Source organism: Symsagittifera roscoffensis, chromosome 3, assembly GCF_963678635.1.
Source record: "Symsagittifera roscoffensis chromosome 3, txSymRosc1.1, whole genome shotgun sequence".
Lineage (NCBI taxonomy): Eukaryota > Metazoa > Xenacoelomorpha > Acoela > Convolutidae > Symsagittifera > Symsagittifera roscoffensis.
Window position 1 is genome coordinate 77,807,500 of NC_087064.1, and position 110,111 is coordinate 77,917,610.

Consider the following 110,111-nt stretch of genomic DNA (forward strand, 5'->3'; position numbering starts at 1 on the left):
GCATCTGAGCAACGTGAAGATGAGTCGTGAATTGGATCTTTTCAGAACCACCTGCAAGGTTCTGAGAATACCTAAAGCCATTGAAAGAATATGGTCAAGGCAAAGATTGATGCCTTGGTTCCGTGCAGTGATGACATCATGGATGTATGAACGCGCGAAGCGTCACACGTCGAGGAACACGGAAGCCTATCAATCTTTCCAGCTAGATATAGGAGCAGGAGCCTATAAGAGAGCATTCCTGACGCACAGAAACGCGGTCACCACGGCGGTGAAACGAGTAGCTGGAGCGCCTTGTGTAACTGAAGATGAGAAGAAAGAGGTCTTAAGAGCTGACCTAGAACGAAATGTGAGCCTATGTCTTCACAACAGCTTTTGCAGGAACCGGGAGCAAAAGGTTAATGTTGACTTGCTACCTTGTTGCAAACCGAGGCTGTTGGAACAGGAGAGTTGGGGCACGGCCCGCAACTCCATGGACATGTTGGAGAAAGTCCTAGAAGACAGCGAAGCTGAAAATCAGGATCGAGAAGCGATGGAATGAAGATGATGAACGAAGAGAACAAGTGAAGGCGTGAGCAAAGAAGAGAAGAGGAGGAGAAAAAACTTGTTTGTCTTTGTTTGTTAAAACTTGAACCAATCAACCACGTTTTGATTATTGAACTTGTTAAACTTTTTGTTTTGATCTAGTTTGGTCAGACCAAACTACAGTGTTGCAATTGCTAAAATTGTTGAAATTGTTGATTTTAGTTATGACTAATTATGTATATATATATATATATATATATATATATATATATATATATATATATATATATATAGAACATAGGTGAGTATATTTACCTATTTAAACACGACTGAAGTTTTTAACTTGTGTATGACACAATTTCACTGTGTGGCGACATGGTAAGTTTGAGTAAACTCGCTCGAGAAGGGTGGGTAACTCAATAACTTTCCTAGCCACAGAGTTTCTTAGTTTTAATATTGAAAGGACCGCATAAATAACTGATTATACTTGGTGAGTGATGTTAAATTAATAATCACAAAGAGCGAAAAGAAGTTTTATGGCAAGACGACGTAAGTGGTCAGAGAAGAAATTTTATCTAGGACACTCCTCATGGTGCAAATTTTGTGAAAATGTTGAAAGGCAGTGAGATGTAGTACGATGCCATTTGTGAACACGTAGTGAGTTGAGGTGGAGTAGATAAATTTCATTTTCTTATGCAATTTGTAAGATTGATTACAGAGAACTGGAACACTACTTGACGATAACCCGGTGTTATGCGATCAATAGGGACATTGATGGGGACTGTCCGGGGAGTATGTGCCATTCTGCCAGATGGCACAGCGCAACCTTCCGGCGACGCGAGAAAAAACGAATAAAGGCCTTATTAACGAAAAAGTATTGCGAAGGAGGGTACGAACTTTCTAGAATTTTTCTTTTCAAAATTTCGATCGGAAGGGGAATATTTCTCAGAAATACAAAAAAGACGGCCATTTTGACAAAAAACGATGAAAAAGCAGAACAACGACAAATATTGTAAAAAACGGTCGCACAAGAGACGAAAAATACGAAGCCTCTTATCGATGCAACAACACAAGATAAGAACCTTAGCAGTGGATATTAGTGGAGAAGGAAGCATCAGTGGGGAAGGATTATACCACGGAACCCTCCCGGGACACAAATTGGAAGAGATAAGAGCGTTATCGCAGGAATATTACGGGAGCGGAGGCTTGGTCCCCCAGAGACTGTTTTATGTGAAGGGACTATATAAAACTGACTGTATAGCTACTTGGATGTCGTGATACTTTAAATTAACACCGGTATAATTTGATATTTTAGAATATGAGTAGCTAGAAAGAGGAAAGGGTCAATCCATCTCCGATGGATTTAATATAGAACTGTCACACAAAAACATATTAAAATAGGTTGTTCGAGCCGTGTTTTTAATAGCAATCACGTAGTCTGAGGATCCGAGACTCAGCTATGTGGTTGTGTTCGCATGTAAACGAAAGCTGATCAAAAATCGTCTGACTGATGGCCTAAAAATAGTGACTTTTTACTTAGCCCTAAACAGACCAGAAAATCAACTGGCAAGGTCGAGACGGTGAAAAACGAGTAGGATTAAGGTAACTGACGCCTGCCAGTTGTTAATAGGTACTTTTTCTACGCTCCGTCGCTTTGTAGTATTTGGGCGAATGTTACATAGATGCGTCATTGATTCAATTCAGGACTTTCCAGGAAGCTAAAAGTTTGTTAAAATAGAGAGTTACAGTCTCCTTCCCGAGACCCTTCCGGATTCTGGAAACCGTACGAAGAGCGGTCTTATCGTCCTTCTGGAAGGCTGGTGAAATTGTTCCAATAACCTTCCTGTTTCTCGGGAAATCTTCGGTAACGATTGTACAGTTACAATCGTTACAATTCGGAATGGTCTTCCGTTAACGTCGATCACTATAACTTCTTCGTTCTTTGCTAGTTCTCGTTCGACTCGTCTGTTTCTACGAATAATGTTCTTCTGCTTTTTCTTATTTTCATTTGTAGCGAAATTTCAAGGTCGTGACGTGTCTTTATTTTGGAACGAATTTTAAAAATTTATTACATCACGCCAAACTGACCATTCCTAAATCGCCAAATTGTCCAATTAGTACAGCTAATCCACTAAAACGGTCAATCTTCCCAGTCCGATGTTATAATATAAATTCGATGCATATTGGCGCCATTCTGGTCGAATGTCACAGAACCTTGAGGTACACCACTAGTGACAGGTACTATCAGAAGTGCAGTCATTTACTTTAACATACTGTTGGCGGTCAGATAAGTAACTAGCATCTATTTTAAGAAAAGTTTCTCCAATGTCTAATTTTTTATTTTTTTAGAGCCCCGTTTTTAATGTCGTTCGCGTGTTTCAAATAATTTGAGACCTGATCTTAGGGAATCTCTTTTTTTTGGTAGGCGCCTTTAAGCTGCAACGATTCTTGAGTTCAATTTCCAAGCGAACCACGTATTGGCTCTTACTTATTGAGACAAAATCACGCGAAATAGTATTTCTGGGCCTGAGCCAGGCTATAGAGCCTATCCTTTCTAGCCTCAAATATGAGTTGTGACCGAGTGTTTTTTTTCTGATAACTATGAACATTTGATCGTAGATATTTTATGACATGAAATGAGCGAATCATCCTCCTCGTCTTCTGATGAGGGCAATACAAAAATGTTGGCTTCAATCGCAAATAGCGTGCAGCAATTTGTCACAGAGAAGCAGGAGAAGTCTCAAAAAACCTCACTGAGAAACCGAAAAGCTGATTCAACTAAAGATGACGATTTTTCATTCCCTGAATTAATGCGGAATATCATGGTGAAAGATCTGACACTTGCGCTTGATAACACAATAGTTTATAAAGGCACGAAAGTTGAGGACATGCACATGTATCCTACACCCATCGATGAAAAGGTCTGCGAGTCTAATTTTTTCTTTATATATTGGATATATGTAATAGGTTAATGTATAATGAGTTTGTGTTTTTTGTATTGTAATCGGTTGATAGAGTATGAAGAACAATATCAATTGATGTCAATTGATAGAGTACCCAGAAATCAAAATATCCTTCAATCAAAATATAATTCATCCAAAATATAAACCAATAATGTGATTGTTACGACAACAATCCACCCCCCTTCCTAAATTTCTTTTCATTTTGTGTCAGACCAGAAATTACAGATTGAAGTTCCAATTTAATTTTACTAACATTTCAATATTGTAGATTATTTAAAAAGGTTCCTATGGCTCCTTATCCAATTCAGTTCGCTCTCACGAACAGAAAAAACTCCAAAATCAAACAAAAAGGCATTTCATCTATTTTCTAACGTGTTATTTGCATATACTGTAACAAGTTTTACCTTTTAGTTTTGTTGTATTTTTGCGCTTTCCCTATACAGAATTGAGCGTTGTTGTTCCGACCATTGAAAACGGGGAGTAACTTTGTATTCGGATGTTTTTTAGTTTTAGTTTTAGTTTTTTTTTCACGCAAAATCAGGTTCTACAAATAATTATCGGACTGTGTTGAGTGATATATCATATTAAAGCCCTTCCAGTCGTGATTTGAAGCACATTAAAAAATTTTTTCCAGTGTCAAGAATAAACAGTTCGAACTTTTTGATTTTTCGTCTGATTTTGAGAGAGTAAAGCGAGCGAGTTAACTTGTTTATGCTTAATTTAAGCAGGTTACAATACTTTTTATGCTTTATTTACGCTTTACTCGAGTAAAGTTAGTTTTTTAACGCCATTTTGGGAATCAAAAACTCAAAAAATGTCTGCGAAAAATTTGAATAGATTTGTGATTTTTTTCCAATTTGTTTAGTCATTTAAAAAAAATTTCAAATTTTTCTAAGTCATTTTTCTTCACCCTTGCGATAGCAAATATTGCAATCGGGTTCTAGACATTTTCCCCGTAAACAACTCTGTCCATAGATGTCAGTATGCTGTATGTGCGTCGTACATTTGCGCTAATTGTTCTATTACTCAAACTGTGGATCCTTATTAGTGTCACTCCAATAAATTCGCATTTCAATTGTTTTTTCATGATATTTCTTTGATATTTTTTTGAATTTTCGACTTCGTCGCTTTCGGTTTACTTTTTGTCAGCTTTGTTTGTACCATCCAACTAATTCGCTTGTTTGAATTTTAGTTTTTTTAATAGTTGCTTTTAGTGTTCTGATTTACCTCTGCTGTTTCTTTGTATTTTTTTTTAAACTTTGACATCGTATATATATTTTTTTCGATTAAAAACTTTATTCTGCCCAAATTATTCCGGCCTATATTTTATTGGCTTAGTGACGTAATTTCGAGTTCTTTCAATGTAATTTTAATAGAATTTATAATTCAAATTTTTCATGACAACAATTTTTTCATAGCCTTTATTGTTTGTCTTTCTTTTTTTTCGGCTTCAAGTTTTGTACTTTATTATTTCGGCTTATCGGCCTCATTTTGCGTCCTTCGATGAGCAAAAAAAGTGTGCGTGTCTGTGTTTTGAAAAATTTAGTCGAACAATTTTTTTGATCGTTTTCTTAGGCTGCTTAGTTGTCTCATATTGTTTCATTTGACGAGGGAATAATGTTCATTTGAGTGTTTTTAGGGCGACGGGGACTTTTCATAACTCTAAAATCTTCCGATGCTAATTTCACATTCTATTGTCTCGGCATGTTTTTGTTTCAAAAGAAGCCTTATTCATTAGGATAGATCTAGTTTTTTTTGACATTTTCGATTTTTTTGTGTTGTAATAACGAAATAACCAGAAATAACGACACTAATTTGAAAGCAAAACTTTTTGAAGTGTTTTTAAAAGTCTATGGCCGGAACATTCTGTGCAACTTGCACAGTAACTGGCCATCCTTGGTTACTATTGCTAACACCACTAAAATATTGATAAATTTTATAATATGAATTTTTTCTTATTTTTAGTTTTAATTTAGTTTTAGTTTTAATTAATTAATTCTGCGCTACTTTTACAGCAACCGGCTATCACTGATTTGTATAGATTTATGTTTTTTAGCCTATTAAGTTGTTCAAACAGTCAGACCCTGTCAAAATGGATTTGTCGAGGGAGGAGTCTACTCGTCCTGTCGCCTCCTTAAGGTTCTTACCAGAGAGGCGTGTTTCTTGTAAATCAATATCCAACGTTTCAAGTGAAGATATTTCAAAGCTTTCTGTTGACACAAACTACCTGTTTAAAAATAGTTCAATTAAATTGCATCAAAAGCGAAAGCTTCCAGTTGATTCATAGATTCAAATAATTTCATCTTTTTAGTTGAACTACTTTTTCGTAACATCGATTGTTGTTTGCAGTAAAAAGTGTCTATTTTTATCCTTCGCGACTTAAGTTCACGGAGGTAAATATCTTCTAATTTAGTTCATTTTTCAGAGGAAGTGATGAAAACCTTTTAACGGGCATGCCCGCGTGGAATTACTCATAAGGCAACATGATACGTCATTACAAGATTACTTCACTCTGTAATAGTAACAGTTGCTTCAACTAGGAGGAGAGTGGAATAATATGGAGCCGTTGTTTCCCGAATCATTGGCAATACATTTCAACGAGTCTCTGCTCGCAATATGTGCGCCGCATATCAAAGAAAAGCTGTCCGAGAAGTCCCGCTTATTCCCGAAAGAAGTTCTAATGGTTGTCAAAGAGGGATGTCCCAACACAGTGGAGAAAATTGACATATTCAAGAAGTCGATTGTAGATTATATGGAGGCCCTCCTTAGAAATATCTTTGCAACATTTCAGCCATTCTTCTGCCCTGATACATCAACTCTGTGCAGTTATGATACACTTGCAATACGACAATTTGACTGTAATCTGGTGCAACGAAGGTGAGCTATAAAACTCATTTATTTTGTTCTCAAGTGAGAACAAGGGGAAATGGGGGCGAAAAGGTTTTCATAAAATTATAATCCTGTGACTGCAAAAGTTCTGCTTGTACGATTAAAAAGTTTTTAGGTGAAACTTGTGTTGCAATGCAATGCGAAAATACGTTTTGCTATAAGTTTTTGCCTAATGTTGTTGTTGATGAACTGTAATCATATGAACCATATTGTTAGATGACATTCTAAAACCCAGCAGCATTAATTAGGTCTTCTTATAAACACTTATTCTGGAGTATGTTGAGTGTAGTCGACAGTTGATACAGGTGTGAGTGAAATCTGATATTAAAGCTCGTTGATTTGTTATTGAAGTCATTGGGTTTGCTCCTCCCTCTTTTGTTCCGTGCTTAAAACTGAAACACCGGATTAGTGCAGCTTGACAGTTAAACCATAGTTTCAATCAATCTGATTAAAATTTTGGAAAAACTACTTTCACTAGTGGATTCCCACAAGGATTTGTTCATCCGCTCAACTACTTTTTTTGGTACGTGAAAATTTTCGTTTTTTGACGCTGATACAAATTTTAATTTTTTTAATATCAATTTATAAAATTTAAAAAACCACTTCAAAAAATTTTAATGGCCCTTAAAAAAATTGCACGTACGCTGGCAATCGATCTGTGTAGTTTCCGATTCTGGCCATAATTATTGACAATTAGTCCGTTTTAAGAAAAAAATGGTCGGCTTATTATTGTCTGCTTATGTTTTGTCGGCTTAGTTGCCATATTTTAAGATTTTTGTTTTTACATTATAGTTGCTTGAAGTTTTGTGATTTACCTCCGCTGTTCTTAAGTTTAATAACCTTGCCTTTGTATATTTTCTTTTTCTGTTGTTTTTTTTCGCTTAAAGACTTTATTCTGCCCTTTTGGCCCTTTTTATCGGCTTAGGGACCTAATTTCGACTCGTTTCAATTGAAACATATTTTTATGCTCACCCATGGATAGCACAAAATGCTATAAATTCTTATGAAAATTTGAGTTCAAATTTTTCATGACAAATTTTTTCGCCTTTTGTTTTTTTTTGACTTGATAGGTTTCATGCTATATTATATCGGATAGTTTTCCTCACATTGCGTCTTTCGATGAGCTGAAATAGATTGTGTGTGGGTATCTGTGTTTTGAGGGTGAGGGGGACTTAATAACTTAGTAGTCTCAAATTTTTTGATTTTTTTTCTGCTGTTTTTTCTGCTGCTATTTATTGAGCTCTATAGGTTTCGGCCTATATTATATCGGCTCAGTGGCATCATATTGTTTCAATTGACAAGCAAAAAAGTTTTTTTTTGAGTGTTTGTGTGTTTTAAGGGTGAGGTGGGACTTCTTAACTTTTCATAAGTCTTAAGTCTTGTTTTTTTTCGGCTTAAAGGGTTCCTGACAAGATATTTTTGGCTTTGTTACCCTTGGGTACATTATATTCCGATGCTAATTTCACAGTATGTTTTTTTGCTGTTTTTGTTCCTAATTTAACCTTTTTGGTTTGGATAAATCTACATTTTTTCAGTTTCTTGTTTTGTATCTTTTGTGGTGCGAAGCTCAGCCTCGTCTCAGTGTTTTAATTTTTTTCAGCTGTTTGATCTGTCATAAACTTGCTAAACATTTGTTGCCTAACTGAATAATTTGGAGAAAAAATTTCTTTCTTTCTTAACGGTCAGCAATAATAAATAACAGTAAGTAATAATATATAATTGTTGAGGTCTTTTCTTTGCCTGGATCACAGTTTGCAGATGAAACAAATCTTCTTATTACGCCCATTTACAGAACCACAGTGTGGTATAATACTACGATGCATTTTTTTCAACCTATGTCGCAAATAAAAGTGATAATTTGGTGTGCATTTTTGTTATAGTTCCAACTATAAGTAATTTATTATTATTCGTTGCTAACTCATCGGTGACTAGTGTTAGGTTCTGTTTGCTAAAAAAAGTTATTATGAATATTCGATTTTCTGTTTTTAACACTTGCGAGACTGTTTTGATCTTTACACTAACCAGAAACTTACGAGAGCAAGTGTCTTGTAATCGTGAACTCGTTTTTTTCCCTTAAAAAACTTTTCTTGCACAGCCTTACTTATTTTTACTTATTTAAATTGTCCGACTCACGTTTGTCTCAAATTTTGCCGACATAGTTGCAACATCAAGGATTTTTCGTGCACTAACAGCCGTTTTCATCAAGTTGCAAGTGTTTTTGATTGTATTTTTAGGACAGACTTTTCAGTGTTATTCATTGTAATTTCAGACAGGATGTAGTTTCAGGACAGACTTAAAAAAGTTTTTTTTTGTAAAAATCATTTTTTCTTCGGCTCAACTGGTGCTTCCTCAAGGTTTTCGGCTTTTTTTCTGCTTTGTAAGTTTGGTTCCCTTGCTATATTAATATTCAAATAGTTAGTACTCTTATACAGGTCTTGCTGATTTTTTTTGTTTTTTTTTTTTCAGGAAAAGTCTCAAAATGTGCTCACGCTCAGTTTTGATTTTTCGCGGCTTGACTTGTGATTTATTTTCAAGTTCAATGCCTTTCGTTTTGTTAAAAGGTTGGCAAACTCCACTACCGAACAGCAAAATTGTAAAGGTTTCCCAGCGAATCAATAGTTTTGCCTATTGATCCAGTTTTCTCAAATTGGTTTACTTTTAACAAAAAAGTGTCCATGATAAATTGTTCTACAAATTCAAAGAGCTTTAAGGCCATCTATTTTTTCTTCGAAATTCAAAATTTGAAGGTTTTTGAAAAAGCGAGTCAGTTTTTTCCTGTTTCCTTGCGTTCATTACTCTTTTCCAATCTTCGGTTGGCTATGTTTTCTTCTATTAGCTATGTGGGTTTTATAACGATTGATCTCTAATGAGAATTTTTTGAAAATGTAAATCACCCTCTTAAGCCCTTCTCAAAAAGTTTGATAAATAAAACATTGTCAAGTTTTAAAAAATAATAAAGAAGTTTTGGCTTTTTAATTCAAAATGAAGAAGTTCATTAATTTATCCGGCACATCTGGCGTAAAGGCCTTATAGATTTCGCCTCATTTTGCCCCGTATGATGTGCAAATTTTTTGGTCTGTGTGTTTTTGTTTGTTTTGAGGATGAGGGGAAAACTTTTTGGCAGGATGGGTTTTGGCTTAAGTGTTTTCGTCTTTGTTACCGCTTTGTAAGTTTTCTTCCGATGCTCTTCTCGCATTCTTTTGTCTTGGCATGTTTTTTCAAAAGCATCTTCATAGATTGTGGTAGAGCCAGTTTTATGTATAAATATAGAGTTTCGTTTTTAAGAGTAATGAACGTAGTGAAGAATCTTATATAGGTCTTGCTGTTTTTTTTTTCAGGAAAAAGTCTTAAAATGTGCATAAAAATCTCTAATAACTACAGATATGCATTCATACATAGTGATGCATTTATGAATGCAATTAGGCATAGATGCACTTTTTGAGTTCAATTGAAATTTATCTGCTGAAAGTGATGTGAATAGCACTCTTTAAATACGAACGGGGAAATTGCGCAAAAAAGCGTGCACTTTTTCCTGTTTCGAAAGTGGAATTTAATTTAAATTTCCAGCTGAATAAAAACTTTAACTGTTGATCCAACTTTCTCAAGTTGTGGTAATGTTATCGAAAAACCGCTAATCATAAATTGTTCTAGAAATTCAACGAGCTTAACGGGCATCTATTTTATAATTTAAAATTCGAAAGTTGAGATTTTTCAAAGTCAGTGTTCTTTTTTGTTCACTTGCGTTCATTACTCTTTTCCAATCTTCGATTGGCTATGTTAATTTTTTGCTTATGACAGTTTATGTCGTTTTATCAATTATATTTTGTCGGAATATTTTGGTCGAATTTCACCTTCATGGCTGTCAAATTATCAAATTCTTCTTTACTTGTTGCGTCATGCTGTTTTAACCCTGTGTTTAATATATGTGTTTTTAATCGTACTAATAGGTTAAAGCTTAAAGCTGCTACGCCCTAGTTTTTGTAGACAAAGTAAGAGCCTTAGGAAAAGTACATTTTGTGAGGGTTTGACCGTTTTTGAAACTTTCCTCACAAGCTACCTTCCCATATACAAGATAAAAGGTTTGACAAACTTTTCGAGTTATAATGGTCTTTTTTATACCCTTAATGGGCCATCTGTGAGCAGCATAATTTGTTTTTGGCTTTTTGCTGCATAAAATTAGCAGTTTAACAGCTTGTGGTTTTTTATTGGTGTTAAATGTTAGTAAATTTTCATATGATCGTGGCACAGATGTGAGCACGTGAGACTCCTAATCTCCCGGTCATAGGTTCAATTCCGGCTCCTAGCAAAAGATTTACATTTTAAGGCTCATTTTTACTTTTTCTTTTTCCTTATTTTTATTCCTTTTTTAGAGCTACTTGCCGCTTTCTCACGTTTTTCCGGAGTGCATCTTTGCCTGTGTTTATACTTTGTGTTACGCTAATACCATTTTTAACATTTTTTATCCAGTTTAACTGGTTTTTGCAGCGCGTAAAATTGTGCAGCATCTGTTTATTTTGAGTATAGTGGAGAAATTTTTATTTGTCGAAGTTGGCTGATTATCTTAGCTTAAAGTTTTCCTCAGCTGATTATTACATAGAGGTTATCGTTCAGAAATGGCAATTGTGTTTTCGTGTAATAGGATATTTAATCCAGAAAGTCTCGCAGTGCTCTGCGAGTGCAAGAAAGTCGGAAAAGAAGTCTGAATTAACAGTGAAATAATATGCATTAGTAAGGTGTTTGAATAGAACATGATTCTTGAATGGAACCTGCTTCATGATTCTAAGAACATAATTCTAAATTTATAAGACTGGTGTTTGATCTAGACTGGAGTGTGTGATCAAGTGTACGGTCGAGTGTGTGTCACAGATGCCCGGATGGATCCCCAGCTTCTTCAGTCTGGAGCAGACCAGTGAACTCATCACCACCATCTCCGCATTCGTCTACTTCCTCCTAGTCTATCCAACCTTCAATTTCATGGACGTATGTCCTATTCTCATTCAATTTGATAGTTCATGATGTGTATAATTTCACTTCATTTGAATCATTTGCTCCTTAAGTGTTTTTAAATGAAACTAACTTGACGCTATTGACGAACGAACTTCGAAGGACTTGGGAAACAAATTTTACCTAAAAGTTTAAAGATCTACTGAGCAGTTCAGCCTATTGTACCTAATTGAGACTCTTATATCTTTGAATGTAGCATATTTGAATCCAGGCGCGGATCTAGGAATTTCTAGAGGAGGGGGAGGATTTTCAAAAAAAAATTTGAAAACTTGACCTTTTTTTAGGTCGACCAAGTTGATTTTAAGAGCTCTCCCAAAGCACTATAAAGACCCTAATTTGACCAAATTGTCTGCATCGCAGGCAATTTTTTTGAAAAAGTCCTAAAAATGCGTTTCTAGGCACTTTTTAGAAAATTTCGACCAAAAAATCGCGTTTTTTCGGCGCGCGATCCCACTACCCAGATAGGCGCCTTTTGAAAAATTTCAAGGTCAGTCAGCCAAAAATGGATATCTCAAAATAGTACAAAGGGGAGACTCTTTGAGTCGGCCGATAGGGGGTCGAACCCCTGAAGGGGCGTCTGCCCTCCTCCCAATCCGCTACTGTTTGAAACTGTTTTACGTGTATGACTTCCAAAATTTCCTCTTTGAAAAGTTTTTTTAATTGTGATGGTCTTTGGTTTTACCCGTAAGTAGCCATATTTAAGATATAACCGTTTTTTTATACCATAAAAGTAACTTCTAGGTAACTCCAGAAATGGTAGTCAGATTTTCAGTTTTAAAAATTCAAAATGAGATTTTTTAAAAAAAAAAGAAGAACATTCGTTTATAGCATATTTTTTTTTGCTTGTGAGATAGTAAGTTTGTTATGAAGTATATGTATGATCAACGTTATACAAGTATATGCTTTGTATTACTGGTTAAATTCCTGTTTGATTTATTAAACAGTTATTATGAAAACGTTTTTTTTTTTTCCAGATGCGATCTGTTTTTTTTTTTTTTTTTGAGACGCTTTTTCGAAAAATTCGCTTTCCGAAAAAACTACTCGTCAGATTCTCATAAAAGTGGTTCGAATGGATTCAGTAGCGTTTCACCTACCTGCCTGCATGAAATTTAGGGCAATTTTTACCCTACCCCACCCCCTACGGTCTTAGAAAAGCTTCACAACTCGGTACTTTTTTCACTTTTGGCCATTTTTTCAAACTTTTTCGATTTCTTCAAAAACTACCCATCCAGATTTGGGATTAAGGGTTTAATCGATAGACCAGGTTGTAGGAAACTCCCCTGCCCAAGCAGCTGGTCCTTAATTTGTCTCGGGGAAGAGCTGTACACTTAGGAAAAGTTTTTATAAAAGTTTTTTGGCATTGGAACAAAGATTCAATATACTTATTGTGTGTATTTTTTAGACAATGGAATCCGCTATGCTTACGTTTTCTCGCTTTTGCTTGGTGCTTTTGGTTTTGTGTTGAGTTTTTTTTGTATGGTTCGAAGAAGTCCAACGAGAAGTTGCACGAGTTACGCTAGTTCTCTTTAATCAGGTCGGTTTGTTCCAGAACGTTTTTGTGATGTCAGTTATAGTCAACATATTATAGTCAACAATGAATGCATAAGCTTCTCTTTCACGTTTTTTTGCGTAGGAAGGGCGCTATCGACTTGAGAAACCTGAAATTTTAAAATAATCAATATTAAAATAATCAAACAGGTCTCTCCAGCTTTCAGCTGGGCCCCTAGTTTTTTCCTGTTGGGCGGTCGACTTCGATGCTCAGACCTGTCATTCGATTCCGTTGAGGGAGCTTCTTTTTCAACACGCACACATTTAATATGTTATTTTTATTTCCGTTTTTCCTCTTTTTCCAAAAACATTTAAAGCCACTTCCTGGCGTTTTGTTGCTTGCTTACAAAGTGCAGCTTCTTCGCCTCTGAGTTGATTTATACGGCCATTACGGGCTTATTATTGAGCAGATCTTATCAGCTTCGAGTTAGTTAGCAAATCAAATAAAGTTGAAAAATGGCAAATTACTTAAAAAGGGAGAAGTATCTGTAAAAATGAAAACAACTGAAGAAATAAAACAAGGATAGCCGGTTGCTGTGCAAGTAGCAAAGAATGTTCCGACCGTAGTCTTAAAAAATACAACAAAAGTTTTTTCAAATTATTGTCGTTTTTTTTTCGGCGTGATGTGCTAAAAGGAGCTAAACAAAGAAAACTGGAGATTAGGTATATGATACAGTCATAATAAAATAAGCAAATTGAAAAATAGTTGAGTAGAAAAATTACTTGAAAACTAACTTTTTTTTTCAAATTTTGCAGTTTTTTGAATTGTTGAAAACTCCAAAAAGAGGCTAATACTCAAAGTAAAACAACGTTCTCAAGTAGAACTAAGTTTTTACGGTTTAAATTAAGCTGTTTTTAGCTTTTCAGCCATTAAAATAAGCTATTTTTGCTCGCTTTTTTTCGATCGAATTACGACGAAAAAACCCAAAAATTTCAAACCAGTTTTTCTCGACAAAGGGAATTTTTTGAATTTTGAATGTGGTTCGAATGACAACTGAAAGGGTTTTAGTATGATATATCACTCAATGCAGTCCGATGATTATTTGTGGTACTTGATTTTGCGTGGAAAACAAAAAGAAAAAAGGATAAAAAACTAAAACACACTCGAATACTAAGTTGTCCCCATTTTCAATGTTCGGAACAACAATAACAAAGCTCAATACTGTTTTTTTTAAAAGATTTGAAGCAATTTTGGCTTTCAACGATTTGTCCTAAATTGATTAAGCTTATTTAAGAGTAATGAACGCAGTGCAGGTCTTGCTGATTTTTTTTTTCAGGAAAAAGTACTTAAATATTGATGTACTTAGGTATAATGCACTTTTTTAGTTTAATTGAAATTCATATGCTGGAAATGACGTAATTAGCACTCTGCAAAAACGACCGTGGAAATGGCGCTAATAAACGAACGATTTCTTTTTTCGAAAGTGGAATTCAGTTTCAAGATTTCCAGTGGAATAAAAACTTTACCTATTGATCCAGTGTTGTCTAATTGGGTTCATGTTATCAAAAAAGCGCCGGTCAGAAATCTTTCTAGAAATTCAAAGAGCTTAAAAGGCATCTATTTTCTTTAAAATTCGAAAGTTAAGATTTTTTCAAGAAAGTCAGTGTTTTTTTTGTTTACTTGCGTTAATTACTCTTATCCGATCTTTGATTGGCGATGTTTTCCACTGTCTGTCGGCTTAGTTATGCGAAGAATTTCTTTACTTTTCTGGCAAAACGTCTACTCCTGATTTTTTTAACAGGGCTCTCCAAACTACTACGAGGCGAAGTGCTCTGACGTGCCCTCGAACGACATCAGGAGGTTCTTCGGGTTCTGGCTGAACTACTTCAACAACATGGAGGTGGACTTCACTGAGATGGGACTACTGCTGGCACTCTCCCTCAACGAGGCCTGCAGATTCCTCAACACCAATATATACCACAACAGCTTCAACAGATCAGAGGAAATCATACACTCCAGTTAGTAATTTGATCCGCGTTGAGAGTTTTTTATACATCAAATGAATAAGTTATTTTTCTATTAGGTCGGGTAGAATTTGTTTTTCGAATTGATTTTTGTTTTTGTTCAAATTCATTTACTAAAACTTAATAACACTCACGAGAGCAAATGTCTTGTAATCGAGAACTTGACTTTTTCCCGTAAACTACTTTTCTTACATATTTGTAATTGAAATTGATGTTGCTTATTTATCGAACCTCATCAACTTCCAGGCCCCATTGCACGTAGTCTGAAGATACTGATGTTGCCTTTGCAACCTAGGGTTAGGGGTTTGAGTCCCGGTTGTTTTTTTTCAGAATCTGAAACTGAAATTTTTTTCTGGGAAAAATTGATAAGTCGCACGAAAGTTTGTCGGTTTATTTTTTTCGGCTTAGTTGCCGCTCCAATATTTTCAACCTATGGTCAGGGTTGCCCACCATAGGTTGCATCCTGTGATTAGGGGTGCGAGTCTCTTTTCTAACAAGATTGCTAACAAGAATTCATTTGCTAACAAGATTGGAAATCGCGAACAGACAGGTGGTGAACAGATAATTTTAAATTTTTTGGCTGTAAACTTAGCAACTCCGATTTCAATATATCAGATTTTTTTTCTCTTGGCGGAGCTTGTAATATATCGGTTTAAAGACCTCCTTGAAGGAGCAAAAAATCTTTATCTAAGTGTTTTGAAGGGTACGTAAAAACTTTTTCGGCGCAAGTGTCTGCTCAAGCGATGCAAGTGTCTGCTCAAGCGACTTTGTTCCTACTTTGTAAGTTTAGTTTCGATGCTTATTTATTATTCTATTGTCCTACTTCTTTGCATATTTTCATGAAAGGGGTTTTTATACAAGACAAAATCAAGACAAATGTAGGAAAAATTTTGTTAGATTTTTTTTCGATGATTTATTTATACGGCTTTCATCTCTATTTATGTTAGTCGTTTGTCATACTATGTATAAGTTTCATCCCAATTAGTGCGATGCTTCCCCTCGTTTTTTGTAGAAGTTGCAAAAGTGTTGGTCATTCAGTTCCAAGATTTTTTTTGAAATTTTCCAATTGTCGGTTCATCTGCAAGTATAAAGAGTCATTCATTTTTCTATTGCAAGTAGTGCGAATCTTGATATTTACACCTCATTATCTTGAGCGTTGATCCTTATACCTGTAGATTGTGCAATAAGAGTAAATCAAATATTCGTCTCCAATGGCATTTAGGCATGAAAATCCTTGGTTTTAGAATTCAGTTTAGATATAATATCATTCCTTTCAGCAATATTGAGAAATGCTTTCAAGTACGGTTATCTTCCTCTATTTTACGAAGCAACCAGTCTGTTTTAGCGCCATGAACGTAGTGAATGCGCTTAAATATGTCTTGCTGTTTTTTTCAGGAAATAGTTATAAAATTTCATCACACTCAAGTTTGGTTTTTCGCTGTTTGACTTGATTTTTTTAAGTTCAGTTTATTTCGTTTATAAAGTGAAGACTTTTGTTAATCCTAAATGTTTTAAAAAAATCCACTATCGAATAGCAAAAGTGTAAAGGCTACGAAAAACGTGTCCGACTTCTTGTTTCGAAATTGGACTTTAATTTACAGATTTCCCAGCGGAATCGATATTTTACTTATCGATCTAGTTTTCTCAAATTGGGTTAGTTTTAATCAAAAAAAGTGTAAATCATAAATTGTTCTTGATATTCAAAGAGCTTTAAGGCCATATTGTTTTCTCTGAAGTTCGAAACTTGCCGATTTTTTCAAAAAAAAATAGAACGTTTTTGTATTTTCTGCCGTTCATGACTCCTTTCGAACTTTCTATTGGCAAAGTTGTTTATCTTGAAATAAAAGATGAAAACATTTGAAAATAAGTTGCTTATTTTGGCCTGTTTCCTTGAGCTTAATGGCAATGATCTTTTTTCACTTTTTTGGATATAATTTGATGGACTAACTAGAAGCTGCGTGTTACTTTTTCACTGTTTTTGTTATCACTGTGAAGTTGGTCTCAGTGAATAAAACTCATGATAATGTTACTTTTTTCAGCATTGATGACTTACTGTTTGAGTCGTAAGTTCTCTGAGGCGTCTCCAAGTGCAACAGACAGATGGATCATGCTGAACCGCAACTTACGTTCAATCTTCAAAGGCATCTTCGAGAGCGGAAAGCTGTCATTTGCGGAGATCGGTTCCAAACTGCTAGATCGAAACAATCCCTACCCTGCGAACGGCCAGTATTACAACCAGTCACACAGTGGCGGCAGTCAAGGCAGTGGCTCCAGCGACCAAAACACGGAGCAATATTCGGGAATACCGGAGTCCATTGACATGAGGATGGATGGATCCTGGAACAATTTCTCCGGATCTTCCGATCCAGCTAACTCAACTTCGCCCAGATCATCTCCACACGGAAGTGGTCGTAGCAGCGAGTACCCGACGTCTCCCGAAGAAGATAATCGCAGTCTCTCGGATGGGTGAAGTGACGTATTTGATGCTGCTGCACTGACTTTGATCTCATTACACAAGCAAACACTTGTGTTATTATACGAGTTCTTTTTTTCAACCTAACTAGCAAATTTCCGCGCTAATTTTTTTTTTCAGTCGTAGAGGCAGATGACTCGTGGAGGTCCCTGGTTTGAATCCCGGCTAGGCTATTTTTTTTAATGCCTATTTAAATAGCCTATTTTCTTTCCAATTGATTTTCGCTCCATTTCGCTTCTTTGTTTTGCTAGTGTTTGCGAATTGCTGCTTCGCCTCTGTGAAAGACGATGTAACACTGCTGTTGTTTAAATGAAACTGATCATATGTTCACACTGTATATTGTAGAAGCTAGATTGATTTGTTATTTATCCAACTCGCACTTTGATGTCTTTTACAAATAGTGGATTGAAATTTGCGTAGCTACCCTGAATTTTGAATTATATCGTGTAATTGGTTTTCCTGCCAATTGGTAGATGTACAGTATTGTTGCCCTTCTCAATGTTTTTTTTCTGAGAGTTCATGTTCATATTCTGTTTTCTATAATTGTAAGATTTCGAATTAATCTCTAAGAATTCACTCTTCTATTTGACTGCGCAGCGTCCTTTGGGAGAAGAACTGGTTCTCAAGAGCGACCTAGATTTATGTTTGAGTCGTTTTGATAACGAGGTGGAATAGGTTGTGCGGCAAATAAAAAACAGTTTGTACTTGTACGACAATTAAGACGACAGTCGTTCTTGATGGGACTTAAAGCCAACCCTAAATACAATTCAACAAAGTTTAAATGACAAGCAAATAGTTTAGCGCTGCAAAGTATAGACAAAAGACATAGATAATGCCTACTAATATAATACCCTTAAATAAATGCAGTGAACTAATTGATCAAACATTAAAAATTTGAACACAAATAATTTTTTGCATTGAAATTTTTTTTGTAGCAACATAGTCACTTAAGTTCTGAATGAATTCTAAAATCTGAATGAATTCTAAAAAATCATCTTGAGTTCTAAAAAACCTGACGGCCAGATCCTCAGTGTGACGCCCCTGAGCTTAAAACCGACGCCTGATTGAATTGTATGAAGAAAAAATTGAGTACAATTGAAACAGCAAAAATTTGCAAGCTGAGCAGCAGTCAATCATGATATCATAACTTCAGCAGAATTGATTTTCCCATAAATGCTATAGCAGATGGCCACTTTTTAACTTGACTTTCTAATATTATGGAACCCTCGTGGTGGTGTTCAACGAAGTTATGAAGAAATACTTGCCCATATCGAACGGAGTTATTGAGAGACATAACGGCATTCTCAAAGGCATTTATTTTGAGGAAAAGCTGGAGGGAAATAAAAAGTAACTCCATGAGCCGGCCATCCAAATTGCACACGCTGATAGATGTAAAAGGAGTGTCTTTCTTTCAATTGACTACGGAGTCCATCCTGAATTAAACGTCCTTAACGAGGAAGATAGTCAGGGTTGCTTTAAAAGTTCGAAAAGAGAGGATATTCATATTTTAAAGCAACACCAAAACAATTCAAACCGCAAGAGAAATTTTTGGGCAGAAAACGATGTGAAGCTGAAACGAAAACAAAAACTAAAGACGTGTAAGTGTAAATTTGATGATTTTGTCAGATGCAATCGAAAGATATTCGAGAAAGAGTAGATTGGTCGCTCAAAGGTGATTGCTATCAATAGTGGCATGGTCGTGATGAATCACGGAAAATGAATTAATCATGATCGTTAAATTTGTTGATGATTGGGGGGAACAGGAATCAATTGGAACCCATAATGGCCCTACCTTGAAGAACATACAAAACTCAAACGCTGGGTGCAGGCTTCAACATACAGGCGAGATTTTCTACCATCAAACGAAGAATACGATGATGGCATCTTAACGAGTTCAAGTCAAAATTTCCAATGTACTTAGATGGTTATAAGCCCAGCCAGAACGAAAACCCAAACCAGTCTGAAAAATTTTCTTGAATGCAAAAGGGAACAAACAGAGAACAATGTCGAGCAATAGAGAGTATGTGTCCCGACAGGATCAATGCCTTGACTGTTGATGGAAACGAAATGGAGATGGATTGACAAAGGGATCCCAATACTGAAAAAAAGAAAAAAAAATTCGGCATGAAAAATTCGACTTGTGTATGATTACCAAGTTAATTAATCATTGTTCATATGAAGCTAGCCATAAAATTATCGTGGCACAAGTCACAGGAGGGAATGTCAGGATAGATTTGAAGATTGACGATGCTCATTTCCCTGCTCATATTGGTATTGAAATAGAATGAGAAAAATGAGTGCTTAGAACGTATGGCTTCAGAGGGTGAATACACTCGTTCCAAAAACGGTTCCTTTCTTTATCGAGTTTTCATTAAGCTTACTTTCGTAATAACCGAGGCTTTGTACGGCATAAGCTTCCCTTGCTTATGGGGCTTCAATATTAATTTGAATTACTCGGAATTACTAAGAACCTGCGATGTGCGTTACTCTTGTGACTGCCGCATTTATGATGTGTTTTAGCAGAGGAAGCTCGCATACCAGAAGGATCGTATCCCCGAAAATTATGTCAGCTAATCATGTTTCAGTATTTGAAGATATCACAGAAATAATCTAGAAATTCTTCAACTTTTTGATAGCATGTTTTTTGATATTCTAAGAGCAATAAGTTAACACAGTTGATGCATTTTTGATTTAGCAAATGAACCGAACAAAGCTATTTGTGTCAAACAACATAACAATAATAAAACTATAGCGTCTATTTGTATTTGGTGCCACTTTTGCTGAACAGCATTGTCATTTTTTTGGGATATGTAGCTGCTATATTCGTGGCTAGTGTTTGTCGGGGGCTATTCTCATGCGCGAAGGACCGACTGGGCGAAAAAACTTGTGGGCAAAGGGCCGAAGACAAAATTAACCGAAAGTCAATTTTTAAAAAGAAACAATTGCCATTCAGTTAAAATGAATTAAATGAAGCAATATTTTGCTTCTTTCATTACGAAACCCTTGAAATGTAAAATTTGTCCCAATTTTGCGGCGGTCAATGACAAATTGAAAATTTTGCATATTTCTGCCATTTTTATATTCGGCCAAAATCAATACTCCAGTCTCTGAAAATGTTTACTTTCTTTCCAAATTTTAGATTACTGAAATCTGATAAGCTGATTTTTATTTCCGCGCATTCGGTCCTTCGCGCATCAGGGATTCCACCGTGTTTGTCGTTGGTTAAGCGTGCGCAGCGTGAGACTCAAAATCTCTTGATTCCAGTAGGTCGCAGATCGAATCCTAGAACTAGCCGAATTGTTGCTAATTCGAGGCTTATTTCTATTTTTTTCTTATTGCTCTTTCTAGAGCTGCTTTCTGTCCTGTTCTCCCTAGTGTTTGCGAAGCGAAGCTTCCCCTCTGTTTTTATTTGTTGTCAAATCCCCCATTCTTTTCGCAAGTTTATTGTTTACATGCGTCCATCTAGCGACTTTGTAAAATGACTAATTTTCATTATTGTACTATGAGGGTTTCTTCTTTTCTGTGACATCTTTTCTTTTGTTCTTTGAATCATTGTCGTTCAAAGAACTATTTAAGATACTATTCGAATCATCTCAACAAACTAAGGTTGCTCAAATTCTCTGACGTGTTTGCATTTTCAGAAGATACTTAATGACGACATTCTATTGACTAAATCGACAATGTTACTATAGCTTACGAAAACTGTACTGTGTGCCTTATACTTCTTGCCATCATCAAATCCCTCATCATATCAAATGTGCTACTGAGTTGGAACTCTATTCAATTAAAAAAACGCAAATATAAAAAGTGTAGGAAAAGAATTAGATTTGCTTGAACTGTACTAAAATGAAACAACAACACGTGGATTTGCTGAACGAGTTCAGCAGTAAACATGGAGGATGGAACTCGAAAATGACCAAGATTTCGCCCGGCAACATTCTCCTCGTCTGTCCGCCGGAGATGTTCGACGCGCTGGGCAGATGTCTGCTGAGTGAGAAGAGTGGCTGGAAGAGCAGCGCAAGAGGTGACAACAGCGGGACTGAGCAGTTCTACGCCTTCGAACCCTATACACCTTTTTCAAAGTATCAGACTCTCAAGAAACAGGCCGGGGACTCATGCACAAAGGTAAATTTTTCTTGCATTTTTTCAGGAAGTATTTCTGGAATGTGGCACCGGCTAGAGTAAAAGCGATTGGTGAAAATCAAGATTTTTGTGAAAGAAAACTGAAGTATTTCGTAAGCCAGACAATTAATATAAAATCACATTAGCTTATCGATAAGTTTGAGCAATTAGAGTGTCATGGGTTGTTGTGTTTGCAGAGATGCAGTGTCAATTAATTGAAGTAATTTTAAATTGAAACTCCTGGTGTTTTTTTTGTAATTAGTTTCAGGTCAACAAAATCAATATTCCCGCTCTGATCATAAATTTAAATTGTTAAATGTTTCGTAGCGCAGGCGGAATTTTGATTTTGGAATGCCAATTTTCAGTTCCTGTTCGAAAACGCTTGGGATTTATGAATTTGGGTTTTTTCATATTTTTTTTAAAGATGCTTTAGATTTTTTCAGGTTTTCTTTTTTCTCGAAAACATTTTTCACATCTTAACTTTCACCAAAATTGTACCAATGGAAAGTGCAGCTCCTAATTCAATCTCTTTTTACCTTATCTTACTCCCTACGGTCTCGAAAAATTTTATTTCTGAGGAATTTTTGACCCAAGTTCGAGTTTTTTCATTTTCTCAGAAGGCACGTTGCCGAGTCGACGATAAAGTGTTCAATCGCAAAAACTGGCAGTGAGAATCTTCCCTAATGAAGTTGTTACGATGTAATTTTTGTATAAAAACTCCTTAAGTTTTGTCGAATAACCGTTAAGAACTTGGGAAATGACTAATTTTTGATACTTTGTCCGTTTTTTTTGGAAACGTGTTCCGTTTTTTTTTCGAAAACTACCCTGTGAAATCAGAGATTAGGGATTCAGCTGAATTAACAAGCTTAATTAAGAATTCATCTAATTTAGAAGCTTTGAGAAGTTTCTTGGCTAGGTGCCATAAATTTGAAAAAAAAAACAATTAAATTCGAATAGAAACTGCCAAAGTTAAATTTTGATTGTGACCGTTTTTCGGAATGTTTTTTGAATTTTCTTAGAAAACTCTCCTGCCAAATCGGATATAAAGGATGAAAATTTAAATAATGGTTAAATTAATGTCATCTGCTGAAGCGGCGTATCTGTATTTAATAGAAAAACTGCTATCGGCTTAGGAAAACTTCCACTTTTTGAAGTTTTGACTGTTTTTTGTTAACTTTATCAGTTTTTACCGTGCACAATCTGATTTTCAGGATTCAATTAAATGAGCAAGTTTTCACTTTTTTCCTGCATTAGTGGCTTACGCGCCTTAATTTTAGAAAAACCGTTATTAAATTTGACCATTTTTTGGAAAGTTTTTTCACTTTTTTGGAAAAATAGCCTGTTTGTATCTTCGCTTCATAAGCATCTACGCTCTAATTTTTGTGGAAGATTTATTATGGATTTGGTAAACGTACTTTTTTGCGAAAAATTTTACAGTTTTTTGGATTTTTTTTTAAAAAAATACCCTGCCAAATCTGAGATGAAGGATTCAATTGAATGAGCAGATTGTGGGCATTTTTTCCTGCAGTAGTAGCTAAGTGCCTGATTGATGTAGAAAAATCGTTGTTTTGATAGTTGTTTCTGAAATATTTTTTTCTGCTGAAAACTGCCCTGCCAAACCTTATATTAAGGGTTATAGTAGATTGAAGAGATCGACTGCACTAACTGCAATTGTTTCCCGCAATTGCTACAAGCTCTTATTTTTCGAAGAACCAGTATGGATTTGTGGGCAAAAAAGAAATTTTGACATCAAGGGTCTTAATCAAAATAACAGGTTGTTGCCGCATATGTGGCTAATCTGTAATTTTAAAAGAAAAAATTGCTATCGGTCAAGGAAAAAAATATAATTTTTGTTAACTTATTCACTTTTCTCTTAAACGAGAAAAATTCTGTATCCTAAAGTTGTCTCTTAAATTCTTTCATTTCTCAGATTAAGGGGTCAATCGATTTAACAGGTTTTACGAATATTCCTAAATGAGAAATCCCACATTGACTTCGGAAGTGTCCTTTGTTAAAATTTTGACAGTTTTTTGGAAACTTTGTGTACTTTCTTGAAAGGTACCCTGCCAAATTTAAGATTATGGGGTCCATCGAAACGCCAGTTTGTGGAGTTACTTATTGAAGTTGTGAATCAGAGAGCTACCTGCATGAATACGTTATTGATATAAGAAAAGTCAATTTTTGAACTTTCGACAAATTTTGGAAACTTTCACCTTTCTCAAGAACTATCCTGCAAAATCTGAAATGAGGGGTTCAATCGAAAGATCAGGCTGTGGTGATATGCCCTGCATAATAGTTTCATCTACAAGTTAATTAGAAAACATGTTTTCCACTACGTAAAAATCACATGTTTTCCCAAAAAAAGCTCTTGTAAAATCCGAGATAAAATATTTAATAAAAAAATGTTTTTCTGGATTTTTCCAATTTGAGTGAAAAAACCGTTATTGACTTTTTACAAACTTTAATTTAGCCATCAGCCTAGTGTCTTACTACGAACCTTCTTTTTTTCTAACCCAACTCGCAAATAAAAGTGTTCATTGAAAGTAGAAAGTGTTCACTTATTTGGTGGCACCTTTGCTATAATCACGACCTAGAATTGCAAATTTCATATCTGTTCTCTGCTTTATTTGTGGCTGTTGTATGTGATGTATTAAGCATTTGTGGCTTATTGGTTAGTGCGTGAGACTCATAATCTCTAAGTCGCACTAGGTTGCAAGATCGAATCCGAGACCTAGCTCAATTTTTACTCATTCGAGGATTATTTCTACTTTTTTTATTCCACTTTATAGAGCTGCTTTCTGTCGTGTTCTCGCCAGTTTTTGCGAAGCGAAGCTTCGCTTCTGCGTGGAAAAACTGAAAATTTGGCTGTTTTTTGGATGCATTTTAGTTTTCTCGGTAAAAAAATCCCTGTCAGTAATGCGATTAATGGCTCAACAGAAGGAATTCTCCCTGCATAAGCGGCTGAGTCCCATTTTCAGTCACGATACCATTACGCACTCGAAAATAATGCATTGTTTTTTCATAATGGCCCATTTTTTGACAATTTTTTTCAGAAATTTCAACATATAGCTCATTTTTTGGACTGCATTCATTGTCTTTAAATCAACCCTGCTAATTTGATATTGAGGATCAATGGAGAAAATAGGATGCAGTGAGCTCCCCTGAAGAAGCGGATACTTGCAGTTGATTTTACGTGCATGCTGTCTAAAATTCTGATTTTTTTAAAATTTGAATAAATCTACGGAGTTCATATAAAGTAGAAATTATTGTTTTTAAATTAACTGATAGAAGTAAGTTTTTTTTTTCGTTTGTGGTTTTCGTCCTAATTTCCACCTTTATCTTATCTTTTGTAAGTTTCGTCTGCTTTTAAATTTTCTGCTAGTATCTATTATTGTATATTTAAATGCGGGCTTCACTACCTCGCCACGCGTAAGTTTTTTCAAAGAATCATTTTTAACGAATTTTTTCACGTTCAGCTATATCCTATATTTCAATGGTTAAGAATTTCTTTTTAGATTTTCTGGTTTAAATTCAGTGGTTATTTCACCGAATTTGAAAACAGCAGCCCAATAGTGGAATGCTGTCAGGGTTTCCCCAGGGGTTTCAAATTTGGCCTCCAATTATGAATGCCCTAATCCTTTTAGTGTACGAGATTCGACGATTTTTAAGATTTTTCGAAAGTTTTCATTTCTTAAATAATTTTTTTTTCTTCAAAATTTGAAATTCCCAACCCTGTAGTTGGGGGCTATCGAGTACTCTCAGGGATTGGAAATCTTGCCTCCAATTATGACTGCTCAAATCTTTGTAGTTTTCCAGATATGACGTTTTTTGTGTTTTTTCTTTAAATTTTCAAAAAACTTGAATTAATTTTTTGTAAAATTTGAAAATACCAAATCTGTAATTTGGTGCTGTCATAGTACCCTAAAAGGCTGCATATCTTGTTTCCAATATTTGCGGTCTTTTATGAGTTGTGAAAAATTCGAAGCATCGGAGGTGCGTTACACGCTAGCTCTTTTTTAATTTAATGTGCTGCGTTTGGAAGTTCTCTTGATCTTTTAGGTTAAGTAGTTTAATATTCAATCAGAATCAGAATTTCAAACGCGGAAAGAAGTAAGTCAATAAATCCAATTTGAAACGATCAAATCAACTTCCACAAATTTTTCGAACACTATTACAACCATAAAAACATCATGATGGGTTTGATATATGAGTTAAGGAGGTCTTACTTAATCTTACTTGGTGACGGTTGTGAAATAAACTTTCTAGAGAAGAATGAATCATTCCACAATGTTCTACAGTGCTCAAAGCGCAAATGATATGCTACAAACTGTTTTAAGTTTAGTAATTTTAGTTTGGTTTCGTCTTGGGTGAATAAGGATGTGATGGTAGAATGAATCGTCTCCGAAAAGTCGTTAGACAATGCAAGGAAAAATGGTTGGTTTTTAGAATCCAAGATCAAATCTTGTTTATTTAATTAATTATTCCGAAGTGTTGATAAAGGGAGTGGAGTGCGAAACGAAACCAGTAGGTCGTTAGATACAATTTAAGGGATGTTTTTTCAAAACTAAGAATCTGAGTAAAGAAATTAATGATTCAAATAGCTCCAAGGAAAGCTTTGATGATGTGTTGAAACTATGTTTCAGGTAAAACTTTGGTTTAAATGGTTAGGTAATTTTTTGAAAACGCAAAGAAGTCGTGTCGATTTAACAACTTGATAAAATTTGCAAGCTTCTCAAGGATGAAAGTATTGAAAAAAGATTTATGGAATTTAAGGGAACTTTATGACGGACGTCAAAGGAGCTCATGTTATTGCTAAATTTGTGCTCTTATCGACGACTCTGAGGTTCTAACTGCCAAGTTTGGAAATAACAGTTTTACATGTCGCAAGCTACAATGCTTTCTTCAAGAAAAAGGGGAATAGCCGTAAACCTTTTGTTGTCTCTCAAATGTGTTGTTGTTTTGACGCAAACAAATTGGAATTCAATGGAGATGTTCCAAGACAGTTAGAACAATTTAATCTATTTCGAGGTCTGAAAAATTTGCCCGTGTTCTTCTGCCCGTGTTCTTCTGCAATGTATGATACCAATTAATAATTAGATACTATCAATACTGCACACTTCTGTACTGTTACTCGATAAGTTTATTTATTCAAGTTTCTTTGTCAGATGTATTGAGACGTAAAACTTCAATTCCTACTTGATAAATTAAATAGGTTAAATTTTAAATGCCTTTTACGTGACTTTTTGGGCGCCCCAGACGAGATCGGTTTTGGTTTCTATCTCAAGAGTATTTCTTGGTTGAATACACGAAGTAATTTTTTGTGCTATCTAATTTAGCCGGATAGGTTCTTGCAGCTTCTAAACCTAATACTGATATTCTTCCTATTCTTATTTCCAAGATACTGAACCTTTTTCATTATCCATTATTTGTACAGTAGCAAGCTTAAGCCACCTGTCAAGTGGAGAATATTTGGGAAAAAGGCAGCTAAAATTTGATGGGAGAGGGCTTTAATGGAAGAATCAACTTCTGTGAGCCGCTTCAACTCTTTTTGACCGTATCCAAAAAGCGGCCAGCCATACTTCCTCTTTAGATCATGACTCTGGAGAAGGGCAAGTGTGAGTTGACCATTGCCAATGGACTGCTTCCACCCGGCATGAACGAAATAGAGGGCTCAAAGTTCACCTGGGACGACGCCAATGTTGTACTCAACATACTATGGACATCGCGAAAAGTAAGAGCTCAGAGAATTTCGTTTTCCTTTTCTGTATTCTGAGAAAATTTAAACAGCTTTATTTCCCTCAAAGTTGCTTAATTATTTACTAAAAGCGTGTCTTTAGCAAGGGTTGAAGAAAGTGTTATTAGTTATAGGTCAACTTGTATCGAAGTAGCATTGATAATAATTTACACGACGAAAGGTTTGAATGGTCGATATTTCATTATTGGAAGCGGCATGGAGAGGAACGTTAATACTGTTGGTTAACTTTTATAGATCTCAATCACTATATCAGATCCAGATCGCAAAAATCTGTATTTCTTGGTTTTTTCCGACCACTAGGTTGGTTTTTCTCAGAAAATCGTGTATGACAGTGAAACGCCGTAGACGGTCCAAAGAGGTATCTTTTTAAAGCCCTCTCAATTGTGATTTGTGATGCCACAAAAATCATAATGTTTCCCCGGAGTTTTAAACATGATCAAAGTACGAAGTTTGTCAATGAACATAGTGAAGACAATAATGAGTCTTGATGATTTTTGTTTAATTTTTTTGAAAAAAGATACATATTGATATTCGAGATTTGACTTTTGATTCTTCAGTTCAAATTTTTTTGCTTAAAGGAAGTAAAATTACGTGCTCCGATATAATGGAAATGGTGCAAAAAACGTGAATTAATTTTAGTTTCGAAACTTGATTTTAACTAGTGAATATCACAGTGAAATAGATAAATATGTAATCCAGTTTTCTCAAAATAGGTGGATTTTAATTAAACGATGTCATAAAAGATACTGTCTTTCAGTATGTATGCAATTGAATTTTTCGCTGAAAAATTACATTGTCGGACTTTTGTTTGTCTGCTCAAATTTTGTCGACTTAGTTGCCACATCACTGAATTTTTTGCGTTGCAAGGTATTTTCTTTATAGTTGCAAGTTCAATGTAGTTTAAGAGCTCTTGAAATTTTTTTAATTATTTTTTTTCGGTTGAACTGGTGTCTGCTCAAAAGTTGTCGGCTTTGTTGCCACATTAGGGATTTTGTTTGTGCTGTAAGGAGCTTTCCTTGTAGATGCAAGTGCAAATCGATGTAGTTTCTGGGGGGGGGGCTTAAATTTTTTTTTTCATAATTTTTTTTTCGACTGAATTGGTGTCTGCTCGAAGATTGTGGGATTTTTTTTCTCTTCGCAATGTTGCTAATTTAATATCCAAACGTGTGGCTTTTTCTACGGCTCATTTTGGCTGGTGTTTGTTAACTGCAGCCTCGCATCTGTGTCATGTTTCCGAGAGGTAATCCCTCAATGCACGAACTTCAAAAGTCTAAAAGAGTGCTTGACATTAAATCAGTATTTTTGGGATGTTTAGAAGACTTTTTATTGTTTGGAAGTGCTCTGACATTCTGTTCAACTGTTGCATTTATCTAGTCTGTGTGTTGATGTGTGTATGTTTTTTAGCCCGCAGGTGCCTTCTCCTCCCTGAAGAACATGATGGGTGGAGGCAGTAGTAGTAGTAGTAGTGGCAGCAAGTCTTCCTCAAATTCCAACCCCAGTGATCCCTTCACGCAAGATGAGGTGTTCAAGTGGATACACAGGTACACAACAACACCACAGTAACGGATACTTTTATAGTAAATGAACAATCAATCGAAGTACATATTGTACACAGTAAAAGAGCATGTAACCTCTTCCAGAAAGAAAGAATTTATTTTAAAAATATGAAAAACCAAATTTATATACAACAGCTAATTTCACACCTTCTGAATTGTAAATCAAATAAAAGAGATGACAATGTAGTAGATAGAATTAAGGCACAATAAGCAATTACTGAGAGTCTAAGCTATAACATGTTGATAATACATTTTTAAAAAATATATAAAAAAAACAGACGAGAAAAATTGTGTTTTATATATTTTTTATTTTAGCACAGCTGAACAATATCATAGATTTTGGGGACCAGTTATTTGGCTGACTGGTTTATTTAGCATAAATAGTGAAAAGAGGTCTTTTTGCAGATTCTTATTGACACAATAGTGGGGGGAGCAGAAATTGACTCATATATAATTGATTGACCGAAGAAACAAGGCGCGTAATAGGTGGTTAAGGTTCCCTAATTTAGACAATTATTTTATGGTTTGTCAACAAAACGCTGAGCAAAACAAACGGAATGAAGCGACTTCCGACTTTACCGTGTTTACCCGCTTCAATTAACTTTCGTTCGAGCTTTCTTAAATGTTAATCAACTTTTCACATTCCGCATTTTTACATGAGAGTCTAAGCATTTAAAAATGCTTAGACTTGTATAATTTATGCATTTCAAAAATGTTTTATAATTACTATTTATGTAATTATGAAAACTTTTTTTAAGTAATAAGTTTTGTTAGCCCTTTGTTTTCCGTCTAAAATGCTAGTTTTCCAAAAACAATTTAACGTCTAAATTCGTTTTTGTCGGTCACGTCTAATTTGCTTATCGTCTAATTTCCTAACCCCGCCAGGTTTATTTCACCATTTTGATTATTGTTTTGAGTCTGCCAAAAAACCTAGCCCCATAGAATTGTTCGTCAATATCATTTGAGTTCATCCAAAATTTATATCACGCAAAAGTTCGAAATTAATGCTAGTAAGCTGGAAAGACTGATTCATGAACACTATGTTATTCTTGCCGAATAATAGCGCATATGAGCGGATCAAATCAGGAGTTTGCCCGAATGCTTCTAAATTTTTCTCTTTCATGTTCACTATGAAGTTTTCGTCGATTATGTGCAACCCACGTTCGGAGTTTCATGTATATTATTGCTTCATCTTCCGTGACTAACCTCTAGGTTCTCTGTGTGAATTCTGACTAGTTTTACGGAACTACTCTGAGATAACAGATTCAATCATCTCAGTATCGCCCCTCTAATTGTTCCTCTCGAAGAAAACGGAATATTTATGCTTGGGCCGGTTTTTTGTTCAGTCTATTTTCGACTTTTTACTAAGCAATTTTGACGGAAAGTTTTTCATACCATCTGAAATATATTGTTATCCGGATGTCAAATACAAAAAAGCACCTGTGAACGTTTTTCGTGAAGTTATGGGTTTTTGAAAATTGCTATTTTGGCTATTTGGGATTGTAAACATGTTCTTGATGGCCTTAACCGCGCGCCAATTACCTTTTAAAAATCACTTCATTACTTTATAAATATACCGCGCGTCAATTACATTATAAAAAATGATCGCTGTTAAAATATCTTTTTAAATTTGAACTGAAAAAAAAAATCTTTCAGATGATATAAACAAGCTCCGTCAGAAGTTCCTAGTTAAAAATTCGAATTTTGTCTGCTCAAATACTCCGGCATTCTCCGAAAGTCGGAACAATAGTTTCATATTTTGGTGGTTCGACAGTTGATTTTGTTTCAAGATCACATCAGTTTAACTTACTTTTTATTTAAGTAAAATGCATCTTACACTATCCAATAGCTATGTTGTAAATGATGCGTAACTAGAGTCTGGTTTCAGTTTCAAAAGCAGTTTTAAGATTTTCCATGATAGATTTTTTTTTACTAGTTTTGAGTTGTAACGGGAAAGACTTAACTAAAATTTTGAATTTCTTGTAATGATTCTGCTGTCACCGGTGCTTGTAATTTTGGTCAATTAAACATACTGGCAGGAACTTAGAAGCTGAGAGTTAGTATTAAAAGCTGAGATTTAGTAGAACTAGAATGTGATGCCTTGTCTGAAGTGAACTGGTGGTGTTTTCCGTTAGGTATGTGAACGTGGACAACTGTGAGTGTAGAGTGGACAGGTGTACCAAGGACCAGTGCAACCACAGAAAAACCCAACCCAGAGTCGAATCACTACTCAAGACACTACTGGGTGAGCAGTTGAAGCGAGGGAATTTTTAAGTATTTTCCCAATCGCATCTGCGGGAGGTGATTTGGTTCTAGGCACACTTCCACTCTAGCTTAATCAATGAGTGTGTCTTTTATTGAAGTAGATATTATCAACTAGTACCGTAGAGAAAATAGTTAGATATCTGAACTAATTGTGTCTATGCGTTTGTTACTGTGTCATATTTGAGGATATATAAACGGAATCTACTAACAAGATACGAAATTCTTTAGCAAATGCGGAATTCGCTTTAAAAAATTGCGGATTTTACAAAAAGTGCGGAATCCACTTGTCATATTCGCCAAATTAACTTCTCAAAACTTGTCAAAACCCATCTACCTCAAAACTTAAAATCTGCAAAATATAAAAATAGTTCAAATCTAATTGTCATTGGACATCAGCGTTCATTGAATTCTTGTCTTCTGACTCTTTTATCTAAAACATCATTAAAAAGTTATTGAATAACATAATCCTAAAGAAATTTTTTAAACTAAATTTAACTTTCTATTTCAAAAACTAACATATATTACAAGATCATCAAGGCTTTTCCTTGAACCATTTATCTTTAAAACTTTAAATGTATTCAAATTACAAGACCATCAAGGCCTCTCCTTTGTTCGTTAATCTTAAAAATTTTAATGTATTTCTTTGAAAAACTAAATCGTCACGTCAAGGCTTTCCTTGGATCTATTAAATTTAAACCTTTCAAATTCAACCCACCACTTTAACTAAGTGTCTAACGATCCATGGTGTTGATTCAGTTTCCAACCCTTTAAACCACCCAGTACTACAAACAACTGGCCTAACCCACCAGTAGGACATCCTGAGCAAGCTCTTTAGCCGGCGTCACCAACCGACCTACATCACGCTTAGACACATTGCACACTATTTTTGCTAAGAGTGGCGCCAGTGTGAGCCAAACTAAGATAAAGCTTCTGCGAAAACAACTAACCAATTCATAAATAAAACTGAAATTACTAAAGCGCAGAAATAAATTTGTAACTTATTGCACTTTTTAGATCTCTAGAGCTGCTTTTTGTCGTGTTCTGGCTAGTGTTTGCCTCTGTGTGAAGTTTTCTAATGGCTATGTTTTAGTTATGATTTTTTTTGCAGGATAACTTGTCGAATTTTTATGTGCAAATAGCACAGTGACTAGCTAATCTCTTTTAAGTTCAAAGTTTGCTGCTTTTTTCAGAATTAATCAAGAGCGACAAAGTGTTCAGTACAGCGAAGCCATGTCCCTGCTGCAAGTGCGTAGATAAAGGTTAGAACATTTAAATATTTGTAATGACAATTAGATGGATGGGCTTGGTGAAATGCCTGGCAGATATCGGCGCGCAATTCAAACTTAACAAAAACAGCAGAGGGTTATCAGAATGAAGCGCCGAAGTGTCGTAGTTTGCCTATCGTCTGGCCACTGGGAGACCATTTTTCTGCAGTTTGCCATTAATTTGATTTACTGCATTAAGTATCAATAGTATGTGATTTTTGTGAACAGCTTGAAACTTCTTGATAGGAATTGAATATGTCACGTGACTCGAGTGCCCCCTAATTTCTATTTTTGTTTTGTCATAATCAGATCAAATCACCTTTTTGTTTCATTTCAGCTAACTTTACTCTTCGCTTGCATAGTTTAAAAGCGGAAGACATGTTTGCCCTGCTGAACAAACTGGCTTTGGATTCGATCGTGTTGCAGCAGATGGTCAATTTCCGCAATGAGACGCGACTGCATGAACAGCAAATCAGTTCAACCGGAAACAGACTCATGAACAAATGGAAAGGCATGAAGAGTGCAGTGTCGGAACAGGCCAACTCAGTCACCGGTCAAGGTCAAGAGGAGGAGGAGGGATTCAAAGACTACGTGCCTTCCATGCCCAGCAAAGCTGGACTTATCAAATCCATGTTCTTGGGCTAAATTTAAAGTAAACTGCTAATTGTGTACAGATTAAACTGGATTACAGCCTTGATGTGATTTATAGTAGTTAATTATTTAAGTTTTCTTTTTCGGCAACGTCGAGTCATGTTAAAACTATTAATCGTTTAACATAAATCATTTAAAAACTTTTCAAAACTGTTATTTGAAACCCAATCAGATGAGCTAATATCTGACAGTCTTAAAATGGTTTCAAGTTGTATGAACTTGGAGGATGTTTTAATTTGGATCATGTTTGTTGGTCCACTACAATAGTGCCGAAGTCAAAAATTCCAAAAAATAAGGTGACCAAGAGTGCCGACAACTAGTTACAAAACAAGGTTTCTAAAGGTTAAAAAGAGATAAGCTGCGTTAAGTTACAATAGCAACAGAAAGCGAAAAAAATCTGTTATTTTTACAATAGAACAAACTAACTATTCGCATAAATTAGCGGTGTATGTAACAAAAGTTTTCTTAGGTTTTTAAGAGTTACTAAACGCAGTGAAGATTTTATAGTTCGTGATGTTTTTCCCCGATAGTCTTAAAATTATGATTTTCCGCTGAATGACTTTTGATTTATTATCAAGTTTTGTTCATTTCTGTTAAAAGGAAGGCAAGCTCCTCTATCGAACAGTAAAAGTGTAAAGGTTACAAAAAAAAGGTGATAAACTTTAATTTCGATAATTTTGGTTTCAGATTTCTCAGCGGAATAAACATTTTACCTATTGATCCAGTTTTCTCAAATTGTTTTTTTTTGTCCAAAAAGTGTCAACCATAAGTTTCCTTTAATTTCAAAGAGCTTTAAAAATGTTTTGTTTGAAATACGATACAGTTTTTTGTTTTCCTTGCATCATTTATTCTTTTCCTACTGTCTATAGGCTATGTTCCGTTCTGCAACTCAAGAAAATCGCAAGTTTAAACCATTAGAAAATTGAATAGAAGCTAGTTGAATTTTAAGATAATCGGTATCTAAATATATAATTCTGTTCCTTTTGAGTATTTAAATTATTCTTTCGGTAAATATGACTTTGCAAAATTCAAACGCAGCGAATGCTGATCAGGAGAATTTGAAGGGGAGCAGCCGTGGTCGAGAGGGAGCAGCCGTGGTCGAGTGGGTTAGGCACATGTCTCTCAACACCAGGGTCATGCGTTCGAATCCCGCTTCGGTCACGGCTGGAGGGGTCCCAGTGTCATCCGCCTCCTCAAGGTGGGACCGGCTGCGGCGAAATGGATGACATCTCCCCCTCCCCCATGGTTGGTCCTGCACTGAGCAGGCCGGGGGCAAATAAAAAAAAAGGAGAATTTGAAAGGTATGCCAATATTTTTTTTTCAGAAACCGCCTTATATTTGTTTCATAACGACATGTTGTTTTGTTTTGTAGTAATTGTTGAAGCGTTGTTTTCGAATTTAAGTGAAAAAGCACATATCAAACGTGTGTTTCATTGGTTAATCGGTTGATTTGCGGTCTCTGACATGACGCTCTACAAGAACGCCTTATCACTATGGGAAATTGTATGGAAAAAGTGGCGAGCGGTTTGCTTTCCCACATTATTACGCTTGCGATTAGCAACCGTTATCAAATCGGAATATAGACGTTTTTTCTAGTTAACAGCTAGCTTAACAAAATCATTCGAATCAATTATGCTGACATGATCAATTTCATGAAATTTCGAATTTCACTACCGGGTACTAAAAATTTTTATGTATAATTCTAGACAGGCGCGAGAAATTCGTAGATCCCCGCCTGTCTAGAATTATACATAAAAAATTTTAGTACCCGGTAGTGAAATTTGAATTTTCATGAAATTGATCATGTCAGCATAATTGATTCGAATGATTTTGTTAAGTTAGCTGTTAACTAAAAAAACGTCTATATTCCGATTTGATAACGGTTGCTAATCGGAAGCGTAATCAGTCTCATTACAAAACTTTCTTCAAACTTTCTTCAAAACGTTGTCTTGGTGCTGTTGCTAGAAAATTTTATGTTTTTTCTTTAGTTTTTTGTTTTCTCACCCAGGGGGCGGCGTTATTATCTTAAAAGAAAAATCAACAGAAAAATCATATTTTTATGTTAACCCCGGGTATGTCATGCCACGCATATAACATATCATGTTTATACGCTGCAATCTTTGCTGCAGTTATTGCAGTGGCGCCAAGGTCGCCCACCAGTCGTGGTAAGTTATCCCGTGGTGCTAAAAACTTAAGTTCATCTGTCTGTTTATCATCGTATGAATCAGACCAACTCTTCTTGTTACGTTAGCTTAACAAACTCTATATCGATCTCTACACAATACGCTTTGAAACATCAAGTTAATTCCAAATTGGGCTAAGTCTATTGTGCTATTATACTTCTATATACATACTACGGTGGTAGTTATTTAAATCAACTCTTCTGTTATACCGAGTTTTATCAGTCTCTGAGTTCGGTAAATGTCAACCGCAGCACCCCAGGTTCGCCTAAACAAATAATGAAGGCCAATACGCCAGCGGCCAATAAGGCAGAAGACACAGGCAGAATAGTAAGTAGTACATAACGAAAACAAAAGAAACAACGCAGTGGCCCAGTGGAACAGAAGAACAAGTTACCAACAAAAAAAGTAATGGCAGCATTAAATCACGAGAAACAGATAGACCAAAAAACGCATACCCTAGCGGTTACACCTAGACCCATACAAAAGCGAATTGAGAACCGATGGAAATCCAGCGACATGACAAGCCGAAAGGACAAAACAGCCAGAAAAATACAAAGTTAAAACAGTGGAATGGTCTACTCCCTCATATGCCTCGGAGGAACCAGCCTACTCGGAAACATTATGTGCGTCCCGCACTAACAGAAATGGTTTCCGGTTGATTTAAATTAATTTTAAATCGATTTAAAATCGATCCAAATCGATCTGAATTTTTCTTTTTGATGAACTTGCTTTTTTACAACTTGAATCGATTTCAATTTAATCGGCATACTTTTTTCATATTAAAATCGGTCTAAATCCCTTTTTCTCAGAGCGGGGTTGCAAGCAAAAAGTAAAGACAAGTAAGGATACAAAAAAAACAACATTTACCCTGCCAATCAGGCCCTCAATTAGACTAGGAGTGGTTAAATTACAAAAAGTGTACGGGAACCCAATCCTAATCGACTTCCCACTAATGAAAGTGAACTAAAAAAAAACAACAGAACCACCATACTCTCTTAACGGTTAGTAGAAGCGGGAGCTGTACAACCGATACTAGAGAAAGCACCGGAAATCAAAGCATGATTGGAGTTCCTCGGGACCGTTAGGACATTGATGGTCAACAGTCTCTTAGTAGAGCATGAGAGATAAGAACTGACCGTTGTCGCCAGATCTTTTAGATATCAAACAGTTAGTCTATTGATTCGTTGTTAGATTTTCAGTTCAGGTGAACGCTACTATATGATTAGACGACGTGGCTTGCAACCACTCATATTGCATAATGTACCCCTACACTTAAAGTAAACTTAATCAATTGAAATTTTATGATGTGCAAATTAAACTTACAATTTGAAGAAAAGTTTTAAATTTTTGTAGTTATATGTTCCTTCCACGACACTCGATTATGCAAAACAAAAATTTCGAAATCTACCACATTTAATTACTCCTGACTCAAAAATTGTTTTTCTATTGTGTTCTTTTGTAGATAATTAGTGTTCTTTGATTCAAATTGACTAGCCATAATATATTCATCATAATAACAACGTTTAATCAAATTTTGTGCCCCCTCATTGCAGTAACTTGCAATGTTAATTAATTGTTGCCTAGAATGTTTCTTTGAAGCTGTGAGGTTTTCATAGCCTCACGCTCTGTGGTATGAATAACATCTAAAATATTGCAGGTATGTTTTGTCACTTTAGACAGACTGGTTACGACTTGTCTTTTTGCCATGCGTTCTGTGCTCAAACGTGAGCTGCTCATTTCGGGCATTCTGAATTCGCGGAAGTCAATTTGAGCCAGACGTAGTTCTTGAATATGCTTTAGGTCTCTAAGGTAGTCGCGAGATGTCAAGTCTAGTTTGCGAACAACTCTAGTCTCTGTCGCCGACGGATGTCGTCTTGCCGTCAAGGCTGCTTTACCTGGAACAAAGCCAACAAACAATTGGAAAAATCTTATGGAACATGAGTTTATTGAGAGATTGTAAAAATCTTGTTTGACGAAAGTTCCGATCAAAATAATTTTTGCAGAAAGAGGCGTTTTTTCGAAGTTTTGTCACTTTGGCAAGAAAGCGAACGTATCCTGCATCGCTTTCTAGGCAAAAAGTGAATGACTTTCAATAGTGTTGCATCAGTGAAGACATTTTTTCCGAAATAAGGTTTAAAAATTTGTCGAAGCTGTTATAAACTGTTTGTCCGACTATTCGTGCTGGGGAGAAACTTTTGTCTTCAGGTGTGTTTTGGTGTTTTCTTGTTTATATTTTTCGCACAAAGTCAGCTACCACAAATAATCATCGGATTGGACCGAGTGATATATCATAAAAAAGATCTGTCAGTCGTGATTCGAAGGGTATTTAAAAAGCTCGAAAATCTGCGTTCAGACGTTCGTTATATGAAAGTTGGTCATTTAGGCTAAAAAAAACATGATTTCTTAAAAGAAAGTTAGTTGCTGAAGCTTCATTTAGCGCTTCCATGGCAATAACAGTTGTCTCAAGCTTTTTTAGAAAATAGATTGCAAAAAAGACGAAAAAAAATTTGAAGTCTATTATGAAGGTGGTAGGAAAATTCTGTGCTACATGCACAGCAACCGGCTATCTATGCATATTTTATTTCGTTTTCCTCGCAAAGTCAAGTGCCAGAAAGTATCATTGAAAAAAATGAGTAATATGTCACATATAGGCTTTTTCAATCGTGTTTAACACTTAGTGTCGTTAGAATAAAATTAACTGTCAAAGTTTTTCAGCGCTTTCAAATTGAAAGAAAAACTTGGAAAACATCTGCGCAAAATTTGAAAATTTTGTTTTTTTTTCTTGAACTTTTTTTCAATTTTCTGTTGTTCATTGATGACAAATTTTGTGAAATGCACCTGAGTTACTCTTTGCTTTGAACTTTCAAGCTTTTGTTCAAATCATGTTTTTGTTTTAATTTCTTCTATGAACGGAATTTTCTGCAGTACTTGCTCAGCAACCCGCTACCCTGGATTTTTTCGTACATAATTTTTGGTTATCTTTGCGGGACAAGTCGCTACTCACACACAAAGATCGAACCAGATTTTTTCTTGAAGTTTTTTTTTCATTTTTATGGAATCTTTTCCTTGATCCCACCGCCAAAAAGCGTGGCAAAAAAAATTGAATTCAAGAGTACGCAAATATAACAAATATCGGTACAAATATAAACAGAAGCTAGAAAATCTATTTTTACTATTGTCCACTTTCTAACTCTCCTAACTTTAATTTTATTGTTCCGATTTTTGAAGAAAACGGAATATTTATGCTCGGTGTGGTTTTTTATTCAGTCAACTTTCGCTCGAAATAATAGTTATCGACAAAATTTTTTTAAACACCATTGAAGATATCTACTTCCTGAATTCAAATAAAAACAAGACTGCTCGTATCAGGGCGAAGCCTTGAATGTTCCGACTGCCTTTTAAGGTTTATTGAGCAGCAGTAATATATTGAAAAAATAAAATGAAATAAAATAAAATGAAATTTTTTTTTCTAAAATTTGAATTTTTTTAAATAAAAATCATCCCCTCACACGCCATATAAAGTACAAAAAGATAGATTTCGTTCCTTGTAACAAATCAATTATGGCAAATAAGCTTCGTTTAACCAATTTGGAACGATTTTTAAGACAGATTAAATCTCCGCTTAAGCGTTAAAAGAGCGAATTATATCGCGCGTTAATTGTTCCGAATTGGTCAAAATGGTCAAAATGGCAATCTTTAAACCCTCATAACTTCACGAAAAACGATCACAGGTGAAATATCTTTTCAAATTTAAGCTCAGGACAACAATAGCTTTCGAAGGATATAAGAAAATTCCGTCAAAAATGGCTAGTTAAAAAATCGAAATTTGTCTGAAGAAAAAAAAAACCCACCCGAGCACAAATATTCCGTTACTTTCGTATCGAAAGTCGGAACAAAAAGATATTTTACCTCCGTTTTTGCTTTTGTAGTTCTGAGGGTTTGAAAATTGCCAAATTGGGCAAGTTCTGGACTAAATTGTGCGCGCTTTGAAGAATTTATTCATATTGCTGAGAGCGTAATGCGAATTATTCATGCGTGGCGAATTATACCGCGCAAAAAAATTGTTCCAAATTGAATTGAGGCTAGAAAATCAAATTGGGCGTATTAATTTTGTACGACTCAACACTTCACACTTCGATATTGTCCAAATTTTATAGGTTTTCTATATTTTTTTCCCAAAAACTATTCGATATGAATTAAGGGACAGACGGAATATTCAGGGCTTTGCCCTGATATACGAGCGGACTTGTAGTTCATTTCGAGTGCAATTAAGGGTCAATCGGAACATTCAGGGTTTTGCCCTGAGATATGAGCAGTTGGCAATTACAAATTAACCAATAGTTTACACAAGCAAATATCCAATTGGAAACTCTATTTGTCTTTATGCGTACAACCAGTTAAAACCAAAGATAACGTCTTAAAACAGATGCAACACTGGTGTTATGAACTGAAAGAAGAGCCGACAGAGCTCCCCGGGTATAGGTGCCTGACTATGATTCTTTTTTCAAATCGTGAAAGCGCAGTTTTCTGACTGAAACTCCGCGATCGAGAAGTAATTTTAAGTCGAGCAAAAAATTGAGACATACCCAATTTCGGCCGAGAAAATCAAATCATAGGTCGAGCACAGTGAAAACATATTCGGGCGCAGACTAAACATACCCATTTTTGGTCAAGAATTTCGAAACATAGGTCAAACAGCTGACTAAGACGATCAACAACTTTTTTCAAAAAACTTTTCTTTCGTCAAAACGTCCTGCGTATGTCACTGATTGCAAAACTAGTATTTTACCTGGGTTTCGGGAGGACTGGCTTCTAAGCTGTGATTGCGTTCCCCCTGCGTAGTCGTTTTGTGCTGAAACTGCTTTTGCTCTACTGGAAGTGGTGCCTTCCCTGTACGAATACTTGGGCGGCGCCCGCGGATAGTTTGGATGACCCTGATTGGCTATTCGGGCTCTGGTTTTCGAGCGAGGACTGAAATCTGAAGATGAATCGAGTTCCAGTTCAGCGCCAGATAACATCTTGAAAGTTGAAATCTGCTGTTTACCTGCTTTTCAAGTTTGATTTCAAAACTTCACTTGTATTTATCACTTGTGACTTCAATTATGACTTCTTTTTCCAACAGTGATTTGGACAGCTTGTTTCAATCGCCGCCAAAAATTTGTCAAATAGAATATATGATATGCTCATCTTTCGAATGCTGTCATAAAGTGAGACTAATCCAAAAATCAAATGCTTGTTCATTGTGAGGGCATTTCTAGAATAAGGATGTTTCGCCCTTTTCCATTTATGCAATAAATTCACTCTAGTGAGTGACGGATTTGCTTACTCCAGACAAAGTTTGACTTTATAACCAAAATATCTCAAAGGTTCCAACTCAAAGGTTCCTCCTAAAATGCTCCAAGTGGTTTGCTGATGATGAATCTCAATTAGTGCACGTGATAGCAAAGTCGTCTTCATCTCCCAACTCTTATTCAACATTTTGGTCAATTGCTTAGAGCTGGGGCTGACACTTGTTTTACCAAGAATTGCAGGGAAAACAGAGAAATCATGGAAAAAAAGTTTTTCCTGTGAATGAAAAACTCAATTAAGAACCAAATTGAAAAGCTCACATATAAAAAGAATCACGAACTGGAACTTGTTTCTCTGCTTGTGGCTTGTGGAGCAATGGATAATAGCTCAAAAAAGTGACACATGAAAGTGAAATCTGCCATTTTAGTTAAATAAAGTTTTTCTATGACCTTATTTTTGACACCGATAAGTCAAACGATTCCAAAACGGGTGAATTAGAGAATAAAACTCTTTTATTCGTTGGTCGCAATTTTCTGCGTCCCAACAAGCTAATATGGAAAAATTTCAATTTGATATTAAAATAGAAAGTCCGATGAGACAACTTATTACGCTATAACACCTTTTTTGTTAGTGAGCTTAGGTCGGGGGTGGCTTTCTCATAGAGTATTTTTGGATAAGGGTACACCGTCTGTTCGTTGCGCTATCTATTTTCGACCGGATAGGTTCGTACAACTCCTTAGTCTAAAAACAATCCTATTATTGCTCTTATATTTTATATTTCGTTGTCTAAGTAGACCTAGAGATATACTGGTCTATTGCGAGGCTAGAGGAGAGAAGAAAACAACTGATTTCAATCTGTATTTTAAGCTCTCTGACTGAAGCAACGAATAACTTTAGCTTTGCAGTTTTTTGTATCGCAAGTTTTAGTCATGGATCATGATTGGTTAGTTATTCATATTTCACAGTGAGAAAAATCAAATTATAAAACAAATACTTGTTTTAAACTGGTTCCATCAGATTGGTGGGGATAACGCGATTCAGTTCGATGGAAAACTGCGGCATGCAAAAAATTGATGAGAAATAACAAAGTATTGGGGCCAGCGATTGAGTTAAGATTCTTTTTCGTATTTTTTTGTTTTAAAAAGTGTGTCATAGATCTGTACCGTTTTAATGATGTACTCGGAGTTTAACGAATCCATGAGGACAGCGACAGAACTGACCGGAAGTAGGAACTGACCCATTTTACCAGAAAGATAGGAATTGGGTTCTGCATATGATGCAAAAACGAGCTTCAAAACTGAATATGGAACGCATTAAAAAACAGGGAATTTGAGACCAAAAACTTAAAAATGTCAATTCATCGCAGCGAAAGATGTTGATTTTTGTTTTTGCGTTATACGAAACAAATGAGATACACTTCTTTCGCAGATAATTTCGCAATCGACTGCAAAAAACGGAGAGAAACGATACAACGAAGAAGACCAATTACTAGACTTTAATATTTAGGACAATGATCAGTCATTTGATTCCAAAAGGGTTGACCGGAGAGATAAAAAACGCTTTTGTTCCTTGTGAACTATTTTGTACTTCCCAACATGTTTCAATATGGAAAAATTGCAATCTGATATTAACAGCAGGGATTCGACACCCCCCATCCCCCCTCATGGATTCGACACCCTGCCGATTCGACCCCCCCCCCCCCTCAGGGATTCGACACCCTGCCGACCCAAAGGGTCCCCCCCTTCGGTAGTTTTTAAGAAATCCACTTTTGGCCGACCGACCCTAAAAATTTTTCTTAAGGCGCCTTTGGCTGGCGCCAATATTTACTAGTTTTGAGGGAAAAGCGCGCGCCGAAAAAACGCAATTTTTTGGTCAAAATTTTCCAAAAAGTGCCTAAAAACGCATTTTTTGACTGTTTTTTTTTTTCAATTTGGTCGACCTAAATAAAAAGGTCGTCAAAATTTTCGATTTCTTTTTAAAAATTCGCCCCCTCGAGAAAATCCTAGATCCGCCCCTGATTAACAGAAAAAGTCCGATGAGGCAATTTATTAACCTTTTTTGTTAGATTAGTGGGCATAAGGCAATGTAGCTAAATGAAAAATTTTAGCACAAAAAGTGCTGATGTGAGTTAGTCACAATTTCTTTTCGATGTTTTTTGTTGTAAATCTGGGTTTTATTGTACAAACTGTGCCATTTTAATGACCTATTCAGAGGGTAACGAATCAATAAGGACATCAAGATCAAATTGATTTTGTGAGCTTTCCGAAATCAGTATACAGACCCTAATTTGACAAAATTTTCGTCGCCGCAGGCAAATTTTTGAAAAAAAAACGCCAAAAAAGCGTTTTTAGGCAATTTTTGGAAAATTTCGACTGTTACATCGCGTTTTTTCGGCGCGCGCCCCCCTCAAAATTATTATAGATTGGCGCCAAAGGGGGGGGGGGTGTCCGACCCACCAAATTCGCTACTGAGGACAACAACAAAACTTCCCGGGAGTATGTATTACTTAATCCGAAAGATCTGGCTTGGAATCTACTTAAAAAATTAAATATCGAACGCAATAATAAAAAGCGGGTAAATTGAAGCCAAAAGTTTAAACTGTCAATTCACCGTTGAGAAAGGTGATGATTATTTTTTCTTAAATTTTAAGGTCAGTCAGCTCCCTATGAAACATAAGGGGAGTCACTTTTTTGCAGATAACGTGAAACCAGGGGCGAATATAGGGGGGGGGGGGGAGCGGACGTCCCTCTTCCCTCAGGCATTCGAACCCCTGCCGACCATTTGTACTATTTTGAAGTATCTAAATTTGGTGACTGACCCTTAAAAATAAAGGCGCCTTTGGTGCCAATTCAAAATAATATCGAGGGGGGGGGGAGCGAGCCGCCTTTTTTACCTGTTTTTTGAAAAGTATGCCTGCGGGATTTTTAGTGCTTTGGGAGAGCTCGGAAAATCAATTTTGTCGGCCTGAAAAAAAAGTCGACCAAAATTTAGATATTTTTGAAAATCCCCGCCCCCCCCCCCCCCCCCTCGAGACTATCCTAGATCCGCCACTGCTTGAAACTATTAACAAAAAACAGAGAGAAATGATACAACGGAGACCGATAACTAAATCTATCTTGATTTGGTTCCGGATGATTTTTTTTAGCTCTAATCAGGTCGGATGGTTGGTAACTTGTCCTCAGATATAACCTCATGACCTCAGTTTGACTGTTCAGTTCCGATGAGAAACTGATAAGCAGCTGGCTGATAACATCTTTTATCTATGTATACAATTTTTCTAAGGGTTTTTAGTGTTTGAATCAAAAGGTTCCAGATTATTATTTGTCTTCGTTGCGTTGGAGTATATTCCAAAATTGTTTCGAAACTGCTGCATTACAAAGCCAAACTGTGGATGTTGTGAATTGTACGCGGATTCCGCAACAAGGAAGCTCCCTTTGTTGTTCTTTTGTTCTTTCACTTTCTTTGATCGTTCCGACAAAATTTTAACATGTTTAAAGACTTGACTCTGGAATCCAGGAACATTCAGACACAAAATTGTGCGCCTATCCAGTGCACATTTTGGTCTCGTAATGTGTATTCTTCTTTTCATCAGCATCTTGAAGGTATGCAATTGGCTCTGTCTGGGTCTCAATGTAGCTCTTGGTCCATATCTCTCGCTCTTGTTTCCTCCATTAGAGATTGTTTCACCAATTCCAATCTGAGATAATTTGAGCAAGAGGCTTTGTCCGAACATGACTACGCTAGAGGTGAGTCCTGTGTGCAACCATGTGTTATTCCTCTAACAAGAGTACCAAACGACCTATATAAAACTGCGAGCCTCATAATAAGATTTCTTCAATACAATGCTCGGTTGTCTACTCACAGTTCGAAGGGAGTGCTTCCTTGTTCAGCCAGGTATTTCTCAACAAACGTCTCGTGCGAACTGTTTTGCTTTCGAATCAACATCTTTAGTTTCTGTGTTTCCTTAGCACTTTACTTCCATTTGCAAATGGTTGGAGATCAGTTCTCCTATTCCATTCTTGCAGCCGGTGCAAGTTCCCAAAGATCACAGGCACATAAGAATCAGTGACAAGAACATAAAAGTTTTCCTCAATTTGCATGCCGAGAACTGGTGCTTCGCAGCGCTATTGTTCATTGATCTTGAATGAGGTATGAACGCCCTCTTTTCACTCAAAATTTTTGCCCTTGTTGCGCATCATTCGATGCATTGGGTAAACTCTTCCGGAGTAGTTCCTAACAAACTCACGATAATATTTTGCAATTTCTAGGAAGTTTGTAAGCTGCGTCTCAGGTCAGAAGCTTTTCAGGTCAGTACAGTCTGTTCTGTTTCAAGACACGTTATTTAGCTATGTTTTTCTTCCGTCCTATCGAGTTACTTTAAAAAATCCCGAAGATTTTTTTTATTTCGATATCAGACATGCTCTCGTTAAATAATCCAAACCAGGTCAAGTCTGCTAATCTACTCTTTCAAGGCAGGTTAGCTGTTTAAATTGCATAAACAAAAAAACCTCATCCATTGAAACAAGTTCAAGTTGCCCGCAAAATCAGTTTTTCTTTCTATCCTGGTTACACAATGGTTCTTGTTTCCGTAAAGGGCACTGGATTCCGTAGTGGTACTTCTTTCCATAATGACACTTGTAAAAAAATTGGCATCACTATTTTTTGCCACGATGCGTTGAATCTGTGGTGGAGGGTTTGCGTTCTTCAATGTGGAAGCGTGAAGCCACATCACAACCTTTTTTGTTCTCCTTTCGGGTTATTCATGACAGCTCCACAAGCTCAAGATGCCTCTAAGAGAAGACCATGCCAGTTTCCAGAAATGTTGCAGGTCTGGTCACTTAAACTCACGATGTGCAACGCGAATAACAGTTGAAGGGTCTTTTGTGTTATACGATTTTAAGGCTAATACGTGGGATGAAATTTCGAGACTAAGTAACCTTTCTTGTGCTCGAGAACTGTTCCTGCTGCTGGATTTATTGTTCCAGCTAGCTCAGGAAGATAACTTACTAATTAATTAAACTCGGAACCACCTAGTTTCAGTGAAAAAACCAATCTTCGTGAAGCGCAAGTGCTTTTTGTAGGGCTCTCAACGAAATCGAGATAGTCCTTCATTTATAAGTTTTGAGTTACTGCGGAGACTGCACCCGGATACAGGGCCTGGTAATTTTCAGTTGCTTACTGCAAAGCAATAACAGGGCAAAACATTGATTGCGGGAGCCAAGGATATGTGTGGTGTGATGAAGCAGAGAGAAGGAAATTAAAGGCTTGCTGCTTTTTTGAAAGCGAAAAGATTTGTTGCGTGTATGGAGCCCATCTAATGACGAATCTTTGAGTTACAACAAGCGAAGATACAATTGATAACGTGCAAGACACCAACCTGCAAGACGACGCCATCAATATTGCAAAAGCGCGTTAACACAAGCAAGAGATGAGATTCTCAAGTAAATATGAACCACTCAACAACGACTGAACTATTGAGCTGTCCAATTTCAGCAAGAAATAGAAAATGGAGCCGGGAAAAGATGATGTCAAACAATCTGTGGCTCCGCGGAAAGGAATTCAAGGAAGCAGAGACAATAAGACAAAATTCCAAGGAGACAAAGGGTCATCTGGAAGCCTTGCTTCTGAGAACGAAGCCAGAGGCTAACAAGTGGCAGCATTGAGCATAGATGCTTCCGAACGAGGTGCACCAATGATTTCAAAAATCCACGTTTACATCTTGAAGAAGTTAAACCTGGCAGAGGCAGAAGGGAAAAGTCGACCATCTTTGTGGACACAACGAATCAAACCACGCTTGAAACGGTTTGGATTGAAATAAGGCGAGGAGACGAAGACTAGGTGAGGACGGATAGTTTGTTGGGAGGATTGAGATCAGGTTGGACCTAGTCCTTCCACGTGAAAATGTACGCTGGACTTTCTTGCTATCTGATACGAGAATTCATCAAGGCGGTCACGGAGTTGTAGAGTGTGGTGATCACTGGTGTGATTGTAGAGTGTGGTGACGGAGCTGTAGAGTGTAGAGTATTCGTGACGTTTGAAGCGGACACCTTCAAAAAAGGATCTGCTGTGTTGCTAAAAGAAGGAGTGCAGAATATCCGTCTGGATGGTCTGCTGACACTGATCGCCATGACCTATGGAAGGTTAGCGGAGCTAATAACCTTGACACGTTACAAGGAATAGATGCGAGAGAACAAAAGAAAACCAATCTGCAAAGAACCACAATCTCCAGGAAGAAATTGCGAGATCTGAAGCATACACTGATACAATACCTCGTGCAGTAGAAGCACTTTGGGACAGAAAAGGACAAAATGATACAGAGAGACAAAGACGTGCGAAGCAAAGTGTGAGGCATTCAATGGCCCACAGATTTGTGCTTGGCTATGAGGATCGATCCTCTAGCATTGATAAGGGTAGTCAGTGCGTTTGTGACAGTGATGAGCGGTCTCGCGGTGACACTTGTTTTTATTGGCCGAAACGAATGGAGTGAAATCCTGAATGGGTACATGTTTGGATAGATAGTAGAACTTCAAATGAAAACCGTAAATTTCAACAATTACTTCCGCGACAGAATAGGTGAAGTGGAAGGGGACACATCGAAATATTGCCGAAGTTCGGGCTTCTCGGTCCTTACAATAAGACGAACGGCGAGATAACTAGTATACACCGATTAATGACAGTCAATCAGAAGGTGAGAAAAGAAGGAGAGGATTGGGATGGTTTCAAGAAGTTACCTGAAGATGTACCAGCTTTTTCTCTTACCCGAGAGCTACTACTCGGAACAGACTCCGTAGTACATACGCCCCGACTGAAAGCGTCCGAGACTAAAGAGAAAAGCAAGGCGAAATTTTCTGAGTCTATGGATTAGTGTTATGTGGGCTGATTCGTGGTTCGAGTGATTAGTGATAGTGAATCGACTGAAGGAGGGTGAGTAATGTTGCGACTCCTAAACCGGGAAGAGTTTAAAGAGGAATGGGCCAAATTGGATCTAACGCTGACTATTTTGAGAAGAAATGTTGACTTGCAGGAAGCCTCGCTAGTCGTTCTGAACCTCAATATCGATATTTATATTGGCGACTGGAAATATTGGCGACTGCAAAGTTACTGACCAGAAAAGCTCTAGCACCCTTTGGCTGAGAAGAGGTTGTAGTGATGCATGGAGAGCGGGCAGATCAGTCGGCGGGTAAGCTGACAATACTGAAACGTCCAATTGAAACTATTGAAGATGATGAGCATGGAGTTTCGGTTAAGGACAGAGCCGGGTTTTTGTCCTGAATTGTAAGAAAATCTTCTTCGTATAGGTGATTTAGGAGCTATCAGTTAGTGCAAAAATTTTTTGCGAATGGGAGGCAGTGCAGTCTGTATTTTGATAATCGCCGCGTTTTGATACTCGTCAGTAAGCAGACAAAAACTATAATAACCAATCAAACCGTCAAAAAATTGTAAAATCATAGAAATTGCACTGTTGCAATGCAAAACAAGAGTTTAGAATAAAACAAGAGTTTAGATGCATATAAAATAAGCACAGTTAAATGCATATAAAATAAGCCAATTGGACTAAGACAAAGTAACGTTACATCACAGTCGACGTAGGTTCGAGTCCCCCACCTGCCCATGTATTATTACACTAAAAACGGGGGTTACATCCTATTTTAACTGTTTTTTGGTTCTAATTCGGTTCAGCCTTGATTAAGACTGACCGCCAAAAAGAACAATTTGTCTCAAGGATATTACCGACCGGTTCTTGTGGCTAGCTTGCGCCAATTTGTACCAAAAACAAACAGATGATAAAAATGTTGTATGATGTTCTGATAAATAGAAAAACGCCGAAATTTATCTATTGCCTGAGTTGTTTACCGAGAAATATCTCTTATTAATTAACGAATTTGGATTCAATTATTTTCGTTTGGAGATTAGAGCGGCCACATTTTGGCGCCCCACAAGGGACAGTTAGTGCCCTGATTGTTTGATAACGATAAGTGCCCTGATCAAGAAAGACGTTTGCAACTCAAAACTAGCTTCAAAACCAAGCCAGCGTTTTTAGTAAACTACATAGTTGAGTAATTCAATTCTTCTTCAGGAAGCATAACGCAAACATTACCACCGACAAAGAACATCGAAAGCGGTTGTTGTTGCAACTAGAAGGTTAAAAAAAGAAAAACGAGATACATTAGGAGTTTATTCCAGAAACAGTCAGAATGGTCAGGAGCCAATTTTAGAACTGAGGGATTGTGCGATTCAGAAAATTGGCTACGTTATTTGGAATCAGTGACGTGCAATCATTACCAGAAGCAGTCGGATAAGCGATCGGAGAGCTGAACGATTCAAATTGGCCTAAAAACTTCCCAGACCTAGCCAGATAAAACGGTGTGCCAATCCAGTGAACCAGCCGAAGAAGAAAGAACCGGAGAGAATGTCCGCAGCTGCCGACTCCAAGCCAGATTTTTGGTATCCAGATCATCAGACAAGGGGTCAAGTACAGACGTTTTGTATGAGTTTGAGAAGTGATTGCTGGACAAATCCTCTGCGGCCGACCAAAAATCTAACAAACCGAAACCGGTGACGCCCAATCTCCAATTAAAAACTGTAAGACGTTTCGAAAGCTTTTAAAACTCTCCATTCGTGCTTTAAATTTATATACGATGTCATACATGTTGAAATTTTTCCCGCAAGCTAGCACCCGGTAATTTTTCTCAATACCCAAAATTTTGAGAAAAATTATGGTGGGTTTACTGTTTGCAAGGTCGTTACGGGCTTACTACTTGTCTCACCGTAACGACCTTGTAATTTGGCACGACGCCATTAATATCTCGATAAGTAGGCACCGCAGTAACAATAACCGTAAGCTGAGTAGTGAGCAACTTGTCAATTTGTTATTAAGGTATAGGACAAACATTTGTGCGATCGTATACTGTAGACGGAACGGAACCGCGGATATAGAGGAAAGTTTAGGTTCAACAGGTGTTTTCGTTCTGAACGTCGTTAAAGACTTTATCTCTAAGCGTAAGGCTAAGGACCAGGTACTAATTGAGAAGTACAAAGAGCTTCACCAGCCTCCTTCCCTTGATTTAAAGACTCTCCTCCTTCTAAGGCGTTATAGCGATAATCTTAACATCCTTAAAACACGTAGGAAGCGGAACCGCTTACCCCTCAAAGCTCGGAAAGCTATAAAAAATAGGCTTCAGGCAGAATCTTTGAGACGTCAAGTTCCCCCATCTTGTAAGCTAATGTTGATTTATTAATGCAAACTTAATTACGTACCAAAACAGTATCTCATTTTATTGATTGTTTTCTATAAGTGAGCATCCGTAGTATATTGTCAATTTGTGAAAAACATGGAAGAAAAAAAATTGCAAAGTAAGATACGCAAGTTATTCGAAACCCGTCTAAATCTAGAAAATGAGCTGCTTAAAGGTCACTCATTATTATTTGAGTACATTGAGAATAATAGTCGCACCACAAAAATTGATAATTATGTTTACAAATGTAAAATTGCGTTGGAAAAAGCTGTCGATGTCAATGAGCAATTAATTACTTTAGCCGGAAAAACGGAAAACCCTGAAAAAATTATTGCTCAGCAAGACTTTTGGCTTAAGAAAGTAACCGAAATGAACGATAAAGTAATGCACGAAGCTCAAAGTTACAAGATGAGCCTTGAACCTTCGTCATTTCCAGCAGCCGGCATTTCAGGGAGCAATGGATCTTTACAACAAACTAGGTCTGAGACATCCTCGCGCTCGCACCAAACAAGAGATTCAGAAGCACGAGTATCTGAAAACAGGTCTAAGGTCTCTAATAAGTCTAAGGATAGTAGAAAGCTTGACTCACATAAGTCTGATAAATCTGCTTCCACTCGTCATACGTCGACTGTTCGCACTATGTCATCAAGTGAGAAACGGCATGAGTTAGCTTTAGTAAAACGACGCCACGAGGAGCTGGAAAGGCAGTATCAAGTATCTTTAAGACTTAAAGAGCAAGAGAACCGTCTTAAGTTCGAACAAAGTCAGCTGGAACTAGAGCAATTGGCTGAAAGTCATAAAAAGCAACTAATTGAAATGGAATTGAAAGCGTTTGAACTTGAGGACAGTTCATCTGCGGTTAGCGAGAAGGTAGCGGAAAGTAACTTGACAGGAATAAGTCAACCTATTTCAAAAGTAGCAACCGATCGAACTAATGATTGGGTAGACTCTGTTAGTTCACAGGCACCTCCTGACGTTGCTACCGCGCCAGGTTTGCAGGCCTTCACTCCTGTACCCATTTCGTCAGGACGGACGACTTCCGCCATCCTCGCTCATGCAATTCACACCAGTAATAGTGATAACCATGAGCACACAGCATTGAGTGACCCTGGAATCCATAGTTATGGACGTCAGGCCATGCCTCAGTTTGGCAGTGCACGCGTTTTGCCATTGCAAGCTTCTGTTCCACTCGCAGTTAACAATATGCATTCTAGTGCACACGTGTTACCACCACCGTCTGCTGTTCCTTTACAGACCATGAGTTCAAACATAACTAATGGTAGTTTTGCCAACGCGCAACCGGAATCATTACCTGTCCCAATGTTACCGGCACAACCCGGTTCTGGTTTTGTTTCTTTGTCACCTGCATTTGCTGGTGGTGGCTTCTCATCTTCTGGAGTAAACCCAACGCCGGTTTTCTTTTCGGCACCTAATTGCCATGCAGCGCCAGTCCAGACGCAACATAATCTTCCCTTTGTTCCGCATACTGTGTCACCTAATATCAACGATTACTAAACAAGTGAGGCAAACTTATGGCGATTGGCAGCTACAACTCCAATCGTCACGCCTGCTCAGTGTTGTAATGCTGGAAACATTTTTTCTAATGTGACAACTGTTATCCCATCGTGTAACACCGCCGCTCCGTATACTAATGTTGGGACTGTGTATTTTAATACTCCCCCAGTTCATCCACAACATGTTCCGCATTTTGTCAATCAAACTTATACTGATTATCAGCCAGTCAACGAAGACTACGCACCGTCTTCCGCTTATCTGAACCAAGGTTGTTCATCGGATCGACCTCTCTCCGCTCGTGAATTGACGGAATTATTGATGCATAGCCGCAAAGATCATCTTCCTGAATGGAAGTTAGCCCAGTTTGACGGCAACCCGTTAAACTGGCACGAATGGTTTGGTCAGTTTAATTCCACCGTTGATTCCGCTGTTCTCACCGATGATACGAAACTGACATACTTAAAAACGCTCGTCACAGGCAAAGCAAAAACCGCAATTGCGGAGTTTAGTTATAGTGGCGTTATGTACAAGGATGCACTGGCCACCTTGCAACGGAAGTTTGGGCAACCACATGCCATTGTTGGTGCGCATCTTGATAAGCTGAATACTTTTTCTCCACTTAAGATGCACAATTCGGAAAATGTCATTAGTTTCTCCTCTGCCATATCTGGCCTCGTAGCAGTTTTCAAAACATTGTCTTTCAACGATGATCTAAAGAGTGTTAACCTGTTAAACCAAGCTGTTAGTAAACTTCCGCCCAACCTCAAGGAGGCTTGGTCAATGCATACTGTTAGACATAATTGGCAGCGACAAACACTCTTAGACTTTAACAACTGGTTGAAAGAAATGGCCGAGGGGCGTGAAAGATTACGTTTACTCAACTCTAAGGCAAAAAACGAGGAACCAGTTTAACCGAAAACAACCAAAGTTTTTGCAGCCAATAGCCAGGTAACTAGTAAGGCTCAGGATAAGTCTAAATTTCCGCCGTGCGTTTTGTGTAAGGGTAGTCATGCATTGTGGAGTTGTGCTGTTTTTAAGGATAAGAATGCTACTCAGCGAGCAAAATAGGTAGCTGAACAGAAAGTTTGCTTCGCTTGCCTCAATGGCAATCATACTTTCCGGCAATGTTCTAGAGCGAAAAAGTGCCCAAAGCCAGAGTGTGATAGCACACATAATGTCTTGCTCCATGGAGCCGAAAGAATATTTCCTCGGAAGGAAAAATCGAAGGTCTCGAATAAGGCTGGAACAAATAAATCCAAGGAGAATACAAACACTTCCACCCATGCCGCTGTTAGTGATGTACATGACATTTAATCTTCTAAAGGGTTGCTGCCAATTGCAACACTTGGTGTATCCTCGGATGTAACCAGTCTCCTGACGTTGGTTCTTTGTGATAGTGCATCGACTCACTCCTGGGTGTCTTCGTCACTCGTAAACCGTCTCGGCTTATTAGGGGAGCCCTTCAACTTGTCAATTAGTGGTTTCAATTCAACCACCGTTGTTGAGACTCAGAGGGTCAAGTTTACAGTTTCCTCCGAGCCGAATAATAGTGAATTCGTATTTTCTCTCTGTGCATATATTAAAGTCAATATTCGGATTCGTTCCGAATTACTCAATATTGCTGATTTGCGGAATAAATATTCACAATTAGTGATAGCGTCCACTTGAGATTTGGTGGCCTGTGTTTCAAGTGTGTTGTTGAAGATTCTTCTCTGACCGACCAGATAAAATCCTGGTACGATTTAGAATCGTATGGTGCTTTCAAACAAGTCGATTCCCGTTCCGCCGCGGATAAACGTGCGTTATCCATCCTAAATTCTGAAACCGTTCACAATGGCGAAAAATACATTGTGCCTATGCTTTGGATTGATAGTAATGTCAGTCTACCAAACAATTATTACTCGTCACTCGCCCAATTTAAAACATTGGAGAGAAGGTTAAGTAAAGACCCTGAGCTGCGCGAAAGATACGCAGAAACAATTAGAGAGACATTAGGAAAGGCTATCTCGTTACCGTCGAACCGCATGATCCACGTAAGCGTTCCGATCGCGAGTGGTATCTTCCGCACCATCCCGTCGTAAATCCGAATAAGCTGGGTAAGGTGCGCCGAGTCCTTAATGGGGCTTCTAACTTTCACGGAACATCCTTAAATAAGTCCTTATTGGTGGGTCCGGACCTACTCCAAAATTTAATTTTTGTACTTCTGCGATTCCGTCAACACAAGTGCAGTCTGTATTTTGATATTCGCCGCGTTTTGATACTCGTCAGTAAGCAGACAAAAACTATAATAACCAATCAAACCGTCAAAAAATTGTAAAATCATAGAAATTGCACAAAAATTTGCAAAGAAGCTTACAATACCACAACAAATATAACTCTAGAGAAAAATATACATCTTAACTGATAGAGACATGAGTAAAAAACGGGACCACAACGGCTGCATGCAGACGACTTAGAGGAAACCTCTGACATTCCGGGACCCTCTCATAGCGGTCGTGGCGGAACGAAGCAAGGAGAAACTTATTTCTGTTCGTATAACAGAAGAGTACTCCTCGCCAGTTTTCGTCTCGCCAGTTTTCGCAAGGGACTCAAGCTTGATGAGTTTGTGACATTCATTCCCAAAACCCCCAGCCGAACTAAAGACTAGATGCGTGAAAGTACCTCTCTCTAATTGACGGATACGTTCACTGTAGCTCCTGCGTTTCTCAGTCTCGTGACCAGAATGCCAATATAGGTCATGCAGCTGGCATGAAACACATGGACCTCCAAAAATATCATAGTACACCTCGACCAGAACTGCCGAGCCTTGATGTCTCGTCTCTCGGTATCTAACCTATTGGCGGCGACTGCATCCAAATGTTCGCCAGTCAGCGGCTGGAGATGTGGTTCAATGCACATCCTGGCAACCCTTTAGCAGTCTTGTGGCGAACAAATTGCGCACGCGTCATGCCGGAAGGCAACATAACCACCAGTTTTACAAGCCATCGCGTGGTCAATTGTACCCGGAACTCCCCTGAAACATCCTAGGTAGATTGCCCACAGGCATACCGTATCTTATAGCAATTGCGTCGAGCTTGCAGAGGGACTTGTTTCCATCTTCCAAGGACAGCACGTTTCAATAGCCGTTTCCAGACAAGGCTTCCGTGGACCGGAAAGGCTTTGTTTTAGCTGCTTAAAAAATGTTTTTCGTAGCAAGGATATTGCGACACTCGGCAATCTGCTGAATTCGCATTTGTGGAGGTGATTCTCGCTCTTACAGAGTGATAGCGTCCACTTGAGATTTGGTGGCCTGTACAGAAGATACATGGTCGAGAAGACATGTCTCACAAAAAGTTTGAACACCAAGACCTCCAAATCTGATGGGTAGAGATATAATTTTCCTCATTTACTCTCGGGGATACCAATAATGTTCGGTATTAACTTTTCTTTTAGTAATTGTTGTTGTTGTGGTGGACTTTCGCAATGCGAAGTGATTTTTCCCCAATTCTGATCATGTGTGGTAATTCATTCTGCAGTTGTTGCATAGACAATAAAAGGTCCATGAACAGGCATTGTTCTTTTGATAACGTTGTACAAAATAGCTCCACATATGATCTAATAATCTAGCCTTGAGTCCTTCGGGGTTAATGAAATCAATATTCACATCAGAAAAGTTTGCTCTCATGCACGCGCGATACCAGAAATTATTTCTTTCTTTTTCAGTTTGTACTTTCGGCAGAGAGAAGCGCAAGCGCCCACGACGACAACTTACTCTTTGATATTTTTCAGAAGAATTCACGTCGAATTTGTTCTCAACGATGTTTGATAAAAGTAAAAGCTCCTTCATGACTTGAAAATATGGTAATGGTAACACGTTCAGGCGGATCATAGCATCTTTGTAACATCTCGCATACGGAACAACCCATTTGAGTAGTTTCTTGTTCATCTTCTCCATCTCAGTAATATCTGACCTACTCGGAGACCAGCACTCAGCTCCATATATTATTGTTGGAACAAACACTGCTTTATATAACTGAAGCTTCGATGTAGTTCCCAGACTAGAAGAAGTATTGCGTTTAAACATTTGGTAAACCTTGTGACATTTTGACAATTTGTTGTTTATATGCTCTGACCACTTCAATGCTTTGTTCAGAGTTAATGCCAAGTCGTTCACACTGTTAATATCACTCAAAACGTTACCCATGAATTTAAGAGACGGTGGAATCTGAAAATTGAATACAAGCATGTTGCATTTTTTAGCATTGAAAAGCAGATGATTTTGAGTACTCCATAAATCTAAATTTATCAAATCTTGTTGTAACTGATCGAGACTATTCGTCGTTCCTCTGAAAAATAACTTCAAGTCATCAGCAAACATGAGTAATAACCTCCATGAGCCTCTGTAGATTATAAATTCAAAAACTTTGATAGGTGTGTTCAGCAAAGTTACTGGTCGATATTTTCCAACATCTGATTTCTTTCCTCCTTTTTATATTGGTATGATAATTCCATGTTTCCATCTGGCAGGCACTTGGGTCAGTCTTTTGATTTTTTTTTTAAATATTGAATAGAGGTGTCTTCAACTTGTTTGCTGCTTCTTTCATTACTGAGGCTGGCAGCTTCTCTTCACCTCGACTCTTATGTGGGTCCAGTACACTAAGTTCGTTTGATATTTCATCTGCTGATATGATCAGGCTTTGTGATAGTGCATCGACTCACTCCTGGGTGCCTTCGTCACTCGTAAACCGTCTCGGCTTATTAGGGGAGCCCGTTAACTTGTCAATTAGTGGTTTCAATTCAACCACCGTTGTTGAGACTCAGAGGGTCAAGTTTACAGTTTCCTCCGAGCCGAATAATAGTGAATTCGTATTTTCTCTCTGTGCATATGTTAAAGTCAATATTCGGATTCGTTCCGAATTACTCAATATTGCTGATTTGCGGAATAAATATTCACAATTAGTACCTATTAACCCCACTCAATATACTTATGAGGACGTTGAGTTTTTTATCGGACAAGACTACTACCACGCCGTTAGACCCAATGAGTTCATCTTGGGAGATGATAAAAACTCACCGTGTTCCGTTCGCCTACCGATAGGTTGGGTCATAAGTGGTCCGTTGCCGCCGTCCGTTAATTCTACTTCTTCGTGTTTCAAGTGTGTTGTTGAAGATTCTTCTCTGACCGACCAGATAAAATCCTGGTACGATTTGGAATCGTATGGTGCTTTCAAACAAGTCGATGCCCGTTCCGCCGCGGATAAACGTGCGTTATCCATCCTAAATTCTGAAACCGTTCACAATGGCGAAAAATACATTGTGCCTATGCTTTGGATTGATAGTAATGTCAGTCTACCAAACAATTATTACTCGTCACTCGCCCAATTTAAAACATTGGAGAGAAGGTTAAGTAAAGACCCTGAGCTGCGCGAAAGATACGCAGAAACAATTAGAGAGACATTAGGAAAGGCTATGTCGTTACCGTCGAACCGCATGATCCACGTAAGCGTTCCGATCGCGAGTGGTATCTTCCGCACCATCCCGTCGTAAATCCGAATAAGCTGGGTAAGGTGCGCCGAGTCCTTAATGGGGCTTCTAACTTTCACGGAACATCCTTAAATAAGTCCTTATTGGTGGGTCCGGACCTACTCCAAAATTTAATTTTTGTACTTCTGCGATTCCGTCAACACAAGTGCAGTCTGTATTTTGATATTCGCCGCGTTTTGATACTCGTCAGTAAGCAGACAAAAACTATAATAACCAATCAAACCGTCAAAAAATTGTAAAATCATAGAAATTGCACAAAAATTTGCAAAGAAGCTTACAATACCACAACAAATATAACTCTAGAGAAAAATATACATCTTAACTGATAGAGACATGAGTAAAAAACGGGACCACAACGGCTGCATGCAGACGACTTAGAGGAAACCTCTGACATTCCGGGACCCTCTCATAGCGGTCGTGGTGGAACGAAGCAAGGAGAAACTTATTTCTGTTCGTATAACAGAAGAGTACTTCTCGCCAGTTTTCGTCTCGCCAGTTTTCGCAAGGGACTCAAGCTTGATGAGTTTGTGACATTCATGACCGGAAAGGCTTTGTTTTAGCTGCTTAAAAGGTGTTTTTTGTAGCAAGGATATTGCGACACTCGGCAATCTGCTGAAGTCGCATTTGTGGAGGTGATTCTCGCTCTTACAGAGTGATAGCGTCCACTTGAGATTTGGTGGCCTGTACAGAAGATACATGGTCGAGAAGACTTGTCTCACAAAAGTTTGAACACCAAGACCTCCAAATCTGATGGGTAGAGAAATAAATTTCCTCATTTACTCTCGGGGATACCAATAATGTTCGGTATTTACTTTTCTTTTAGTAATTGTTGTTGTTTTGGTGGACTTTCGCAATGCGAAGGGATTTCTCCCCAATTCTGATCATGTGTGGTAATTCATTCTGCAGTTGTTGCATAGACAAAAAAGGTCCATGAACAGGCATTGTTCTTTTGATAACGTTGTACAAAATAGCTCCACATATGATCTAATAATCTAGCCTTGAGTCCTTCGGGGTTAATGAAATCAATATTCACATCAGAAATATTTGCTCTCATGCACGCGCGATACCAGAAATTATTTCTTTCTTTTTCAGTTTGTTCTTTTGGCAGAGAGAAGCGCAAGCGCCCACGACGACTACTTACTCTTTGATAATTTTCAGAAAAATTCACGTCGAATTTGTTCTCAACGATGTTTGATAAAAGTAAAAGCTCCTTCATGACTTGAAAGTATGGTAATGGTAACACGTTCAGGCGGATCATAGCATCTTTGTAACATCTCGCATACGGAACAACCCATTTGAGTAGTTTCTTGTTCATCTTCTCCATCTCAGTAATATCTGACCTACTCGGAGACCAGCACTCAGCTCCATATAGTATTGTTGGAACAAACACTGCTTTATATGACTGAAGCTTCGATGTAGTTCCCAGACTAGAAAAAGTATTGCGTTTAAACATTCGGTAAACCTTGTGACATTTTGACAATTTGTTGTTTATATGCTCTGACCACTTCAATGCTTTGTTCAGAGTTAATCCCAAGTCGTTCACACTGTTAATATCACTCAAAACGTTACCCATGAATTTAAGAGAAGGTGGAATCTGAAAATTGAATACAAGCATGTTGCATTTTTTAGCATTGAAAAGCAGATGATTTTGAGTACTCCATAACTCTAAGTTTATCAAATCTTGTTGTAACTGATCGAGACTATTCCTCGTTCCTCTGAAAAATAACTTCAGCAAAAGTCATCAGCAAACATGAGTAATAACCTCCATGAGCCTCTTGTAGATTATAAGTTCAAAAACTTTGATAGGTGTGTTCAGCAAAGTTACTGGTCGATAGTTTCCAACATCTGATTTCTTTCCTCCTTTTTATATTGGTATGATAATTCTATGTTTCCATCTGGCAGGCACTTGGGTCAGTCTTTTGATTTTTTTTTAAAAATATTGAATAGAGATGTCTTCAACTTGTTTGCTGTTTCTTTCATTACTGAGGCTGGCAGCTTCTCTTCACCTCGACTCTTATATGGGTCCAGTACACTGAGTTCGTTTGATATTTCATCTGCTGATATGATCAGGCTAAGATCGCCATGTGTATGCGGGTCTTCATTTACACTGTAGTCATGGTTTGTTTCAGTAATCGAAGCAAAGTATTCATTACTGAAACAAACCATGCGGGTCTTCATAATAAGTCTAGACTCCATCTCAGGCACGGACCGACAAAAATAGCTCCACCTGTTACGCATCCCAAACGTGTAATCAGTATACGCTTCGTGCGAGTAAGACTTGGCAATATCACTGAGAACATTGGTCATGTGATAAAACTTTGCACCCAAGTTCTCACAAAACTCGTCACTGACTTCCATGGCGCCAAGCAGACAGCTCAGAAACTTGTGGCCGTCAGTTGTAATCTTAAAACCTGTATCACTAAACATAGAGGCAGCTGCAGGTTTCAGTTCTTCTTTGACAATCAGAAAAGTTTTTTCGGCGTTTGAATGATAGCCGTACACAGGACCCTGGATACTCAGAAAGTCCCACCATGCTTTGACATCGGACAGTTTCCCACCTCCGCGGGAGTCGTCCGCAAACTAGGCCGTTTTACATTTCTTGCCATGGAAGTAAGTCAGTGGTAGAACAGACAGCCCGTAGAAGATCATGGCAAACGGATCTCCTTGTGCTACGCCCTCTTCACCAGAGAGATCAGTTCTGCCAAGAAAATGACGATTCCGTGACCTAAAGAAATTCATGGTGAACTTGGAAACAATCGGACACGAGGCTTAAACACTTTGCAGTGCAACTTTACGGTTTACCTTGTTAAACGCATTCTCTGCATCCACTAGCAAATGCAACCAGAGTCAGTGTCTTCCAGGCTAGAACATGCTTCATGAACCGCAGCCTCGGATCTAGAAAGGGGACCAGCAGCTTGCATCAAGTTATTTCTGAACTTAAGAGTCACTGTTTTCCTCATGACTCTTCTCAGGCTTTCTCCGATCACGACTGGACGTATTCCAGGACTTCCTCCTTTCGTATGACTAGCCGACAGGAAGATATCCTCTCCAGTGATATTATCAAACAAAACAGACGGAACATTGCCACAAGGACCTCGGATGAGACCTTTCAAACTGAGCGGTTCTGCAGGTGGGTGTTTCTCTTTTAGACTCTGAAGAACTTCAGGAGTAACTTCGAGCAGTCCAGGTGGCGAGCATTCTTCGAGGCATTTCATCTCGGCGCTCACTTTACCAATCGACATGAGCTTCGAAAACTTCTTATGGATGGCAGATGCATTCATCGAAGTACTACCAGATGTCAAGGAGCTTTGAACGATTCGACCTTCGCGGACCTATTTCTCCTTCCACTTGTCGAGTCGTTCACCTAAGCAGCGCAAATTTTCTCTTGCCTTTGACTGCTTTGAAGGTTTTTGGAGGAACAAAGCTGGCATTGCCATCAACGCTTCCATCGAAATGCTTTCCAGAGGGCCTTTCAAGTTCCACTCTTTCAGGAGAGCAGTCATTTGAGACACAAACTCTTTACCAGGTCCTACTGAAGGTAACTTGTAGTGGTTTTGACGGCATACAACAACTTGTTCGTATGCGTCTGTTACCTGGCGTATAACATCCCGAGCAGCACAAAAACCCCAGGCGGTAGCACTACTACTCAGGGTCAAACATAGGCAGACTAATCAAAACTTAACCAATCAAAATCGAGTTGGGAAAACAAACTTACGAATTAAATATTTATTAATGATAAATCTCTCCCTGGTCTCGATTCTGATTGGTTAATATAATGTAAGTCTGCTTACTGACGAGTATGAACGTTGTTGTCGAAATACTACTTCGTAACCGAATGGTAGGTTGCAGTATCAAGGCATCCATTATATAGAAGAGTATGTTTTTGCTCTTTCACACATGTTCTTTCACGACAAGGCATGAATGAAAAATGAAATATTAGAACGCATGAATGAAAAAAGAAATCGTTTGCATAGTTTCGCGCATTTTTCTGGGCTCTTTCACAATTTTCCGGGCTCTTTCACAATTTTCTGTCATTTTTCCCTCAGAAAGAGCAAAAAGTTACTCTTCAACAGTTAGAACATAGTTGAAGATGGCCTCGGGCAAAAGAGCCGCACTCGGGCACTTCGGGCCCTCAGGCCGGGCTCTTTTTCACTCTGGCATCTCTCAACTATGTTCTAACTACTTGAAAGTTTTACGTTTAATGCCTTCTCCAGAAACTTGAATATCTCGGAATAATACCATTTACATGTGCTGTAAGTCTTCTTCCCACAACCTTCGCACATCAGACATTTCTCCCCAGTCGTTGTCGGTCACATTCCAATCGAGACCATTTTTTGCAAACTGAAAATGTTCGGTTAGTTTTTGTCTCTGCTTTATTTTATCGGTTTAGTTCCGCATACAAGACTTTTCAGCTTCTTCCTAGCAATGCGAAAGCTCCTTGTAAAGTTACTAATAATGCAGGAAATTTTTTCCCGATTTTTTGGTCTTGTTGCATTTTTTAGCGACAGAAACAATTTTTTGAAGATTGTTTAGTTTCTTTTTAATTGCTTTTAATTGTAGTCATTCTTTTTTTTTGTATCGCAAGTGGTTCCGAATTACTCAATATTGCTGATTTGCGGAATAAATATTCACAATTAGTACCTATTAACCCCACTCAATATACTTATGAGGACGTTGAGTTTTTTATCGGACAAGACTACTACCACGCCGTTAGACCCAATGAGTTCATCTTGGGAGATGATAAAAACTCACCGTGTTCCGTTCGCCTACCGATAGGTTGGGTCATAAGTGGTCCGTTGCCGCCGTCCGTTAATTCTACTTCTTCGTGTTTCAAGTGTGTTGTTGAAGATTCTTCTCTGACCGACCAGATAAAATCCTGGTACGATTTGGAATCGTATGGTGCTTTCAAACAAGTCGATGCCCGTTCCGCCGCGGATAAACGTGCGTTATCCATCCTAAATTCTGAAACCGTTCACAATGGCGAAAAATACATTGTGCCTATGCTTTGGATTGATAGTAATGTCAGTCTACCAAACAATTATTACTCGTCACTCGCCCAATTTAAAACATTGGAGAGAAGGTTAAGTAAAGACCCTGAGCTGCGCGAAAGATACGCAGAAACAATTAGAGAGACATTAGGAAAGGCTATGTCGTTACCGTCGAACCGCATGATCCACGTAAGCGTTCCGATCGCGAGTGGTATCTTCCGCACCATCCCGTCGTAAATCCGAATAAGCTGGGTAAGGTGCGCCGAGTCCTTAATGGGGCTTCTAACTTTCACGGAACATCCTTAAATAAGTCCTTATTGGTGGGTCCGGACCTACTCCAAAATTTAATTTTTGTACTTCTGCGATTCCGTCAACACAAGTGCAGTCTGTATTTTGATATTCGCCGCGTTTTGATACTCGTCAGTAAGCAGACAAAAACTATAATAACCAATCAAACCGTCAAAAAATTGTAAAATCATAGAAATTGCACAAAAATTTGCAAAGAAGCTTACAATACCACAACAAATATAACTCTAGAGAAAAATATACATCTTAACTGATAGAGACATGAGTAAAAAACGGGACCACAACGGCTGCATGCAGACGACTTAGAGGAAACCTCTGACATTCCGGGACCCTCTCATAGCGGTCGTGGTGGAACGAAGCAAGGAGAAACTTATTTCTGTTCGTATAACAGAAGAGTACTTCTCGCCAGTTTTCGTCTCGCCAGTTTTCGCAAGGGACTCAAGCTTGATGAGTTTGTGACATTCATGACCGGAAAGGCTTTGTTTTAGCTGCTTAAAAGGTGTTTTTTGTAGCAAGGATATTGCGACACTCGGCAATCTGCTGAAGTCGCATTTGTGGAGGTGATTCTCGCTCTTACAGAGTGATAGCGTCCACTTGAGATTTGGTGGCCTGTACAGAAGATACATGGTCGAGAAGACATGTCTCACAAAAGTTTGAACACCAAGACCTCCAAATCTGATGGGTAGAGAAATAAATTTCCTCATTTACTCTCGGGGATACCAATAATGTTCGGTATTTACTTTTCTTTTAGTAATTGTTGTTGTTTTGGTGGACTTTCGCAATGCGAAGGGATTTCTCCCCAATTCTGATCATGTGTGGTAATTCATTCTGCAGTTGTTGCATAGACAAAAAAGGTCCATGAACAGGCATTGTTCTTTTGATAACGTTGTACAAAATAGCTCCACATATGATCTAATAATCTAGCCTTGAGTCCTTCGGGGTTAATGAAATCAATATTCACATCAGAAATATTTGCTCTCATGCACGCGCGATACCAGAAATTATTTCTTTCTTTTTCAGTTTGTTCTTTTGGCAGAGAGAAGCGCAAGCGCCCACGACGACTACTTACTCTTTGATAATTTTCAGAAAAATTCACGTCGAATTTGTTCTCAACGATGTTTGATAAAAGTAAAAGCTCCTTCATGACTTGAAAGTATGGTAATGGTAACACGTTCAGGCGGATCATAGCATCTTTGTAACATCTCGCATACGGAACAACCCATTTGAGTAGTTTCTTGTTCATCTTCTCCATCTCAGTAATATCTGACCTACTCGGAGACCAGCACTCAGCTCCATATAGTATTGTTGGAACAAACACTGCTTTATATGACTGAAGCTTCGATGTAGTTCCCAGACTAGAAAAAGTATTGCGTTTAAACATTCGGTAAACCTTGTGACATTTTGACAATTTGTTGTTTATATGCTCTGACCACTTCAATGCTTTGTTCAGAGTTAATCCCAAGTCGTTCACACTGTTAATATCACTCAAAACGTTACCCATGAATTTAAGAGAAGGTGGAATCTGAAAATTGAATACAAGCATGTTGCATTTTTTAGCATTGAAAAGCAGATGATTTTGAGTACTCCATAACTCTAAGTTTATCAAATCTTGTTGTAACTGATCGAGACTATTCCTCGTTCCTCTGAAAAATAACTTCAGCAAAAGTCATCAGCAAACATGAGTAATAACCTCCATGAGCCTCTTGTAGATTATAAGTTCAAAAACTTTGATAGGTGTGTTCAGCAAAGTTACTGGTCGATAGTTTCCAACATCTGATTTCTTTCCTCCTTTTTATATTGGTATGATAATTCTATGTTTCCATCTGGGAGGCACTTGGGTCAGTCTTTTGATTTTTTTTTAAAAATATTGAATAGAGATGTCTTCAACTTGTTTGCTGTTTCTTTCATTACTGAGGCTGGCAGCTTCTCTTCACCTCGACTCTTATATGGGTCCAGTACACTGAGTTCGTTTGATATTTCATCTGCTGATATGATCAGGCTAAGATCGCCATGTGTATGCGGGTCTTCATTTACACTGTAGTCATGGTTTGTTTCAGTAATCGAAGCAAAGTATTCATTACTGAAACAAACCATGCGGGTCTTCATAATAAGTCTAGACTCCATCTCAGGCACGGACCGACAAAAATAGCTCCACCTGTTACGCATCCCAAACGTGTAATCAGTATACGCTTCGTGCGAGTAAGACTTGGCAATATCACTGAGAACATTGGTCATGTGATAAAACTTTGCACCCAAGTTCTCACAAAACTCGTCACTGACTTCCATGGCGCCAAGCAGACAGCTCAGAAACTTGTGGCCGTCAGTTGTAATCTTAAAACCTGTATCACTAAACATAGAGGCAGCTGCAGGTTTCAGTTCTTCTTTGACAATCAGAAAAGTTTTTTCGGCGTTTGAATGATAGCCGTACACAGGACCCTGGATACTCAGAAAGTCCCACCATGCTTTGACATCGGACAGTTTCCCACCTCCGCGGGAGTCGTCCGCAAACTAGGCCGTTTTACATTTCTTGCCATGGAAGTAAGTCAGTGGTAGAACAGACAGCCCGTAGAAGATCATGGCAAACGGATCTCCTTGTGCTACGCCCTCTTCACCAGAGAGATCAGTTCTGCCAAGAAAATGACGATTCCGTGACCTAAAGAAATTCATGGTGAACTTGGAAACAATCGGACACGAGGCTTAAACACTTTGCAGTGCAACTTTACGGTTTACCTTGTTAAACGCATTCTCTGCATCCACTAGCAAATGCAACCAGAGTCAGTGTCTTCCAGGCTAGAACATGCTTCATGAACCGCAGCCTCGGATCTAGAAAGGGGACCAGCAGCTTGCATCAAGTTATTTCTGAACTTAAGAGTCACTGTTTTCCTCATGACTCTTCTCAGGCTTTCTCCGATCACGACTGGACGTATTCCAGGACTTCCTCCTTTCGTATGACTAGCCGACAGGAAGATATCCTCTCCAGTGATATTATCAAACAAAACAGACGGAACATTGCCACAAGGACCTCGGATGAGACCTTTCAAACTGAGCGGTTCTGCAGGTGGGTGTTTCTCTTTTAGACTCTGAAGAACTTCAGGAGTAACTTCGAGCAGTCCAGGTGGCGAGCATTCTTCGAGGCATTTCATCTCGGCGCTCACTTTACCAATCGACATGAGCTTCGAAAACTTCTTATGGATGGCAGATGCATTCATCGAAGTACTACCAGATGTCAAGGAGCTTTGAACGATTCGACCTTCGCGGACCTATTTCTCCTTCCACTTGTCGAGTCGTTCACCTAAGCAGCGCAAATTTTCTCTTGCCTTTGACTGCTTTGAAGGTTTTTGGAGGAACAAAGCTGGCATTGCCATCAACGCTTCCATCGAAATGCTTTCCAGAGGGCCTTTCAAGTTCCACTCTTTCAGGAGAGCAGTCATTTGAGACACAAACTCTTTACCAGGTCCTACTGAAGGTAACTTGTAGTGGTTTTGACGGCATACAACAACTTGTTCGTATGCGTCTGTTACCTGGCGTATAACATCCCGAGCAGCACAAAAACCCCAGGCGGTAGCACTACTACTCAGGGTCAAACATAGGCAGACTAATCAAAACTTAACCAATCAAAATCGAGTTGGGAAAACAAACTTACGAATTAAATATTTATTAATGATAAATCTCTCCCTGGTCTCGATTCTGATTGGTTAATATAATGTAAGTCTGCTTACTGACGAGTATGAACGTTGTTGTCGAAATACTACTTCGTAACCGAATGGTAGGTTGCAGTATCAAGGCATCCATTATATAGAAGAGTATGTTTTTGCTCTTTCACACATGTTCTTTCACGACAAGGCATGAATGAAAAATGAAATATTAGAACGCATGAATGAAAAAAGAAATCGTTTGCATAGTTTCGCGCATTTTTCTGGGCTCTTTCACAATTTTCCGGGCTCTTTCACAATTTTCTGTCATTTTTCCCTCAGAAAGAGCAAAAAGTTACTCTTCAACAGTTAGAACATAGTTGAAGATGGCCTCGGGCAAAAGAGCCGCACTCGGGCACTTCGGGCCCTCAGGCCGGGCTCTTTTTCACTCTGGCATCTCTCAACTATGTTCTAACTACTTGAAAGTTTTACGTTTAATGCCTTCTCCAGAAACTTGAATATCTCGGAATAATACCATTTACATGTGCTGTAAGTCTTCTTCCCACAACCTTCGCACATCAGACATTTCTCCCCAGTCGTTGTCGGTCACATTCCAATCGAGACCATTTTTTGCAAACTGAAAATGTTCGGTTAGTTTTTGTCTCTGCTTTATTTTATCGGTTTAGTTCCGCATACAAGACTTTTCAGCTTCTTCCTAGCAATGCGAAAGCTCCTTGTAAAGTTACTAATAATGCAGGAAATTTTTTCCCGATTTTTTGGTCTTGTTGCATTTTTTAGCGACAGAAACAATTTTTTGAAGATTGTTTAGTTTCTTTTTAATTGCTTTTAATTGTAGTCATTCTTTTTTTTTGTATCGCAAGTGGTGCGAAGCTCAGCTTCGCCTCTGGTAGGATATTCACACCGATATGAATTGTTTTTAGTTACTGGCGATTTCAACTTGCTGTTAAGCACATTTTAATGGACGAATCAACAATTTAACCTTCAAAAAACTGTAACATAACATCTTGACCAAAATTTTTCTCGTATTCTAACCCTTTGAGTTGATTACTGTGGTCGGAGCATTCTGGGCAGAATTTGCAACAACCAGTCATACCATGTTCATGATATATAATCAGGTCCTTGTTCTTTTTAATGTGAATGTTATAGATATGAACGGAGCAGTGAAATTTAAATGACCAAGTAGTTGCTCGTTCTAGCTACTTGGCACAATTGACGAAATGTTTATTCCACGCCACTACGCTTTGAAAGGACATTTTACACGGCTTCCTGTTGTAACAAATTGCTGAATATTAAAAGAGAACATTACAACCTGACTATTCATTTGCTATTCCTGCCGTTTTTCTTCAATACTGTTTGCTAATATCGAATATATTGCCAGCGAGCTGTTTGTTACCAATACAATTTCTTAGCCAGCTCTGCATGTCGATTGGATGCAACATAATTGGAGCTCATTCCACAGTCGAGTGATTCGGTAAAACTGAGACGGATCTTCGTTTTCAATTATTGGTGAGCATTTCGAAACGCTAATTTTAATGCCGATTTCTGTTCGCAGATACTAAAAAATTTTTCGTAATTCGGTCTCCAAATATGATTACCAAATTTTTTTATTTTACAAGATACGACGATTTTTGTGATTTCAAACATTTGCAGAAAACTTAGATATAAAACAACTGCACAAAAGGTGAATACTTGTTCCTGTAGTGAGGCGCTGTCAAGGTACTTTCAGGTGTTTTAAATCTTGCCTTCAAAGCTTGACAGCCAGTATGTTTTTAGTTTCCGAGATGTTTCTTCAAGGTTTTTCAGAAAATTTAGATATATAAAAATTCAATCTATTATCTATCTATCTATTATATATTTAAGTTTGGGCTTCACTATGTCGCCATGTTTAAGCTTTTTCAACGTATTATTTTTGCATGTTTAACAAAAGAATTTTTTCACGTTTAAGCTATATCGTATATTGCAATGGTTAAGATTTTTTTTTTTCGATTTACCTGTTTGAAATCATTTTTTTTTCACCAAGTTTGAAAGTAGCAACCCAATAGTGAGATGCTGTCAGGATTTCCCCGGATGTTGCAATTTTGGCCTCCATATATCAATACGCAAATTCTTTTAGGTTACGAGATACGGCAATTTTCGAGATTTTTCAAAAATTTCTAGAAATTAATTTTTTAAAGTTTCTGAAAATTTGAAATTCGCAACCCTGTAGTTGGGGAAGGTCAGGGTACTCTCAGGGGTTGCGAATCTTGCCTCCATATCTTTCTTCTCAAATTCTTGTTGTTTTCGAGATATGACGTTTTTTTATGACTTTTTCAAAAATTTTCAAAAAAAACTTTGAAGATCTCAATCCTGTAGTTGGAAACTGTGAGGGTACACTCAGGAGTTGCAAATTGTGCCTCTGAACATGACTGCTCAAATCCTTGTAGTTTTTTCAGATATGAAGTTTTTTTGTTATTTTTGCTTTTTTTTTTATATTTAGTGTTTTTGAATTAAATTTATGTTTTTTTTTCTTGAAATTTTGAAGTTCCTAATCCCCTGTATTTGGGGACTGTTAGAGTACTCTCAGGGATTGTGGATCTTTCTTCAAATTGTGGCTGCTCAAATTTTTTTTTTAGAGAACTTAATTTTAAGTTTCTCAAAATTTGAAATTGCCAACGCTGTAGTTGGGTACTGTAAGAGCTCTCTCAGGAGTTGCAATTCTTGCGTCCAAATGCGACTGCCAATTCGTTGTAGATTCCGAGATATGACGTTTCTTAATTTTTCAAAGATTTTAAAGTTTTTCAAAGAACTTAGATATAGAAAACTTCTATAATAGAATTGAAAAATAGAATTGAAAAAACTCGAATAATTTTTTTTTTCAAAATTTGAAATTACCAACGTTGTAGCTCGGTGCTGTCAGAGTACACTCAAAGTACGCTGATTTTTTCCCGATATTTACGCTTTTTTATGAGTTTAACGTAGGTGCGTTACACGCTAGTAAATGTGAAATTCATAACCCTGTAGTTGGTTTCTGTCAGATGAAAAAACTATTCAATTTTTAATTCCTAACCCTGTGTTTGAGTTCTGTCCAGGTACTCTCAGAAGTTTCAAATCTTGCCATCAAATGTTTTTTTTTACTTAATTACGCTAGAGTAAACTATTGATGACAGCAAATTATATAGGTACGGGCTAACGAAAAAAAACTATATTAACAAGAATCTTCTTTTTAAAGTTAGTGATTTTGGTTGTGAAGTCGTTCCGAATTTTTTTTCTTAAAATATTGAAAGAGCAGTTGTATGCGGTCGACCATTTCAGCGTTTTGTTTCTGAGTTTAAAGCACGAAGATCTGAAACCCAGTAATTTTGGATATTTGACCATTTTAGTTTAAAAAGACCCTTAAAGTTATTTTTTTTACTGTTCAGTTAATGAAATTGAAAGCTTTGTTAGATGCTTCCGTCTATTGTGACGGTTTCAACAATCTCGTTTTTTCATATCTATTATAATTGAGCAATTTTCACGTTCATTGATGTGCTTGAAGCACCGTAGGTGCGTTACATGCTAGATACTTTTAATAGCCAAATTGGAGTATTGGAAATGACCTGATGTAGTATATGAAAATTAGCAAGCGTTGTCACGTCGGATTTAAATAAAACCTTTTTGCTCCTCAAACGACTGAAAAAACCTTTAGCCCTATCCAAAAACCTGAAAGTTCAAACTTTCAATGCTCGTAGAGCTTTCTCAATAAAGTTTCAAGTTTTTGCGAACCGAGTCGCACTATGAAATAACTAAAACCATTGCAAAGATTCATCAGTTGGTGAGCTGGCTTGCTCAGGAAAACTGATTATTTTGCTAGCTTATTTTTTGCTAAAAATGTTTTAGGGAGGACTGCCCCTTCAAAGAGTCCATAATTGCCCCTATTCAGAAGAGTTTTGCTATATTGATGTTACTATTTTTCAGAAATCCGTCAGCCAGTGAAAATTATTATACTCTGCTAATTTAGATTTATAGTAATTTGTAATTGAATTTATGAAAATACTCATCACAGTTTTGATCCGAGTTGTTTTTCAAGGAATGGAGCAAAATAGTTCAAATTGTGTGTTCCCTGACTCGGGGACGTCGGCGGCCAAAGCTAGGGTTCTGCTGCTTACGTGGAATGTTGGCAACTGTAGTGAGAGCACGATGGACGAGCGAATCCTCTTCCACGACGAAGATTTCACCACTGCCCAGTCGGAGCATAATAATGAAGGTGAGTGGAGAACCCTCGGGTTTGCAGTCCCAATAAATATGACTTAGTAAATCTTTGAGTTTGATAGATATGGTGTTATTTGATGATAGTTTAAAAAAATCAAAGAACCTGTATTTAAAAAATACTCAAAATATGCAAAAAGTTTCTAAGTTGAGCCCTATGATGTGGTATCGTGAAAGTACTCTCAGGCGTTTCCGAGATATGACGATTTCTATGGTTATTTCAAAAGTGTTCATTATACCAAGAAATTTTTTCAAAAACAAATTGTTTTTAAATTAATTTTGCTGGATTAAATGAATGATGACGGCAAGTGATATACAAAAAATGGTATACTGGCTAATGAATTTAAATAGATAAACAAGAATCTCATTTAAGAAATTGCAGTTGTATACTGCGGGCATTTTAGGGTTTGATTTCTTAATTGAAAATCTGAAGATCTGAAACCCAGTAGTTTTAGAGATATGGCTTGTTTGACCAAAAAGGAACCCTTAAGTTGAATTTTTTTAAATTTGTTTTGCTTATGAAGTAGAAAGAGTTGCTGGATGCCCCCGTCTATTCTTACGGTTGCATTAATTTTCATTGTTCTTTTTCTATATATTTAAGCATTTTTCACCGTCAGTAATCTGTTAGAAGCACCAGAGGTACAATTTACAAGCTAGTAGGACCGAATTCTGAATAGAAGGGCTCATCTATATAGAGAAGGCACTGTTAGTTTCGGTGTTTGCAGTTTTCGGTCAATATCTGTTATTCAGGTTACGAAGACGGTTATAAATCTACGGTAATAACCACTCTCAGTTACTTGTCAACTCTCATTCTCAACTATGTTACCATTGCACTTTTTTGTATTTCCGCTGTTAATTTTTTGAAAATAAACTGTCTAATCCGATAAAAAGAATCAAATTTTGAAGTTTCGAATTGCAGCAAACTCAGAAGTTTCAGAATGTAGGAATTAGCTGGGCTTTAAATGCATATGCAACAAAACATGAACTCATTGAAGTGGAATTTTCATTCAGGAGTGGAAAAGGCTTAGAATGTAGGTAACATGGGTCGTGGAGGGGTGTGATAAACTTTTAACTAGACTCAAATGACGAATGTAAATGAGTGACTGTTGCGTATTTGTGTGTTGAAGCAGAAGAAGAAGAGGTCGGAGGACCTCATCTGGTGTTCATTGGACTGCAGGAGGTGGATGCGAGTATGCACAATAACATCGTACGCCACTGGGGCTACAGTGCCTGGTCCATACGACTGATGGAACAGATGGCCGACCGAGGCCTCATCATGCTACACCACCAGACTTTCCCAGGTATACCTACACTACGATTCAATGCAACATGCATAAATCGCGCCCTATATCAAAAATACCCATAGATAGGATTACTATTTTACAATAATACAGGCCATGTTTTTATTCCGCTTGTGACTTTGGCTGAAATTTTTTTTTCTTCAATAATTTTTTTTACGATTTTCTCATTTGGTGGCACATTTGCTATAATCACGATATATAGCACAGTAAGCAGGGTTTCCAACAAGGTTCTTTTTTCAAGTTTTTAAGATACCAGTCTCTTGTGGTCTCTTTTAGCTCTCTGCTGTGTGACAGGTCGCTTTTTGTGAATTTACTGTTTGTGTTTCTTCCATTTTGTTTTTTTTTGGGTTAAAAGATCGTGTTTAGCGCAGATTCTTTTCTTTTTACAGTTTTTCCAGAAATACATGGGAAATTGTGCTTTCGGTTCGTCGGTGACTGCAAAATGTCCCTGGGCTCTAGCCGTGCCGGGTGAACGTCATAATAACCGGTGCGAACATGACAGGCTTGTCATGATTATCAGCGCTGGAACAAAGCATTTGACTCAGCATGCAGATTCTGACGCCCGCAAGCAAGCGTGAACTTCTTCTGCTAGCAACCAGACAATAACGGAGGCAAAATAGCAAAAAAAAAATTCGATGGGTTATCTGATGACAACGGAGTTAAAATTTGAAAACGATATTGAAAATGACTTTCGCAAGAGAATATCAAATCATTGAAGGATGTGAAACTTTAGGACTCCAAGAACTTTAGTTTTTGGCTTCAATGAATTGATCTGTTTTGGAAAGTTCCCCTGTAAGTGGCTACGACCAAACTTTTTTTGCGCAAAGTTATGGCTCTCGAAATCGTGAAATATTTGATTTTTGACCGTTTTGTGAATCACTGACTTTTCTTAAAAACTAGCCTCTCAAATCCGATATTATGGGTTCAAGGTAATAACGGGTAGTGGGAAGCTCCTCTGTATTAGCGGAAACTAACAAAAAATTTTACACAAGAAGTTATTGCGCTCTGAAAATTCAAATTTTTGATTTCTAGACAGTTTTTTTTAAACTTCGAAGATTTTGGGTTCAGTTCTCAGAACGGGTTTCGGAAAGCTCATTTGCTTATGCGGATTTGCCCAAATTTTTTTTACTCCAAAAGTTTTGGCCTTCGAAAAGTAATAATTTTGATGTTGTGACGGTTTATTTGAAAGTTTTCGACTTTTCTCGAAAACTACCCTCCAAAATTTGAGATAATCGAAATTTTAGGTTCTGTGAATTTTTTTCACTCAAAAATCTATGATTTTCTAATCGTCAACTTTTTTGATTTGTTGACCGTTTTTTGGAATTTTCTCGCTAACTATCCTGCCAAATCTGATATTATAAGTTTAATCGTATGAACAGGTTGTTAAAAGGCTGCCTTTATAGTTTGCGATCCCAGTTTGTTTAATAAAAAAGTTATGGCGTTCGAACAATTCAAAGTTTTGAATCTTTGACAGTTTTTTCGGAAACTTATTGACTTTACACGAAAACTACCGGTCCGATTCTCAGGTTGCGTTCAATCGAGAAATGCACTGAAATCTTCTTTGCTTAAGTGGCCATAACCTGCTGTTTGCAGAAAAAAGTTATGAATTTTGGAAAGTCTTTTAAACATTTTTTAAAACTTTCGCCAGTTTTCGGAAACTTTTGAATTTTATTATAATTTACGTAATCAAATTTGAGATGGAAATTTCAATTGAAAAAAAAAACGGGTTGCGATAATTGTTACTGCAGAAGCGGCGATTCTTTAAATTTTGTTAGAGATTTATCTCCTTGGGAAAATTGATTATCTCAAAATTTCTTACTATTCTGCCTTATTTTAGTAGAGAAACAACTTAGGCTTTAGGCAAAGCCAATTTTTGAAATCACCCTTTTCGTGCGGCATCAGTATAGCAATTTCATTCAATATCAAACATCTACCTCCAGCTTTAGCTGGGCCCATACTTGTTTTAGATCGAGACATTCGAAAATTTTGTTACACCTAGTTTTTTCAACATCTAAATTTTTTTGTTTGTTTTGCATCGCAAGTGGTGCGAAGCTTTGCTTCGCCTCTGTGTTGAAATTGTTCACGCTCTATTTAGATTTTGCGGGGTTTGACTTCTGATCTCTTTTGACTTTTGAGTTTCATCCCAATTGCTATAAAGGTTAAGTAGCAACTAGCATACAAATAGTTTTCAATTGGTCAAAGATTACCAATTTTTTTAACTAAAGAATGCTTATAATAAGATCACCAAATAAAGCTCTACGTTTTGCATTAAGTCCTACCTACCCTCTGTTGGCAAGCTTGCAAGAGTTTAACGCAAATTTGGCGTTCAATTTTTTCTGATTACGCCAATCTGATTGTTATTCTGTGTGTTTTTGTGATTCTGTGTGTTATTCTTTGGCTCAATAATTCAACCACTCAGAGTTCGAGAGCGCAAATTTGATTGCTTGTTGACTGGTATGAGATGAAGATAGTGGGCTTCATGACCGCTAACATGAAACCAAGTTGCACTCTTCGTAAACGCTTAAAAACGCCTCTAAAAAGTGGATTTCCCTTTTCAGACTTCTCAGAGAAATAGAAAAGAATTACTGATTAGCCAAGTGTTCTCTAATTGCAATTGTTTGATTATAAATATTTTGAAATTCAAAGAGCTTGAACATAATGTGTTTTTTCTTCGCATTTGAAAGTTGAAATTGTTCAAAAATTACTCAATCATTATTTTCGGTTTTCTTGAGTTAATGACATTTTCCAATTTTTTGTTGGCTATGTTTCTGTTGACAGTGTCTTCAACTAGTTTTCGAAAGGAAACAAACATGAACACGGTGCAACCTACGTATAACGAGGTTTGCGAAATTAACACTGTGTGGATTTTAGTTTTCAGATTTTCCAGCGGAATGAAACATTTACCGATTGATCCAGTTTTTTTCAATTGGGAGAATGTTATCAATACATTGTCAATCAAAGCGCTTTAAGGACATCTTTTTTCTTTGAAATTGGAAAGTTAGATTTTTCAAAAAAAAAAGCTCTTGGTAGTTTTTGTGTAGATTCGAACTATTTAGATTATGTTGAAGTAGATCCGGTTGCAGTATGAGCTGTATCCTCTAATTAAAGCGCGCTGAATAATACTTTTTTGCATGTTAACAGCTGTTCTAAAGCTGCTTGATTATAAAGAACGAGCTAAATTGTTTGAATCTTGTAGCGCCATGAATATTTCATATTTCAAGGTAATTTTTCCAACGGAATTTCGATATCCCCTTGATTTTAATGTTTTGATTTTCTTCTGCAGTTTTTAAATCTTGACTTTGTTTATTTCCTCTTTTTTGTTTTATTCTGCCCAAATGATTTCGGCTTTTATTTTATCGGCTTAGTGACCTAATTTCAGGTGCTTCAAGGAAAACATAAGCTTATGCTCCCCTTGGATTGCACAAAGCTTTCAGATGTAAATTGATATTTTTGTCGACTGATTGATTTCGTCCCAGTTTTTGTCGGTTTACTGACCGGGTGTTTTATTTCTGTTGTTTGGTAGAGTTTTTAAGTATTTATTTTTAATTTTAAAGGAGTTAAATATAGTTCATCATGTTTTCCTTGTTTTTATGCTCACCAAAATTTTTTGTAAGCATTGAGCATTTTTTTGAAGACTATTCAAGCTGATGGCATTGAGTTTTGTGTTTTTAACTTTAAATTGTTTCGAGAAAAAATTCAAAAAAATTTCAGAAACTTCCAACCTTTTTTTTGCAATTTGGACTTGGCTGTCTGGCTACAAAGATTTATGGCAAATGTTTTTTTTTGGCCGGTGGATGTAAAGATTGCATCTTTAAGCCAATATTAGCTGGTCAAAATTGACCCAATTCACAAATAAGAAAGCCACGGAGTAGTATTTTGAAATTGCCCGTCCGAGATGAATATTTAATATATGTCGGCGGATAAAAATGTCCTATAGTTAATTTATTTTAACTGTCGAAATTTATAGGTTTCTAGCCAGCCCTGGATGAAACTAACAAACAAAAAAGTTTCTAAAAATCATAAAAGTGTTTGTCAATTTCTTTTGAACATAAAAAAGAATTTTTTTGCGAAGATTTTTTTTAAACCAAAAAGCTTGTGATCAACAGTTGGCATTCGGAAGATTCTGGGCTTTGCTCTTATATAAGAGCAGTCTTAATATTTTTCGAGCCTTCCTCAGGTTTTAACGGAAATTCTTACATGGTTGAAAGTACGTTTCAAGTCTTGTTTTATCGAGAGACCTTGCTGCTGCGTCCAAACTTGGAACTCTTTATGGGGTGGTGGATTATAACTAAAAATGGCAATTTGAAAAATTGTTCTGTTTCAATTGTGCTGTTTGTTTGTGTAGGTCTTCTGGCGCTGTTGTTTGTGAAATACGAGTGGCTTCCACATGTGAATCTGGTGGAGGCGGACAACACGAAACTCATGTTCGAGAGTCTGGTCGGATCTAAAGGGGCAATAGGAGTGAGGGCAAAAGTAGGAAATGAGACCATTTGTCTCATCAACTCACACTTGCCCGCGCACCTGGCAGACCACCGCGAGAGGGATAAGGTAGGCACATTGGACAGACAAAATTATCAATCTTCTCTCTAAACTAATTTAGGACGCACATCATTTACTTGGTTTAGGGGCGCTTGCTGTCTCCGCAAATCGGAAAGAGGATGATTTTCTCGGCTACTCAATTTTTCGGTTGCGATTAGCAAGCGTAATCAAATCGGAATATAGGCTTTTTCGGGTTAACAACTTGTTCAACAGAAATACTGGAATTACTTGGTATCTTGGCTTATGATGAATTCGAATTTCCAAGCGTCTCCGGCTCACTTAGTCTGGAGATATCTAATACGCTTGGGACGGCAAAGGTTCTGGGATCGAATCTGACCAGGACCTGTTTTTTTCAAACCGGAAATGTTGCGTTTCAAAAAAAGTTGTCGGCTTAGTAGCCGCATCTTAGAGTTTTTGGCTGTATGCAGTTTTTATTATAGTTGCTTTTTATGTTTTCCTTTACTCCTGCGATTTGTAATTCTATTAATTTTGACTTCGTATATTTTCCTATTTTTAAACTCTTTTTGCTTTAAATTTTCTCGGCCTAAATGATTTCGGCTTATTTTTTTATCGGCCTACTAACCTAATTTTGAGTCGTTCGAGAGAACCATTATTTGTATGCTTTTTTTCGGATCGCACAAAACGCAAAAAATCTATCTAAAAACGCAAAGAATTTATAGTTCAAAGTTCTCATAACAGCAATTTTTTTCGCTGGCATGCTTTTGAATTTTCATTAAACGCCGTCGAAAAGAACATCATTCCAGACAACATTTTACTTGTGATTTTTGAAAGTTTTTCTGTTTTCGTTGGATTAAGTAGCTTCCTTTTCTTTTCTTTTCTTTTCTGTCTGCTAGCTTGCGATACTTTTTTTGTATCGCAAGTGTTGCGAAGCTTCGCATCGCCCCTGTGTATAAATTGGTTGTTAATTATCAGGGGAATCAGTCTGATATTTTCTTGATAAATGTTAAATTGGAAAATCGATAATTAATTAATTGTCTTTGATTCTCCCACTTCGACCCCTTCTTTTACACATACCTGGTATGGAATCCTCTGTTCATCTTGGGTGACCCGTTTATTCATTGCTATTCTCACCATACCTGTATTTTACTACACAAGCAACAAAACCAGACGGGAAACGAACTCGATCATTATGGTTTGGAGTAAATTGCTGATTCCACTGGGCTGTTCAAGTTTAAGTTCAAATTTATTTGAAAAAAAGAAGTTTTTTGATTAATGAACCTAATGAATAACACCCTTCAAAATTTGGTGGGTCTCCTAGTTGTCACTCCAGAATTTTCAAATTTAAAGTTATTTTTATTCAACTCTCTGAATTAAGCCCATTCATTGAAACAAGTACAATTTTTAGCAGCTCATACATCTGCAGTTCAAATACAGTTATTATCTTGTTGTGCTTTAAAGATATCATCACAGTGATCTCTTCGTTTACGGAAATATTTAAACTTCATGTTTTTTTTTCTGTAAAATGAAAATAGGAACCAATGGAGTTTACGACGCGCACCCGAAATCAAGAATTCCATATCGTATATTTGCCGTGATATTGAAAAAGCAGTAATGGATTAGTTGTTTCCTAGGTGCATAATTCCCAAGTTTCGATACTATGGCACATTGCTGGATTTGACTTTGGAAGGATAAATTGCAGTTGGTTGGTTGTTTGGTCGTTTATTGAGGGCCTGCTTCAGAGATCTAGGGGGCTGAGAAGGCCCACGCTTCTAAGATAGTCCATGAAGTTTTGGGAACGCTGTGAAGGTGGGTTAGGCTGGGCGAACTTCCCAGATATTCTTGTCTTTCAGCGTTTCATGTGGTGCATCTAATGAGGTCTTTTGTGTCTTCAGATTCGAGCTAACAGTGCGGTCAGGTGCTTTCTTCTTCATGACCGAAACGGTGCTTGACTTGCTGTAGTCGAGCTGAGATAAATTGCAGTAGATTCTTACGCCTAGGTATTTACAGACAGGTTCAACATTTATGGCATTTGAGTTGATAGTAGACTTTTTTAGGTCAATATTAATATCACAAGCAAGACAAACTAAGGCAGGTCCATTGTTGTATTCAGCGAAGAGGTAGACTTGTTTTTAGCATGCTATAGTCAACTCATTGATATAAATTAAAAACAAAAAAGCCCTTAAAACAGATCTTTGAGGCACGCCGCAATTCATTACCTGACATTCAGATGAAAAATTTAGATTTTTAACTCTTTGCTCTCTATTCGATAGATTCTTTTTAAACCATTGAAAACAACTATCTTCGTTACCTTGGCAATCAAGTTTCCGAATAAATACAGAATGATTGAGAGTAAAAAGTGCTTTCTCAAATCCATCAAAAACGACACCCAGAGCTTTTACTTTTGTGTCACGTTTTTCAGGACATTCAACTAGAGCGTCTATGGTACTATGTTTTGTCTTGAACCCAAAGGTAGTTTTACATACGTTAATACATACAGTGTTCAAACATTTTACTGCAGACACGGATTAAAGTGATAGGTCTTAAATTCGGTTCAATCAATTTTCTTCTATCTTTATTTGATGGAAAAACATTGGTTTCCGCTAGTTCAAAAGGAAAAATACTTGTTGAAATGAAATATAAATAATTTCGACCAAAGATTTTTAGTGTTGTAATCTATCTCCACTTGATTATTTATTTGGTAAACTAGCAATGGTTGACTCCAATTCTAGTTGCGATACAGAGATTTCAATTAAAAAGATTTCTCATTTTTTTCGGGCACAATTGGTTCTGCAACCGGAATTTCACTTTCCTTTTTCCAATTTTTGCAAAATCTTGGTGAAATTTTCCAACTACCTCAAACTCAGAAGGGCTCCAATTAATTAAGGATACTATTTAAATTTCTAATAGAAGTATTAAATTACTACTTTTCTTACCTTTTAAATCTTAAAGAAGCTTATTTGTTTGCTTCGCATCATCTATGCATCCATTGAACTTTTCAACGTTTTTTTTTTGCCCGCTTAATTTATTTGTTAACGCTCTCGCAGTTTTGAACTTTTGTAGAAGATGTTTGTTTAGCGTATCTTTTTCCAAAGCCGATGACTTCAATTACTCTTCGCTCATTTTCGAAGAGTAATTGGTTAGTAATTGGTTCAATTTGGTTAATAAACAATTTGGGAATAATTTTTTTTTTTACTAACCGCCTTTTTCACTTGCTCAAAAAAAAATTTATTGAATGAACGAATTTGGCACAGAAAAGATTGAATGCATCATCTGCATTAGTTACAGGTGACAAACTTATGGATTTGAAATTTTGTAAGAATATATACAAAAAAATAGGTTTTGTCTGTTTTTAAAAAATCTAGTACCCCTAAAAGCTTGCCTTTGGCCATTCAAGCCCGTGAACGCAGCCCATTTAAAAATAATTGGGTAATTATCCGAAATTTTAAAGCACTTGAACCTCACAATTGGTAGCATTCATGCAAAAAGCATGATCAAAGCATGACTTTGATCTTTCTGCTACTCTTGTGTTTTTAATTGTTTTAAATTCAAAGGCGTTTGGTTCAATGACAGTGAGATATGTCAGCTAAATCCTTGTTCATGTTAACAGCGATTTTGAAATCGCCTCAAGTTATAATCGGCAAGTTTTTTTTTTGCTTTCCAACTTATTTTCAACCCCAATAATTTTTGTTTTGTCTACTCTGGGCTGAATTTAGATCACAATAATATTAAAAACCATTTTGTTATGTTCAATTAATATATATGCAGGTTCTTCACAGAAAGATTCCATCTCGTTAATAATATTTGACCACTTTTTTGCTTGGATCATTGCCCCGTCACATTCAGTGGCTCCATACATGTAAAAACTGTCGCACGGACAATTCGGCCAAAGACAATTCAGCCAAAAGTATACAGACAATTCAGCCTGGAAAAATTCAGCCACAAAATACTGGATTCGAAAGAAAAAATCGGAATTGGAGTTATTTCTAGGTTTAAGGTCGCCGGTGGGCGCGCTATGCGCGCGTCGCCGCTTTGCGGCGGTAACCGGCTGTAAATTTCGTATTAAGTCCTACCCTCTGTTGGCAAGCTCGCAACACGTTGGCGCGACTGCGGCGGTCACTATTATTGGCTGAATTGTGTGCATACTTTCGGCTGAGTTTCAAATCGGCTGAATTGTCTTTGACCGAATTGCCTGGACGCGATAAAAACTATCACTACTGTTTACCAAGAAGCAACAAGGATCATTAAGACATAAATTTGAAAGTGAAGGGGATTCAAGGCTGTAGACTAATGCTTCCAAGTCATCAGCATGTTTTGCAGCTTGTGGAGGGATCTCACAATGAGGTAAAGAAAACGGATCTACGTTTTGTCTAAATTTAGATCAGATTTAGCTGGTGTTGTAGCGAAAAATGTTATTGGATATTCGAAACATGTTTAGTGTCGAGAAAAACAGGTTTAATAAGTTAGTGCGTGCGTGTGTGTGTGTGTGTGTGTGTGTGTGTGTGTGTGCGTGTGTGTGTGCGTGTGTGTAAAGCAAGCGAACAGGCTTGATAGAAGCATATTCGGTGATTAGTAGTAAATAAGCCAGCCTTCAATTTTTTATTCAAACCCTGAAAAATCTAGTAAAACTTCTAAAATTCAAATAAATTCAGTTTTAAATTACTTGTCTTTTTTCGAAGAAAACTGTTTTATAATATGTTTTTCACGAGAATTACCGGATATGTTTTTAGCTAGCATTATCGGAAATGCTTAAAATGCTAGTCTTTCTTTGGGATCCTGTCATCACTTCACGCACAAAGAAATGGGAATTTAAAAAAAAAACGTCTGAACGTTCTGTGCAACCTGCTCAGTAACCGGCTATCCTTGTTTCCCTTTGCAGATATGGTTATCAATGGATTCGTTAAGATCGTTGAAAGTAGGCTCATCTGAGTCTATTCTGATAAAAGGGATCTCATCACTGTTGTATTGTGGAGTTCTTAGACTAATTTTTTTTTCTAGAGAACGATAGTTTGATCAATTCCGTATTCCTAAAAACTTGAAACTCAGAATGTTAATTTTTCTCATGTTTGAAGGCTTGTGATGAGTTGAGGTTTATCTTTTTACTCTGCAGCATCGCGAGACTAATCTTACAAATTTAAATGTTAATGAAAGCAGCGGTTTGTGTTTTTGTCGTTTCTATCTAAGAAGTGAAAGAATATTTCATACTTGAAAGCAAATTTTTGTTCTTACAAAGTTAACAAAACTTCTCAATTTTAAAATTTCAATGATTAATCGTGAGAGAGGGGATGGTTTGGATTTGGGTTAAGTTTCCGCTTATCTGTGGCTGCGGGTGCGTTTGTCCATTTCTGTTTTGCTGTGCTTTAGGCATATCTGACCATCCTGGCCGACCAGTTCTACTCGAAGAGTGAGTCGACTGTGTTGAATCACGACTTCGTCTTCTGGCTAGGAGACCTCAACTTCAGAATAGATGAGATACCGAATCTGGAGGTGAAGAGACTAGTGGAGGAGGGACAGCTGCAACATCTACTCAATCACGATCAGCTGAACTTCTCCATCGCCAGTGGCAGGTCCTTTTCGCCCTTCCAGGCAAGCTCATACACTTCTGCAGGAAGAGAAGAACATTTTTCGTTTTTTATTTGCGGAGAGCATTGAGGGAATTCATTTATTTTTTGAAACCTTTATTCATTTTCGTTTTTTTTTAACCGAAAGTCTGTTCATACGAATACTACATTATTGTAGGAGTGTATCCTTTTTAGGAGCTCCATATGAGTTATGGAGTTGTTTAACTATATTTTATAGGCTTCAACTGGGGTGAATTGAAAGACTAAGCGTTTATGAGCTGCGCATAAGGACTTTCATGACTAGCATTTGATAGTATCCATCTATGTAATTGCATGATTAGCTTTTTGTGGGCTCCATTTATAGAATTGTATTGAAAGCACCTTTACAGGCTTTGTGGTTTTTTGACGGCATTTTATAGTCTCCTTATATGTCGCTATATTAAATAGGTCTCTGCTGCCGGATATATAACCATAGATTATGCTTGCAAAAGGAATAACTCAAACCATAAGTATAACTTTAGATTATGATTGCAAAAGGAATGCTTACAATATTAGCTATGGCTAAGTTTTTAAAAGCAAGTGTCTCTTCGTCTAGGTTCAAATCTTTTAGTCTACGATGTCTATATTTTGAAATTTATTTGATTGTTCCATTTTTCGTGTATTTTGACTTCTTGTTGCATTTTTGAGTTTTTTTTTACAACCGAGTCCACTTTTTAAGGCTCATTGAACGTAGTGAAGACTCTTGTATAAGTATTGATGATGTTTTCGTTTTTTCTTTTACGAAAAAGTTATAAAACTTCTTCACGCTCAAATTCGATTTTTATGCGGGTTGACTTCTGCTTTTTTTTAAAAAAACCCAGTTCATTTCCTTATTTAAAAAGAAGACAAACCACACTACCGAATCTTAAAAGCGACAAGAAACGCTGTAAAGAAACTCATCTGGGTCGTGATGATTTTTTGTTGGATCATCAGGCAAACTCCACTATCGAATAGCTTAAATGTATAGGCACCTAAAAACTTCATTTTTCGACTTTCATTGACTGACTTCTAATTTCGAGGTGGATTTTAATTTTCATATTTTTTAAAACAAGTTACATATTTTTCCAGTGTTATTAAATTTAAACTTTATCTTTGATTTTTATTTTTTGTTTGTTTCTCTGGTTCTTTCTCCAACAGCAACATCTTTCGAAGTCCCCTTTGATTGTTCTTGAGTCTCTTGCTGTTTTAGTCCCATAATTGTTGTACCGCAAGCGGTGAGCTCAGCTTCCCCCCTGAGTTCAAGCTTGAAGCTTCGGAAAGTTCGGTTCTCAACTCGTTTGCAAATTTGCAATTTAACAAATCTTATAAAATTCTCTGGAATTTTTCCAACAAGTCCTCATTTCACGATGCTTGACTGACTTCTTATTTGGAGGTGGATTTAATTTTCATATTTTCTAGTGGAAAACAAGAAGTTTTTTCATATTTTCTTGTGGAATTTTATTACAATGCTATTGGGGCTCGTACCTTCGTTGACAAATCGAATCTTATCAATCGCTTCTTTGGTTCAGTTTTTAAACTGTCCTCCATCCTTTTGAGTACAATCACCATCTTGTTTAATAAAGAACTCGATCTCTTGCGCTATGCAATCGATTCGTTATGTGTTTTGCGATAATGTACCTTCCGTGTATCCCAGCTTTTGGTGTAACCATTTTCGAAATCCAAGTATGTTGTGAAAAGTAAATTCTGGGCTAATGCTAGAAAAACTTCCTGTGTTACGCCTCTCCGAAATAAAAACAGTTTTTAGTGATGTTACTAAATACCATCCAAACAATTCACTGCGAACCAAAGTTATGTCTTGGGTTGGAAAGAGTTGTTTTGCTGGCTGCAAGAAAGCTTTCGTTTTATCATATTTATAAGGAAGCCATCTATATAGTTTCAAGTTCACAATTTGGTTTCACTTCGCTGTTGTCAACTGGGACTCATTATTTGAGCTTCTGTGATACTGTTTTTCTACTGCTGTTTTATGCTGGCTGCAAGAAAGCTTTCGTTTCAGTACGGCATGAAAGGCTCTCGCTGAATTTGTGTCGTTTGGCTTAGTTCTATCTTGGAACTAGTAAAAAAAAAACCATTTGTCCAATCGCTTTCACGTCGTAATATCCGAAAATGCTTCAGAGAGCAGTGTTGTAACTCAAGACTGCTTCATGGGGCCTTCGTTTTTCTTAATTTTTATCAGCGACAACCCCGAGTGCCTCGTGGTTTCATTTTTTTTGTAGATGACCATAAGTTTTTGCATCGTTGATCCTATTTGTGTTACAAAGTAATGTGTCTGCTCTCCAGCAGTGATCTTATGAAATTTCGTTGGGTTCATATCCTGAGAAATGTAAAATACTCTTGTTCTTAAACTATCCTAATACGACTTTCCATATCGACAATAAATTACTCGGTTTCGTTTAGTTTTAAGATCTGGTGTAATTTTATCTTCAGACCTAAGTTGGTAAATGCATGTAGCTGTCATATTTTCTAAATTTCATAAAGTTTTATTCTGCTTAAAAGAAATTTCTCTTTATGTCTCCAAATCCGTTAAAGTTAGGAGCAATAAGAGTTGTATTTTTTCTGTTCTAACTTATTACACAAGCATAGCTTGTGTGATATTACGAACTCACTTTTTCCAACCGAAGTCGCAAATATTAGTGCTCTTTTTGAAAGTGCTCTTTTATTGCAGTGTATGCATAAGATCAATAACCAGCGATTAAGTACAGCAAATCCTAAGGATATTCACACACACTATTGTATTACAAATAGCAGTTTAGCTTCAAGGTGTTATGGTTCTGTAGCGTAGAGGTATTGAAGGAGACCAGAAGCAAAATAAGAGGGTTCGAACATCAGCAGGGTCGCATGTTTTCAATGAACTTTTTCGTATAGTAAATAAAATGCGTCCGCTCTATTAATTGAGGCATGTTACTTAATAAATTTCTTTTCAAATTGACTGGAACTGCTAATGCGTCACTTAGCAATTATGTAGACTCATAATTGGCGTGCGTCACTTAAGGAATTTTGTAGACTCAAAGTTTTACTCATTCAGTTTTTCCCAGTAGCGTTGTCGGTCATATTTTTGCTCGTGTATGCGAAGTGCAACTTCGCCTCTGTGTGAACTTATGCTTCTCAAGTTTGGTTTCTGAGTAAAAAGATCTCGTCAAGTTATATGGATTGGGACAACTGGTGATGATAACTTGTCCCTCTTAAGCTTGAATTTTTTCCGCCTTTTCTAAATATTGTTTCCGCTTTTCTATTGGCTCGAAATTGTTAAATTACTGTTGTTTGACGGATTCTCTCACGGGAAGTACGATGCAAATTTTTTCGAATACTTTACACTTTCAGACCCATATTTGTCACTCCGGATCTCTGACAATTGCTTCAACAAAACTGGAAAAATTAGTTCAATACTCTGGTCTATTTACTATTTTGATCGGGTCTTCAGATTTTTTACCATCTCAAGATTGATGCTCAGTAGCCTTATAATGAATGGAAAGAAAGTTCAGATTTTATGCAGAAAATTGTTCGTTACTTTTAATCTGAGTGGTGGTGTTAGCTGCGTTTAGTCAGAAAAATGTAACATCCTTTGTTTTTGATCTTGAGTTGATCTTGTAAATTATCTTTTTGTAATTTTCCCAAATTATCTCCCTCTCTCTCAATCTGCAGGCTGAGGGTTCAGATTCGAGAACGTGCGATTTTCAGTCTCGTGGCTGAAGGTTCGATTCTAGCGCAAATGAAGGTTCGATTTTGGTAAATTTATCGACTAAAAAGTTCTCGTCAGAATTGTCGTTTTTTCGGTTTTCTTGAGTTCATTGACATTTTTCCAGGTGTGTGCTGGTTATGTTTTGAAGTACATGCTTCAGTGCATTGTATTAAGCTGAAATCATGGGAGAAACACGTTTATCTCAAGGCGCTATATGCTTCAAACAAATTTCTCTTCGTCTGGGTTTGAATTAAATAGTTTGAGTATCATTTTCCAGGCTTGATATATGGGATTTTAGGACTAGCCTATTATTAGATCTTGAATAACATTGCAATCAGCGAGAATTTTGCAACCGGGTAGTAGACTTTTCCTTTAGATAACTTTGTTCACACAATAGTCAATTTAGTATGAATGGGAAATTTCACGCTCTATGGCTGCGCAATTTCTTGAAAGTTTAAATAAAACTATCATCCCATCAGTAGTAATTAGTTGATTTGCGTTTTAGGCAGTAATTATTTTTTCAAATAATTTTCTCGAAAAGATTGTTCATTTTTTTCGGCTTCGTGGTTTTCGTCCTTGTTTCCGTTGTTTTTTTTTCGTTTTTTAAAATGCTATTTATTATCTGGCAAGGTTTTTATCGGTCTTTTGGGTTGTAATAATGGGTTTTATTTTCATTCTAACCGTTTTTACTATAAGTTCTGTCATCTTTAATGTATCAAGTCTGATTTCGATTAATTTTTGTTTTGTTTTTATTAAACGTTTTAAACTGATGTTATATCGTGTTCGTCAATTTACATAGCATAGTTTCGAGGTAAGCGGTTACCATTTTTAAGGCTATTTATGAACAGCATCCGGTTCAAAAACGATTTTTTATGTTAAGTTATTTCGACTTTTTTCAAATAACTTTTTTCATTTATAAAATGTTTTAAAATAATTCCGACTTCCGTCTTTTTTTTTATTGAATATGAAATAGTGGGTTACAGAAACCTGGAATTTATTTAGTTTATCTTTAATTTAGCCTGTTGATTAGCTTTGATGTGTTTGTTGCAGGAAGGAGAAATTTGTTTCCCGCCTACTTATAAGTTCAATGTGGGCACTCAGGACTACGACACGAGTGAGAAGAAGCGAAAGCCGGCGTGGTGTGATCGCATTCTGTGGAGGGACAAGCCCCAGCTACTCATCAGGGGAGAGGGACCGGGAGTGCGCTGTCTCAAATACAGCTCCATTGCAAGCTGCTGTGCAAGTGACCACAAGCCAGTCTACGGTGTGTACGAAGTACTGCTGCAGAACTACAGATTCGACACACCATCGGGTAAGCGGATCCATGACAAATATATGTCTGTGGATGCTTCATGGAAAGCGGATTGCTTCTGTGGCATTTTTCTTTAGTTTCTTCTTCCGTGTCCTTTGGTATCATAAGTAGATTAAAATTAGCGGTGGTGAAGTGGTTACGTCTCCACATCTAAGTCGAAAGCTCGGATGTTCGAGGCCCACCATCTTCCGTGCTCGTTGCTTGACACCCTGTCGACCCGAAGGGTCCCCCTTTGTTCTAATTTGAGATATCCAGGTTTGGCTGACTGACCTTAAAATTTTCAGCTAACATATGCTAATTTTGAGGGGGAAACGCGCGCCGAAAAAACGCGTGTTTTGTCAAAGTTTTACAAGCTCCTTTTTCGGCTTGTTTTTTTTTCAAAAGTTTGCTTGGTCGACAAACTGCTCGAAAAAGTCGAAAATGGTCGACAAAGTTTCCTAAATGTTTTTTTTTGAAATTTTGTCTCCCCTCCCCCCTCGAGTAAACCCTAAATCCACCCCTGATTTCACTTGAGGATAAATCGTTTTGACTTAACGTTCACTCAAATCTAAAAAGGGTTTAAATTATATCTCAAATGCTCGCAAGTGTAACTATCTTATAATTACACTTGCGAGCATGTGCGCATTTGTGTATTAGTACGAACCTTCTGTTTTTATAACCCAACTCGCAAATCAAAGTGTTCTTTGTTTGGTGGCAAATTGTTCATTATTTGGTGGCACTTTTGCTATAATAATGATTGGAATACAAAACATGGATTTCTCAACGCTGTAGTTGTACAAATTATGACTGCTCAAGTCCGTTTAGTTTTCGAGTTATAAAAAATTTTGACATAAGTTAAAATTCTCAATTTCAATTCTCTGAAAATAGTGTGAGGTGCTTTTAGGTACTCTCAGGCGTTTCAAATCTTGCATCCAATTATGACTGCTTATTTTTTTTTCATTTGCGTGATGCGAAGTTTTTTAAGATTTAAAAAAATCAGGAAATTTATATTTAAAAATTTTGAAATTGCCTTGCCAACCCTTTAATCAGGAGTTGCAGTTCTTGTCACCAACGGTGAACGCTCAATTGCTTTTGGTTTCCGAGATATGACGTTCCCAACTTCATAATGGGATGCTCTCAGGGTAGCCTCAGAGATTGCAGATCTTATCTCCAAGTCTGATTGCTCAAATCATCTTAATTTTTGAGATATGCTTTTTTGTTATGGTTTTTCGAAATTTTTTTTATAAAATCTTAAGATCTGAAAAAATTTCACAAAGCTCGAAATACTTTAAATTTTGGCTGAGCGATCTAAGGTACTCTCAGAATGTTTGTCTGGACTCCGAATTTAACTGCCCAACGCCTTAAACTTTCTTAGTTATGACGTTTTTTATCTTTTTTGAAAATTTTCAAAAGTGTTAATTTCAAAAAAACTAAGTTTTCGACCCTTTGGTGGGGTGATGTCAGAATACTACCAGCGGATGCATATGTGGCCTCCCATCCTTGTTTTCTTCCTCAAATTTTTGAATAGTCTTTTTTTGATATTTGATAAAATAAGAAAAAATCTGATGTTTTAAAATTAATTACGCTGGACTATGAATCCGATTTGTGATTTTGATGATTTTGCAAATGAAATTGTTTTGAAGTTTTTTCTGAATAGGAAAGTGCAGTTGTATGCTGTCGACCATTTTAGATTAAATATTTAAAAAATTTTAATTTTTAGTTATTTTTTTCGCTCAAATTTTTAAATCAAAAGAGGTGTTGAATTCCCCCGTCTAGTGTAACGGTTGCATTCTTTTTTTTTGTTTTTTTTTTCATGTAATTTATATTGAAACAAATTTCACGTTTACTTATTTCTTCTACAAAATATTCATATTGCTGCTGAAAATCAGATCGAAAATTTTTCATTTGTTTTCAATTTTTTATAAATTTTTTTCAGAAACCTTCAGATTTTCAAAGTATCAATTAAAAGACCGTCTTCACCCTGTTTGCCCGTAAACTCTCCTAGAGTCTCTTTTTATTTGATTCCGCTGTTTACAGCCTTCGGAAATGTCTGTGGGGAATATTTGACCCATATTTTTTTGTTTTTCTCGGAAACTACTTCTCTCAAATCTGAGTTTTTGATTTGAAAAGAACGGTTTTGAAGCTCCCCTGCATAAGCGGCTGCGACCAAATTTTTTAGTCCATAAAGTTATAGAGATAACGGGTAGTGAGAAGCTCCCCTACATAAGCAGTCCATTACACTGTTTTTTCACACAAAAAAATACCGCCTTGGGAAAAAGTCTTGAATGGTTTTTTGAACGTTTTGAACTTTTGAATATTTTCGAAAAGTATCCGGCCGTATCTGAGATTTTGGGTTCAATTTAAAGAACAGGTTGTGAAAAGCTCATTTGTTAATGCTACTAAATTGTTTCAAAACCGAAAGTAATGGCCTTCAGAAACGTCTAAATTTTGATTTTTGATCGTTTTTTTGAAAGTTTTTGACGCTCGAGAACTACCATCCCAAATCTGAGATTTTGGGCTGAATCGAAATTACAAGTTGCGTGAATCACTTCTGCATGAGCGGCTACGCTCTGTTTCACACAAAAAGCGATGATTCTCGGAATTGTCAAACTTTTGATTAGTTGATCGTTTTTGTATTTTTCTCGCTAACTATCCTGCCGATTCTGATAGCATAGGTTCAATCGAAGCAACAGATTGTTGAACGCCTGCCTTTAAAATTAGCTATGCTCAGTTTGTTCAAGAGAAAAGTTGTAGTTTTGAGACTTGTCAACGATTTGATACTTTGACAGTTTTTTGAAAATCAGATCGAAAATTTTTCATTTGTTTTCAATTTTTTAAATTTTTTTCAGAAACCTTCAGATTTTCAAAGTATCAATTAAAAGACCGTCTTCCACCTGTTTGCCCGTAAACTCTCCCAGAGTCTCTTTTTATTTGATTCCGCTGTTTACAGCCTTCGGAAATGTCTGTGGGGAATATTTGACCCATATTTTTTTTGTTTTTCTCGGAAACTACTTCTCTCAAATCTGAGTTTTTGATTGGAATGAAAAGAACGGTTTTGAAGCTCCCCTGCATAAGCGGCTGCGACCAAATTTTTTAGTCCATAAAGTTATAGAGATAATGGGTAGTGGGAAGCTGCCTTACATAAGCAGTCCTTTACACTGTTTTTTCACACAAAAAAATACCGCCTTGGGAAAAAGTCTTGAATGGTTTTTTGAACGTTTTGAACTTTTGAATATTTTCGAAAAGTATCCTGCCGTATCTGAGATTTTGGGTTCAATTTAAAGAACAGGTTGTGAAAAGCTCATTTGTTAATGCTACTAAATTGTTTCAAAACCGAAAGTAATGGCCTTCAGAAACGTCTAAATTTTGATTTTTGATCGTTTTTTTGAAAGTTTTTGACTGCTCGAGAACTACCATCCCAAATCTGAGATTTTGGGCTGAATCGAAATTACAAGTTGCGTGAATCACTTCTGCATGAGCGGCTACGCTCTGTTTCACACAAAAAGCGGTGATTCTCGGAATTGTCAATTTTTTGATTTGTTGATCGTTTTTGTATTTTTCTCGCTAACTATGCTGCCGATTCTGATAGCATATGTTCAATCGAAGCAACAGATTGTTGAACGCCTGCCTTTAAAATTGGCTATGCTCAGTTTGTTCAAGAGAAAAGTTGTAGTTTTGAGACTTGTCAACGATTTGATACTTTGACAGTTTTTTGAAAATCAGATCGAAAATTTTTCATTTGTTTTCAATTTTTTAAATTTTTTTCAGAAACCTTCAGATTTTCAAAGTATCAATTAAAAGACCGTCTTCCCCCTGTTTGCCCGTAAACTCTCCTAGAGTCTCTTTTTATTTGATTCCGCTGTTTACAGCCTTCGGAAATGTCTGTGGGGAATATTTGACCCATATTTTTTTTGTTTTTCTCGGAAACTACTTCTCTCAAATCTGAGTTTTTGATTGGAATGAAAAGAACGGTTTTGAAGCTCCCCTGCATAAGCGGCTGCGACCAAATTTTTTAGTCCATAAAGTTATAGAGATGACGGGTAGTGGGAAGCTCCCTTACATAAGCAGTCCATTACACTGTTTTTTCACACAAAAAAATACCGCCTTGGGAAAAAGTCTTGAATGGTTTTTTGAACGTTTTGAACTTTTGAATATTTTCGAAAAGTATCCTGCCGTATCTGAGATTTTGGGTTCAATTTAAAGAACAGGTTGCGAAAAGCCCATTTGTTAACGCTACTAAATTGTTTCAAAACCGAAAGTAATGGCCTTCAGAAACGTCTAAATTTTGATTTATGATTGTTTTTTTGAAAGTTTTTGACGCTCGAGAACTACCATCCCAAATCTGAGATTTTGGGCTGAATCGAAATTACAAGTTGCGTGAATCACTTCTGCATGAGCGGCTACGCTCTGTTTCACACAAAAAGCGGTGATTCTCGGAATTGTCAAACTTTTGATTAGTTGATCGTTTTTGTGTTTTTCTCGCTAACTATCCTGCCGATTCTGATAGCATAGGTTCAATCGAAGCAACAGATTGTTGAACGCCTGCCTTTAAAATTGGCTATGCTCAGTTTGTTCAAGAGAAAAGTTGTAGTTTTGAGTTTTGTCAACGTTTTGATACTTTGACAGTTTTTTGAAAATCAGATCGAAAATTTTTCATCTGTTTTCAATTTTTTAAATTTTTTTCAGAAACCTTCAGATTTTCAAAGTATCAATTAAAAGACCGTCTTCCCCCTGTTTGCCCGTAAACTCTCCCAGAGTCTCTTTTTATTTGATTCCGCTGTTTACAGCCTTCGGAAATGTCTGTGGGGAATATTTGACCCATATTTTTTTGTTTTTCTCGGAAACTACCTCTCTCAAATCTGAGTTTTTGATTTGAATGAAAAGAACGGTTTTGAAGCTCCCATGCATAAGCGGCTGCGACCAAAATTTTTAGTCCATAAAGTTATAGAGATAACGGGTAGTGGGAAGCTCCCTTACATAAGCAGTCCATTACACTGTTTTGTCACACAAAAAAATACCGCCTTGGGAAAAAGTCTTGAATGGTTTTTTGAACGTTTTGAACTTTTGAATATTTTCGAAAAGTATCCTGCCGTATCTGAGATTTTGGGTTCAATTTAAAGAACAGGTTGTGAAAAGCTCATTTGCTAATGCTACTAAATTGTTTCAAAACCGAAAGTAATGGCCTTCAGAAACGTCTAAATTTTGATTTTTGATCGTTTTTTTGAAAGTTTTTGACTGCTCGAGAACTACCATCCCAAATCTGAGATTTTGGGCTGAATCGAAATTACAAGTTGCGTGAATCACTTCTGCATGAGCGGCTACGCTCTGTTTCACACAAAAAGCGGTGATTCTCGGAATTGTCAATTTTTTGATTTGTTGATCGTTTTTGTATTTTTCTCGCTAACTATGCTGCCGATTCTGATAGCATATGTTCAATCGAAGCAACAGATTGTTGAACGCCTGCCTTTAAAATTGGCTATGCTCAGTTTGTTCAAGAGAAAAGTTGTAGTTTTGAGACTTGTCAACGTTTTGATACTTGGACAGTTTTTTGAAAACTTTGTGACTTTTGTAGTGCTGGTTTGTGCTAAAGTTTTTCCAATTGAGATGAAAGGTAGATCAAACTCGGCTGATATGAGTTTGTGATTGGTCTTTTTTTTTAATCCTCAAGGCGTTCACAGCTGATTTTCCCTAGATAAAACGGAAAAGCGTTGCTCTGGGTTTTGCGTTTTTTCCTGGTTATCACCAGCTGTCTTATGATAAAATGCCTTCTTAGTGCGTTTCTTACAGTTGCGACTACTCTCGAAGAGTAAGAAGTAACTTCGAATTCGGGTCATTTTTTTCAGCAAATTTGATTTCCTCGAGGAAAGCTCGTACCAAAAGGTCAAAAGTGGTATCAGATTAAATCACTTCTGTGAGAGAAACTCTTAAAATTTTCCGTTTTCAGACAAAGTTATACAAAAATTGATGGGAGGCTGACGTGCAACTGCAGTTTTAATCTTGTTAGTTCTCACCCTTACAGTTTTCCGGCTAATTCAGTCGCCCCCTAAGTTATGGGCTATGGCGGTCGGCGGCATGGTCTAGGGTGATGCTCTTCTTGTCGTTAATCTTCGTTTGCTGGTTGGTTGCAATAGTCTGGACCTTAAGGCGCTAATCTAATGGCTGGTGTTGACACAAGTTTGTCTCTTGTTTTGACAGTGTAAACGCGTCTGGTCATCATCAGTTGGTTTGATTCCTGTGATCTGTCCAATTGGCTTGAGTGCTCGTGGCGTCATATCCTAAATAATCCAAACAATTTCCTATTTTAATAGGCGGCGTCTTTGTCCATCGTTGTCGTGGCAGTAGTGATGGAAAAATCTCCTTGATCAGGCGTTTTCAAATATGGGTTGCTAGTCGTTGGGCAAATTTCCATTGTCGACTGACTGTTGAGGGCTGTTGGATTTGTAGCCGCGGCATGCTGGCATGCGCTTTCCCGAGAAGAAAATGATTTGTTGTGAGGGCTTCAACATCATCGGGCGATGATTAAACTGTAGTGATGGGTCTTTCGTTCATGAAGTGTTCATTTTCGCAAATAACGGTGTTGAATGTGTCGTGTCGCCTTTTAGAATCTGGCTTCTTTTGATGGCAGAGAATGCGTCTTATACTAATTTTATGAGTCGTTCCCATACACATCTGCGAAATGAGGAGGATAGGCAGGGCTGAAGGTCTATTTAATCTGATGGTTGGCGTAGAATTTTCGTCTAATATCGGCGTCGAAGTGTCTGTTGTTCTTTTTGTCTGCGGTATTGATAAAGGCGTCGGCTGTTTGGTCCTGGCACATCTCAAGATTTACGGCTCGTGTTGTTAGACTAGTCATTATAACGGTGCTCGAATACAGTATTCGTTTTGTAGAAAATTTCTTGGGTGCTGGAATGGCGAATGCTGGTAGTCTTTGTTGTATTTGTTGTATGTAGAGGTGGTGGTTTCCATCAAGGGTAATTGGGTGTTTTATGCAATACTCCAATTGAGATTTCTCGAGGCGTCCACGTGCTTGCAAGAATCCGTGTTCGTCTAGAAATAGTGAGAGATGTCGAACTCTGCTTGTGGTGTTGATTGGTTTATTTGGTGTCAATGCGTTGAACTCTTGGCTGAAGCTGTCTCATTGTCTGCTTGAAGATAAAATTCTTTGCGTCAATTATGTTGTTGCTCGTAAGTTCGGTGGTCGGGTTTTCGCTGCGGGACTGTAGTTCTTTATCCTGACGGCGCGCATCACGTATGCGGTTGTTCGGAGATTTCTTGTCCATTTGGAGAATCTGCTGTAGTCGATGAAAATTTGTACTGTCGTTTCTGTGGAAGCTTGAAAAGCCGCCATTGGGGTTGTTTCTATTTCATACATGTGTCCGATTTGAGCGTTGAGTACCGAAGTATCCGTTTTGGCGTCGTCTAATTGTAGCTTTGGCCTGTTGCATTCTGGTTCACTCATAAATTGTCGTCCGGTGAACAATCTTGATTTGTTACTGAATTCCGATAGGGGTATTTTACAGGTTCCGTCATCTACTGGGTTTAGGGGTCCTGGGCATTGTGTCCATTGACTCGCTTGGGCGCTTCCCAAAGTTTCTTAACACTGTGAGCCACAAAATTTTTGTCGTTTAGCAGATCCATGTATCCACTGAAGCGCTGTTGTGCTGTCGGTCCGCATATGTGTACAGCTGATGTCAATCCTTCCTTCTTTTCGAATGAACTTTCCGAAGCGAGCACCAAAAAGTGCGGCTTGCAGTTCCAATATAGTTATTGTGTGCTATTTTAGGGGAGCCACTCGAGCTTTACCTAGAACAAATGCTCTGTTGATTTGCTGAGTGGCACTGTTGCTGTACACAAATTAAGCTACTGCTGCTAGGGCGCTGTAGGAGGCATCTGAAAAAACATGAAGAGCAATGATGTCGTAGCTGTATCCAAAGTGGTGTCGAAGTATTTCCACTGTCTGTAGGTGTTTTCTCTCGTTGAGAAGCTCAAAAAGTTCAGGAATCAAGTCTCGTGTAATTTGGTCGTCCCGCTTTTTTCCTTTTCTCCGAATTGCTTGCTGGATAATTCGAAGTCGAATAGTAGTAGGTGCTGGTTTTCCAATTGGGTTAAAGATTGAAGAAACTACGCGAAGTAGGTTCCGTTGTTTCAATTTCTTCTGAGCGAGTTTGTGTAGTTTGACAGTGTTGAAGCTGAGTGTATCGCTACTTACTCTCCATCGCATTCCGAGAGTTCGCTTGAAGAGTTTGGGGTCCTTGATTTCGTCTACGGCGATGGATCTATGTCCTTCTGGTATTGTTTGCAGAATTCTATGATCCCTAGTTATCCACTTCGTCAGGTTGAAGCTTCCTTGTTGTAGTACTTGTCGAAGGTCTTCTATGGTTTTCACTGCGGTGTCGATGTCGTCGGTGGCTTCGAAGAAGTCGACCCTGTGGAAATTCTCGCAAATAACAAGTTCTCGGTTGCGATATGTAACTGCTTGTACTTTCTGTATCAAGGAAGTCATATACATCGAGTTAGATTACAGTGTCGTACTGGACTGTTAAAAGTAGCAGTAGTGAGCTGTTGATCCTTGATATTTTCCTTTGGCTCACAAGATGGTTGACGTGATTCGGTCGCTAGTTTGTATTAAACGTTGGTGGTGTTTGTATTCGTTGTTCATCGTGTAGAGTTGTATGATGATGCTGATTGCATTTGCTGCACGTGTGTTTTGATGGGCAATCTTTCACTTGATGTTGTCCAGGGCAGTTGTAACAAAGTTTCTTCACCGAAACGAGTGTCTTCTTCTCTCACTTGCTGCAGTGTGCGGGATGGTGAATCTGTCCGTCAGTCCGTCAAACGGACTTGGTGGTCGGTTGATGGTCGAGATCCGTTGCCGTGTCGGAGTTTTGGCGCTTTTTGTTGTCGATCGCTCGAGTCCAGGTTCATTTGCTGTGATTGCATGGGTGGTAAGTGATCGCATGTTAATGCAAACTGTCTTATACAGTCTTTGAAGGCGATAAGATTAGGCTGGTGGATGTTCTGGGTGGTGACTTACCGTGTTCAGTGAAGCTGCTGATGGTATTGCAATTTGCTGACGGCAAATTTAACGTATCCCAAGCGTCCGAAACGTTTCAACCATGTTACTGATAAAGGTAGAGAATTCCATGCACGAATCCCTACGATGAGTTGATGACTGGTTGAAGCTCTGTAGTCTGTTAACGAAGTCATTGATAATGATGTCGGTTCGTCCATATCGGCGTAGTTCTTGAAGGGCATCGTTGTACATAGTGCTTTCGCAGAAATATCCAGAAATAGCTTGATTTGCTTTTCCAGTCGTTAAAGTCCGCAGATGAGTCATCTTTTTGGCCTCCGAGATGGGTTGATTGTGGATTTCTGCTTTGGAGAGTCCGAACCACATGCTCAATTTCATGGGATTTTTGACGAAATGCTCGATTTTTACTGGAGGTTTTGTCATGAGAGTGTAGTTCGTTCGCGATTGTCCGTTACTTGATGAAGGAGAATCTGCTGTTAGAATGAACTGCTGTTCTGTAACTGTGTTGAAGCTGAGGCTTGCGTTGGTGGTGTGGTGTTCTGGTAGTTGAAGCGGCGGTCATTTATCGTTGTTGTGATTTCGAAAACTGTCTGTGGGGCCTGTTGCTGAGTATCTCGGCTATCTGAAGAGTTTTGTCCTCTACTGTTTGCTGTGCTGATGATCCGAGCTGATGGCTGCTGCTGGATATTGTTGACGTCTGGCTGGAATCCTAAACTAGTAATGGCTGTTGTTGCGCTGAATCAGCTGTTGTTGTGGAGTTGTTCTGCGGTGGCGGAGTTGTTTCTCCTGGACTTTTTTTGTAGCATCTGTCTAAATTCATCGATGATGTCGTCGTGTTCATTTTGTATATCAGTGAAATGGTTGATGAGATCATCCGCTGTGGCGTTTTCAGTCAGGTGGTCTACAAGGTACCTAGTGGATTCTTCCAAATTGCTGAAAATTTTCTTCATCTCGGTCTCTGAGTCAGCTTTCAGAGGTATTTGTTATATATAAAATGCTTAGTTGTATTTAGTCAGTATCTCTTGAAATAAATCTTCGTTTTCTTCTAGCTATATTGTAGCTCATATTGATGTCATTGATGGCTTTTCTTACTCGTCTGATGAGGCGCTCTAGTTGGGCGATAAGAAGATTTCTCTGGGGTAGAGTGGTTTTTTTGGGCGTGGCTAGCTTGTCGTAGATGTCATATTCAGTCGTAGTTTAGACCTACTTTGTTAGTTCCTATCCTAGGTAGCTAGACCTAAACTTGAAAGGAACGAAGCGAAAAGAACAATGGTGCGGTAAAAATTTTTTCAAATAAGTATAACGAAATAAAATAAGCAAATGAAAGTTACAAATGATTGATAGTAGTTCGTTCCGATTATTAAACAGGCGGAAAATAAACCAAACGTTAAGCTAACGTCACTTTAACAAAGTTAGGCTCTTTGGGTCCGAATTGTTAAACCGTATTTCGTATTTTTTTTCTATCCTCAACAACTGCAAAATGAGTATTCCTTGATTGGCACTAAAGACAAAATTGTGCTTCCAGCTTGGTCAAGAGGTGGAGCAAAGGTGTGCTTTCTGGCAGTTTAGCTGAGTGCCATATAGAAAACGGACATATAATCGTTTCTAGTTTACACCGTGTATTTGAGCTCTTTCTTGCTTTTAACGTTGATTTGATTATAAATTAGTTGGTTGCACTTGTTTGGTAATTCAGTTTTGCATTGTTTCCCAATTTTGTATTTGCTGTGTTCTTGTTTTCATTTTCTTTCCCTCTGACTGCAGATGAAAAGTTGAAGTCAACTAAGATGATTGTCAATTGTCAAAGTGGCATATAACACACAGCAACCGGATTGTTTTCAAGATTTGTTCCTAGCACGACTATTTTCGGCTTTTGAATTTTTAAGCGATGAAGAAAACAAATGTTGAGAATTGTTGTCCAAGGTTACCTAATTTGTTTTAAATAAATAGAAAATTACTCTGTTTAGTTGCACTGGATTTACCCCTAGAGAGCAGCACTCCAGAGGAGAAAGGTGTGAAAGAGGTTCATATGAAGAAGAATTCCAGTGTTAAGTTCCGGATGAATCATCAGTATGGGTTCGAGGAAAACACTGACTCGTATGATTGGGTGGGACTGTACATTGAGAGGGCACTCAAGTTGAAAGACTACTGTGCCTACAAATACGTTTCGAGTTCAGACTGGTCTAAAAACAGAGTGAAGTTTAGCCAGAAAGAGTTCAAGGAGTCCGAAAGATACAGAATCATATACCACAGTGCAAAACTGAAGGCCGCGGTTGGTGTCAGTTGTCTCTTCAAAGCAGTGCCACAGCAGTGACAATGATTAAAAGAAAATACCTGCTACTAAAATTCGTCGGCAGTTTTAATCAGTTCATCCCTTTCTATGTTTTCTTAAATTTGGACTATATAATAAATTATTTTTCCCGTCACAAATAATAAATCAGTTTTTAGTTAGTATTTTATTTGGTGATTTTGATAGCGTTATTCATTTTTTAAATAGATTGTTTTCCACTTGTGTTTTCAACTCGACGTGACTTGAAAAAGGATAGAGACAAGCATCTTCAACTATCAACTAGACTTTATTTCGGTTGGGCGACAATTCGTTGTAAAGTATTCGCAAGTAACGACCGCTTGCTCCGCTGCGCTTACATTTGGACCGAGTGTTATAATGGGCTTGAATCAGTGTTACTCGCTTGATTTACTGTTATAATTATCTTCTGTTACGAATTGCCTTCTCACGTCATTTTTACCATTAAAAACTAGTAGAGTCACTAAATATTTGGTCAGTATGTTTGGTGAACTACTAATGTAAGTTCTGATGTCAGAAAAGCCGAATGACCAGATACTATAGTAGCCAATGAAAATTGACCTTTCAAAAATACCAGCGAGGTCAATTCAAGTTGATAGATTATGAAATTTTTGTGCATTTGTTACTTCTGTAATGAGAAATGCCCTTGCATGATTCGCATTCCTTCGTGAGTATCGCTTGCGCGGTGCAACTGCATTACGACAAAAATTTAAAATTGTCAAAAAATCGAAAACCAGGACAAAGTAAATGAGCCAAATTTTTGTACAAAAAACTGTGTAATAAATCGAAACTTGAATTACGACAACTCTATGCGGTGGTGGTCAATATGCGGTCGAAGCCATCACAGGCGAGCTGGGCTTGCTCATCATTTACACGGCCATTAGTGTTCGTTTCAAGTAATTACAGTGAGGGATGTGGCTGTTCACCGTTTTGTTTAGGGACTGCTTTGTTTGTTAAGTGTCGATGAACGTAGTTCAGAATCGTAAGCATTCCGTGATGATTTTTTATCAGGAAAATTCCTAATATGCTCGAATAACTACAGAAAATGCATTCATACATATTCAAGCAGATAAGAATGCCCTTAGATATAAGTGCACTGTTTGAGTTCAATTCAAATACATTTGCCAAAAGGTAGGCAGATTTTGTTCTATAATTACGAAAGAGGAAATGGCGCGAAAAAACGTTATAGGTTTTAAGTTTCGAAAGTGGAATTTATTTTTAAAGATTTTTCAGCGGAATCAAATATTTACCTGAGTTAGTTTCATCTAGAAAGTGAGTCGCAAATTTTTTTTTGCAGTTCAAAGGGATTGAAGGCCATTTATTTGTTGAAATTTGAAAATTTCGCAAGTTTTTTCCGACTCTTTGCGTTCATTGACTTTTTTGTACCCGTCGGTTGGCTATGTTGTTAAATTAAAACTTGATTTTTTTTTGCCGTTCGACTTTTGATTGTTCATTTCCTGTTTTGAAATGAAGGCAAACTCCACTATTGACCAGTAATAGTGTACAGGTTAACTGAAACGTGATCAACTTCTAGTTTTGAAAGTGAGTTTTAATTTAAAGATTTTCCAGCGGAATTAAAATTTTACCTATTGATCTTGTTTTCTCGAATTCGGTTTATTCTTTCCGAAAAACGCCAGCCTTGAAACATCTAGAAATTCAAATAGTTTTAAGGACATATTTTTTCTTCAAAATTGCTAAAACTGAATTTTTTCAAAAACAAGTCTGTTTTTTTTTCTCTTCCTGCGTTCCTTTAATGTTTTCCATCCTTATGTTGGCTATATTTAAATTGGATGCTGTTGACGATTGGGCTCTGTTGGGGTTCATCTAGGTTTTGTAAGTATTACAGGTGATGTTTAAGGCTCGATGAACGTAGTGAAGACTTAAATAGGTCGTGATATTTTTTGGTTTATTTAGGAAACTAGAAAGTGCTCTAATGAATGATGAAATCATTCATGCGTTTATCCTGTTCACGATTAGTTTTTTAGATTTTCGATAGTTTTTTTTATTTGCTTAGAAGTAAGCAAGTTGCGTGCTCCAAATACGAAAAAGTATAGGTCACAAAAAGTGATCTTCTATTTTCAAAAAGTTTTCAGATTTGCCAGCGGAATGAAGAATTTACCTTTGGAGCCCGTTTTATGAACTTGGGCTAAATTTACCGAAAAGTCAACTATAAATTTTATAGCTAAATATCTATATACGGGACTCAAAAATAGTTTCTAATATATTAAATTGAAGTAACCCGAAAACCCAAAGTTTTCTTTAAATGCTGCTTTGTCGGCGGGAAAATAATGTCTCAAACAGTTTTTCAATAATTGAGAGAAGATTTTTTTTTACTGCTCTCATATTTAATTTTGCAACAATACCTTTTAGAAAATATCGAGGGTGCAAATCAAACCAAAGAATTTGAGCTTGATTGTAGTCAATCAAAAAACGTTTTTTCATGCTCGTTTCATGTAACCAACGTTAATAAACGCTGAAAGCCAAAAAAAGAGTCAGGGGTTGGTGCAATAAGTAATTTGGTTGAAATGATAAGTTGCTAACTTGTCGCTCCTCCTCGGCCTATTCTACGAATCTTTTCTTAACAATGGTATTTTCGCCCGATGCAATGAAATTGGCTGAAACACATAATTTCACAAATGACATCAAACTTCATTTGATTAACTATGGCACTGCATCGCTTAAGTAGTTATAGCAAAGACACTGAAATGGTGATTCGAGGTTATATAACTATCTGAGTCTTTTGGAATCTTCGAAAATAGAAAAGTCAATTTTGCGCAGAAATCCCTTTTTTGATGCGTAAACTGAATTAACAGAGACTCAGATTAGGCGTGTGCCATTATAATGAATGTTTTTTTTTTTTCATTTAGCTGAAAAAAGCGAGGCAAATACAAAAATAGGTGTGAGAATTATCTGTCTGAATGATATCAATGCTAGTTTGCTGATAATTCTAAATCCGACTGATATCCTGTTAGAACTCAGCGATCCATTGTGACCTTGCTATTTTTGTTATATATCAATGACACGCACGCATATGGAAGTTCAATCATTATATTTCATAATATAGTCAATTATTAATATAGTCAAAATGATAGTTTATGGTGAAATAAACTGATTTAATGGTTTCACTGCATTAAACCAGTTTTTTTGTGAGCTAGCTGTTTTTTAAAGAAAGTTTAGTAGCATTACTAAAGCATTTTACGAGTACACCATATTAACAGCTCACGAACTAGGTGTCTTTGATCTCAAGTTTTGATTAGGATTCCTAAATCTTATCCATTTGAACACTTTCCCCAATCGTTTTTTTTCCGCTAAATAGGTATGTCAAGAGGAAATTGAGAGTTCCCACATATGTAACTCCTTTGTGAAAGAATAAAATCAAATCACGATTATAAACCACTGGGGCTTGTAGGTTGTGGTCTTCTACTTAAAATATTGGATAAAATATTGAATGCATGTCGGAAAAAAAATCAGTATATTTTTGTCCATAATTTGGGAGAGAGTTATATACTTGGAAATACTGATTTTGTATATTTCAATAAACAATTCAAAATGACGATCAGCTCGATGGTTCAAGGTTGTCAGAGTGATCCTTGGGCTGGCCTCAAAATCAGACTGCTGATCTCTTTTAATTAACAAGACATAGCTTTTTTTTGTTCATTTCAAAATTTCCAGGAAATTAAGTCTGAACTGGCCTTAGTTACTTGACTACTTCAAAAACATCTTCATTTTTCTAGTTGCAATATTATGCACGCTAGACATCTAGAATGGGCGTTGCTGTCGTTCTTTTTTTATCCCCCTCTATTATAAATTTGATTTTTAAATAAAATTTAGAAACTTTCAAATCGATTTGATAATTCCTTCGATTTGATAAAGTTCTGCTGACATGTTCATTCCTGCTGGCATGATCAATTTCTATAAATTTCAAAAAAAAAAACAAATATATTTGAAAATGTTAATGTTTTCTCGGATTTGTGGTTTTCGTCCCGATTTTTGTTGACTGATTTTCTGTTTTTTTTTCTGAATGCAATTTATATTCACTTTCTTTCCAAAGAGGGGGTGTCTCAATTTTTGATTCAAACATGAATTTTTATATCTGATCAACTTTTGCTCCATATAATTATGTTTTTGTATATTGCTTATCGGTGGTTTATTGCCATTTGATGAACACAGATAATATTTTTAAAATGGGGTGTGATTTTTTTATTTTTTAATTTTTGATTTTTTTTTGATGCTTATGAAAGTTTTTGCTTTCACAGTTTTTCTGGAGATTTTTTAAACCAATTTTCAAACAAGTTTTACCAAAAGAGAGACCGTCTACTTCTCTGTGTGCTTAGATAATCCTCTTGTCTCTTTCTTGCTTCAACGGGCGTTCTACAACCTTCGAAAATTTCAGTGAGAGGGAATTTTCGACCAGTTTTTTTTGTATTATTTTCATTTTCTCAGAAACTACCATAAAAAATCTGAGATTAAGGATTCAATGAAAATAGCATGTTCTAGCAATCTTCCCTGCTCTAGCTTCTGAGCCGAATTTTTGGTAGAAAAGGGGCTTAGGCATCGGAAAAAGTCCACTTTTCTACATTTTGACTGTTTTTTTGATTTTTTTCCTCTTCTGGAAAATTCCCTGTCAAATCTGAGAATAAGAGTTTAAAGAACAGATTGCGAATGTTCTCTGCACAACTATTTTGCCCTATTTTTTGATGATTATGCTTTGAAATTGTGCTCATTTTCTACCAACTGTTTGACTCTTTGGTCGACCCTAGTTTTTTCGCCTCAGTTTCTCAATGTTTGTTGAAGCTGTTTTGGAGCATCACCCGAGAGAAAATTTTGTGCCTTTTCCAAGTAATTTTTTGAAATTGATTTGTCAAAAAAATGAATTGCTTCTTATTTTATTCTAGACTCAGAAGAATGTTAGATTTCTATTTGTTTCTGTTCGCCACATTTGCGCCACATGGTTTCAAGAATTGGATATTACTCGTTCATTTTAACATCATTTGCAGCACTTGGTTTCATAAGTAACAATAAAGGAATGATATTTCACTTAAATTTTTCATTCTTTTTTTGGGAAAGTCGACGTGTACTCCTTAAGAAAGCTGAGCATTCAAAAGTTGAGCTCAATTGAAGTTTGTGGGGTTGCAAACGTGGCATGTGACCTTCAAAAGGTGTTCGCACATGTATAGAAGCTTACAGTTAATTGTGTCCGAACTTTTATCACTTCATTTGAATGTTTGTTCTGTTTGGACAAGTTAATTTTCAAAATTTAATCGTAGAAAGAATTTTTTTCCTATAATGATAGATGACAATTAAAATGCTAATATAGTATTTAATTTTTGTTGAATAAAAACATCAAGAAACACAATTAACTGCAAATCATTGGAGGGTATAGACGAAAGACATAGCTCCTCTTGCACACAACTGCTATACCGAATTTTTCCAAAAGGTTATAAAGGCACAAAAGGATGTGAATAGAAGATCGTTCCAAACAATCGAATGAGTTTTGAATCATTTTAGCTAATTCCCTGAGCGCACACAGTCTAACTCAGTCACGGTACGTCACTTCATACGATGGAAGTTCAGTGCATTTCCACTGTTAAAAGGAGGGCAAACTCCACTATCGAATAGCAAAAGTGTAAAGGTTACGAAAAATGTGATCGTTTTCTAATTTCGAAAATGGAAAATAATTATTAGATTTCCCAGTGAACTAAAAGTTTTGCCTATTGATCCAGTTTTCTCAAATTGGGATAATTTCAACAAAAAGTGTTCATGCTAAATTGTTGTACAACTTTAAAGGGCCTTTAAGGCCATCTTCGAAATTCAAAAGTTTTTTGTCCGTTTTCTTGCGTTCATTACTCTTTTCCAATATTCGATTGGCTATGTTCTGATTTATTATTTTATCTGTCCGCGATTTTATTGCAAAAGAGGATAATCTCCATTTTGACTGGATCGCACCCTTAAAAAGTGAAAGAGGGCTGGTGAACGGATGGATCGCGCCTAATCCTAACCTTGAGAAATTTGTATCCTAACCTTGAAATAAGTGATCCGCTTTCTCTGTAAACATTTATCTTAATTTCTCTTAAAAAGGACTTTTTCATTGTAAATAAACTTTTTATTTCTCTATCAGCCAGAATTTTCAATTAGTTTGTTGAAGTGTTTTGTATTTGTACAAAATGCCCATTAATTAAGGTATTTCATTCACGAATCAAAAAGTTGCTTAATAGTAATTGTTTTTCGTTCGCTTTTTCTTTCTGAGATAAAAATTTGAGTGTTAATTTTTGTGACTACTTTTTATGAAACAATATGGGTATAGCTTTGATCTTTGATATTTTCTGCTGACAAATACTTAAAACACAGAACCGCTTAAAATTGCTCCAAAAAAGGTGAATTTGCGGAATTGGCAACAGTATGTGAGTAATCAGGAACAAATAATAAGACATGCGTATAGTTAAAATAGGCTGTTGCGGAATCCGCAACAGTAAGCGGAATCCGCAAATTGTCTGCGAAATCCGCAAATTATAAGTGGAATCCGCGTTTTGTTTGCGAAGTCCGCTTACATATATCTATATATTTAGAAGCGTTTTAAATTATATATATTTTTTAGTTGCTGATTACCAGCAAGGTGGTCGTAAAATTAGTTAAAGTGAGCACATATCTTGATGTGAACAGTGTATTTTTTTACATTTTTAATCTGAAATTTCAAAAGTTGAAGAAATCGTTGTGGGTTGTATATATTTTTAGCAACTGTTTTTTTTTGCCGAAATATTTCAGTTGAGTTTCAGCTTATTTACTGTCGACTTTTTATTTCGTACGCTTATTTACCATAAGTTTTGTTTCTTGTAATTTTCCCATGTAATTTATAAAATCGATAAGACTCGCGCTTATTTTTTTAATGCGCCAAATTAGCACCATTTTTAATTCTTATAAAAGTTTCAATAAATTGAAACATGAATTTTTTTTCATTTTTTTTATTTTCTAATTTTTTCAAGGTTAACATCGTTTGAAGTTTTCCTTACTGGTTTTTTAGCGCCATGCTGTTCAAACCCTGAGTTTGTTGTATCGATAGTTACGTGAAGCTTCAACTTTTCCTCTATTTCTAATTTTGAGCCACATTTCTATGGAAATCTACAATTTGAGCAGCGAATTATTGTGTCCTCTTTATTGAGTCTCTTGTTTTTTTTTATTTTGAATAAGTTAGAGTGATAAAGTGAATTTTTGTTTTAACTCTTTCTTCCTGCATGGCATTTGCTGGAAGATTTTTAATCCACAGTTTTCTAAAACAATTTTTTTTCCAGTATTAACAAATGTCGTGATAAAGTTCGTGTGGTTTTTCTTTCAAAGAATTGTTCTTAATTGTGTTCAGCCTCAAAATTAAGTTTTCTTGGTTTCACTTATGGCTTTTCAAGTATTACAAAATCACTATGTCCAGGAATCATAAATTTATGAGCCATATAAAAAGGTTAAGCAAACCAGAAAAGATGAATTAGATAGGAAAGCCGTGGCCAAGTGCGTAAAATGCGTGGCCTTTAACACAAAGGCTGGCAATTGAGTTTGAATCCCTTTTTGCTCACTGTTTCAGGGTCCCAGCGTCATCCGCCTCCTCAGGGCCGGTGCAAAGAAAAGAACTAGATCAGAAAATACTTGGCAGTCGGGCAACACATTTAGAAAATTAAAAGCTTGCTTTTTTCGTAAGTTTACCGCTTCCGCATAGGCCCTCTCTGATTTTGTTTGATAATAACACCTTTGAATTTTTAAATTTTTTTTCACTCAGCACGTTTTTGAATTCATCTGTCTTAATCAATTTCATTTGGTGGCATTTTCTATCCACTTTATGAAATCTAATTTTTTGCGGCCTTCAATTTACTATCAGAGGATGTGTTGACTACTTGTCGCAGCCATGTAGATGGGTCAATGGAGAAAGCAAATGCACATAATTTGTAGGTCCGTTGTGCAAATCCATTTGGTTATTTCTTCGTTTTTTTTCTAGGTTATTTAACTCCGATTTGCTTTTTTGTCCTTCTGATTGCGAAGAGAAGCTCTGCGTGTGAGATTTTTCTAATTGAATAATGAACTAAATGAACGTGTTTTTGACTCTTGTAATGCTCGTGATGTTTTTTTTTTGTTCAAGAGAAGTCTTCAAATGCTCTAATAAGTAGAAGTGTATTCATACATTTCAATGCATTTATAAATGCCCTGGGGTCTATATGCACCTTTTCAAATTCACTTGCCAAAAGGTAGGCGAAATTTTCTTTTCAATTAAGAAAGAGGAAATGGCGCGAAAAAAACCTGATCGAATTGTAGTTTTGAAAGTGGAATTTAATTTGTAGTTTCCTAGCGGAACGAAAAATTTACCTAACACTCCAATTTCTCAAATTGGGAAAATTTTATCATAAAAATGCCAATCCTTAACTGTTCTTGAAATTCAAAGATTTTTTAGCTCGTATTTTTGTTTCTCGAGTTAAGTCAGTTTGATTTCTGATTCTTAGCGTTCATTGACTTTTTTCAACTGTCTGTTTGCTATATTGTCAAACTATCTTTAAAAGAATGAAAGCAGAGAAATAAAAACAATTTCGAGCAAATAGGTTTTCCACGATTGCTTCAGGAATGCTACAGCCGCTGAATAGGACTACGGAGCATTAAGCTTTTAAAATTAAAATCGAGGTTTTTTCTGCGTCTAATAGTTTCCTGACACCTTTGGCACAAAAATTAAAACACAGCTTAATTGATCATTTTGAAAGATAGCTGGAGATCAAACTTCAATTTCTTTGACTGAAGCTGCTGCATTCAAATTGGGTAGATGTTGTCAACATGTATAAAACGCTGTTTGAAATGATTTTAAGCTGACTTTTTTTCTCTTTTTTCGACTTAATTGAAATGAAAGTCACAGATTTCTGATGACCTTTAGTCATCATGGTTTATCTAATCAAGCCCTTTAAAGCGTTTTCAAAAGTTTGACTTATCAGCAACGATTGAACGTTCGTTTGGTTCAACAATCCTAACTTGACAACCCATTGAGCACAAAGCAGACATTCATGTGAGGTCCTGAAATATTTAAGCATTTTTCAAGTTCTTAGTTTAGATTGTTTTACACGTTTACTAACACTGTAGGTGCTTTTACCAACACTGGGTGTATCTTTTTGATGTTACTCCAGTGAGTAAATCCTCGATATCTTCAATCATCGTTACATTAGTAACATTGTTGACTATTAATTCCATGTTTAAGTCAATGGTAAATCTTTGAATAATAAGAACAAAGCAGAGTTGCCCTATTGAGGAGTTTAGCGATTGATTTTAGTTAGATCTGACCGGCTTCATTTCTGCTCATGGGAGACTTTGCCTCATTGCGCCACAAGTTCGATGAGTTGTTCGAAGATGTTTCGGATGGATCGCCTTTATATTTTGTAAAGGCACCTGGTAGACTGAGTATACTGGGCGAACACATAGACTACAGTGGGTACGGAGTGTTGGCATTTGCCATTGAGCAGGAAATATCCGTTGTCTCTAGAGTGAACAGCCTGAATGTTCTTCGAATCCGCAATTTAGATGCAAACTTCAGCGAACGAGACGTCCGTTGCGCAGACCTGTCTATTGACCCTAAAAATATACAGTGGACTGACTATGTGCTTTGCGGGTTTCGTGGAGTTGCAGAGATTATAAGCAAAGATAATAACAATGGCGACCATTTGATGAGCAGTACTCAAGGAGTCGATTTATTGGTTTCTGGCAGGGTTCCTAAATCTGCAGGACTATCCAGCAGTAGTGCTTTAGTGTGTGCTTCCGCCCTTGCTTTCGCCAGCTGTTTTGGAAAAATGGATATTTCCAGGACGTTTTTGGCAGATGTTTGCGCCAAATGTGAAAGATACGTGGGTACCCAAGGCGGAGGATTAGACCAAGCAACTTGTCTCCTCTCTGAAAAAGGAAAAGCTCTTGCAATTGAGTTTAACCCGCTTAAATCTGAATGTGTCTCGTTGCCAGATGGTGCATGTTTTGTCGTCATGAACACATTAGTAGCGAAGAGCAAGGCAATTTCTCCCGAGTATAATGATCGCGTTATGGAATGCAAGTTGGCCGCTTCAATCATTGCCAAATTGAAAATGGGCGTTGGTTTAGAATCTTGTTCTTTCCTCACACTCGGAGAAGCTCATAGGAAATTGGACGTATCACTTGATGAAATGGTGAACGTAGCCGAAAATTGCCTGCAAAAAAGAAGCTATTCAAGAGAGGAGATTGGGGAGTTATTAGACATGCCTTGGAATGAGATTGCATCACAATTTCCAAATTTTAACAAGAATTTGAAGGAATTCAAGTTGAAACAAAGGGCAATTCACGTTTACAATGAAGCGAAAAGAACAACTGAATGCATCAACTTATGCAAAAATGATGACCGAAAAATGACGTGTGAAGAAAAGCTGAAAAGAATTGGGACTTTGATGAACGAGTGCCACACAAGTTGCAGTCAGCTGTTCGAATGCAGTTGCGATGAGCTGGATCTGCTGGTCAAAGTGGGACTGGCAGCGGGTGCATACGGAGTTCAACTCTGTGGCGCAGGGTGGGGAGGCTGTGCCGTTGCGTTAGTTCCTCTGGACTCAGTTGGTGAATTCCTAAGTGAGGTGAAATGTAAATACTACGACGTCGATGAATATCGGTCAGCTCAATTTGATCACAACTCCATGTTTGTGACATCTCCATCTGACGGTGCTTCAGTTCTCAAATGCATATCTTAGACTGAACATACAGCGTTATCAAATCGGGTAATCGGGATATATACTTGGTAGGTTAACAACTTTTTTTGACAAAATCACTTGAATCTTTTGATTGCTTTGCTCATAATAAAATCAAAGTTCTTAGCTTCTGCGAAAGACTTGGTACGATTGTAACCACTACGGCTAGGATGGCAATGGCCTTTGGCTGAATCTGGCCAAGACTTGTTTTTTTTGTAACACGATATATTCCGTTTCAAAAGATTGTCAGCTTACTATTTGTCTGATGTTTTGTCGGCTTAGTTGCGACTCTCTCTTGTCTTCAATTGTTTTTATTGTTATTGAAGGTGTTTTTGATTAATTCCAGTAATTTGTAAGTTGATACAAATTCTTCATTTTTTTGTTAAAAAGTTTATTTAAGCCTCAATTGTTCGGCTGATGTTTTATCGGCTTAGCGACCTATCTTTGGGTAGTTTCAAGGGAAACAGAGAGGAGCGAAAAATTTATAAACTTTTTTTTCGGATCAACTTTTGTCGGCTTAGTTGCAGCTCAGTAATTGTTTCTGAATACTTAATTTACGCTAGCGATTGTTTCTAGACGTGCTTTCCCAAAATTTACTTTTCAGACAAAATATGATCGTTTTTTTCTTTTGTTTCAATTTTTTTCAGACGAAATTTTGTAGTTCTTATTATTTTTGTGTTTCAATTTTTCCGACCTAGTGGCTTTCCTTTCATTTTCTCTTTTTGCAGGCTGGGACCACTTTGACTCCGGGACCAGGGTTTTTTGCTACCAGAATTTTCCTTGTGAATCATCACCGATAACAAATTCCTCTCGAGCGTTCCACTAACTCACATCCTCTGTGGTCACCGATTGATGCAAAATTATGTTTGATGCTCTTCTGGGAACAAAATTGCGCTTGTTGATCACTTTTCAATTCCGAATCCTTATTGTTGCGAACATGAGGAGGAACTTTGTATTCGAGTGTTTTAGTTTTTTTCTTTTTTAGCTCAAAATCAGAGAAATAAATAACCATTGGATTGGTTTGAGTGATATATCATGTGACAGCCCTTTCATTCGTGATTCGAACGACATTTGAAAGTTTCCGAAAAATTTTCCCTGTGTTGACAATATCTGTTTGAAGTGTTTGATTTTTCGTCTATTTTCGAGCTAGTAAAGTGATCGAGCAACTATCGTTATATATGAAAGTTAGCAATTTAGGCTCATGAGCTTGATGTTACTACGAGAATTTACTTTTAGAAGCTTTAGCACTTTTTTAAAAATATTTGAAATTTTAAGTGCAAAAAATAAAGAAGCTTTAGCAAACTTTAAAAAATTTTGAAGTTCATTGTGGTCGTTTATGCCTCATTTACTACTTTTGTACGCGCTAGTATATTTCTATTATCACGCGACGTTTAAGAAAAGACACTATCTTGAAATAAACAAGAGGAAACTTTTTTTCTGAGAATTTGGTCAGAATATTCTATGCTACTTGCGCAGCAACCGGCTAATATTGTCTTTTTTTTGGCTATTGTTTTGATAGTCTTCTATTCGGACTAACCACTTTGACGGAGTTTTAAAAATTAAGTATCTTTGTTATCAAATTTGAGAAGATATTTTTTCAAGTGCGAAGATTTTTCTAGAAATTTTGCATGTATGAATTTTGCCATTTTGGGATAATTATATCGCGCTAGTTCGCAATTTTTTGTTAACGCTTAGTGGGCGCTGCTATTCAAATCTTTCCTAATTGAAGTGAGACAACTTGATTGATGCAAACGAAAATAAGTTATCCCAATGTCGAGAAAAATTGATCTATGTTGTTTTTTCTCA

General features: G+C 37.1%; 4 protein-coding genes across 6 annotated transcripts; all 4 read left to right on the plus strand.

Moving 5' to 3' along the window:
• The first annotated feature begins 5,892 nt into the window (after positions 1–5,892).
• On the plus strand, positions 5,893–17,940 carry LOC134841910 (uncharacterized). Its single transcript, XM_063857981.1, has 4 exons — positions 5,893–6,362; positions 11,198–11,354; positions 14,669–14,885; positions 16,931–17,940. Exons 1-4 carry the CDS (start codon positions 6,043–6,045, stop codon positions 17,359–17,361), a joined length of 1,125 nt encoding a protein of 374 aa, XP_063714051.1. The 5' UTR covers positions 5,893–6,042; the 3' UTR covers positions 17,362–17,940.
• A 3,059-nt stretch (positions 17,941–20,999) lies between these two features.
• On the plus strand, positions 21,000–33,057 carry LOC134842140 (uncharacterized). Its single transcript, XM_063858344.1, has 6 exons — positions 21,000–21,489; positions 27,077–27,217; positions 28,646–28,782; positions 30,933–31,042; positions 32,253–32,321; positions 32,665–33,057. Exons 1-6 carry the CDS (start codon positions 21,211–21,213, stop codon positions 32,970–32,972), a joined length of 1,044 nt encoding a protein of 347 aa, XP_063714414.1. The 5' UTR covers positions 21,000–21,210; the 3' UTR covers positions 32,973–33,057.
• A 33,717-nt stretch (positions 33,058–66,774) lies between these two features.
• On the plus strand, positions 66,775–97,786 carry LOC134841283 (phosphatidylinositol 4,5-bisphosphate 5-phosphatase A-like). 3 transcript variants are annotated; one of them, XM_063857164.1, is made up of 7 exons: positions 66,775–67,177; positions 69,717–69,893; positions 71,023–71,196; positions 75,542–75,744; positions 81,058–81,279; positions 86,020–86,281; positions 97,256–97,786. In XM_063857164.1, exons 2-7 carry the CDS (start codon positions 69,719–69,721, stop codon positions 97,600–97,602), a joined length of 1,383 nt encoding a protein of 460 aa, XP_063713234.1. In that variant the 5' UTR covers positions 66,775–67,177; positions 69,717–69,718; the 3' UTR covers positions 97,603–97,786. The 3 variants fall into 3 exon arrangements, with proteins under 3 accessions (XP_063713234.1, XP_063713235.1, XP_063713236.1); XM_063857165.1 differs by having other exon boundaries at positions 71,026–71,196; XM_063857166.1 differs by having other exon boundaries at positions 71,029–71,196.
• A 9,096-nt stretch (positions 97,787–106,882) lies between these two features.
• On the plus strand, positions 106,883–108,479 carry LOC134842366 (N-acetylgalactosamine kinase-like). Its single transcript, XM_063858665.1, has one exon. The coding sequence runs from the start codon at positions 106,908–106,910 to the stop codon at positions 108,306–108,308; it is 1,401 nt and encodes a 466-aa protein (XP_063714735.1). The 5' UTR covers positions 106,883–106,907; the 3' UTR covers positions 108,309–108,479.
• Positions 108,480–110,111: the final 1,632 nt, after the last annotated feature.

Excerpts from the sequence above, each read along its gene's own strand:
- LOC134841910 (XM_063857981.1), top strand. The coding sequence starts at position 6,043 with ATGGAGCCGTTGTTTCCCGAATCATTGGCAATACATTTCAACGAGTCT. Across the intron at positions 6,363-11,197 it reads TGTAATCTGGTGCAACGAAG|ACTGGAGTGTGTGATCAAGT; the intron begins GTGAGCTATAAA and ends TGTTTGATCTAG. Across the intron at positions 14,886-16,930 it reads AGAGGAAATCATACACTCCA|CATTGATGACTTACTGTTTG; the intron begins GTTAGTAATTTG and ends TACTTTTTTCAG.
- LOC134842140 (XM_063858344.1), top strand. The coding sequence starts at position 21,211 with ATGAAACAACAACACGTGGATTTGCTGAACGAGTTCAGCAGTAAACAT. Across the intron at positions 21,490-27,076 it reads CCGGGGACTCATGCACAAAG|ATCATGACTCTGGAGAAGGG; the intron begins GTAAATTTTTCT and ends CTTCCTCTTTAG. Across the intron at positions 27,218-28,645 it reads TACTATGGACATCGCGAAAA|CCCGCAGGTGCCTTCTCCTC; the intron begins GTAAGAGCTCAG and ends TATGTTTTTTAG.
- LOC134841283 (XM_063857164.1), top strand. The coding sequence starts at position 69,719 with ATGGAGCAAAATAGTTCAAATTGTGTGTTCCCTGACTCGGGGACGTCG. Across the intron at positions 69,894-71,022 it reads GTCGGAGCATAATAATGAAG|CAGAAGAAGAAGAGGTCGGA; the intron begins GTGAGTGGAGAA and ends TGTGTGTTGAAG. Across the intron at positions 75,745-81,057 it reads ACCACCGCGAGAGGGATAAG|GCATATCTGACCATCCTGGC; the intron begins GTAGGCACATTG and ends GCTGTGCTTTAG.
- LOC134842366 (XM_063858665.1), top strand. The coding sequence starts at position 106,908 with ATGGGAGACTTTGCCTCATTGCGCCACAAGTTCGATGAGTTGTTCGAA.